The sequence below is a fragment of the Cryptomeria japonica genome, chromosome 3 (assembly GCF_030272615.1).
Source record: "Cryptomeria japonica chromosome 3, Sugi_1.0, whole genome shotgun sequence".
Lineage (NCBI taxonomy): Eukaryota > Viridiplantae > Streptophyta > Pinopsida > Cupressales > Cupressaceae > Cryptomeria > Cryptomeria japonica.
In genome coordinates this window covers 568,972,013-569,116,191 of record NC_081407.1, presented here as the reverse complement: position 1 = coordinate 569,116,191, position 144,179 = coordinate 568,972,013, and the positions used below count along the sequence as shown (strand labels likewise).

The 144,179-nt window shown below is 35.7% G+C and overlaps 1 protein-coding gene across 1 annotated transcript; it reads right to left on the bottom strand.

Annotated features, from left to right (window-relative positions):
* Positions 1-62,171: 62,171 nt before the first annotated feature.
* Positions 62,172-130,046, bottom strand: LOC131075671 (uncharacterized). The gene is made up of 4 exons (XM_058012522.2): positions 130,015-130,046; positions 122,752-123,150; positions 104,252-104,356; positions 62,172-62,768 (listed from the first exon to the last, which is right to left on the bottom strand). The coding sequence occupies exons 1-4, from the start codon at positions 130,044-130,046 to the stop codon at positions 62,699-62,701; spliced, it is 606 nt and encodes a 201-aa protein (XP_057868505.2). The 3' UTR covers positions 62,172-62,698.
* Between the last annotated feature and the right edge of the window lie 14,133 nt (positions 130,047-144,179).

Below are 144,179 nucleotides of genomic sequence, written 5' to 3'. Positions count from 1 at the left end.
TTGAAACAATTCAAATTGTCGTTGAGATTCTGTCAAGTCTTCTACCAGAGACTGCCATTGGAAATTTTTCAACTCCTATCTGCAAGCTTGGCTAGTTGGTTGTTTATTCTTCTAACCAACTAAAGTCTCTTGAAGAATCTTCTCAGACTTTAGCTAAGAATAATTACAAAAATAAGAGAGGAGAGCAAATAATGAAAGGTATTGATACAGTGAAGATTGATTTATCTCTGAAATAAATATCTTTTGAAGACTTCTATTGAAACTAGAGGGAGGATACTGGCCTATACATCTAATGTTTCATTTTTCTATACTAATTTGGAGAAGAGGCAAGAAGAGACAGAACAGGAATAGGAAATATGTACTGCCTACATACCTTTACAGGATTCAGCCTTAGCATTTGGCAAATCAATTGATGATTTGCAAAATCGGTTAGATGTCTATGATTATGAACAGGCTAAGAGACTTTGATCTTTGAAAGAACTCAAGAACCAGTTGAGACCTAAAGTGGACATTGTACAATGGGCATACAAGGATGCAGAAGCAGGTTTGGCAACTCCAGAGATGAGCACAGTGGATGCATCGGAAGAATTCGTTGCATAGGTTATGACAACCATTGAGATTATTGAAACATTATTGGAAACATGGGATAATGATTTTACTCAGATGAACATCACTTTCAATGACATTTTCTTGCAAATTGGAGTGAACAATCCTTGAAAAGACTCTTATATTTTTGTATATATGCAACTTTTGATATAATATATATGTATTTTACTTTTCAATTTGGCATTATTGTCAAAGGGGGATTAGAAATATGTATGTGTTGTGAAAATTTTGTATGTATTGTTAAGGGGGAGTAGAAATATGTTTGTACAATTTTTGTAAAGCACACTTAGTTGTAAAGTTGTAAAATTTTCTTAGTGTTGCCATCAATGCCAAAGGGGGAGATTGTTGGCTTTATGATGATTGTAATGGATGAATTCATGTGTTGTCATTGATGGAACATGTATACACACTCATATGTTCACATTGTCTTAGTCATCTTAGTTAAGACAAATCAGTATTACTCCTAATTCCTTGTATAGCAAAACTGGTATTATATGTATAGTAAAGTTCAAATAGTTTTGAGGGTATCTAACCGGTATATGTAGACAACCAATATATGCAGGAATGGCATGACATCAGCTTGGAGATTTGGTGGAGATCTATAAGGAAGCAAATAGAGGACAATCTATCTATAAGTTGGAAGAGGTTAACTCTTAACCGGTATCGATGTTCCAACCGGTTACATTGATTGTGTGATGAGTTATTCCTAACCGACAGATTTGGTGGCAATCTGTGATGTGTTATGTTAGATTTGTCCAAATACACTGCACCTAGGAAATTGTGATATGATTCCTAAGCTGACATGAAATCTAATGTCTATTTAATGACATTATGATGAACTATTTTTATGATGCAAGATAGAAGTGTTAAGTTGTTGTGATTTACTAAAGGTATTGCAGAGTATGTCGATGATATAGTTTTGAGTGAGCAGAAGAGGATCTATTAAAGAAATTTGTGCTACTTCTAGATCACACCACTTGTTGTTTTCTAATCACTACAAGAGTCAAATCCCCTAATCGGGTAATCTCTAACAAGTTTCATTGTACAAATCCTCTAACAAGGTGATCCATTAGTTTGGGTTTTGAAATCCACTGCTGAGGTTACTCCTAATAGGGTACTACCTTTAAGAGGGTATAGCTCCTAATAGAGCTTTGGGATCTGTAATAGGATTTGCTCCTAGCATAGCACTTTTGTAGACCCTAACCGGTCAATTATCTATTACTGCAGATAGTTAACTTGTGAGTCCCATCTCACCTTGGTTTTTCCTAGTTGGGTTTTCCACATATAAACACTTGTTTTATGGTGGATGTTTTACTTGTTGTGGATTATTTAATAGTATTTTGGATTGCATGCATAGTATTAAGCAAACTGGTTAACTGTCTTTACCAGTTTGTGTTTAAAGTGGTATTATTTTTGTTGTCACTGATTCACCCCCCCCCCCCCCCATCAGTGCTTTATAAGTCTATCACATATGACTGGAGATAAGAGTAAGTTCTTAACTCTTAATGAATTTGATGGAGGTGTTGTTACATTTGGAAATGACTCTCCTTGGATGGTGAAAGGTAAAGGTTATATTTCTTTGAATGGGAAGAATAATACTGATGATGTATTTTGGGTTGATGGTCTGAAACATAATCTATTAAGTGTTGGACAACTCAATGATAAAGGCTATTTGCTTGATTTTAATGGTGGAATTTGTAGAATCCTTGGAGGAAATTGTGAACTGGTCGCTACCAGAAAACAAACAAGAGGTAAATTATTTCATTTAAATGCTAATATCAATAGTTGTCTAGTTGCAAAGATGGAAGATAGTTGGTTGTGGCACAAGAGATGTTGTCATATCAATTTTGATAACTTGGTGAAGGTAAGCAAGTCTAGTGTTGTGAGAGGATTACCACAAATTGCTAAACTGGATAATGTGATATGTAAAGATTGTCAAATTTGTAAGATGACCTCCATTTCATTTAAGAGAAAGAAGTGTACATCTGAAAATATTTTGGATTTTGGTTCATATTGATCTCTGTGGTCCTATGAGAACAAAAATCTATTTTGGTGATAGATATTTCATGATTTTTACCAATGACTATTCTAAGATGATATGGGTTACATTCCTAAAGGAGAAATATGAAGCCTTTAGTAAATTTAAAGCATTTAAAGCTCTAGTTGAGAATGAGACCGGTAAAAAGTTGAAATGATTAAGATCTGATCGAGGAGTAGAATTCACATCTGATGAGTTTGTCAAGTATTGTGATGAACAGGGTATCAAAAGATAGATGTCTGCTCCAAGGACACCATAGCATGTAGCAGAAAGGATGAACAGAACAATTGTTGATGCTTCTAGAAAAATGTTCTTACAAGGTAATATGCCTAAGATGTTTTGGAGAGAAGCGGTAAGTACTGCAGTCTACACATTAAACTGGATACTTGTAAACAAAGACAACAATAAGACACCTTATGATCTAGGTATGGTAAAACTCCTTGTGTTAGTTATTTTAAAATCTTTGGAAGTCAATGTTTTATTAAAAAGGATAACTACACTGGAAAGTTTGATGCAAAATCAAATGAAGGAATACTTATTGGTTATTCTTCTAAAATCAAAGCATATAAATGCTACAATAAGAGAACTAAGAAAATACTTGAAAGTGTTAATGTGAAGGTGGATGATTTGTCAAATAAATCTGAAGGATCAAGCAGGTCTGAACTTGAAAAAGATAATAATGAAGAAAGACTGGTGATCTTTGAACCGGAAGCACAAAATAATGATCAACCGGCAAATGCAATTTTAGGTGCTAAACAGGTAAGCGAGGACAGTGAAGAAGAAAGTAGTGAATCGAATGGTGAATCGGATGAGGAAGATGAAGAACTGACACAGACTATACCTAGATATGTGAGATTAAATCACTCTCAGGACCAGATAATTGATGATAAGAATACGGGTGTGCAGACCAGGAGGAAGATTAGAGAAAATTCTTGTTTGATCTCTACAATGGAACCCAAGATAGTTAAGGAAACACTCAAAGACGACGACTGGGTGAAAGAAATGAATGAGGAATTAGATCAAATAGAGAAAAATCATACATGGTCACTTGTTCCTAGACCGGAGGACAAGAATGTGATTGGAACTAAATGGGTCTTCAAGAATAAATTAAATGAAGATGGAAAAGTGGTAAGAAATAAGGCAAGGTTAGTTTGCAAAGGATATGCACATAAAGAAGCTGAAAACTATGGTGAAACTTTTGCACTGGTTGCAAGATTGGAAGGAGTAAGGATGTTACTAGCATTTGCTGCATATAAGGGATTCAAAGTCTACCAAATGGATGTCAAGTCGGTCTTTTTGAATGGAATTCTTGAAGAGGAAGTATACATTGAACAACTTGATGGTTTTTCCTTGACCGATGATAAGGACATGGTACGTAAATTGCATAAAGATTTGTATGGTCTAAAGAAGGTACCAAGAGCATGGTATGAGAGATTACATGCACATTTGATCAAGATTGGATTCTAACGTACCAGTGAGGACAATAATATTTATCTAAAAATTAATGGAGACAAGATGCTAATAGATGAAGTATTTGTAGATGACATAATTTTTGGTGGAGATGATAATATGAGTATGGACTTTGCTGATGAGATGAAAAAGGAATTCAAGATGTCTCTAATCGGTGAAATAAAGTTCTTTATTGGATTACAGATCCAACAACTAGATGGTGGTATTTTTATCTATCAAAGCAAGTATATTAAAGAGGTATTGAAGAGTAAAGATCAGTTGGCTGATATCTTTACTAAACCATTGCCAAAGACTACTTTTAAGTTTCTCAGAAGTAAATTATGGGTTAGACCCCTACACCGGAAGAACTAAGATGTTGGAGTTGCATCAATCCTATGGATTTCATGTTTATTCTTCACTAAGGATTGATGAAGATGTGAACTACTTCAGGGGGAGCAACTCTAATGCAGTATGATATGATTTACAGTTCTGATCAGATTAAAGTCAAGTGATGCATTTTTAACTTTGGCATTGTTGTCAAAGGAGGAGAAGAAAAAGAAATCAGTTAATCAGTTATGGGAGAAGAAAAAGAAATTTGATGATTAGGATGATTAGGCTTGAGGAGAAGAAAAGACAGTGAAGACCGCCAGATGCAGAGACCGACAATTAATGTGCTAAGATGCAGATGATTAGCATATATGATTGCATATTGATTGTATAACTGATTGATGTTGCCATCAATACCAAAGGGGGAGATTGTTGGCATGATTGGCATAACTGATGCAGATGAGTTGATGACTGTATCGGTAGAAGAATGATAATGACATGATCAGTTATTTGTGTTGTCATTGATGGAAATCTATGTCAATTAATGTTTGATGATGGTTACAGATGAACTTTGGTGTCTGACTTGTTGGAAAAGTAATTTGGTCTACCAGATTTAGAATTTGTAAGTATGATAGGGTTTACCGGCAGGACTGAGAATTGGGACTTCAACCAGTAAAAGAAAAGATTTTGATGGAATCACTAAATCGGTGATGGTTGGAGACTTGTGGTTTGAGACATAAGCTTTTATGATGGATTTGTGTATGTGACCGGAACCGCATCCTATGTTGATTACCGAAAGGCATGTTTTGAATTTTTTATGGAGTTGTGCTAAGGTTTTAGTAGTGTTTTAGGACCGGTGATGAATTCACTCAACTGGTAATGATTTTTGATATGATGGTGATTGGTGGCGAATCTACATTTAGGAGATAACACGACACAACCTGTGTGAATAATTTAAATTGTGTTTTGGCATGGAAGATGGTATAATTTCTCGAGAATGTGCAAAGTGCTTAGCGAAATAATCTAAGTGTTTGACTTTTGTATAGATCAGATTTTTGTGATGGGTTATGAATAATCAATAGGTAATATTGCATTGTAAATTGTTGTAATTATCTGGATATTCATCTGATATGATCTGTATTATAAATTCAAGATGTAATTAGGTTTTGTGGCCGACTTAGTTGTTATGGCTATATAGGGTGACACAACTGATGTTTCATGTGTTAGTGGCATTAGGAGAATGAGTTAAGTTGTCCCAGAGAAGATAGAGATCTACATAGGTGTTGCAGACTGTGAAGCATAATTGGATCTGATTTAGCAAGCTAAAAGTGCAAAGTAACAGATCATTTTTCACTGTTGTTCCCTAATAGTTATAGTAGCATAAATTCCTTAACTGAGTAGGTCCTAATAGGCCTTTTCCATCTAAGTCCCCTAACAAGGCAGCTCATAAAAGAGTGTTTAAATCCTCTAACCAAGTTGATCCTAACATATCATTAAGCTCCTAGTTGGAGTGATAGGCAAATCCCTTAACCGGGTGACTCTTAACAGGGTCTGCTCCTAACTGGGTGTATTGTAAGCTCCTAACCAGGCTAAGCTCCTAACAGGGCGTACTTCAAAAGTGTACAAATTATTGTGGGTACCAATCCCCACCGTGGTTTTTCCCATTTGGGTTTCCATGTCAAAATTATGGTGTTCATGTGTGGATGTTACATGTGATGTTCTTATCTTATTTTATGCATTATTTTTTATTATCGATTATGATAAGTTTACTATTGTTTATCAGAGATCTGTAAGTAGGTTACCAGTAATGTTAATGAATTGATAGATGAAGTATTCTGATCTGATAATAAGTCAGTATGAGTATGTGTTGATCAGATATCTAGTTGGTGAATATTTAATAAGACTGCATAAGTGGGTAACAAGTGTATGAGATCTGCTAAAGGGATAGATTGAAGTATTGAATAATTTCAGCTCTGTTGTAAATGGTATTTTGATTTGAAGTTATAAATTGTGTTAATACTAATTCACCCCCCTCTCAGTATTAATCGGATCCTCATAGGATTAACACCTTGAACCTGCAAGAAACATTAGCACCTACAAAACCTTTGAAAAATTAGTCAACATTGTGGGTTCACAAGCCTAGAAATTTCTTTTTTTGTAACACAAATTAGCTTGCTGCATGTTACAACAGCGCTAGTCTAGTGAAACAAAAGCACTATTTTAGTGAAAACAAAAGCATTGAAACAGAGAGTAAAAGCATTAAACTAAAGCAAAAGCACTAATACAAAGAAGAAGCGCTAAACTAATTAATAGAAGCAATAAACTCAGACAAATGTTAGAATGTGTGTTTGCAGAAGTGCTAAAACTTGAAACAAAGGCACTAAACTATGTGTCAAAAGCTCTAAGATGCAACTTGTGTGTGGAAAATCTGCAAGCTCAAAATTTTTAGTTAATTTTTTTTCCAAGTATTGATGATGGGACTCAAGCCTCATGGTGGGTTCCAAAATGATGCACGTGAAAGGGGAACAAGCCAAAAACAAAGCTCAAGTGGTCAATATGTTAGTCTGAACCAAAACCAAAACAAATGAACTTCAAAAATTCACATACATATCAAAAGAGATTAAAAAGCATACAAATGGAAATCAAACAAATGAAAATAAGGAAGAAGAGACTCCCTAAGATGCTCCCATGATGCTCTTGTTGCCTCTCCCTTGTTCTTCTCCTCTCCAAGATCCAAAACTTGTTTGAGTGTAGCTCTCAATTTTTAGCATGAAGTCATGGATGTCAAATGAAGGATTGAATGTGGTTGAAAGTGTAGTTATATTGGTATGCAAATGCACAAACTAGAATTACTATGCTATGAGAAAGCTTAAGTAAAATTATTATGCAACTATAGAAACAATGCTCACAATGCTTTTTTTTTGCTTGAGGATGAGGGTTTGTTTTATAGGAAAAATGGTTGATTGGAGGGTCAATATTGATTTGGCTTAACAAGGGCTAGGATTGCATGAAAGAGGCATGATCCGCAATCCATGCTTGCAACTTTCACCAATGCAATGGTGACAAGTGGCATCATGAGAGGGCTTGAGAGAAGATGGAAGAGGCATTAAATTCTTGAGAGGACATGAGGGTAACCTCATGTAATTGGTTTATTAAAGGGTTTATCCAATGGTAAAGCTATTACCCAATGGGTAAACTCTTGTGCAAGGGTTACCCATGGTTAGGCTTTGACCAAAGGGACAAAACCCATGAAGGTTAACTTGTTGAAGAAGGGAAGTCTATAAGACTTTGTAAGAGTCTTAAATTGGTGAGATGATGGGTTGTGAGTTAATTTTGGGTTAGGATTGTGTAAGTGATTAGAAGAGGGTTTAGGCTAATTTATAAGGGCTTAGAAGAATCTAGAAGAAGGTTAGTGAGCAAGTGGGTTTTGCAAGTGGGTGAGGATTTTATGGATTTTTAAATAAATAATTTATTTATTCAAAATAATGGTGCAACTTGCATTTGTAGGAGAATGCAAGTGGATGGGGATTTTTAAATAAATATTGATTTATAGGGATTTATTTAAATATTTTAAATAAATGTTAATTTATTTAAATTAGAGGAAAGGGGGAATTAAATAAATTGATAGATTTATTTAATAGTTGGACTATAATTAATAATTATAAATTTATTTAATTATATTAGAAGCATAGGTTTGAAATGAATTAATTAAATATAAAAATAATTAATAGAAGAACATTAGTGTATTAAACAAATATTAAATATTTATTTAATTTAGTGGACATATTTATGTGTCTACAATGGTTATTACACATTCTTGTAAATTAGTCTTGATATTGGTTTATAAAACAAGATGGTGGAGATCATTTATGGTTGTAAGAGTGCCACTAGCTTGGTTAAGAACTATATTTTTAAGCATGGACAAAGCACATTGATATGAAATGCCCTTTTATTCATGACATGATGGATGTCAAGAGGGTGATGATCAAGAAGGTGGATACTTCACTAAATGTTGCAAAATATCTCACTAAGTTAATGGACATTAACAAATTTACTTGGTAGGTGATGGATATGATAATTTCTAACCTTAAAAATTAGTGAACTTTGTTATGCCTCTTATCTTCTCTATTATGTACTCAAAAATTGGAAGAATGATAGGAATAGATGTTGTACATATTTGAAGTCCTTATAATATTTAAATGATATAATTTATTGAAAAATTGGTCCCCCAAAGAATAGGGTGTCACACTTGAGAAGACTCTTAAAATCATTTAGATGACTCATTATGCCACCTAGAAGATGTATAATGATAGGTGTAAGAGACAACTGAGGTGGGGGTTAAACAATGGATCATGAAGAGGGTCTTGTATTATTTCTTTTTTACAATGAAAAAGAGAAGATCTTGGAAGAGGAGTTACATCTTTTGAATGAAGCACCTATTTTGATTGATTGGTCGAATGATGGAAACTATTCTTGCATGCATAAAAATGGTGCTTGAATGATCCTCTTGTTCATGACTTGGATGTCCCCTTTGGAATCCCATGGTTTTATGGCTTAAATTTCCATAAATACAAACCTTATGGGTAGAGGTTTGCATTATATTCGACAATATTGTACGAATTACAAGTTTAGAATATGGGATTGGCTCTCAACATGTTCTTGGAGTGTGAGACTAGTGGTAAATCATTTATGGAATCCTCTTATTGTATCATAAGACTTGTTTAGAGTTGATATAGTGAAAGATGTATTTGAGGCTATCTTTTTTAGTTGTAAGGTTTTCCCAAAAAAAATATTATCATTCTTCTTATTCTTATTTCTTTTTGTTTTTACTTTGGTTCAATTTTAACTTATGTAGAGTCAAAAATTGCATACCTTGCAATTTCACACTAAATCACACTCTCTCTTTAGCCTTTTGATATAAAATAAATTAATTACAAAATGATAACACTAAAATCTTCTATTCCTCGTAGTTTTATGATGTTCCTAGGTTTTTTAGTCTACTTTTTTTCAAATAGGAGCACAACATGCTAGTGTCTACTAAAAATTTATGGTTCTACTGGTCATTGGATTGTTATATTCAAGTCGATAATCTGAAAGTAATACTCCTGCATGCATTCACCTTAAAAAAAATACAATTGAATTAAGAAAGGAAGTTATTTTTTTCTTTTGAGCACTCAAACTATACAACTTTGAAGAATTTTTTGTCATTTTCAAAATCTAGAAAGATTTCCATCTGGCATGTCATCTTATAGAACTTCATTGTATGTCATTTTTGTCTTCACTTTCTCTCTTCCTCACCACTTTGTGCTTTCATTTGTAAATGGTGTATTATCATAGTGCATTTAGATTATTCTACATCAATGTCTATTGAATTTTTATTTTGAGGCAATCACATTTTTAATTTTAATATTATTAAAAATATATAATGGAGATCAAAAGACCAAAAAGGAGGTTTTACAAAGGAAAGCTCCTCAAATAGCCAACCAAAACATTTTTATTCTTAATATTTTCATGCAAATTTAATCTTAAATAGACAAAAATAATCTAGATACATCTTTCCTAAATCTTTCCTCTTCTTAATATGTTCTTCATTTGAAATGGTTAGTAGCATTGTCATTTTGTTACCTTTAATATTTTATGTGTGTTGTGAGCGCGTTATTTATTTTTTGCATGTACGGGAACCTATTTTAGTCCTATTCATGATTTTAGTCACGCATTCAGGTGAAAAAATAGCGTAGTCCAAAATGTATTTGTGCACACAACTGTCTAAGCGAGAGGCTCTCAAAAACCTATTGAAGGTTCCTTAAGATTGGCATTTTCCACTTATGTAGGAATAAGATTGTAATTATTATTCTACAAGGATATATTTTCACCAAATATTTATAATTGAGTATGGTATATTGTAATATAATTGTTATTAAATTATAATTAACAATTTTTAGTTATAAACAATTGTAAAGAGGATAATCAAAATGATCTTTAAAGATACTAATTCATCTCATTGTGATGTGTGTAAATTAATCTAAAAAATAATTAAGTTATTTTTTATTAAATTAATTTCAATACCTTAAATTTTGGTGAACCCAACATTTCTACACAAACCTTTTCACTTTAGAATACAACAAACTATAGAATCTTTCGAAAATATTTTTCTCTTGCTATTTGAATAGTATGTTGGATTGTGTGTTGTAAACTCTTATATAAGTTATATGGCCCAATATCTCCATTCAAGTAATGTAGTTAGGAAAATCATTTATATATTTAAAATGGCACATTCAAGCCACTTTGTAACACCAATTCACATCAGTCCTGAGTTTTTAAGAAAATATTTCACTATCAGATGCCTCAATCCCCTCAAATTAGTCTCAATCCTTCTTCCACATCTCATACTCCTCTTATTATGGATGGTGGATTTGATCACGATGCTTCTCTACAAGTATCTCTTTCACAAATACTAGCTCTAGATAAAAACTTACACCATATTCAAGATTTTCTAAATAAGGACAACCTCTTTGAAGCAAATCCTATCCTTGATACTATTCATACAATATTGATAATAAATCCTCAATATCTTGAATTTATTAGAGAACTAATGCACATTGTCGAAACAAATGTCTCATTCTGCATTTATGTCTTTACAAATATAGTTGATTCACATTAAAAAATTACTGGCAACCAAGTTTTTATGTCAATTTCAATACCTACCATGCATATCGTAAGTATTATACCCATGGCCATGATAGTTGCTTCTTATATTGGTTTATCTTTTAGCTTCTTTGGAAAAAAATTTGGCACCTCTCATCCTCTAGGCTCTATCACTTTTGCATCTACCACCTGTAGATCTTCACTACTTAATTGAAAGCCACTAAAATTGTCCTTAATTGGCTTGAATGTTAAATGTTAGACAGCTATAAAGACAACTTGCCTCTTTAATCTACACTTCTACTCATCTACTCATTGCTTCTGCTACATAGTCCTTTATCATTCTAGATTATTTCTACACCCTTACCTATCAACTTTGAGGTTCCTAGGTTTGAGAATTATAGCAAAAACTTCAACCCTTGAACTATTGTTTTTTCTTTCACTACCTTACATTGTGAATTTTTATTCCAAGATTCTTTGCTAGCAAAACTCTTCCCACAATCATTGAAATACACCATGGTGGACTAGTTACTCACAATATTGATCATTTTGTTAACACATTTGAACAACTTATACACCAATTTTGATAACACTTCCTAGCAAATATTAGACCATAGGTAATGTTTACGGACCTTGTTCATTGCAAGCAAGCACCTAGTGAAAAGGTAGTTGATTTCATTTTTACATATCAATCTCTATTCTCTCAAATTTTTTTATGTGCTCCTTAATTCTAATGTTTATAAATTTTTCATTGTAAACTTGCAATCAGTCCTACGTGATAAAATTTTACTAATGAAATATGAATCTTTTTCTCATGTTTGCATTGACTTTGTGTGATTATTAATAGTTTGCTAGTTTGTATAGGGTTCCACTTGATCAACTCCCTATGCTACCCAAGGAGATGCTTCTTCTTAATATAATTATAAGAAAAATAAATTCTTTCAAAAAAATACAAACATAATAAACAGTTCAAAAAAAATTGATGTCTCTATTGTCACACCTCAAAAGGGAAAACAATTAACTAAATTGCCTGAATTATTATCCTGATATAATGTAAAAAACACTTTAATGATAATTTAATAAATCTCCATCCTATTTTTCCAATGAACCAACCTCCTCTATCTTCCTATGACCCAAAATCTTTCTTCCAACTTTATTGTATACTTGGACATGATATTGAGTGATGAATGCATCTTCACTACCTAGTACAGGGCCACATTGATTAATCTCTATCTAGATATGTAATTCATCCAAAAATCTAAATAAATTAGAAGTGAATCCAAATCAAAATTTACATGCATTTACACCAACCCCTTTCTATCTCATTCATCTAATTTCATTAGGGTTGATCCTTCTACTTATTCTAAATATCTTGCTTCATTGAATGATATGATAAACATGGTAGATTCTCACCCTCGATCATCTTAAATGTATGAAAGTACTACCCCTACCATATCATTCTCTTCTAATGATCTATCAAAAAATATTAATAGGGTTCTTATTAACCTTGACAACAAATTTGATGTCATCACAGAAGAAAGCATCTTTATCAAACATCATTATAGAGATAAGTATGATGAGTCACATATATAACTATTCATATGCATAATTTCATCTCTTTAGACTAATGACTTTATCACTTTATTGGTTCAGGTCATACCCAAGTGTGTCAAATCCATCTTCTATGTCATTTATAAATCTGACCTCTTCCATGTGAAGTTAGAAATCCCATACCTAACTTCTATGGAAGTTACTTTAATAATCCATAAATGTTCACAGTTTCTCCATTAAAGCACAATACATACCATCTAAAACATTGGATGTAAACAACTCATATTCCATGTGTTGAACAACACTAGATGTTGATAGGAGGGGTGAATTAGCATACACTAAAACTTAACCAAATTGAAAAATTTACTCAACGTTCATTCTATCTAACATGTGCATGAAATTAAATAACTAAAACCACAAGAAAACCAAGATTTTTATGTGGGAAACCTAAACTAGGAAAAACCATGGTGAGAACTATCTCACTATATTATGATAAAATGATTACAATGTTTAGACTAGAGTCCAAGGAGCTCATTGTCCCTAAGTTGACTTGAAAAGCCAAGGCACACAACCTTAAGGAAAGATACAAAAAGGGACTTGCAAAAATTGAAGAACACTTCTCTAGGGAAACATGCAATACACCTGATAAAGATACATCAATTGAGTTGAACTATAAGGAACCTCATCCACTAAAATGTTGATCACAATTCATAATTCAAGATATATCAGAAACTATATTCATCACTACTTTGTAACACTTTTGGACAATTGTATAGCTTCACATAGACTTCTCACACTACACACAACTTATATATTTCTCTTTGTAATGATTCCACCCTTTATATACCAACTACGACCTCAAGATCACCATTTAGGTCAACCTAACTAGGTGTAACATGTAAATACAAAGCAATTGGCCAAAAACAAACTCCAAAGTGAATTTGGAAGGCAAAATGAGACATGTGAGGCTTCACACCAAATTAGAACACCTTCCATCCCATCCTAAATCATCACTCATAGATCCACATGTAACCACATACACCAAAACATTATAGGTCAGGTGCAAAATATAAAACAATCAAAGCATACCACCATAACTTTACACAATCTTCAACTCAGACCATTAACAATACTTGTGGATGCCCAAGACAACATCAAAAAACACCATTAACACCAAATAATGAAGCCACACCACTATAATACCAGTCGGTATAGGAATGCAACGCATTTTTATACACTAACATTAGACCAATTACACTTGTCTAAACACCAACTATGAATCCTATAAAACCAACACCGAAGCTCCAAAAACTTTAGGATACATCATTAAAAGAATTTTGGAACAACCATAAATAGACTCCACGCGTCCACATAACCACTTTGCAATCCCACTATAACTACACTATACCATACCACATCTGGATCATAAACTGTAACCATGTTGTCCATCTAAATCAACAAGTTTAACATCAATGACAACAAGAACACATATTTGCAACAATTTCCCCTTTTCTATTGATGACAACACTTGTACCAAATCCAAAAACACTCTCCCTTTCACATCAAAGACCAAAGGTGTCTTCTTACAACAAAAAATGAATAATATATGTACACCTCCCCTTATCTACAACACTTCCTCAAAAATTAGAACCCAAAACTATGTTATCAACATGTATGCATATATACACAATCAAGTTTTTCTTACGAAAACAACATCTAACTACCTCGCAAAGCTGGAGGTATGATATTCTTATCAATAAACTTCAATTGAGCCCAAGCAGTACTCCAATCAACTCCTACAAAGACCAAAAGATTTCACAAACTCTCCATCTTCAATACAAGATCCTCTACCTCTTCACAACTTCCCAGTACCTTTAGTGTCTTGTTGAATTCCTAACAGTCTTTAAGAGTCTTCACCACAGTGGTGAGATGAACATCTATAATATCTCTCAACCAGTAGAATTCCTTCTTGATTTGTTCTTTCACATCTATCAACAAACTTAGCTTTATGTACAGGTTCTCTAACTAAACTCTCCCCTTTCTATCTTGTTACCCATAAATTTTTAAACTTTTAATAAGTCGTTTCCCTTCGCTATTTTTTCCCATTTTCTCTTGTCATGTTTTTTCTGAGTTTCTTAACCTCTGTCGCGGGGTTCCTAATATTTAGAACTACCGGACCACCCAATTTTCTTAAGGGATTCTATAGGAAGCCGACACAGGTAAAAAGTCGGACTTGTGCTTGCATTTGAAAGAGTTCAATGGTTCTGAACTTGCCCGATCTTCCGACATCTTTTGCGTTGTGTGAAGGCTAGGCTTCTCTAAAGCTTTAAGCGACATCTCTGATTTCAATGTAAGGACATCCTTGATGATGTAATCTCAGACTTATTATGTACCCTATTGGGGTCACAACATTAGTGATGGTAAAGATAGATCCTGCTTGGGCACAGCCAAAATTAAATAAGCCTATCAAGTTGATAAGGATAACTACTTCCTATCGCTACTCTTTCGACCTCATCAGTTGCCATGTTATGCACTGCTTCCAAGAAACAAATCAAGGGAAGATTTAAAAATTATTGTCATTAATAGCAATTAAGAAACTAAGGGCACAAAGAAGGTGGTGGCATGTGTTACTACATTTGATGCTGCCATTTTTGCAAAAAAAATATTAAAGTTAGCTAAAAAGAAGAAGTTTTCATGATTTGCATGTATCAGAATGGTTTTGCCTCATGATGGTGATTTGTCATTTCACAACCCAAATTTGAATTGGCCAGAGAAGGAGCAAAAGGATATAGTCTGACAGTTATGGTCTTTTGCATGGAAAGAACGAACTGATTTCAGTGAATATAGGAAGGTTGTCACCATATTAGATAAGATTGCAAAGCAAACTTAAAATCACAAACAACGCTTGGAGAATGAGTTTGCAGCAGGGAGGATAATCACGTTCAACAAGATGGTGCTCAAAGCTAAGAAAGGCCCTCTAGTGCAGTCAGATGTTGAAGAATTGCACAAAGATATCATCATGGACTTGACTGACTTTTTCTGAGCTATTGTACTCGATGAGGAAGAGTTTACAGATCTCCTTTTGACACTGAAGAAGAGGAAATAACAGAGGATATTGACAAACAGATTGCAGAATGGCACCCGACACCTGATGTCGGAGCCTGAGTCTAGTGACTTTAGAGTCTTGTGGTCTTGTGATGTGTTTTGGATTTTGTTGCCTGATGGATCTTTTTTTATTTTGAGAATTATTGTGTTCAAGACCGTTACCTTTAAAGAAGCAATTTCTTGAAAATGGAAGAGACTTGGGGTAGTAGTTATAAATAAGTAGATTATTAGATCTTCAGGGGATCTTTTGGGAAAACTTTGTTTTACTCTTAAATGCAAAAACTTCTTTAAGTATATTTTTGTTTACTATTTTGAATATAGAAAATTTGTTGGTGGCTTCAGATATTCGTAATCTTTGAATTATGATGTGTGTATGCTTTATGTTCTTTTGAATGGTTATTAGTGAATGAATTTATATTTGAGGTGGTGAATGGTTTCAGTTTTCTGTTGCTGCAAATATATTATCTGTGAATGGTATTTTGTGGTGATTCAGTTGATTCAAAGTCTTGAAAAATCTAAAAAAAGTGTTTGTATTTTATGCATGCCTTTTCAAGGATTTCTGGTTAAAAGCTCTTTCCTTATTTGCTTTCTGGTTAAAAGCATTTCAATTAATTTCCATTCATTGAATATCACCTAAAGGTAGTTGCCACCTTGTAAAATATGTTGGCATTATGTGAACCGGTATGTGGACATGATGACATTGTATGTTGTCATTGATGTCAATATGTTGAAGAGGAGAGAACCGGTATATGTGAGAACCGGTATAACACTGGGAACCGGCATGTGTGCCAAAGTGAAGCGGTGTGTTTGTTTAAGGTGAACCGACATGTGGTTATGGGAACCGGCATATGGAAGCTTTGTATGACTACCGGTTGGTAGTCTCAACTTCAGGGTTTCCGGTTGAAGTGCCTCAAGCCTGTGTGACTCAATTGGTGACATTGTGTGATGAGTTAGCATTGTAATGAAGAACAGATCATGTTGCCATGTTAGCCTTGTGCACGTGAAGGATCTTGCATGAAGGAGATTGTTCCTATCTACCTCAGGAATGTGTGAAGTCTGTAAATGGTGATAACATGTGATGGGTTATCAACCACCATGAAATAGGTGGAAAATGAATGATGGAGAACATCTTGAGATTGGATCAAGACTGTTGCATTTAATGCAATGTGCTCAACGGTCAGGATTGAACTATTTGAATTGCTTAACCTAACAGGTTTAGGGTTTAGGGTTTATGCTACCAACCTATCTTTTTCCTATAAGGTCGATTTTGTGTTTCTTTCTGAGGTTGTTAGCAAAAGTTTTGTGTGTGTATCCAAGAGAAGAGATACGTGATTCTTGCTAGACCAGAAGAGAGAAGTGATACCTGCAGAGTGTAAGTGCATAAGGTGAAGAGGAGCTAAAGTGGATCTGCATTGGCATTGAGTGTTGTTACCAGATCATTGTAATACCTATTGATCTCTAACCACTTCAGCAGTTGGGAAATCCCTTAGTAGGGTAGCTTTAACTGGCTTACTGTAAATCCTTTAACAAGGTGACTCAAAACCATTGAGTTCTTGAAATCCTCTAACAAGGTAACCTTTAACAGGGTTTAACCCTTAACCGGGTATTATAGCCATCCCTTAACCGGGTGATCCCTAATAGGATCGATTCCTAACAGAACCTATTATATCAGTCTTTAACCGGACAAGGCTCCTAACAGAGCGGACTTTTAAAGAGTTCAAAAACAACTTGTGGGTATTCATCCACACCGTGGTTTTTCCTAGTTGGTTTTTCACGTGAAAAATTTGTGTGTCATGTGTGGTGTTATTCATGTGATGGTTTAAGTAATTTGTGTCTGAAGGTAAATCATGTTAATCTAGTTGTTTACATATCTTTGATGATAGATTACCTGTTCATGCACTAGGGTGAAATGGAAATGAAGTATTAGATTGTGTGAAAAGATAAGTGTCAACTGGTTTATGCTTGTCTTAGTTATTCTGGGTTTGTCGGTTACTGGTTTAGGATTGTGTTTTTGTCTGTACTGATTCACCCCCCCCCCCTCTTAGTATCGGCTTGGTACTATCAATTCATCATTGAGTTATCAATTGGTATCAGAGTGTCCTCCAGGTCCTCTGTGTTATAAGCTTAACCGCTTGAGGTAAAGATCCCAGTCTAATGATGAAGAGGGAAGGTCCAAAATTCAACAGAGAAAATTTTAGTATATGGAAAGAAAGAATGAAGATATACATCAGAAGCATGGGTGCTCAACACTAGAACTATGTTGAGAATGCCTATGTTGCCCCTATCGGTACTCTCACCGATGACCAAAAGAGAGAGATGCAGGAGAATGGGCAAGTCATGGAAGCCCTAATTAGTAGTTTATCTGACATTGAGTTTATTGATGTCCAAGATAAGGTAAATCCCAAAGAGGTATGGGATACTCTTGAAAATATACATGATGGTGATGAGCATGTAAAACAAGCTAAGGAAGAAAGCCTTAGAGGGAAGTTTGAAGACATGCGGATGGTTGAAGGTGAGACCATTCAACAGTATGGAATAAGAATCAAAACTATTGTTGGAGATATCAAGAGTGCAAGTGGTAAAATGGAGGATTCCACTGTGGTAAGCAAAGTCATGAGATCCTTATTACCAGTCTATACAATAAGGGTTGCTGCTATTCAGGAGTTGAGATCAATAGACAAGACTAAGGTATCCCTAGACTCCATCATTGCAAAGTTGACAGCCTATGAGCTAAATAGTTTTGATGGCAATGTTCAAAAGACTGAATCAGCTTTTAAAGCTTTTGTTGTACCATCCAGAAAAGGAAAAGAAGCTAGCACTAGTGGTGAACCAAGACAGAGCAGAGAAATGGATGATGATGAGATTATGATAGCATTTGAAGCTCTTCTTGCCAGGAAACTTCCTAAAGGAACTGGCAAATACAAAGGTAAGCTCCCTTTGAAATGCTTTTCTTGCAACTGGATAGGACATATTGTTGTAAACTGTCCTAATGGTGACAACAAGGACAAACTGGAAAGGTTCAAGAAATTCAAAGGAGGAAATCGGAGAAACTATTTTGTGGCAGTTGATGAAGGTGTCACAGATGAGGAATCAGAAGATGAAGAAAATGAAGATATTGTGTTTGTTGTTGTCAAGGAAGATGTGTCAGACAAGAAGGCTCTTGTCTCCCACTTTGATAATTCCAATGAGTGGATTATTGATAGTGGATGTTCTCACCATATGACTAGTGACTGGAGCAAGCCTCTATCCTTGGAAGAGTATGATGGTGGTGTGGTTCGCTTTGGTAATGATGCACCATGTATGGTCAAAGGCAGAGGGTCCATCTCTCTAAATGGAAAGAGTAGTGCTGACAATGTGTATTGGGTTGATGATCTCAGACACAACCTTCTGAGTGTTGCCTAGCTAAATGATAGTGGTCTCACTCTGGAATTCAAGAATGGAGTGTGCAGAATCAAAGGAAAGAATGGTGAATTGGTCGCCACGAGCATGCAGACCAAAGGTAACCTATTTCAGCTGAATGCAAACATAAGTACATGTCTTATGGCTAAATTTGATGATAGCTGGATATGGCATAGGAGACTCTGCAATGTAAACTTTGATAGCATTATGAATCCCAGTAAGATCAAGGCAGTTAGAGGGTTGTCGGTGCTGAGAAAATCAAAAAATATCTTGTGCAAAGAGTGCCAACTGGGGAAATGTCTTCCTCAACCTTTAAAGGTAAACCTTTCACTGCTAACAATTTGCTTGATCTTGTACATAGTGATTTGTGTGGTCCTATGAAAACTAGGAGTGTGCAGGGTGATAGGTACTTCATGATTCTCACTGATGACTGCTCAAGAATGATGTGGGTCACATTCTTGAAAGATAAGTCTGAAGCTTTTGTAAAGTTCAAATCTTTCAGAGCATTAGTGGAGAAGGAAAGCGGTAAAAGGATCAAGTTCTTGAGAACTGATAAAGGAGGGGAATTCACTTCCAGTGAATTCAACAAGTACTATGAAGAACATGGCATCAAGAGGCAACTGTCTGCCCCCTGAACTCCACAACAAAATGGCCTAGCAGAGAGGAATAACCGGACTATGGTTGAAGCAGCTAGAACTATGTTGATTCAAGGAAAGGTAGATCACACCTTTTAGAGAGAAGCAGTGAGCACTGCAGTCTACACAATGAACCAGGTACTCATTAAGAAAGGTAAGGATAAAACTCCTTATGAGTATTAGACCGGTAAGACACCTGTGGTTAGCTACTTTAGAGTGTTTCATAGAAAATGTTACATCAAGAGGAGCGAACACCAGAGCAAATTTGATGCGAAATGTGATGAGGGAATATTCCTACAATATTCCACCAAGAGAAAAGCTCTCAAGTGTTTCAATAATAGGACTCAGAGAATTATGGAAAGCATCAATGTAAGAGTAGATGAAACCTCTGAGAAAACTGAGGAAACCGGCAGTAAGCAAGCGGTAAATGAACCTGTTGTAACCTTCTAGGAACCAGTGTCAGTCAACCAAGTACCAGTAACAGTGTTCCTACACCAGTAGATGTAGATGTTGATACTGATGGAGATGAGGATGAAGAAGAAAAGAAAGAGGAATCTATCAAGACCATTCCTTGGTATGTCAAGTTGAATCATGATCCTAAGCAGATCATAGGAGATAAGGATGCAGGAATCCTTACAAGAAGAAAGGTCAAAGAAAACTCATGTATGATCTTTGAATTTGAGCCTAAATCATTCAAAGAGGCACATAAAGATGAAGACTGGTTCAAGGCAATGGAAGAGGAACTTGACCAAATACAGAAAAATGGTACATGGTCTTTGGTACCCAGATTGGAGCATAAAAATGTCATTGGCACCAAATGAGTTTCCAGAAATAAGCTGAATGAGGATAGCACAGTGATTAGAAATAAAGCCAGACTAGTGTGCAAAGGCTATGCCCAAGAAGAAGGAGAAGACTATGGAGAAACCTTTGCTCCTGCAGCCAGATTGGAAGGAGTTCGTATGCTTCTTGCATATGCAGCTTTTAAAGGATTCAAAGTATATCAAATGGATGTAAAATATACATTCCTAAATGGTTTACTTGGATAAGAGGTGTATATAGAGCAACCAGATGGGTTTTCCCTATCTGAAGACAGTGACATGGTGTGTAGGCTACATAAAGCCTTATATGGTCTAAAGCAGGCACCTAGAGCATGGTATGAACACCTACATTCCCATCTTGTGAAGATTGGATTTGAGAGAACAAGCGAAGATAGAAATATCTACTTGAAGTCTAAAGGAGATCAGATCCTGATCTATGAGGTATTTTTTGATGACATTATCTTTGGTGGAGATGACAAAATCAGTCATGAGTTTGCAGATGAGATGAAGAAAGAGTTTGAGATGTCACTCATAGGGGAGATTAAGTTCTTCATTGGACTATAGATTCAGCAGATGAAGGATGGAATCTTTATCACTTAGTCTAAGTATGTCAAAGAGGTGTTGAAGACCTTTGGCATGGAAGATAGCAAACCGGTTGGTACACCAATGGTGACCGGTTGTAAACTATCCAAGGAGGATGACTCAGCATTGGTTGATGAGAAGGAACACCGATCAATGATTGGTAAGTTGCATTATGTAGTGCATAGCAGACCAGATATTGCACATGTAGTTGGCATCACTGCAAGGTTTCAGAAAATTCCAAGAGAATCTGACTTGGTTGCAGTCAAGCGGATTCCTAGGTATCTAAAGGGAACTATTGATTATGGATTGTGGTATCCATATAGCAAGGATTTCAACCTGAAAGTATTCACATATGCTGATTGGGCAGGTAATGTGGACGACCAGAAGAGCACAACCGGTGGTGCATTCTTTCTCAGTGGTAGACTAGTCTCAGGGATGAGTAAGAAGCAGAGTTGTATCTCTCAGTCTACAATGGAAGCAGAGTATGTTGCAGCTTTCATGAACTGCACTCAGACAATTTGGATGAAGCATGTATTAAATGGATTCAAAGTTCATGTATCTGAACTAGTAAGTATATTTTGTGACAATACTAGTGCAATTAACATCTCCAAGAATCTGGTTTTACATTCTAGAACCAAGCACTTTGAGCTTAAGTATCATTTCTTGAGGGAAAAGGTTCAAAACAAAGAGATTGCACTGGAACATGTTTCCAGTAAGGAGCAATTAGTAGACATATTCACCAAGCCTCTCCCAAAGGCTACATTTATGTACTTAAGAGGTGAATTAGGGGTGCTACCCCTTCAGGAGGTAAACTAAAGGTATATGCTCCACATCAGTCAGGTATTGCATAGTCAAATTCTTTTTGGACTGATGTGTTGAAGGATGCTACTCCTCAGGGGGAGTAGCATAATGGAACAGGGAAGCTTGTGCCTCCACTTTGGCATTGTTGTCAAAGGGGGAGAAGAAGAGAAGAAAAGAAGATATCTGCAGAAATTGGGGGAGAAGATGTGAAGCGGAGAGATATCTTTGTATATTGCCATCAATGCCAAAGGGGGAGATTGTTGGCATTATGTGAACCAATATGAGGACATGATGACATTGTATGTTGTCATTGATTTCAATATGTTGAAGAGGAGAGAACTGGTATATGTGAGAAATGGTATATTACCAAGAACTGGTATATGTGAGAACCAATATAACACTGCGAACTGGCATGTGTGTCAAACTGAAGCGGTGTGTTTGTTTAAGGTGAACCAGCATATGGTTATGGGAACTGACATATGGAAGATTTGTATGACTACCAGTTGGTAGTCTCAACTTCAGGGTTTCTAGTTGAATTTCCTCAAGCCTGTGTGACTCAATCGGTGACTTTGTGTGATGAGTTAGCATTGTAACAAAGAACAGGTCATGTCGCCATGTCAGCCTTGTGCGCGTGAAGGATCTTGCATGAAGGAGATTGTTCCTATCTACCTCAGGAATATGCGAAGTCTGTAAATGGTGATAACATGTGATGGGTTATCAACCGCCATGAAATAGATGGAAAACGAACGATGGAGAACATCTTGAGATTGGATCAAGACTGTTGCACTTAATGCAATGTTCTCAATGATCAAGATTGAACCATTTGAATTGCTTAACCTAATAGGTTTAAGGTTTAGGGTTTATGCTACCGACCTATCTGTTTCCTATAAGGTCAATGTTGTGTTTCTTTCTAAGGTTGTTGGCAAAAGTTGTGTGTGTGTATCCAAGAGAAGAGATACATGATTCTTGCTAGACAAGAAGAGAGAAGTGATACCTGCAGAGTGTAAGTGCAGAAGGTGAAGAGGAGCTAAAGTGGATCTGCATTGGCATTGAGTGTTGTTACCAAATCATTGTAATACCCGTTGATCTCTAACCACTTCAATAGTTAGGAAATCCCTTAGCAAGGTAGCTTTAACCGGCTTACTATAAATCCTTTAACAAGGTGACTCAAAACCATTGAGTTCTTGAAATCCTCTAACAAGGTAACCTTTAACAGGGTTTAACCCTTAACTGGGTATTCTAGCCATCCCTTAACTGGGTGATCCCTAACAGGATCGGTTCCTAACAGAACCTGTTGTATTAGTCTTTAACCGAACAAGGCTCCTAATAGAGCGGACTTCTAAAGAGTTCAAAAACAACTTGTGGGTATTCATCCCCACCGTGGTTTTTCCCAGTTGGGTTTCCACATGAAAAATCTGTATGTCATGTGTGGTGTTATTCATGTGATGGTTTAAGTGATTTGTGTTTGAAGGTAAATCATGTTAATCTAGCTGTTTACATATCTTTGGTGATAGATTACCTGTTCATGCACTAGGGTGAAATGGAAATGAAGTATTAGATTGTGTGAAAAGATAAGTGTCAACCGGTTTATGCTTGTCTCAGTTATTCTGGGTTTTGTCGGTTGTACTCTATTTAAGACCGGTGTTACTGTTTGTCTGGTAAAGCACAGTGTCTACTGACAAACTAGTTTAGGATTGTGTTTTTGTCTTTACTGATTCACCCCCCCCCCCCCGTCTCAGTACTAGTTTGGTACTATCCGTTCATCATTGAGTTATCAAAATAAGCAGAGAATCAATCAGTAGGAAGTTTGTTTAGACTAGTTAAATTGTATTTACATTTGTCACCTTTGTGGGCATGAGAATATAGATTTAGGTGATAAAAATGTTAAGGAACAAATTTTTGGCGACTCTATTGGGGAGAAACTAGAAGATTTATGAGAGCTAGTGGTTCTGGTTGTTAAGCCAGTGCATGCTCATCTTTGGAAACATTTTAAACGTCTTCTGAGAAGAAGACTGGTGACTTTGTTTGTGAATAGACTCAGAAGAAGGTTTTAGGCTAGACCTAAGTTAATAGATGGTTAACATTTGAAACAGAATGTTAGTCAGGTATTGTCTCACCTTGTGAATACTATGAATATTGAAAAAGGAGCCTATCATATTTTATTCGAAAAAACACAGGAATTGTTCCCTTGATTCCTTCACCCTAATAGGAAAATTTTTTGAAGCTTCACAGTTGAAATCATTCATGTTGAACACTAAGAAGAAAAAGTATACCTTATGGGAAGTGTAAAAGCCGAACCCTTTCCGATATGCATACCAGTTGGGTCTGAAAAATTATCGTTTGATATTTCTAAAGAAGAAAGGACATCAAAAGAATTCAAAAGGGCTTATGTTCCAAGGTAGCTCTGGCGAGGTTTTGAAGGTGACTTTCAATGTGGTATAATTAATTATAAGGGTCACATCACTGAGATGGAAGTAGAAAAGTTCATAAGCATTTCCTGTAGAGTTGAAAAGAAAGAAAAATCATCTCAAGTCACACTCCGAGATGGGTTCTTGTATGAAAGGGAAGATGAAGTCCACTTGGAGTTTGATCCTATATTATTGTAATATGATAATCAAATGTCATCATGTATAACATGTACGATCTCTTTTCTGACTTTGGGTAAGCCAAAAAAGGGTTCTCTTTCTGATGGCCCCCTAATTGACTTGGTTGGCTTTGTGTGAGGAGTAACACCCGAAGAAGATCTCTTCTCCTTTTCTAAAGAGGAGTCCCCCACCCAGGGGATAGAGATTGAATGGAATCCTATAAATCCACTGTATAGAGTCCTATGAGGATGCCAAGCTTAGGGATAACCCTCTTTTTGAATTGACAAACCTCGGTCAATAAAATAGTTTTCATCCCTCCATAATTCCGATGAGCCTAAAAGATGTGTCCTTGAGGATAGTTCTGATAGTGATGAATTCCTTTCTTTATGTTATCATTTAGAAAGGGGAATCGAAGATGTTCATTTACTGAGTCCAAAATCCAAGGCCCTTGTCGATGATTATTTCTTTGTTAATGAAATCATTGATAAATCCTCAACTGTTGAAAGTCTCAAGCCTTCATCATGTAAAGTCTACCTACATGGCCATGATAGTTATGTTGATATCTTTAATTAGAGCTGGGAGGCATATGACCAGAGACAAAATGTATTGGTTAAGTCTTTTCATAAGGTTCATTGTCAGTTATCCAAAGCAAGTCATGAAGAGGTAAAGGGTTTTGTTCCATAAATTTATCATGAAGAGTAGTTGTTTGGGCACAAATGCACCTACAGAAACTTTTGTGTAGCCATCATTAGAAGCCTGGTCCCAAAGTCATCATCGGACATTGTTCATCTTGTGTCATGTCATATGTCTGAAACCCTCTGTTTCACACAGGTATATATTTCTCTCAGCCCGTAAATGGTTTCACTTGAATAATATTGTGCTCCTTTATCATAAGGCCCTTATGGCCGTGTACATATTTAGGTTATGCTTTTAGCTTGTTGTAGGTGTAGTTTATTTTGCTTTCAAGTTTTGGCTTGTTGCTCTTGAGTTTTTGCCCAATCGCCCTTCCACCCTACTGCTAAGCAGCACCCTTTCCTTCTATTACGCTCCAACTCTGTTACCTTTTCTTTTCATGCACTGGTCTAAGTTTTGGATTTCTTTGTGTCATGTTAGTCCTAGTCCCCATTCAGAGCCTATATGTTACCCATAATTTTTTAAACTTTGATAAGTCATTTCCCTCCGCTATTTTTTCCTATTTTCTCTTGTTGCGTTTTTTCTAAGTTTTTTAACCTCTATCGTGGGGTTCTTAACTTTTAGAAAATTATGGACCACTTGATTTTGTTAAGGGAGTCTGCAAGAAGTCAGCACTAGTAAAAAGTCAGACCTGTGGTTGCCTTTGAAAGAGTTTGATGGTTGTGGTTGTCTTTTGTGTTGTGTGAAGGTTGGGCTTCTCTGAAGCTTTAAGGGACATCTCTGATTTCAAAGCAGGGACATCCTTGATGATGTAATCTTAGGCTTATTTAGTACCCTATTGGGGTGGCAGCATGAGTGATGGTAAAGATAGGTCATGTCTAGGTACCGCCGAAATTAAATAAGCCTATCAAGTCGATAAGGATAACTGCTTCCTGCCGCTACTCTTTAGACCTCATCAACTACCACATTATAAAATGCTTCCGGGAAAAAAATAAAGGGAAGATTTACAAAGTACTGTCATTAATGGCATTTAAGCAACTAAGGACACGAAGAAGGTGGTGGCACACATTATTACATTTGATGCTGCCATTTTTGCAAAAACATTAAAGTTAGCTAAAAAGAAGAAGTTGTCATGATTTACCCATATCAAAATGGTTTTGCCTCATGACGGTGAGTTGTCATTTCACAACCCAGATTTGAATTGGCCAGAGAAGGAGCAAGAGGATATAGTTCGACAGTTATGGTCTTTTGCATGGAAAGCACGAACTGATTTCAATGAATATAGTAAGGTCATCACCATATTAGATAAGATTGCAGAGCAAGCTGAAAATCATGAACAATGCTTGCAGAACAAGTTTGTAGTAGGGAGTAACCTGGATAATCACATTCAACAAGACGGTGGTCAAAGCTAAGAAAGGCCCTCTAGTGCAGCCGGATGTTGAATAATTGCAGGAAGATATCACCATGGACTTGACTAACTTTTTCCAAGCTATTGTACTCAATGAGGAAGAGTTTATAGATCTCCTTCTGACAATGATTGAAGAAGAGGAAATAGCAGAGGATATTGACAAACAAATTGCAGAACGACACCTGACACCCAATGTTGAAGCCTGAGTCTGGTGACTTTATAGTCTTGTGGTCTTGTGATGTGTTTTAGATTTTGTTGCCTAGTGGATCTTTTTCTATTTTGAGAACGATTGTGTTCAAGACCGTTACCCTTAAAGAATCCATTTCTTGAAAATGGAAGAGACTTGGGGTAGTAGTTATAAATAAGTAGATTAGTAGATCTTCAGGGGATCTTTTGGGCAAACTTTGTTTTACTCTTAAGATCAAAAGCTTCTTTAAGTATATTTATGTTTACTATTTTGAATATAAAAAAATTGTTGGTGGCTTTAGATATTCGTAACTTTGAATTATTATGTGTGGATGCTTTCTGTTATTTTGCATAGTTATCAGTGAATGAATTTATATTTGAGGTGGTGAATGGTTTCAGTTTTTTGTTGCTGCAAAGATATTATCTATGAATGGTTTTTTGTGGTGATTTAGTTGATTCAAAGTCTTGAAAAAAAATTTAAAAGTGTTTGTATTTTATGCATTCCTTTTCAAAGCTTTCTTGTTAAAATCTCTTTCCTTTTTTCTTTCTAGTTAAAAGTATTTCAGTTAATTTCCATACATTGAATATCATCTAAAGGTAGTTGTCACCTTGTAAATAAGTAGAGAATAAGTAAGTAGGAAGTTTTTTTAGATTGGTTCAACGGTGGTTACATTTGTCACCTTTGTAGGCGTGAGAATATACAGAGGTGATAAATCTGTTAACCAACACATCTCAATCTTCCTTGAATTTTATTGACTTTGATACCTCTAGAATCTAATTCTCAAAAATATTTATCTAATCTTGTATACCCTAATTTGACTCAGGCCACCTATGAAAAAATTGATATACCTCTATGAACTTATCTACACTCTTGTCAAAAATGGTTATGCTAACTTGTAGTCAGTTGTGTTATTCATTGGATCATTTAGCATCTTCTTGTTGAACACACCACAGGAATGGGAGGGGAGGTGAATTAGTTCATGCCTCAAATTACTAGACTTTTGATCAATCAAACTTCAAACTAGAATTTCACTTATTACTACAGCTATAAAACATGAAAACACAAACCACAAAAACACACAAACACCAAATTTACTAGAAAACCCTGAACAGGGAAAAACCACGGTGAGAAACATACTCACAATATGAATAATTAATTACAATGTTTAAACCAAATTCCAAGGATCTCATTGCCCTTAATATGACTTGCAAACCTAAGGCACGCAGTCGTAGAGCAAGATACAAAGGACTCATAGAACTGAGACTCATTGTCTCAAGGAAACATACAAATGAATGCACTGATTGCCACAAGGAAAATACCATATAGCAGGTGTAGAGGATCAATGAACTAAAATGAACAAGATCTTTTCATCATGAAATTGTCCTTAAACTATTATGTCAAGCTACCGATATCATGGCATACACATCTAACTACAAACACTATCTCAAACTCTTCACAAACTGCCTTTCACACTTCTGCTATACTAAATATGCTTGTGTATGATTCATATCCATTTCACATCAATTCACATACATCCATATTCAACTCATACATTTGCACTCCTATATATACAAGATAATTCATTGAAACCCTTAATTAGGTCGACCATAAATAGAATAAATAATATTACATGAATTTGGTCACCCAAACCTATAACATACATTGTGATCCACTCTAGGAGATAGAGGGAACCCAAATACACCACAAAAAATAATTTTCAAATGATTCCAATTAATCACACATGCTAACACATCCTCTAAAGTTGGCATCAAATAAAACGTGTAGATGAACAATGTAGCATGCCAACCAATTGGCCCAAAAATATTCTCCAATCCTCAAAAAACAATGTGGATCTACACATGCCATGGTCAAAAACATATAAACATACAAAATTAACCACCAAAGAATATGTACACCAAAAAGGGCATGAAGGATACACCACCTCACTCAACCAAAAACCAACCCAGCTGACAACATATAACTCTGAACATCATAAATTCACTTGCTAATGAAATCATCATTAGAAAACTAAACTGGAACATTACAAAAACCAAATAAACATGTCTTCCAAGCCACACCACTGAAAACCACATATTAGAGAATCGCCAAGCATTCTCTAGACCAATTCTGACACACCACTACTATTAGAAATAGTAACAACTAACTCTACTATCTGAGCAACAAAGGACCTGCAAACTTGATAGTACATACACAAATCATAAATATTATATCTAGAATCACACTTCATAATCTTCACATACCAAAGGAATGCAAAGCATTCTTCCACTAGGACATTAAACACTCTTTTTTCAATAAATATTGTTTCCTACATATTGAAACTTCCACTACACCATTATTTCAGAAACACCTCAAACTTGATCAATATCACTACAGAAACATCAGAAAAATTACCTTTGGACCAACTACAATACTCATACAACACACAATAACATCAATTAAAACACCAAACAAGTTGACATCAATGACGACACAACACAACAATTCAAATTTCTAACATTCTTCCCCTTTTTCATTGATGGCAACACCTATACCACCAACAACATAATTGATCTCTCTCCCCCTTTGACATCAAGGACAATGGGCACACTACTGAACTATCTCCTCCTTTCTTATAAGCTTTGATAACTGCAACACACAATGCTCCCCCTAAGAGCAACTACCACACCAATCCAGGAGAAAAATATGAACTTTAGAACTCCCTTAGAAATATACATCATCTGAATGCATCTAGTTTAAACGAGGGGAAATAACCCCCACTTTTGTCAAAGATACTCACAAGTATCCTTTGCCAAATCCTTAGTAAATATATCTGCAATTTGTTCCTTAGTAGGTACATACTCCAATCTGACTTCCTTTTCTACAACTTTCTCTCTTAAGAAATGATACCAAAATGCAACGTGTTTAGTCCATGAATGCATTAACAGATTCTTTGAAATGTTAATAGCACTTAAATTATCACATATAATACGAATTGCTTCATTATACTTCACCTTAATATCACTAAGAGTTTGCTTCATCCACATAACCAAAGTATAGCAAGATGTTGTTGCAATATATTTTGCTTTTGCAGTAGATAATGACAATGAATCTTTTTTTCTTACTCAACCAAGAGACCAATCTATCTTTCAAAAAAATGCACCACCACTTGTACTTCTCTTTTCATCAACACATTTAGCTCAATCAACATTTGTATATTCTTATAGAGTAAAATCATTATCTTTCTTATATCATACTCCATAATTCGGAGTCCTTTTAAATATTTGAATATCCTTTTCATTGCATGATGATGAGATTGCTTAGGATTGATTTGATATATGGCAACCAAATAGACAACTTGTATGATATCTAGTCTTGAAATAGTCAAATACAACAATCCTCCTATCATAGATTTATATTGTTTTTAATCAACACCTAAATATCTATCATCCTTGCTTAGCTAACAAGAAATAGTCATAGAAGTTGTAACTGGTTTAGAATTCTCCATCCCAAAAATCTTCAACATCTCATTGATATACTTGGTCTGAGAAATAAAAAAGCTTTTCTTTTGATTGAGTAACTAGAAGACCAAAGAAAAAGCATGGCTCACCTATCATAGACATCTCAAATTTCTTCTACATCTCTTCTAAAAACTTCCTACATACATTATCATCTCCTCAAAATATGATATAATCAACATACACAACAATCAATCAATACTTTATCACCTTCAACTTTAAAATAAAGATTTCTATTTGTAGTACATTTTTTGAAATTGTGCAACAAATACCTATCCAACCTTCCATACCAAGCTCTAGGAGCTTGCTTGAGTCCATCAAATGCCTTCCTGAGTCTATGAACCATATTTAAATCTTTTGATAGCTTGAATACATTCAATTGTTCAATGTGTTAGTCCCAATCGGTGCTTAGAGAGGAGGGGTGAATCAGTACTTTATCGGTTTTACACAATTAAAACTTTTAACTCAAGTTTGCACTAACTTAACATTCATCAATATAAATAATTACTGCAGAAGAATATGCATGCATGAAAAGATACACATTGACACCAAGATTTATCTCATGGAAACCAAAATGGGAGAAAACCACGGTATGAGTAGGAACTCACAAAATTTGTACTCTTATGGAGTACACCTGGTGAGGAGCCATCCCTGTTAGGAGATTACAAAGACACTATTAGGTGCCACCCGATTAAGAGATTTTGATTAAGACCTGTCAGTGTCTTTACCCTGTTAAAGGTATCCTTGTTAAAGGTCTTAGGATCGTCAATTAAGATTACACCCGGTTAAGGGATTTTTACAATGGGACATGTTAAAGTCCACACTAGGATTTTAGTTGCCATAGTTAGAAAGCAATAGAAAGATGATCTGCTAGAGTGACTGATAGCTTGATCAGATCACACTAAAAATCATACTCTATCTACACTAGTTGTATCTTCTCTGCACAAAACCAGTTTTCTGCTTATACCTTCAACTATGCACTCTGTTGGTTCTCTGATCCTTGGCTCTGCATTCTACTCTACTCCCCCTATGTTCATCCTTTTTTAGATCTATTTTCACATGAACAACAACCTCATCAAAATGAATTAAGTAAATTTATAACCTTTGATTATGTCACCAAATTTCCCTCCAAAACATCAGATTCAAAATTTTGTTACCGTGCCATAAATCACTCTCCAGAAATCGTTCCAGGAATCTCTGTCAAAATAGTCATTCATGCCGATAAGTTCATTGGTTGACTAGAGAAGAATGTCGGTTTAACTGGATGTTAACTGAATGTTACCAAGTCTGTCGATTACAGACTCTGCCAGTGTATCGATCAAAATATACCTAGTCGATTACCTCCTGTATACCGAATTGTTCACTACTTATCCAGTTGACCTCTTCTATGTTGGTCTACTCAATGCTTGTTGGTTGACCTCCTGTGTGTTGGTCTACTCACTGCTTGTCAGTTAACCTTTGTATATCGGTCTACTTACTATCGATAGACTGTGAAGACTTGGAAGATGATGTTGCCAACAATGACAACCATATCATTCACTGGTCATACAAAATGCACCAAAATGATAACAAACTCCCCCTTTGGCATTGGTGGCAAATACTACAAAAATGTGTCAGTTTTGGCCTCTGTAACTCATATTGTAGAAATCTCCAAAACTCCCCCTTTTGCCATCAATGGAAAAGACTATGCAAAATAATTTGTCAAATTAAAGAAAAAATCTCCTTGAAATTTTCATGGTGGTGAAGTGTCCATGCAAAACGGAAATAAAAACCTCCATATTATCGAATGTCTTGTAGTCAAGTTCACTTATGAGGTGTTATGCTTCTTTAATATTCATTTGCATGAAATCAATAATTGGTGTCAGATAGCACTGTAGCTCTAAAAAACTAAGACCATGTTTGTCCTCTTCTTCTTTCAACCTTTTGATTTCATGATTAAGTTGTTTGACCTTTCCAATAAAAGTTGATGTTGAACTGATAAGAGGATAAAAAGAACTTATCAAATCTTGAATTTATTTTTGAGTCCGATTTCTTTTGTCTTCTAGATCTCTGATTAAATCGGTAAAACTTGAAGATTTGACTAGTAATTGACCAACTTCCTGTAGAATATTTTTTACTTCTTTTGTTCGAGTGGACATGGCAACTTTTCCAACTGATATTTGTTCCATTAAATTGTCTCCTCTCTTTGATTCATATTGCCTTACTGCAACCTTCTCTAGATCGGTTGCCTCTGAACCGATTGTTGTAACAAGAGTACTCAACTAATTAATGATGGGTGAAGTATCATCAATAGAAATGTCAGGAATTAGGTCAGAGAGAATTGTCTTGGCAGAAGTGAGAATTCTTGCCTTCTTTTTCTTTGCTCGTAATTTAGCCTTTTCAGCTTGAATTCTCATTTTTTTTTAGAGTTTCATCAATTGCTTGGGAGTCATTTTCTTTATATCAATGAACGATTCTCCCTCTTCTTCCTCCTCTATTTCATCTTCCTTCTCTGTAGTCTCAACCTCTGAACTAGCTACAATGGTGAGTTTTACTTTCTTCTTTTCACTTTCCCTTTCTAAGTCTAACTTCCTCTTTATCGGAGGAGTATCCATCACTACACTCTTATTTTCTACTTTCTTCTCTTCCTCTTTTCCCTTGTCAGATAGAATAGTATTTGGTGCCACTAAATTCCTGTGAGGTGTATCTTCATAAGGAATGTCTTCAACTATCACCTCATCTTTATCAGGATGCTTAGTATGTTCAGCCTTCTTCACCGGTGTAGTATGAACTGGTTGCTCAACATCCTTTGTCAGATTGGGAATGTCTGACACAACATTTCCTATGATGTCCTCAACTGAGAAAACATCAAAATCTTTAGTAGAGTCTTTTTCCTTACCTTTTCCTTTGTCAAGGGTAGATGCACCTTGGTCTTGTTTTGTTCCCTTTGCTATTTCTTCTTCAGCTTCCTTTTATTGATTGATGATTTTCTTCCACAAGGAAACACCTTCTTCGTGCACTGCTTCAACTTCACCTATTGCCACTCTCTCAGTTCTATTTCTTATCTTGAAATGTTGAATGCATGCTTCAGCCACTAGTGAAGCTTGATCAAGGTCTAAATCATGTTGCACTTCTATGAGTGCTTTTATTTTGTGTTTTTTCTCAATAGCCTGAGTTTTTTTCTTTCTCCCTTCAATTCAAACTTGCAAATCTGGTGGGATTATTCCATATAATTTGTTGGGAGTCCTACAAAACTTGTGCAAGTTCTAGATCAAGGCTTCTTCAATTTTCCTTTTATCTTATTCATTATAGAAGGAATATGTTTTCCCAACACCAGACAAACCTCCAAATTCTTGCATCCCATGGACCAATTCATCAACTGTTGGGGCTTTGTTTCTTCCACTTCTTCTAACCTCTTTAATTTCCACATCTGAGTGGGTGTCGATGATATCACCCTCTTTTTCATCCTTTTTGAGCTTTGTATCAATTTTTCCTTCACTCTTCTTCTTCCTGGTATAAGTCACTCCTACCGATCTATCTTTACTTGGGGAAGATACAAGAGTACCTAAATCCTTTTCTTTTGTATATGTTGAAATCGTGGTTGTTGCAGTCCCCTTTCGTTTTGTCTTTGACACTTTCTTCTTTTCACCTGTTAATTCTTCACCTTTATTAGGGTTAAACCCTGATTGTTCGCTAGCACAGTGGAGGTAGTGGCACCAGATGCTTCACCTCAATATTTTTGTCAAGAGTATCAATCATTCTTCTTACTTGTCTTTTTCATGATTGGCACCTGAAGTTCCTATTTTATTTTGGAGCTTGCCTCCTCACAAGTTTCAAATCTCTTTTACTTTGAGTCTACCGGTTTGGACAGTAGCATATTGACATGTATTTTAACAATGTCTATTGCAAACTCATAGCCCATAGGTGGAACCCAAAATTTTTTGGGTTGAACTGCTTGAATGATACAACAATCTGTGTCTAAGAGAAAGCAAATATTATCTTTGTATTTTTGCACTATAACAGTTGGAATTCTTTCCCTCTTGTGCATCCTAATTTTAAATTCCTTAAAGTATCCCCACATTTTTTCACCAAACCTCTCTTAGATCCCTAATCATTTCACCTATATGAACCATGATAGGTTTTTTTTCAGACCATACTACATTACCCTTACCGGGGAAAAAGTTTTGCACATAAAAAAATATACATACTAGTAGTGAGCCATATTTGAATGATTGCTTCTTGTCCATCTTGATTCTCTCCATGTTCACCATAAATTGGCTTTTGATCATCTCATAAATATCATAGGTTGAATCCTCCTTGATAATTCGATAGGCAACATGTATGGCACCGCTTGACACACTATTCATTCAGCTTGATTGATATACCCTATAACCCAGCACTGCAAAAGAAAATTTTACTTCAGCATCCTCAATATGAGTGATTGTCATTTCTCTACTGTCACATTAGGATTTGGTTAACTGAGTGACTTTAGTTGATGAAATTGTTCTTAGGGTTAATGTTTCATCGGTTGCACTAAACCCTGTAACTATTTGAATCACATCCTTTGTGATCTTGATCAGTGCTTGAGTTTCGAGCCACAAGAATTAATCATGAACTCTTCTCAGTACATACCTAACCCAGTCAGCATGAAACTGATCAGGAAAATCGACAGCATTAGACAAACCCTTGGTCTTCAGAGGTAGATTTTCTTCCTTCAATTGATCATTAATATAGAACCCTTTAAATTTATTTCGAATGAATTTGTCTCCAAGTTCTTCAAGCTTGCAATGCATGTAGGAATGAATGTCTTCAACCAATAATACACCAGAGGGCACAGGTGATAAGGCATCGGTCATGTTGATCTCACCGGCTTTCATCGGATGCAACTTGAACTCGGGTTGGGGTTCTTTGATAGATTCAACCAACACAGGAGTCGATATCGGCACTTCCATGATTACCTTCAAAAAAATTTCTCAAGCGAGGTTTAAATACCTTCTCCTCAGAAATATCCAACACCACTATCACTCTTCTTGAACTCTTCGCGCAAATATTACTAGCAAGTTTTCAATCGCCTTTGGTCGCACAAGAGCTTGAGAAAGTTTACAAGAAATCATGGCAAGTGAAATGTATTGACATTTCCTTTTTATCCGTTGAGATTTTTCATTGTTATGATAAAACGGTTGGTTTTTAAACTTACAACTTAAGGTACACCGATTTTCCCTTTACCGGTTATTTGTTACTGGTACCGATACACAAACAACTAACTCACAAGGCATTCTTCAACCAAAAATTTTTTGACTAACTTTTATGCATCTCAACTATGTAGATAGACATAACCTTATATTTGTTAAGGGGATTCAAAAGTAATCTTACCATATGTGCTCCCTTGAGCATCGGTATGCCTAATTTGAAGAGGAACTGTCATCACTGGTGGATGATAACTTAGTTTCTAGAGGACTTTCTCCTTCTTTGCTTTCTTCTCTCTTAATCCATTTTTTTTTCATTTCATTCTTCACCTCTTCAATTGTCTTCTTTCCTTTCAATTAATTTTGTTCTTTCTTCTTGCCAGACCAGTTCTTGTCTCTAGACCGGTTATACGATTGGTTCCTACACTCTCTGGCTAAGTGGCTAATCTTATGGCAATTGAAATATGCCATACCAATTGTGATGGTATGATGAAATAATAAGTATTTGGTAGATTATTGAGAGGGGGGTGAATCAGTAAATAGAAAAAATGATACAAACTTTCCCAGTCTCAATCTCAATCACACAAAGTAAACTTATCAATGAAATACCACTGTCAAGATCAAATACTCATAATAAAACCAGTTGACTGTTATAGCAACTTAACAGTAAACAACATTAAACTTGTAGACATTCAAATGCTTTATCATATGTCAACATACTTCATTTCTCAATGCTTTCAGCTATCATGCATTATCAGAAATAGTTAAGTAGTTAATCAAATCAACCATAATATCATAAACACAAAAACATTCAACACCTAACACAAGTATTTTTGAGATGGAAACCCAAAATAGGTAAAAACCATGGTGAGATGGGACTCACAAGATGATATCTGAACTCTTGTGAAGTTCGCCCTGTTAGGAGCCAAGCCTGTTAAAGCTTTTACAAAAGTCCTGTTAAGAACTGATCCTGTTAGGAATCACCCGGTTAAGGGATTGACTAAAAATGCCTTGTTAGAAGAAAATACCTTGTAAGGAGTAACCTCAGTAGAGCATTTCAAAATCCAATCTAATGGATCACCTTGTTAGAGGATTTAATAAGTAACCAAGCTTGTTAGAGCTTACCCGGTTAGGGGATTTCAATTTTGTTGTAATTGTTAGAAAACAACAGGAGTTTGCTTGATCTGTCTAAATAGTACTACACTTGCTTGATCAGATCCTTTTAAGCTCCTATCTGCCTTTACTCAAACTGCAGACTCATCATCTGGTTCGGCAACCACATACTCAATTGATTTCTGCCAACTCTCTCAACTAGACAACATCATCGACCTTATAAACAAATCAATTATGTCGGTAACACAACAAAAATTTAATTATCTCATCGAGATTACAAACAAGTTGGTTCAAGTATGACCATTGGATTACATAGAAATCTATGCACATCAATCAAGAAAACCTCAACTGCTCCTTGATTACCGCTTCATCGAGCTCAGTAACTCATCACGCACTTTGCATTAGATGCAATACACTTTACTCATTCCCTAGACATACAAAATGCACCAAAATATTTTGAACTTGTCTTCATACAATGATCATACGTGTCACCGTCATTACCGCTCAACATCATATCATAAACCAACATAACCAATTCAACAACCTTAATCGGTTAGGGTTTAACAAAAACAACTGGTAGGGTTTACCAGTTACAATACAAGGATAGGGTTTAACCTTATACACCAGTTACCGGTTCTCCTCACAAACTTAAATACTGGTTTACAATGTCCTTCACAAATCTCTTCCTACTGGTTACAAGACAATATCAACAATAACAACAATATCAATAATATCATTACCAGTTAATTGACATCAATGACAACATAACATATTATTAATGAAATCTTCATGAAAATGCCAATAATCTCCCCCTTTGGCATTGATGGAAATACAAATATCAACACCATTGATTGCTACTGTGATTGTGAATAGGAATCCTGGTTTACATTACCAAGTATTCACATGCTCTCTTTGTCTTAGGCCTATTACTGTTTTTCCTTCCATAATCACATAATTCTTCTCCCCCTTTAATAGCAATGCCAAATTGAAAGTAAAACATGTAATGTCAAATTTTCACTGTGCATCAACAACATACTACAACTTGATGCTCCCCCTATGGAATACATCCACTACTACACCAATCCGTGTAAAATTTTGCAAGTAGTTTGGGGACCGATGCAATCAACATCATGCTCAACTAACCTCATGAAGGGGTACAACCCCTAGTTGACTTCTGAGATACTCAAATGTAGTCTTAGGTAGAGGTTTGGTAAAAATATATGCAAGTTTTTCCTTGGTAGAAACATGCTCTAAGATAACATCTTTGCTCTGCACTTTTTCCCTCAAGATATGATACTTCAATTCAATGTGCTTGGTTCGTGTGTACAAAACAGGATTCTTGGAAATATTTATGGCACTTGTATTATCACATAAAATCTTTATAGGTTCTGAAATCTTCATCTTGAAACCTTCCAAAATGTGCCTCATCCAAATATCCTATGTGCAATTCATATAACCTGCAACATACTCAGCTGCAGTAGTAGATTGTGAAGTAAAATTATACTTTTTACTACTCCATGAAACAAGCCTTCCTCCAAGAAAAAATGCTCCATCAATTGTGCTTTTTCAGTCATCAACATTTCTTGCAGAATCAGCATCTGTGTATACCTTCAAATCAAAATTTCCTCCATATGGATACCATAACCCATAGTCAACAGTACCTTTCAGGTATCTAAAGATTCTCTCAGTTGCTATCAGATGTGTTTCCTTAGGATTCTTCTGGAATCTAGCAACTATGCCAACCACATGAGCTATGTCCGGTCTGTTGTGAACAACATAGTACAATTTTCCAATCATTAACCTGTATTCCTTCTCATCAACAGATTTAGATTCATCTTCCTTAGATAACTTGCAACCTATAACCATTGGTGTCCCAACTGGTTTATAGTCACGCATGCCAAATATCTTCAAAACCTCTTTCACATACTTAGACTGTGTAATGAAAATACCATTCTTCATTTGTTGTATCTGCAAGCCTATGAAAAAATTTATTTCCCCTACTAAAGACATTTCAAACTCATTTTTCATTTCATCTGCAAAATTGTTGCTCATGACATCATTACCTCCAAATATGATATCATCAACAAATACTTCATTGACTAGTATTTCATCCCCTTTAGACTTGAGATATATGTTACTATCATCACTGGTTCTCATAAATCCTATCTTCATCAGATGTGTATGAATCCTTTCATACCATGCTCTGGGTGCGTGCTTTAATCCATATAAAGCCTTATGCAATCTGCATACCATGTCTTTCTCATCAATTAAAGAATAACCATCTGGCTGCTCTATGTATACTTCTTCCAATATCCCATTCAAAAATGAAGACTTAACATCCATCTGATATACCTTAAACTTCTTATGGGCTGCAAATGCAAGTAAAGTTCTGATACCTTCCAGTCTTGCTACTGGTGCAAAATTTTTGCCATAATCTTCTCCTTCTTCTTGTGCATAACCCTTGCAAACCAATATTGCCTTGTTGTGAACTACAACACCATCTTCATTCAACTTGTTCCTGTATACCCATTTAGTACCTATAACATTCTTATTTACCGGTTGGGGTACTAGGGTCCAAGTGTTGATCTTCTCAATCTGATCCAATTCCTCCTCCATAGCTTTAACCCAGTGATCATCACCAAATGCTTCCTTAGTAGTTATTGGTTCAATGGTGGAGATCATGCAAGAATTCTCTCTGATTCTTCTTCTAGTTACTACTCCAGCATCATTATCTCCAATAATCTGCTCAGGATTGTGATTCAGTCCTACATATCTAGGAATAACATTATCATTATCTTCAGGTTCATCTTCTTCGTTATCATCATCTTCTTCTAAATTTATTTGTTCTGGTTGAACAAGTGCATCAGAATTTGCTTTGCCGGTTTTAAATTTCATAGTTTCTGGTTCCAAAAACAAAATGCAAGGATCTTCATCCTTTTTCTCTGAACTGGTTCCTTCTGAGACTTCAGGAAATTCATCTACTTGAACATCAGCACTCTCAACAATTCTCTATGTCTAGTTGTTAAAACATTTGTAGGCCTTACTCTTGATGGAATAGCCAAGAAATATACCTTCATCACTCTTAGCCTCAAATTTTCTAATGTAATCACCTCTCTTAATAAAACATTTGCTTCCAAATATCTTAAAATAGCTAACATCAGGTGATCTTCCATACCCATATTCATAAGGAGTCCTTTCCTTACCTCTCTTTACCAAAACCTGGTTCATAGTATAGGCAGTTGTGCTGACAGCTTCTCTCCAAAAGGTTTTCGCTACATCTCCTTGAATCAACATTTTCCTAGCAGCTTCAACAACTAACCGGTTGTTCCTTTCTGCGATACCATTTTGTTGTGGTGTCCTTGGTGCAGAAAGTTGTTGTTTGATACCATTCTCTTCATAATACCTAGTGAATTTCTCAGAAGTAAATTCACCGCCTTGATCGTCCTCAAGCATTTTATCTTCTTACCGCTCTCTTTCTTAGCTAAGGCCCTAAATGCCTTGAACTTACCAAGAGCTTCAGTCTTATCCTTCAAGAATGTGACCCACATCATCCTTGAGCAATCATCAGTGAGAATCATGAAATATCTGTCACCTTGAATTCTTTTTGTTCTTATTGGTCCACAAAGATCTGTATGAACCAAATCTAACAAGTTCTCCATTGAAAATGATTTGCTTTTGAAAGTTGAAGAAGTCATCTTTCCTAACTGACATTCTTTGCAAAGAGCATTAATTAGTTTTTCTAACTGAGGCAAACCTCTAACTATCTTGGACTTACTCACTTTAACAATGTTATCAAAGTTTATATGACAAAATCTCCTATGCCAAAGCCATCTATCATCTATTTTTGCAATAAAACAGTTTCTAACTTTACATTTAAGGTGAAACGGGTTACCTTTAGTTTGTTTCCCGGTTGCAATCAATTCACCTTTGTTGTCAAAGATTTTGCATAGACCATTTTTAAACTCTAGTGCGTATCCTTTGTCATTGAGTTGTGCCACACTAAAAAGATTGTGCTTTAGGCCTTCAACCCAATAGATCGCCACCACTGCTCTTCCCATTAAAAGAAATAACTCCCTTACCTTTAACCATATAGGGTGAGTCATTTCCAAATCTGACAACACCGCCATCAAATTCCTTCAAGGAAATAAATTTTCTCTGATCACCGGTCATATGATGTGAACAACCACTATCAATGATCCAATCATTAGAGTTATCCATCCTGGATACTAATGCCTTCTGGTCTGATATTTCTTCCTTAATAGCTACAAACACAATATCTTCACTATCATCACCATCAGATTCTTCATCTGTAATACCACTATCAATAGCAATAAGACAATCTCTCTTGTGTTCATTTTCACCACTAAGACAGTTAGCAACAATGTGACCAATCTTGTTACATGCAAAATATTTTAAAGGTAATTTACCTATTTATTTACCAGTGCCTCTAGGAAACCGTTTTGCCAATAATGCTTCAAGATCCACTAAATTAACTTCATCATTAGCATCTTTGCTAGATCTGGATTCATAACCATGACTAGTATCTCTACTTTTTCTCACAGATGGGTTAGAAATAAAAGCTCTAAATGCAGACTCATATTTTTGTACACTACCATCATAACCGTTTAATTCAAAAGCAGTATGCTTGCCAATGATGGAGTCAAGAGTTACCTTAGTTTTGTCAATGGACTTCAGCTCTTGAATAGCTGCAACTCGAATAGCATAGACTAGTAGCAGGGTTCTTAGTACCTTACTGATCACTGTGGCATCTTCCACTTTCCCTCCTGCACTCTTAATTTCACCGACTATCTCTTTTATCCTTTGGCCATACTGCTAGATATTCTCACCTTCAGTCATCCTCATGTCATCAAACTTTCCTCTTAGACTCTCCTCTTTAGCAATCTTAACATGTTCATCACCACTATAAATCTCTTCAAGTTTTTTCCATACCTCATATGCAGTTTCAAGACCATGAACATCTACATATTCAGCATCAGATAAGGAACTGATAATAGCCTTCAATGCTTGATGATTTTCTTGATGTTCTTTCTTCTAGTCATCAATTAGAATCCCAGTAGGTGCAATATACTTATTATCTGCATGATCCCAATACTGACTTCCCAGACTCTTGATGTAAAGTTTTATTATGTCTCTCCATATCCTATAGTTTTCTATGTTTAACTTTAGACCTTCCTTCTTCATCGTGATCTAGCAGATCTTTTCCTCAATCTTCTAGGCTTATATCTTAGAGGACCTAAGATGCTTTGATAACAATTGATGGTATGATGAAAGAATAAGTATTCGGTAGATTTTTGAGAGGGGGGTGAATCAGTAAATAGAAAAATTGATACAAACTTTCCCAATCTCAATCTCAATCGCACAAAGTAAACTTATCAATGAAATACCACTGTCAAGATCAAATACTCATAAGAAAATCAGTTGACTGTTACAACAACTTAACAGTAAACAACATTAAACTTGTAAACATCCAAATTCTTTATCATATGTCAACATACTTCATTTCTCAATGCTTCTGGTTATCATTCATTATCATAAATAGTTAAGTAGTTAATCAAATCAACCATACGATCATAACCACAAAAACATTCACCACATGACACAAGTTATTTTGACGTGGAAACCCAAAATAGGTAAAAACCACGGTGAGATGGGACTCACAAGATAATATTTGAACTCTTCTGAAGTTCACCCTGTTAGGAGCCAAGCCTGTTAAATTTTTTACAAAAGTATTGTTAAGAACTGATCCTATTAGGAATCACTCGAATAAGGGATTGACTACAAATGCCTTGTTAGAAGCAAATACCCTGTAAGGAGTAACCTCAGTAGAGGATTTGAAAATCCAATCTAATGGATCACCTTGTTAGAGGATTTAATAAGTAACCAAGCTTGTTAGAGCTTACCCATTTAGAGGATTTCAATTCTGTTGTAATTGTTAGAAAACAACAAGAGTTTGCTTGATTTGTCTGAATAGCACTACACTTGCTTGATCAAATCCTTTTAAGCTCCTATTTGCCTTTACTCAAATTGTAGACTTATCATCTGGTTTGGCAACCACATACTCAATTGATTTCTACCAACTCTCTCAACTAGACAACATCATCGACCTTATAAACAAATCAATTACGTCGATAACACAACAAAAACCTAATTCTCTCATCGATATTACAAACAAGTCAGTTCAAGTATGACCATTGGATTACATAGCAATCTCTACACATCAATCAAGAAAACCTCAACCGCTCCTTGATTACTACTTCATCGAGCTTAGTAACTCATCACACGCTTTGCATTAGATGCAATACACTTTTCTCATTCCTTAGACAAACAAAAGTGCCAAAACATTTTGAACTTCTCTTCATACAATGATCATACGTGTCACCATCATTACCACTTAACATCAAATCATAAACCAACATAACCAATTCAACAACCTTAATCGGTTAGGGTTTAACAAAAACAACTGGTAGGGTTTACCGGTTACAATACATGGATAGGGTTTAACCTTATACACCGGTTACCGATTCTCCTCACAAACTTACATACCAGTTTACAATGTCCTTCACAAAGCTCTTCCTACCGGTTACAAGATAATATCAACAATAACAACAATATCAGCAATATCATTACCAGTTAATTGACATCAATGACAACATAACATATCATTAATGCAATCTTCATGCAAATGCCAACAAGTTGTCCTCCACGGTCCTACATTATTTCTTTGCCCCAATCTCACTCTACAATTTTCTGCAACATGACCAAAATTACCACAAGTGGAATAGGTGACATTGAACTGATTATTCATATTATTAGGACTAACCGGTTTGAATACTGATATTGATACATTTGACTTGAGCCTGCATTATAAAGATTTGTGTCCAAACTTATTGCATGTAAATCAATGTCTATTGAATCTTCTTCTATTTGATATGCTGCTAGATTAAGATCTACACTTATAAGTAGTGTGGCCATACTTATGACAATTATGGCAGTAACCATCAAAGGTGAAAATATTCTTTTGACTAACCGATTTGTTTCTACAAACATCAGACTTATGACCCGATTTGCCACAATGATTACAAGAATATTTGGGAAACTTCATACCTTTCACTTATGAATTATTCCTTCTATCATATTTTGTCCTTTTGGATTTAGATGATTCTCCAATTTCCATAGGACCTGTACCGGAGTAACCAAGACCAGTTGTTTCCTTTGTTCTTCTCTAAGCCTTCAACTATTTACCTATCTTCTTAGAGCTTTCATTGAATTTCCTTAGCTTCTAATTTCTCTCATTTTCATCTTTCAACTCACTCTTGAGTTGTTCAATCTCTTTCATCATCTTCTCCTTTTCCTCTGTGTTGTCATGCAGATGCTTATGTATGTATTCATTCTCCTTAGTGAGAATTTAGATTTCTTCATCTTTTTCAATCCTGATTGCATCATTTTCTCTTGGGGAATCTTCAGCAAGCCTTTTGGCTCTTTCATCTTTTGACAAAGCTTCTTCTACGTCTCTTTTTCCTTCATCAGCACTTATGTTGGCTTCCAGTAACTCAGTCATCCTTAGGGCTTGAATTTCATGTTGTCTTTTGCGATGTGTGATTTCTTCAGTCAGCTTCTTATTCTTTCCACGAGTTATGAGACTGCTTCTTTAGCTTCTTCATATCCACTATGTTCAAAGAGTTGATCTATGATGTCCTGACTCTCATTTACCTGTTGAGATAGTTCCTTTCTTTTTGCAAGATATTTTTTCAGTCTCTCTTTCAGCTGAGCAATAATTTCATTTGCTTCATCAATATGCTTCTGATACCGGTATTCTTCCATGATCTTTTTCCTCAAGCTATCAAGCTTCACTTCAGAGGACCAGAGCTCTGATACCAATTGTTAGTCCCAACCGGTGCTAAGAGGTGAGGGGTGAATCAACACTTTACCGGTTTTACACAATTAAAACTTTTAACTCAAGTTTGCACTAACTTAACATTCATCAATATAATTAATTACTGCAGAAGAATATGCATGCATGAAAAGATACACAGTGACACCAAGATTTATCTCATGGAAACCCAAATGGGAGAAAACCATGGTGTGATTAGGAACTCACAAAATTTGTACTCTTCTAGAGTAAGCCTACTGAGGAGCCATCCTTGTTAGGAGATTACAAAGACACTATTAGGTGCCACTCGGTTAAGGGATTTTGATTAAGGCCTGTCAGTTCCTTTACCCTGTTAAAGGTAGCCTTGTTAAAGGTCTTAGGATCGTCAATTAAGATCACACCCGGTTAAGGGATTTTTACAATGGGACCTGTTAAAGTCTACCCTATTAAGGGATTTTAGTTGCAATGGTTAGAAAGCAACAGAAAGATGATCCATTGGAGTGGCTACTGATAGCTTGATCAGATCACACTGAAAATCATACTCTATATGCACTGGTTGTATCTTCTCTGCACAACACCAGTTTTCTGCTTATACCTTTAGCTATGCACTCTGCTGGTTCTCTGATCCTCAGCTCTGCATTTTGCTCTGCTCCCCCTATGTTCACCCTTTTTCAGATCTATTTTCACCAAAACAACAACCTCATCAAAATGAATTACGTAAATTTATTAACCTTTGATTTTGTCACCAAATTTCCCTCCAAAACATTAGATTCAAAATTATGTTACCGTGCCATAAATCACTCTCCAGAAATCATTCCAAGAATCTCTGTCAAAATAGTTGTTCATGTCGATAAGTTTGTCGGTTGACTGGAGAAGACTGTCGGTTTAACTAGATATTAACTGAACATTACCAAGTTTGTTGATTACACTCTCTATCGATGTACCAATGAAAATCTACCTATCTGATTACCTCCAATATACCGATCTGTTCACTGCTTAGCCGGTTGACCTCTTTTGTGTCGGTCTACTCACTACTTGTCGGTTGACCTCCTATGTGTCGGTCTACTCACTATTTGTCGGTTAACCTCTATATACCGATCTACTTACTATCGATAGACTGTGAAGACTTGGAAGATGATGTTGCCAACAATGACAACCATATCATTCACCAGTCATACAAAATGCACCAAAATGCTAACACAATGTATACTTCTTCATCAATCTCTCCATTCAATGTTGACTTGACATCCATATGATATACCTTAAAGTTCTTTTGAGTAGAAAATGCAAGAAACATTCTTATAGCCTCCATTCTTACAACCATAGAAAATGTCTCCTTAAAATGCATGCCTTCAACCTATGAATAACCCTTACATACTAATCTTGCCTTGTTCATTGTAACTTTTTCATCTCCATTGAGCTTGTTCCAGAACACCCACTTAGTTCCTATCACATTCTTGTCTACCAGTCTACATACCAGTTCCCATGTTTGATTATTATCTATTTGATTCAACTCTTCTTCCATTGTCTTAATCCAACTTTCATCCTTATTTATTTTTGCATAGGCCTTTGGTTCCACCTAAGATAAGAAATAATTGTTTTTATGCTAACTGGTTTCTACAAGTCTTTTTCTTGTCTGAACTCTTTTATTTTTGTCTTTAATAATTTTTTCCTCTGAATAATTCTTCTTCACATACTTTGTTGGTGTCTCAGAACTTTGTTCAAATTCCTTTTCTTCTACACTTGTCTCTTCTTTCTCTCCTGGTGTGCCCTTCTCTTCTGCAGCCACCAAAACAAGCTCTATCTTAGTCTCAAATTCAAGTACAATCTCTGTTTGATTCCATTCTTCACTAACCTTAACATTTTTACTCTCCATAATCTTGTTTAGCCTCTTGTTGTAACATCGATAAGCCTTGCTCCTTGTACAATATCCCAAGAATATGCCTTCATCTAATCTTGCATCAAACTTCCCTACATTCTCCTCATCTCTTCTTATGCAGTACTTGCTTCTAAAGATTCTAAAATACTTGAGTGTAGGAGGTCTTCCATTCCATAGCTCATAAGGTGCCTTTGTGTGATTCACTCTTATTTGAACCTTTTTAAGAATGTAAACAATAGTATGCACAACCTATTTCCAATACACATTAGGCAAGTTATCATCATTCTATTGGAAATTGACACTCAATTTGGTTGCTTTCAATATGTTGTCATTGATGGAAACATGGCAACATGTTCCATCTTTTATATTTTGGTATGGTTGATTATCGGCAGACACTTCATCGGCACTGACACCTAGAGGTATCTTCACTAGTTGGAAAGAATTCTTTGGTTACTGGCATTGCAGGCCGACATCATTTGGGAGATCCAACATCGACAATTGATTTTGATATTCATGTATTTATGTTATTGAGACGACATGTATATTCATATTGTAATTATCTTTGTCAGCCAACATAAGGCATGATTGATTGTAAAGGGGTATATAGGTAAGTTGATTAGATCATTTTGTAATAAGCAAGGATATGGATATGTAAGGTTATGGAATGTAATGGAGATGCAAAATATATGAGAGAGATCATGTATATGAGGATATTTATGTAAGAGGGTATTCTGATAAAGGTTTAGGGTTTTAGACCAAAAAAGACAGAGCTTAACCGGAACTATATTCAGGCATAGAAGATGCTATCATTGTAGTTCAATCATTTCTCTGGATTTGTATGTAGTCCGTGAGGCTCATTTTGTGATTGAGTAGTATGCTCTAGGTTGTAAGCCTTCCTGCAAGTGCAGGCCCCTATATTTTGTAATATCTCTTCATATGGATAGTGGATTGATATTGTGGGTCACAAATCCCACTGTGGTTTTTCCTCTTTGATTTTTTCCATGTATAATTCTTTGTGTTATGGTATTCATTAGTGTGATTGGCTTATTGGTTGCTTTACTTCTTTCAATCTTATATGTACCAGTATACCAGCTGGTGAATGTGTGTTTTAATAAGGTTAAAATTGATCATTCTGGTAGAACACTGATTCACCCCCCCCCCCCTCTCAGTGTTCTTGAATTCCAACAATTGGTACCAGAGCCTTGTGCCTTGAAGGAAGTTTAACATCTTGAGGAAGATCCTGAATCTAGAATCCATGGATATGAGTTTGGAGAAGTAACTTGAGGTAGAACTTGAAGATTATGATGCTGAAAGGATGAAGAACTTGAAGTTACAAGATGAATTGAATTCTACTCTAGAATTCATTCTTGTCCTACAAGAGAGGTTGTCATTTGTTTAGGCTAGGAGGAAGGAACTTTTGCAAAACAAGGATAATGAAGAGAAAGATGCCCTTAATGAGAGATGTCTGAAGCTAAGTCAAGAGAACATGGTTATGAGGAATGAAATGCAAGCTATAACTATGAGGATGTCTAAAGAGATTGAAGACCAGAATAAAAAGGAAGAAAATGTTGTTGTATCTCTAAAAAACAAATTTGAGGAATGTGGAAGGTTGGTTCATGAAAATGATATATTGAGAATTGATTTCGTACAATCCCAAAGTAATGAACAAGAACATGAGAGACAAATGATAATTTTGAGAGATGATCTAGCTATTGAAAGTGAGTATAAAGAAAAATTCAAGATTAGTTCAGCATAGCTAGATGAATTATTGATAAGACAAAGGCAGAATGGAGATTCCAATGGACTTGGATTTGATCAACGATAGAGTTTTGGTACTGCAAATGAAGATCAAAACCATAAGGCATTGGTAAGGCAGTTTAATGCTATAAATTTAATGGTAGATGCTTTGTTTGTAATAAATTTGGTCACATGGCTAGGAAATGTAGAAATAGAGCAAATCAGAACCTTGATTCTGCTCCCAGTCAATGTTCTAAATGCAATAAGTATGGTCATAAGATAGAAGATTGCAGAATGAATGTTAAATGTTATGCATGTGAAAAATTTGGACATATGGCTAATCAGTGTAGGTCAAGCAATTACACCGGTTTTAGCAAAGCAATTCAAAAGAACAATGTTACATGTTATGCATGCAATGAGGTTGGACATATTGCTAAGTTCTGTAGAAGCATAAATCTGCATGTTGGTAACGAAGGATCAAATGATAAAGGGAAAGAGAAGGTAAATGAAATCCAGTAAGATCATACCCAAAGATGGGTCAGGAATTCAGAAGAACAATCATCAGATGGGACTGGTTACTCAACCGGTAGAGGAGGCTTCTCCTACACCGGCAGGAAGCTCATCGGGTAACTAAGGAAGATGCCTTAGGGGTAGGAAAAATTCATGAAGACATTGCTTATGCCCCAAGAAGAGGTTCTGGAAGATGTTCCAGACATTGGAGATGCTTATCTGGCATGGAGATGTTTGATCAAGATCCGGTATCTTCCACTAGAATTCATTCATGTCAATGACGGATTAGGGTTTTTCTTGGAGGTTAAAAGGTTGAGTTCACTTCATTTCTGATCACTTTGCATTTAGAGAAATTCAAAGTAAGTCTAAGGCGATTCAGTGCGATTGATATCTTCTTGAGCGATTTCACCAGCGATCGGAAGAGTTCGTTAAGTTATTCACCAGCAGCTATTCATGGGTATTTATCTTTCATCATGGAAGCAAGATCATAATTTGTACCTACTTTTATTGCAAATCCTACTATAGTTGAGGTCGAGGATCGTCCTAGGCCAATTTTCAAGCAATATCTGCATATTACTACCCTAGACGATTCGGTTGGCGCTTTTTCCCATGTCCCGGAAGGAGTTGTGTATGTTGAAGATGTCATAGCTTACATTCACTGTCATATTGAGGATTTGGGAATGAGTGATATTAAGAGCATGTACATGAACGAGTTAATGGGAGATTCTGGAAAGATTAAGCCCGAGTACCAGCATATTGAGGATCTAGGGTTTACTAGCATTATGGATATTCCAGAATTTGAAGATGAGATTGTTAGATATGTTTTGAGAAGAGTGCATGGAGAATTTATCTGGTTAGACAGACCGTATAAGATCTTGGAGGAGGCCATCAGGGCAATCACCGGTTTACCACAAGTTGGAAAATGTCTAGAGAAGAAGGTTTCTAATGATCAGGTCAACAAGATCACTGGTGCAACATCGGACAAGCAATCAATGAGGGTTATTACTATCCTTGACAGAGATCAGATTCGGAAGCATGGTCATTGGTTACAAGGTAACTCAATCAAATCGACTGAATTATGTTTCTATCTCCTGCATTTATGCAGCTCATAAAAATGATGAGGGAGAATGAGAAGTTAGATCTTTGTGGTTGGATGTTGGATGAATTGTTGATTAACCTAGATAATATCAAAGGAGAGAAGAAGGTAACATTCTGGTATGGAAACCTATTTGTTTGTTTAATGTTATTTTTTATTAATGAGACTCCTGGTTTTATGAAGAGACAATGGGCATTCAATATCCTGGTAGGGAGGCAACTAAAACAATCAATTGCTACATTGGGTAGTTAGCAAGATGACAAAGTGTGGGGTTACTTTAAAGCATTTCAGAAGGTTATCAATTCTATGGAGAGGGTTCCAAAGCACATTGTTGATAAGTACTCAACCAAGATATGCTTCATGGTCAAGAAAGATGAAACTTTGATGGAAGTTGTAAAGCCCCGGAAGATTTGGATCGAAGAGATGGGTCATGAATTTGATGCTCAGATTCTAGATGCTTATGCACAGTTGCTAATTGATGCACTTATTGATGAAACTATAAAAACCTTCAGTATTGCTAAGTAGAAAAGGCAAGAGGTTGAAACTGAGTTCAACCGAAAGAAGAGGGAGAAACAATAGGGCAAGGTAAGTAAATTTGTTGAAAAGGTTTCACATGATAGAAAAACATTAATTGATGTTGTTTCGTAAAAAGGGAGAAAAAGGAAAGAGCTAGAAATATTCATTGAGCCAATTGCAACAGAATCTAGATCTGATGATGACACACCCTTAGCATTCAAGAGGGTATTAAGGAATAAAGAAGAAGACACTAAGTTGGAAGCTAAGAAGCAACCGGTTAGGAAAGTTACTATTAGGGTACCAGCACAGAAGAGAGCTCCTAAAGAAACACCTTCTGCCCCATCCAGTACTAGAAGAAGAAAGAATAAGGATGGTACCGATCTTGCACTTGTATCTAGTAATGTAACTACTATTCCACCCAAGACTTGTGCGGAATTAGTAGATGAAATAACTAAAGATGGTATGTTGAAGAATGTGTAATTTTATTATGAGCATTTGGATGATGATGAATAGAGAGAAGTAGAGGAATTAGTTTTGTTGTATTTGGATATTTATAAGAAAGCCTTGTTAGAAATTGAAAATCATTTACCGACACAGTTATATGACATATTAGATGCTAGAAGATTATCAGCAATGGAGGAGGACAGGCATATAAAGATTCAGGAGTTGTTATCTATTTGTGTTTCTATTACTCCAGAGGAGATGGACAGGACACTTGAGGTTGCAGATAGAAAGATCTTTCACAACAAGCATAGAATAATCAGTCTTATGTTAGGTAGGGTTAATGAGATAGTCAAGGAGACCCACAAGGCATGGGTTCAATTATTTGCAGCAAATCGTGGTTTTTATACTTCACTCAAACCAAAGACAGATACTACAGACATCCCGATTGAAGAGAAAGGTAAAGGTATTGTGGGTACTTCACCCTCAATTTTGAAAAAATTTAAGATATTGGATATTGAGCCCCTGGTAGAGAATAATGTACACGCAAATGTTGAGATACCAGCAAAATCAGAGAGTGTAAAGGTTGCAAGTGTACAAGTTATTAATGTTAAGGACAATAGTCCTCAGAATCAGAATGTATAGGATGAGGACATAGTTCCTAAGGAGGAACCGACAGTTACTGAGACTACACCAAGTGGTGAAGCCACCGGTGCAAGAGAGGAAGCTAAAAAGGTTAAACCATCAAAGAAGAAGAAAGGGGAATCCGATAGTGAGCTCATCATTGTTGTCAATTGATACCTCGCAAGTTGAATAGAAAAGCATTACCAAGATGAGTTCTACTGAGCTCATGATGATGGTTGTACAGAAAATGATGAAGGAAGGATCTATGGACAAAGGGGTTATTGATCAGTCTATCACTATTTTGCATAGACTTGTCCCAGAGTGCAAATTTGACAAAGAAGCGAGCCCATCCGAAAAGCTTAAGGTAATCACATAGCACATTTCAAAGGACTTTCAATCTCTACAGCAAATATCAAACCGACAGGCATTGGAGAGATTTACACAGGCAAAGAGAGCAACATTTGATCAGATAATTGAGTCGGAGAGGAAGGAGATTAATGATAAGTTGAAATTGATTGATAATGCATTGAGGCAGTGTACAAATATTTATAGAGTATGTTGTAACACAGGTTTACTTACTGTAGAGATGGATAAAAGGATTAAGGATATTCAGCAGGGGATTGTAGGTATAGTCAATTCTTTTGATACATCTATTGATGGTCAAATTTTGGTTTTGGAAGCCCAAGTTTTAGCTCTTGAGAGCGAAAAAGATAAAATCATAAGGAGAGTCAGAGGTCTTAGAGGATTGGTGATTCCCCGGTTGGATTCATTAAGTGTACATAAGAAGGAGTGTATAGATATGGTTGGTAAGCCCACACCGGCAGAGCTTAATGAGAAAGAGTCATATGCCCATATGCTAAATGGACTTGAATCTATTTTTGGCACTTTCAAATCAGCTTGGGATACTTATCTAGAGCTTTTGGAGAAGGCCTATCTAGAAATTTTTAAATATATTCAGCTCCAGTAGGGTATTTTGGGACATTCGCTGTAAATTCTTTCATTCTTCATCCCAGTTTTTGGTTTTTTTTTGGTATTTTTGGTATTGATGTCAAAGAAGGAGGTATAGGTGAAAAATATTTAGAAGGTATGAAGTATTTTGTTCAGATGGATATTCAGCTCAGGGGGAACGGTCTCGGGATGAAACCGGCAGATGGAAACCATGATCATTTTCACATGAGTGTTTCCATCAATGCCAAAGGGGGAGATTGTTGGCAATTGACACTCAATTTGGTTGGTTTCAATATATTTTCATTGATGGCAACATGGCAACATGTTCCGGCATTCATATTTTGGTCTAGTTGATTATCGGCAGACACTTCACTGGCACCGACACCGGCAAGTATCTTCACTTGTTGGAAGGAATTCTTTGGAAGCAACTTGATCGTCTACAAGAGCTCTCAAGATAGAAATATCACAAGTGATGAAAACAATTTCAAAATGCCCATTTATCCATTGAATTCACTTCCTAGGGTCAAGCAATCATTCATGCATTTTACTATTACAACTCATAAAGTTGAAACTCTATTTTAAAAAATTTCACAAACAAAGTTGTGGACCGACAAAACCGTTTGAAAACCTTTGGTACCACCTTCACAACCTCTTCCATGTTGAAAACAACTCAACATACAAACCACAAGGAGGTTGTAAGATCTTCATTTTTCTCTCTCCCTTAGATAATAAGTATTGTCTAGTTACTGGAAGAGGAATTTACATGAACCTATGGTGTTGAATCATCCTTACTCATTTTTTCCACCTTCTCGTCTTATTTCTTCTCCCATATCATCTTCATCTTCTCCTTGTAGTCATTAACATCAATCTTATTTACCGGATCAATAGACTTCTCATTCACTCCTCTGTAGAACCTAGAAATGTGTCCAATTTTATTACAATTATAACAAGTCGGACCTTGTTCTAGACCATTTCCATTCCTTTTAATGTTTGTCTTGCACTCAAAATCCTTGTGCCCAAATTTATTGCATGCATAACAATATGCATTGAATGACTGAACATTTCTACCATACCCTGTATTCACATATCCATTCCATACCATCCTACTTTTGCACTCATTTTCCTTATGTCCAAATATTGCAAGTGTAGCATTGACCATTAAATGATTGATGATCTAACTTCTACATTAACTAGCTCTATGTCCAAATTTATTGCATGAAAAACAGATACCATTAAAGTTTGATGAATACTTGGTTTGAGCAAAAGGGTCCTTCTATCAATCTTCTTATTTCGAACCAAGATGAAACCTTGTTGATATTTGTTTGAATCCTTCAATTCATCCTTGACCTTTTCCTTTTCTTTGTCTCTTTTAACTGAACCTCTTAGAACTTTTACCATTTTCAAGTCCAAGTCCACCTTTATCTTCGTTTTGCTTTTTATCATTGAGCATCACATCAAGCACTTCACGGCCACCTTCAAACTTTAGACCTTTATCAATTTGTTATTTTTCATGTAGCTTTGTTTCAAAATCATCAATAGCATGTCTTCCATCATCAAGTAGCTTTCTCAAATATGTGATCTTCTCTTTTTCTTTCTTTCACTTGTTTTTGTTTTCATCTAGTCTGCTAAAGCATGTCTCAATTTTTCATCCATCTCTACCACAACATCAATGTCCCATTCATTTTGTTCCATAGCATCCAAATTAAAATCAAACATAGTGTTCAAAAACCCAAATTTACCTCAATTGCTAGGTTGTTACTTCAGGAACCTAGCTCCAATACCAATTGTTGAACACCACCAGATGCTGAGAGGGGGGGTGAATTAGCATACACTAAACCTTAACCAAATTCAAAATTTTATTGAACATTCATTTCATATAAAATATGCATCAAAGTAAATAAATGAAACCACAAAACAACCACACAAGAACACCAATATTTTTATGTAGAAAACCCAAACTGGGAAAAACTATGGTGAGAAGTATCTTACTCTAGGATAAATTGATTACAATGTTTGGGTTAAAGTTTGAGGATCTCACTGCCCCTAAGTTGACTTGCAAAGCTAAAGCACACTGACTTAGGGTAAAATACAAAAAGGGACTTGCAAATATTGAAGATCACTTCTTCAGGGAAAGATATAATACATTTGATAAAGATATAACTATAACATAACGCATCCATTAGTATGTTGATCATAGTTCACAATTCAAAATATATCAAAAACTGCCTTCATCACTACTCTATAACACTTTCGGACCACTGTACTGCTTCACATAGACTCTGCAGACTACAAACAACTTATATATGTCTCTCCACAATGATTTCACCCTTTATATACCACTCACAACCTCAAGAACTCCAATTAGGTCGGCCTAATTAGGTGTAACATGTAAATACAAATTATCATGGGAAAAGAAGAGAAAGAAGTTGAAGAAGATTGAACAAATCACTTTGAATTTTGAATAAGATTTTAATAGAAAATCACCACAATATTGCAAAGGTCTTATATGTGTAGGCTAGTAGTGATTAAGAGAAAATTCCCCTTGGTGTTGCAAATATGTGTTCATGTTGTCATTGATGTCAAACTTGTTGATCTGAATGAGAAACTTGGTTATATTTTGCGATCTGGATGTGGCTAGTATAGTGTAATTACAACAGGATTGTTGTGTAGTCATGTATATGTGTGGAGTCTATTTGTGGTTGTTCTAGAAGGTTTTTAATGGTGTATCCTAAATTTTCCAGATCTTTGGTGCTGGTTTCAAAGATTTACAATTGGTGTTTAGACAAGTGTGATTGTTCTGGTGTTTGTGTCTAGGAATGTGTTGCATTCCTATACCTACTAGTATTCTAGTGATGTGGTTCAATTATCTAATGTTGATGTTGTTTTTTTATGCCATCTTAGGCATCCACAAGTAGTCTTAATGGTCCACGTTGAAGATTGTGTAAAATTGACAGTTTTATCTTTTGCACCTGATCTATAATGTTTTGGTTCGTGCAGTTGCATGTGCATCTATGAGCAATGATGTAGGATGGGTTGGAATGTGTGCCAACTTGGTGTGAATCCTCAAATATCTCATTTTGACTATCAGATTTGTTTTGGATCTTGTTTATGACTGATTGCAACAATGCCCCATGATCCTCCACATGTGACTACAACATACTGACAAAATAAACCTATGTTGTTGATATCATCTCCACACATTTTTCATCCTTTAGTGGATCATATCATTCCACAACCTACCCCTCCAATTAGAAATGGAAAGTATCCTATAGAGAAAAAATCAACTCGTGCACCTCTAGCACCTCATCTTTGAGTGGTACCTCATGTTACTTTGACTACCCCTATGATAGAAAGTGGAAAGGCACCCATGATGTAGGTTTTGATGTGTGCACCCTAAGTGTCTTAACATCTACTTATTCCACCCCTCATCTTTCTCCAAAAGTGAGGACACCCCAGCAATCAAAGTAGAGATATCTTATACCCCCTCCAATAGGTACACCCAAACCCCATCATCAATAGAACCATCTTGCACATGAATGTAAGTGTCATCGACATGGGTTTCCTCAAGAATAAGCTACTATGGAGATTTCCACCACCAATAATTCTCCTCTAATGCAACCACCTCCAAATCTTTTCATGCCTAATTCTTCCCTTCTCCACCTCGTGTTGCTCTAGTTGTACCTTATGTCCATCATTCTGATTCTATTGAACCTCACCCTAGAAGGGTTCAGGTCTTCTTGACTCCTTTAATAGACCTTCCTATCATTTGTAATATTTCTCCTTATTTCAATCCCTTGTCCAGTATACCTAACACAAAGTTTTTTTTTAGTGTCACTCTTGCTTCACTACCTCCAATTCAGTCCACACACCATTGGATCTTCCTAGATGTTCTCCATCCTACCACTATTCACATTAGCATCCATACACAGCTCCCAAAATAAAATTTGAACATTTTCCTATTCCACCTCGTTAAAAACATAAGCCAAACCCACCTTCATCACCATCCCTAGACTATTATATAGTTGTTGTTCTCACAAACAAAGTCCCAACTTCTTTTATTCTCGCCACTACTCTCTCCTAGGAGATTAGTTGTGATGGTCAATCTTGTAACATATTTTGAAAGTGATTCACTAACTTCCCCTCATGAGGAGCACTTGTTTAAATGCTTCATAGATATTCTAGTGTTGTATTTGTTCTTCACATGATCGTTGGCACTTGCTTAGCAAGACATTCAAAAAGATTTTGTGTTGGTAGATACTTCCCTAGATATTGTTACCAAAAGGACACTTATCACTAATCTAACAATAATTCCTTTGCAAGCTCGACCTCCCTTCTCTTATGATGAAGATTGGGAGATTTATGGTCATCCTTAAGATGCTCCTTGGAACAACACTTTCATATCTTTAGGTTATAGTTGTTTATCTTATTGTTTTGTAATCCCCCAACCTACTTCTTTGTGATTGTTAATCTCTCTTGGACGATCTGTGATACCTTTGTAGGTACATCCAGATATAGGACATGTGAAATATTGTCAACTCTTCTATTTGTTTCATCATTCTTATATTTGTTGTATTTTGAACTTTTGACTTTTGGGGATGATGCAAAGTGTCAAAGCATTTAGGCATCTTCAATGTTGACCTTTTCATGTTACTTTCCTCCTTTATACTCGTAGTTCCACTAGACTTACGAAATGACAACATTAAATCTTATTCGAATTACACATCTCTCTCTCTCTCTCTCTCTCTCTCTCTCTCTCTCTCTCTCTCTCTCTCTCTCTCTCTCTCTCTCTCTCTCTCTCTCTCTCTCTCTCTCTCTCACTCACACACACACACACACACATTTGTGGATCCCTTAGTGTGTGGTTGTGTAAGTGATGTATAATTTATGTGATGATCCTATTGTGTGTGGTGTCATTCAATGATGACAATTTTATGTGTTTCACTATGCACTATCCTTGTTTTTGTTTATATGATAAACATATCTATCTTCTTATCTCTCCTTAAAATAACTTTCATTCTTGGTGTTATGTAATTATTTTGAGGGGGTCTCTCACAATGTACACACTTCGCTTTCTTAAATTTCAAAATATTGATAATATTTATGCTCTTTGTAGATTGGTAGCATATGAGACACCTAGTATAATATAGCTTACTATTATGTGGGTCCCCATATGTCCTATCTTTTTTATTACTATCCTAATATGCAACTTATAGTAACCATGATCATTCAAGAGCATCATATAGACTCTACTGTAATGTAGATTGCTAGGCATGCCTCTTTACTCAATTGTCTTACACTTTTTCTCATTTATTCTCTTTCCTTTGCTAAGTGTTTGTTTTTTGTGAGTTTGTTTGCATTAATATCTTGTGTTCCTCTTCTATGTAGTGCATTCCATTATTTTAGCTAACATGTTTGTTCATAATTTTTTTGCAAAATCTTCATATTGTGTATAAGATATCTTGGTTGATTCGCAAGTCTTCTTTCTAGGGGCATATCTACCTAACTTGAATAATATGCATCTCTATAGTATCCTTGGGTAAAATTTGTGACTTTTGTTACTTTAGCATGCATATTTAGCATAGTTCATATGCTTGCTAAAGTGGGGGCAAAATGTAGTGTCAAAAATTGTTACAATTTCACATTGCATCATGCTCTCTCTTTTGTCTTTTAATATAGAATATTTTAATTACAAAGTGTTAATATTGAAATCTCCTATTCTTGACAATTTTATGATGTTCCTAACTTTCTATGTTTGGATTTTTTGGACTGAAATGCTATGTTCAAAAGTTTGTGCAATGTACTAGTGTTTAGAAGAAAAAAATGTGGTTCCAATAGTTATTGGAGCATTACCTTCCTATAGATAATTTGAAAGTAATGATCTTGCATGCAATCACATTGAACAAAATACACCCAACTTTCCATTTAAAAAAAAGAAAGTTGTTTTTCTTTCAAGCACCTAAACTCTACAACTTTGAAAAAAATTCTACCATTTTCAAAAACCAAGAAGATTTTCATACAATGCATGCCATTTTCTTGAAGCTCTTTGATTACCACCTCCTTGAGATTACAAAGAACAACAAAGTAGAAGCAACAACATCTTTCTTGGAGGTTTTTCACAACTTATAGGTGATTTTATTCCATGTTTCTTGTTCTCCTTCTCTCTTCCTCATTATTTGGTGCTTTCATTTGAAAATCGCAAGTGTTAGCATAGTGTATTTAGATTATTATATATCATTGTCTGTTGTATTTTTATTTTGAAGCAATCACATCTTTATTTATAATGTTGTCAAAAATCCTGATTGTCATGGAGGTTGAAAGACAAAAAAGGGGTTTGACTAAGGAAAGCCCCTTAGACAACCAATCAATACATTGTTTTCTTCCTTTTTGAGTGCATGTTTCATCTTAAAGAGAGAAGAACAATCTCGTTAAATCTTTCCTAAATCCTCCTTGTAATTATTTTTTCATTTAAAATAGTTAGTAGCATTGTCATTTTATTACCTTAAATATTTCATATTCATCGTGAGGTCGTTATTTTTTTTTTGTATATATAGGAATCTATTTTGGGCCTATTCATGTTTTTGTTCACGTGTTAGGGTGGGATGATAGCATGGCACAAAGACTCTTGTGTATGTACTATTGTCTAAGGTAGAGGCTAATGAAAGCTACAAAAGGTTCCTTAAGATTTAGATTTTTAATTTTTGTACAAATTAGATTGTAATTTTTATTTTGCAAAGATATATTTTGTTGTGGTAATTTACAATCTCTAGTTATAAACATTTGTAAAGTGGGTAACTGAAATAATCTTTAGAGCTATTAATTCATCAAAATGTGATATGTATAAATTAATCTCAAAAAGACTTTAGTTCTTTTTTGCTAGATTAATTTTCATACCTTCTAATTAATATTAGACATGTAAATTGATCCTAACTAAAGATATTAATCTCTATATTCAACAAAATCCTAAGAGTTATTAGTGGACCCTAGGCACCATCTTAAAAGATTAAGGTACCAATAAGAGGTTATCATGTATAATAAATGCACTACACCTCTATCATGCATGAAACAATAAGAAATTACTAAGATAGATGGCTTATTTCAACATTTCCATCAATATTATGACATGTCATCCTCCAAGCTCCATTTGTAGACTAAAATTCATCAGTTAAATTTACCATAAATCATCATATGTTAGTTACTCATTAAATATTAAAGTCATCTCAACATCTTAAGAGAGGAGGTGAGACTTATGCCATACAACCTTTCGTATGATTAGACAGCTTACAAATTGTTATACTACCTTTCAAAATACAAATATGTGGCATGAACATCTCCATCAACATGAATGGGATTAATCTAATTAAACCATGGATTTACATATCCTGTAAATAATTTGTAAACATTTTCAAAGGCAAAAAAAACCATGATTGAATTATTGAACATAACAAACAATTTGAATTGACAATAAATGTGAAATTGGCAAACGAAGTATAAAAAATGCATAATGTTCAATAGGTTATACCTAAAAACTACTCAATACAACCTCAAAAATCTTGAAACATGCAAACTTACATATTATACTTAGCTCAAAAAATTGTGAACAATGTTTGATGTTGAAAATTTAACATATAGATTAAATCATTTCTCATTTATTAGGGTTGATTGATCTATACGCTTGCATTTGATATATAATCAATATTATTTGGTATGTACGCTAGCATCTCATTTATTGTCTATTATTATCCTAGATTGAATTAATTGTCCTCTAGCATTTTATAGGGATAAAGTGAAATTTGTGGACTTATTAAATGAATTGTGAATTGAAAATCAAATTTCATATGTATTATATTGCTTGTTTGTGTTTATGATAAGACTTAACGATTGTAACAAAACATGCCAAAATCAATAGTTTGTGATGTAGGTGTATGCCCTACACAGTGTAAAAATGTACCTATTTTGAAACATTCTGCATTTTAGAGTTATTGCCCTTTTTGAATGGCAAGACTTGAAAAGTTGCATGTAGGGCATTAAATTAATAGATGTAAGCCCTTACATATCAAAATTGTTTTATATGTGGGCATGAAATTGATTTATGGTCTATTTTACACAAATTGAATTCAATTGTGCTTTTGTCCTCTTAGTACATAAGTTCAAGTTTTGTGGATTCTTAAGTGTATTTCGGCTTGAAATTTGAAATCTAAATTTGTTGTCTTATTTAGATTTATGACAAGGTGTAACCATTTTTATAACACATTAAATACATTGGTTTTTTGTAGAAACACATGCCATAATAAAATTGTGGAAAATTGTGAAGAAAAATTGTATACTCGTGATTTTCATGTAATACTATAAGTTCTATTGGTCGTGCACATAAGCTTGTGTATAATATTTACAAATTCGTAATTTTACAAATTGCAAATGAAAATATAGCTGAAATATATACTATTTTTCCAATATTATAAATAAATAAATAAAATTGTGGTGTATAGTTTAAAATACAAAAGAAATGTCAATACTAGTCTATATATAACATCTGAATTATATAATATTTCAAATGAAATCTTTATTTATTAGATAATCTTGAATGTTAAATATTTTTTGAAATTGGTGTTCCCGATAGCCTGGCGTTTACTTGTTTCAAGTGTCGAGCAAGAAACTCACAATGTCCCTACTCTTTCTGAATGATACATTTTATCTCCAAACAATGCACAAACTTTGAATACAACTTGGCCCAATTAAATGTTCATACATTAGACAAATCAAATTTAATAACCCAGGTTTGTCATAAGATGAAAATGTCTCGAGTGATATGCGCTACACAACCACGCGCCCTGCTGCAGAGTGTACAAAACTTGGCATGCTCAACTAAGAAAACATGGTCATTTTATCTTCAGTACTAGCTATATGGTATTGTATTTGAACATGCAATCAAGCTACCATAATATACTTGAACAGGACTTCTTCGGATTGTTAAGTTGTCTGTGCAATTACATTAATAGTTAATAGCAGATGTAACTGCTAAGAAAACAGGAGTCTATTATAAACTAATATAGTTGTCTTTGTTCTTCAGTAGAGCATATGTACATTATCAATGGAGGAAATAAATGTTGAACCACGGGACTTTAAATGTCATTGCATACATATTAGTTCACAGGTTGAATGACATAGCCATATTAAATCCAACTGTGCTGCAAGTGCAGAAGACCTCACAAGCATTAAAATTCAAAAAATTGATCCTTCACTTAAGAGTCCAGGATGCCTGACTACTACCTGTGTTAAAAAATCACTGGGATCAAAATGACCATATTAATAGCTAAGATCAAAATGACCATATTAATAGCTGTTCCTGCTCACGTACATTCAGTAAGAATGTCAAGCACTCCATGTTCCACGTTCTATTAAAAATACAAGGCATTGTTAATTCCCTCTTGATATTGTTGTTGCTTAGTTGCCAATTTATTTAACTTGCATGGCAATTGCAGAATGCTGCTGCATATAAAAGCGCTCCAATATAGTATATTTAAAATGATTTATGGTAAGGTGAAGATATAAGGAAGCATCTTATCTTGTAAATGCGGCAAGGAAATATCAAACAGTAAATGTACATTGGGACAGCACTACTTTGAAAATATTAATATTGTATTATACTCCAAATTACAGTTATTGGGATTCAAAAAAGTTGTGTTAAATACTTGATTTTCAGCATTAACAATTCAAATAAAAAATTAAGGATGGAAAGGCTTCTCAAAACCAATTAAACACGTGACAACCTTATTGTATTCTTTGTTGCTTCAGAATCGGGTCCTATAAACGCCTATACACAAGTACAAGAAACTTGTTCCAGATATTGAAAGATAAATGCTTCATGTAGTGTAACGATGCCTTTACTCTCTCCAAAAAAAACGTATGGAGATAAGAAAATGAAGAAGATAATAATGGGCATCACATACAAATGATCACGAATAGGCGTTGCTTGCACAAAAAGCTTTCATTTTAAATACCCAGATAAATTCAAATGAAAGAAAGATATGAAAAACCAATTTATAGTACAATGGATGTTCTTTAAAGAGCAAAGTACTCAAGCTCTTTCATCAGAAATAGCACAGTTGTCAAGACCGGCTAACATCAAACATTTTAGGCTATGAAAATACACAAGCCAATATGATTGCCCAGGCTTGCAAAACCTAATTTCAACGAAGAAATCTTATAAGAAAATAAACCAGTTAATGCTTGAGTTATACAAAAGCAGCTGAAATATTTTAACTTATGCCATTAGGGGTAATCGAGACCCAAGTTTTTACCACAATGCAGCCCATATTGCAAAATATATTGGCACTGATTTTCCTTGAATTAACCCCATAAACCTTGACTCCTTAGAGTACATCTAGTTCTTCTTTGAAAGGCCCATTCTCTGAATTCAATTTCACTGGAAAAAATTATGAACCTCACTCTCAAGGCATTAGCTATGATCTTTAGCAAAAATTAATTAATGGTAAAGAGTCATTGTATAACACATGAACAGCCATGGTTGCCTCCCTCATCCTCTTCATCATCCGATCCAGATGAATCGCTGCACATGAGCATAAGATCTCAGATAAAGTACTATAGCAAAGGAATTCATTAATCAATACCAATTAAGTGAACAATGAAAACTCAAATATTAGTTGTTTCTGGCTTTTTAGGGAAAGAATTTCCTTGTAATGCTGTTCTTAGATTAATTTAACTCTCCAGTTCTCTAAATACGTAAAATATTTCCCACAAAAGGTGGCTATTTCCGGTCATAAAATCAAACAAGATGAAACATTTAATATTACTTTTATCAAATTTCACCCTTCCCTGTGAGAAATATGGGAAAAGATAAAACAACAATAAATAGGGACAACAGGCTTAAAGACGGGAATTGGAATAGATTTTAAAAGAATCAATACAACAGGATATCAGCTCATTTACAACATTTACATAGAACAGTAACTACAGAAAAATAATCACAGAAAAAAGTCACATTCATCCAAAATTGTCAGACCAACCTTAATCTTCCTACGCTCTTTACTAAGAATTCAAATTACCCCATTCAAATATAAATTTGAGGCTTTTAAGAGATCATTTTTGAATGTCAAAAAGAAATTTAAAAATATGTGGAAGTTAAGAAAGTCATGACAAGATACTCAAACTCCAGAAAGTTCTAGAGTTGAACCATGATAAGTTTCCTAAGTTGTGATGAACTTATTCATTCTACGTAATGCTTGAAATCTATGTTGACAAATAAAAGAAACAGGTAGGATTTCCAAAACTTTAAACAGAATAGAAACAGCTAAGTCATAAAGATTAAAAAAAAATAGAAATCTAAAGTTTCTTGTTGTTCTTTCTGGATTTGATTGTGTTTGTATTTTTTGCATCATAAAGTTTTTAATTTATACAGAAAAAGTAAAGAAGTCAGAAAACACATTCATGTTTATGTGAGGCATGCCCTTTTCAATTTGTCAGACCACCGTCTAAACATTTCAAAGCAAATGTACTTTCAGATGCTTTTACAGATTGAAGATTCTAGATTCTGAAAATAAATGTTTTAAATTTTCTGCACTATTATGAACTTATTTTGATCACAATGTGGAAACCTACCAAATTTTAGAAATATCTAGTTAAGCAATGAAGCTCAATTTAAATATCTAGTGAGGCAGTGAAGCTTTCTAAGGGCAAAAGCTAAGCTCTATACTATTCATAGTCTTACCACAAACATGCATAAGACATACTGGCTTATATGTTAATAGCTATCAAAACACATTATCTGCTACAATCTTACAGGTTCAAAACTTCAATGAGATTGTTAACCATCAAAAAGGTACAACTAGATAAAAGGTAAGAAATGCAAAACATACTCACCGTTACATGTACCTATTAATGCAGAGCCTATTAAATATCCTAGAAAATCAGCTCATGTAAGGGGAACCAATGGAGCTATCATCAAAGATACCAAGGTGGAATCCACTATCCTAACAATTAGTCTCAATGCTCTAATGGAAGGTGTCATGAATCTGGTGATGCAGGATCAATTGTGAGCTCTAGAATAAGTTCATTTAAACATTGGCATCTTCACAATTAGGTGCTGTTCTCACAGTGTACCTAATTATATTGTACACAATCAGAATTAGACTGCATAGTGTCTGATTCAATCTTTATTGGCCCATATATCATGAGCAGTGGTTCACCAGAACCCACCTCTAATGAACATGAATAGTCCACTTATACCCAATGCATCTAGATGATTCTCACAGAGGTGAAACATCAGGACTTCCTAGGAGGTTACCTATTCCAACGCCACTGTGACTCCTGATGCTTCACTCTTGTGAGGATCACCTAGATGCAATGAAGTCAAATTAGTACTTGGACGATGCATCGGGAGTTGGAGTAACATTGGAATGAGTGACCTCCCAGGAAGTTCCAATGCTTCACCCCTATGAGCATCACTTAGATTCAATGAGAACTAAGTGGATCATTCATGCTCATCGGAGATGGGATCCTGTGAACCACTATTCATGACTTATAAGTCGATAAAGATTGATTCAAAAACTACACAGCTGAATCCCAATAAACCATCAAATACTGACACTATTGCTGAACAAAGTGCAACAATCTCATAATACTGCAGGTTGTCGTCTCCAACTTGAACCTGTTTGTTATCATCAACATCAATACAGAGACCAGTAGTAAAAAAAGAACAAGGGCTCATTTTAGACACTCCAAATATAAACTATAAATGTTTCTCTGATCTCAACAGAATGAGCATCTAAAGATGAAATGGTCTTCAGTCTCCAGCCCTTAAAGAAGACTTAACTTTCAAATCATGCCCTCAGGATTACAGTGATCTGTCCCAAGAGAGATAGCATGACCACACTTCCATTAAATCAAGTAAGAACCCAAGGCTGAGTAACATATGTTGTTGCGCAAAGTCTACAGATGTCCAGAGCAGTAAGGCCATCAGTAACTGCTAAGTAATGTTTTGCATAGAGGCAATTTGGGGCTTGAGTAGCCAGATAAATCACAGAGCAAAGTCATTTTGTATGAACACTTGATAGATACTGTGATAATGCGAACAGTTTAATATAGCTTGTTTAAACTACATCATTTTCAAAAATGGTACATTTTGTCCAATGCTGGGCACTACATTAGAATGACCTAGAAATAACTGATCAAAAATTATGAAACTATGCCAAATAGGACAGCCACTCGTTATATAATACTCATAGTTTGACATTGTACTTACCACATGTTTGTCAATAAGCTAATAGAGAACAAAGAATAATGTCTGGAATATATATTGATATTGACATATGACCAAATTATGGGCAAGACAAACTAACTTATTAAAATACTGGGGCAATGAGGAGGTATACGTCAGGGATATTCATACAAATAAATAAATAATACAAAGAGGTTCACAATGAGTCCCCTATGTGTGAAATTCTCTCCTTCAAAGCGACTAGGGAGAAGGCTGGATATCAATAAGAACTGATTTTCCAAAATACAGTATACTTCTCTTGATAGTTTCTTCTGCTCGATAATACATTTTGTAGCATTCTTCTTTTGAACTACTTGAATATCTAGCCACAAATGCTAGGATCCATTCTAAAATCATATTCTCTATTAAAATTGATATAAGTATAAAACAACTCTGCATATTCATAAAAGATCAATTCAATTCTTCTAACAATTCAACACCTGAACTATATTAACTCCTGACAGATGTGAGGAATAGAAGGTTTTCCATAGTGTATGGCCTTGAATAGGAGATTTAACATTTAAACATTTTCTTTCAAAAGATTTGATGAAACCATTATTACCCATAACATGAAATTTTTTGTGTGATAAGCAATAAACGAAAGCATCTAGTTGAAAATGTATTGATACTAATAAAATTATGGATGCTACCAAAGTCAATGAGGATCGAAACTTTATTTTTGTGATAAACTCTTGAATTTTCAGAATCTTTTGATGAGCAATTCTGGTTACAGCTGCTAGCAATAGCCTTGATTGAATTTCTCTGGAAGGCAGTCAATTGCTATCAGACAAGAAATTGTACAAACTTTAGATCAGACTTCCACAGGAAAGATGCATCCCTAGGAATTCAATGGTGTCCTGGGTATATGAGATGTCTGAAGGCAAACTAGATGTTTATACTTCACAGATCATTCACCCAGCATACATTCACACTGCAAGAGTGCCGACTCTGAGTATGGGCTTCACTAAAACATTTAGAAGAGCAAGCTTATTGACCTGTAACCTTCGCATACACCTCTGTTCCGAATAGGGATTGACAATAGGTGAGTTCCAGTGCTTGCATTTATAAGAGAAAGCACAGGATGATATGGTCTTTCTGCCTCTCTAAATATGCCAGATCTTCTACTGATCAATGTACATCCAATCCACCCTCTGTAACTGAACTTACTTCCAGCTAGATGGAGTCTCCAGGTTCTGAGATATGAGGTGATTCCCCCAGCCCATCACAAGCTCCTATATATCAGGTATCACCCTGTATTATTCCTAGCTGTACCAGATATGAGAGACTTAGGTATGTGTCCAAGTCTTTTGAACATACACTTCAGCATGAGCAACACTAAGAGCAGGGAATTCATCCTGCCCTAGGACTCATTCCGAGTTTGCATATGGAAAGGAGAATGCATTCGTTTAATGCAGGAATTGATAAAAAACTTTGATGCCTTTCTCTTGCCACATCAACACCCCTATAAATAACATGAATCCCTCAATGTCAGCCAAGATTAGAAAACCAACCTAAGAACATTTCATCCAAGTCGGCCCCCAAGATAAATTAAAATATTTAAGAATGATTATATGGTGCGAGTCAGCCACAAGGGCAATACTTCAATTATTGAATAATTCCATTTATTAATAATTATTTATTTATTTATGAAACTGGGGCTGGCACCCAACCAAATCGGGGACATTACAGCCAAGTTAGAATTGCTGTATGATGTGTTTTAAACTTTTAATGAATTATATTACTTGTTTAAAAGATGATATTGATGAATTTAAAGTTGTTAAGCTGTGATTCTTACCATCTTTTCATTCAGCAATAAAGATTGCCCATGGAACCCGTGGATGCTCGTTGAATATGTGAAGCGTTTTCATGGAATATTGGGGATTTCAATGAAGGATCTTACTGAGAAAGATATTGAAGATAACAAAAATGAAAAATGTTAATTGTTGCTTGCCAATTCCTAAATTTTGTACAGGCTGACAGTGCAACTGCTTAGCAAATTTAATGTAAGCTAATTTAGAGATAGAAGATCATTTACAGATTATGTTGACTAAGTATGTTGATAGGAATTTCTAGAAGGCCACTGATGTAAATCTGCAGGATAAGTACTAGATTCGAGAGTGCCTCCTCAGAGCACCCAAATTTGAAGCAAAAATGTTAACTGTCAACGTCTTTTCACATTAAGATTGTGCATCAGTCAGCAGCCATACGAAGCAGAAGGAATATTAATATATTATTGACTAAAAACAAAAAGTTGAAGATACAAGACACTGACAGGGTGTATTGTACCTCTTAAAAATAAAGTATTTATTAATGGGCATTGACTGAGAGTATTACTGCAGCATTTGAAATGGACATGATGCATTGTGGAATAATGTCTGCAGATCATAATGGATAATCGAGACTGAACGAAGTTACATACTATGTGAATTGTAGTAGACATTTTGTTCTGCATATTCCAAAGAAGTAGATCATCTGAGATCAGACAGTGCAACTGCTTAGCAAATTGAATGTAAGCTAATTTGGAGATAAAAGATCATTTACAGATTGTGTTGACTGAGTATGTTGATAGGAATTTCTAGAAGGCCACTGATGTAAATCTGCAGGATAAGTACTAGATTTGAGAGTGCCTCCTCAGAGCACTCACATTTGAAGCAAAAATGTTAACTGTCGACGTCTTTTCGCATTAAGATTGTGCATCAGTCAGCAGCCATACGAAACATAAGGAAAATTTATTGACTAAAAACAAAAAGTTGAAGATACAAGACACTGACAGGGTGTATTGTACCTCTTAAAAATAAAAGTATTTATAACTGGGCATTGACTGAAAGTATTGCTGCAGCATTTGAAATGGACATGATGCATTGTGGAAGAATGTCTGCAGATTATAATGGATAATAAATACTGAACGTAGTTACATACTATGTGAATTGTAGTAGACATTTTGTTCTGCATATTCCAAAGAAGTAGATCGTCTGAGATCAGACATACCAGAGTTTGGAAGAAATGGCAGATATAAATGATAGAAATGAGCTGCTGAAGATATAAACAAATTCAAGTTTATTGTTGCAGGCAAGCAGTTTGTTTGCAGGTTGTGACTGACTATTTAAATAACAGTTCTGCTCACCAATTAACCAAACCATGGAAGCCTTGATGAAGCCTTGCACTGGCTGGAGGAAGAATTATATTGGTATTGGTCATTATTAATGGCACTGCATTGAAATCAGAGACACTTAGCTCATTTGAGACCCTCCAACCTTGACTGCATTAGATGGTATCAGATGGTATAAGATGGTATTAGAGCAGTTCTGAGTCAGGCTTTATCAAGAAAAGACAGCACGCCATGATTTTTCCAACAGGAGAGTGTCAGGTGAAAGATTCTTAAGATTTGAAATCGGTTGTAGATCACCAAACTTTGAGGCATTCACATCAGTTTACAAGATGCTACCTAGAAGGATGGATAGAGGTTGAAAGTCGAAACCTAAGTTGCAAAATAAATGGAGGAAATGTTTACTAGATGAGAAATGTCCAAGTGTAGTTCAATTCAGTAGAAGAGGACACAAGGAGAGGAATTACAAACCTTTGAATTAATGATAGTGGCAATGATGAAGAACAAGAAGAAAGGTATTTTGAAGAATTTTTATTTAAAGGAGAGAATAAAGAAGTCAAGATGTTGAAAGCTCTCTCTAGACTTGGTAAGAAAAGTAGAATGGATTTGACTAATTATTCTAGCAGTTTAGATCCTGATGAGCTAATTGAGTGCATTTGTGATCCTCAAAAATAGTTTGAATATGTGGAAGTTACTGACTCTTGTAGGGTAAAATTTGCAAAGACAAAGCTGAACAGACATGATGTGATCTGGTAGAAGGAAACTCACTCGGAGAAAAACACAAAATGTAAGACAAAAATTGAAAGATGGGATAGGATGGCAAAGAAACTAAAAGCTGTGTTGATTCCTTCAAGTTATCAACAAAAGCAATTAAAGAGGCAACAAAATCTAAAACAAAAAGACTTAGTGTAGATGAGTACTGAGGAACAATATAAGTTGTCTATTAGAGCAAGTCACTGTTAGGATAACTAGGAAAAAGTGGCTAGATATATTTAATGATTTATGAAGATCAATCGAGGAAAAATTGAGTATGTTAATCATCCAGTCTATTGATGATGCATAGCACTTTGCCCTAAAAGATGAGAAAAATTTGAACCAATGAATTCAAACCAAGTAGAACAAAAGAGGAAGAGATAGATTTTCAAGAGGTGGTAATCAATGAGTCGAAAGAGGAACTCATAAGTTGATCCTAAGGACAATGCATAAAGTAGCCACAACAACAAATTTGATAAGTATCAAAGAGGCGGAGATAGACTAAGTCACCGCGTTCGAATTCGAATTCGAGTTCGGCAACCATAAAATTCGGATGAAGTTCGGCAAGGGCAAAAAATTCGGCATTAAATTTACCCATATAAATTTAAATTTTTTAAATGTATAAATAATAAATTCATTAAATTATCAATAACTTAAAATTTTAAATATATTTGAAATACTATTATAAAATAAAATAAATTTGAAATGAAATAATCAAATTTATTATTTATTAAATTATATAATATTACATTAAATTTAAAATTAATATAAATATTTTACAATGTTAATTAAATTATAATAAATAAATCTATACTATAAATTTATAATACAATATAATAAATTTAAAAAACTCCTCTTCATATTATAAATTTATAATACATTATCTTTATACTAAATGGTCGAAGTGGTTGAATGGGGGGCTCACCACGACTACTGTATATCGGGCCTTCAATCAAAACTGTTATGAATTCTGATAAACTCCCCTTCGAAAGGCTTTTTCCGCAGCAGATTGATGGCGTGAGAGCAATTTTAATCAAATCGATCGTTCCAGCGCAGCTTAAGGAGAATACGCTTATTCATTCTGCCTGAGATTTGTGCCTATTCCTCCTGAATGTGAATGTGTATCAGATGGAAGACTTTATTTCAATTTTAAAAGCCCTAGTTTTGCTCCGTACGAATTTTGGGCCGAACTTGAATGAATTTATTTTATTGAAATTCGCCAAATTTCGAATTTCATGTATGAAATTCGGCGAATGCGGTGACTTAGGAGATAGATATGGAAGAGGTGGTAGAAAATTATCAAATAGAATCATTTTTTCAAGTGTGAAGGTGAAGGTCACTGAGCATTTAAGTGCCATCAGTCACAAGAAGAGTATGAAATAAGATCTGAAAGAACCACAAAAGCAGAACGTAGATGAGAAAGTTTCTTCTCATAATGAACAAGTAAGCATAAAGAAGAAAGGTGGGTCATTGTTATTGAAGAGAAATTTGTTTGAATCTTTCTAGAGGCTTAGGTAAACCTATACCAAAGTTTTAGAACTCAGACTCGGTGTGGACTTTGCAGCCCAAAATAGGACTCGAACTAAGCACAGACTTGGCAACCCAAAATAGGATTTGTACTTGAGACTCAGCACAGACTCGGCAAAAAACTCAACTACAAGTCAGGAAAAAAAAACCATAGTTTTACAAAAAACAAAAACAAATTAATGCATTTAGAGAACATAAAAGCCTAATTTGACTATCAATTTGCTCAGTTACTGGGTTCTTTGCCTTAGCCTCTGGTCTTGGTCCTGGTCCTGGTCCTTTACGGGTACTAGTCTGGTTCTAGTACGCCCCTGGGTTCACCCAGGGACATACCCAAGCTCTAGATTCTATCAATTGCTTATTTTCATTGCCTCTGGTCTTTTGAGAAGACTGGATATGCCACCTTGAAGTTCTCTCTTCTCTTCTGACAACATTAATCAATTAACTGAAACTCAAATTCATACTAATGGTTCTATTGAGTTCATTGTTGATGCAATATGTTACTAGTTCCCTCTTGAAAACTTTCTTCTTTCACATGTTTATCCATGCAAAAGGGATTTTCATCCCAAAAAATAGTTTATAGTTTGAGGTCACTTCTAGTAGGATGTTTAAAAAATTCAAGGTTGTCATTTTCCTTAAGTAGATGGAATAAAGTACAATTGTAAAAATCAATATTTTTCCATTTGGTTGTTTCTTTTCTAGTGATATTTAGAAAATTGAAGTAGTTAAAAGCAAGGTTTCTATCATTTTACATTTATTACTTATAATTTAAATGATATGTATATGTATATATGTGTGTGTGTATAGATAGATAGATAGATAGATAGATATATACATATATACATACATACATATACATATATACATACATACATATTATACATATACACATACATGCATACATTGTAGAACACAATTCTTCTACTGGGAGTGGGGGGCCGGGGGGTGAATCAGTAGAAGATATAAATTTAAAATTCTTGAAAAATTAAAATATCTTTGAAAAACTGAAAATATAAAAACTAAAATGATAAGGGAGAGTAATCACACACAGAAACTTCAACACCTGATGTACATGGAAAACCCAGGATGGGTGAAAAACCACAGTGAGTAATGCTGCAAGGATCTACTGTCCTAATCCAGCCTCACAAATAAAAATGTGTACAATTTAAGGGCACCAATCCTAATGAATCACCAAATCCCTTGCTTGAAAGCACCAACTTCTCAGACTGAGCACCAACCCTGCATCCTTGAGGCACCAACCTTCTAGAAATTACAAAACTCTTACTCACTGAGACTTATCTGATTTGCAGATGTACTGCATTACATTTCTCTCAACTTGATGACTGTCAAAAGATTAGACAGAATAAGTCCACACTCAGATTTTACAATGTCACTCTCAGATTGTAAACTATTACTCTCAAATTTTTACAGTATCAATCTCAGATTTTACAATGCTGATATCTCCATATGACATGATACAGACTAATCAAACTGGCCTATGTACTCATTCTAACTTTCGCATCAGCAATTTTATATACCACTCATTCCACATTGGACCTTAAAACTCTTTTTCAATGATGCACGCCCACTTCTCACCAATCCTTTGTTCTCCTTAAATACAAATAGCTATCAGTTGTGTAGTTGGAAGAAAGTTTAAAAACTGCTCAACTGCTTATGTAGTTATCAACCGAAACCTGCCTTAACCACCCTAACCAATAACTAACATCCTTTTATATCACTGAGAAAGAATTCAAACAATCTTGTCTAGTGGTGACCATAATAATAAAATAGATGGCAGTTTGTAGTGACAAAAATCAGTTGGAACCAAAACCAAATGATCCATAACTAACTCAGATCGGAACTCTTAAGAAAACCAACCCAATGCATATACAGCTCGGTATTTGATCAATTTAATCAACACTTGATACATACAGATTTAACATCCAAACAGAGCTGATTGAAGAGAAGGGATCATGTTCACTGTAGATACAATGTCTGTTCTGTTAACACCATTCATTTTTAACCTAGGTCTTCAGAATACAGGTATCAATACAACAGCAATTGGATAACCCAAAACAACTCATTCCAGAGAAACAAAAGACTACAAAATCAGGTAATGTGCAGAACCTCAAAACTGACATATTTTTATGTATATATCCTTCAGCATCAATCCAATCTGCATTTATCAGACTAAGGTATTGTTGATGCGTTTTTCATGCACATACGAACACAGAATAAAATACCAAGGTATCTTATCCTCTCTTGAACAAAGTTTCCCCGAATGCTAAAGATTTCGCCTAAGGATCAATCAAGGCAACTCCAAGGTTCTGGTATGTAGGGTCTCTACGTGTGGATAAGCTATTGTGGTATGATGTGATTATGCTGGAATCACAAGGGGACTTACGTTTGGTTTCCTGAGCGTCTGATTTGCTGGAACTTGAATCCTATCTACTAGCTGGAAGATAAAGAAATATCAAAAGGTGAAGGGCTCAGAAAGTCTACTCTAAGACCTAGAATGCAAGAAGATGGATGAATGACTAGGTGGAGTCCTACTGGGCTGGGTCTCACCATCAGGTTGAACAATTCAACACCAACTCAGTGCAATCTTCTAAGGGATGCTTCGAATATGTTCAAATTGTACACCATCAGACACTGATCACCATTCAATTTAATGCATGAACAATAGACGCGTAACGACTTGAGATTAAGCTCATTCTATGCCAGTTGACCACGCAAGGCACACTTACAATCAGCAAGAGGCTAGTGGTTTAGACTAGGTGGATTCCACGCGAGTGCATTCAATAACTTCCTTCATTCAATCTAATTAACCATCATCTAAAATGAAGATTCAACAAGAGACCATGCATATTGCAAAGAAACAACACATTTCACCATAACTTCAATGAAAATGGAGTTCATTTACAATCAAGGCAACAATTTCTTGCCTTCTCTTCCTAATCTACTCTAATTGCTATTATATTTACTATTCTAGCTACTAATTCTTAGCTATTAACTGATCTCTAACTATTATTAGCTAACTCTTAACTATCAACCAACTATTAACCTTTACAAATGAAGAGTAGGGCTTTATATAGAGAGCCCTTTACAAATTGATGGCTTTGATTGACTTAGAATCAATGGCTAGGATCGCAAGATAGAAACCCTAATTAGGGTTTGTTATAACAAACTTCCTTAGCCAATGAGAAAATTACATTCAATGAGTGTGGACCAATAGGAAGCAAGGGTAGGTACATCGAAGTTTGTGCCATCATTGATGAGTCAGGTACATTGAATCTGGACATGCTGAGGTGGAGCTATCTGACTGGAGAAACAGTGACTGGGATGCCACCTTGTCTTGCGTTTGCTCATATCTCTTTTGATACTCAATTTGATGACGTCGAGAAGCTAACTTTGATTAACTCTTCTGAAACTATATGCTTCTTCAATGTACCTTTGTATTGAATTTAGTTGATCCTCCTTCATCCTTGATGCGATGAATGATGCACAACTTTGACTCCCATGTGCTTGATGAAGCCTCCTTCTTGGTTTTGCATTACAGTGATAGGAAGTCATAGTCAAGTCAGCTACTCTGGTAGCTCTCTTTGTCCGGACGTGTTTGTAAGATCCTTCTTCTCTATCATCCCATGGTTTCTTCATGTGGTAGAATGGAGTGCTTGAGGATAGCTTGGAACACCTTGAACACTTGAAATCTCCCAATGCTTTTCTCGAACACTTGAAGTCTTTCTCCATGCATTTGGAGTGTCCTTGATGATGATGGGACTGGAATAGGTTGCCCTTATCCTGGCCTGATCCTCCTCCATCTGCAAAACAAACCAAAAGATGATTAAGTAAACATGATATATTTATCCCAACATAGCATTTCTTACCTTAAATCATTAACAAGAGGGCATCAAAATAGAATTCGCTCAGGATCCTCTCTAGGGAGAGGCCCTATAGGAATTTTGCTCTGGACCCTTTGGAAGGGTCAGGAGCGATTTTTTGCTATTTTTCTCAATTAGACCTTATTTTCAACATTTCACAATTTTGGACTTCACCTTCAAACCTTCTCCCATCATGATCTCACAACTAGCCCTTTAAGTGGTGTCAATTTCAAAGCGTTTTTTGGCAAGAATTTAGCCTATCTTAGGATTTCGCTCTGGACCCTTTGAAAGGATCAGGAGCAAAATTCATGATTAAGACACAATTCCATCCCTTCCTTGCTCCAAATTGCTTCTCAAGGTAAGTATACATTAATCTTTGCTCCACCAATGCCTAGGAATTCATATTTTGGCCTCCATCATGAGCAAATTAGGTGCTTTTGAGAATTTCGCTTTGGACCCTTTGGAAGGGTCGGGAGCGAAATTCATACTTTTCTTGCTTTCCCTCACTTAGCTATATCCTTCCTACCTCGTTTTCCTTTGACTCTCACCTTTGGATCCCTCTCTCATGAAGGTAACACTTGTTTGACCCCCAAGAAGGCTTGAAAGGAGAAATTCGCTCTAGACCATGGCCAAGGACAGGACCTATTTAGAATTTCGCTCTGGACCCTTTGGAAGGGTCAGGAGCGAAATTCATTCTTTGGCTCAAAATCTTTACTTTTTGGACTCACAACCTATTCAAATACATGCCTATGGCCATCTTTAAGTCCAATTGACCTTCATCAATGTTTGGCTTAACACAAAATTGGAAGAAAAGGGATATTTTGAGAATTTCGCTCTGGACCCTTTGGAAGGGTCGAGAGCGAAATTCAAATTTTAGACTTGATCCTTCATTTCCTTAACTTCAATTCATCTTGCAAGGCAAAAATACATCACTCTACCTTCAACCACGCCAAAGGAACCAATGTTTTGACTTCACACAAGGAGAAAATAGGTGATTTGAGGAATTTCGCTCTGGACCCTTTGGAAGGGTCAGGAGCGAAATTCAATCTCCTTCGCTTTCAATCACTTCAAAAGGCAAAAACATGTCAATCCACCCCCACTATGTCCAAGGAACAAGGATTTTGGTCTAAACAAGGAAGAAAATGATGTTTATGGAGAATTTCGCTCTGGACCCTTTGGAAGGGTCAGGAGCGAAATTCTTGTTCTAGGTTGATTTCACACTTCTTCCATTCAATTCACCTTCAAACTTGATCAAACCCATCTCTCCTCACCACAATCAAGTGAATTTGCCATCCACTTAGCTCAAAACAAGGTCTTTTCAATGTCTTAGGCAAAATAGAGGGTCAAATTGAGGATTTCGCTCTGGACCCTTTGGAAGGGTCAGGAGCGAAATTCCTATTTTGAGTTGATTTTTTACCACTCCATTGCCTCAATCCACCTTTCAAAGGCAAGAACACATCAAAATCTATCCAACCATGCCTTGGAAGTCAAAAAACTTGGCCATAAAAAGGAGGAACATAGAGGTTATGGGAATTTCGCTCGACCCTTTGGAAGGGTCAGGAGCGAAATTCTTCCTTGAGCTCATTTTACACTTCTTTTCTCCCTTCCTTGCCTTGGATATAACTTCTCAGGCCTCTTCCTATCATTATCAAGTCAATTTGCTCCTCAAATTGGCATTTACTTCGAGATTTTGTGAAGAAATAGGGTCCTACAAGAATTTCGCTCTAGACCCTTTGGAAGGGTCAAGAGCGAAATTCATCGTTGGGCTCAAATCCTAACTTCATTTCCCACATTTCCTTATCCAAATAAGTGTTTTGCCTTCACTAATGCCTAGGAATGAGTTAGTTCCTAGATTGGGTCAAGGTGGAATGTCTTATGGAGGAATTCACTCTATCCTTGATGTAAGGGATGGGACCTAGGAGGACATTATGCATTCAACCAAGGTTTGATTTAGCAACTTGAAGTGCGACCGAATAGTACACAAAAAACACCCTAGGAATGATCTAAATAACCCCTAATCACTCAATTGACCTGACCTCTTGAGGAGATCCACCTGACTCAAGCAGAGCCTGCTATCCTAATGAGCCCCCTGGCGACCCTTCAATGCAAAGGCTAAAAGCCCAAAACCTAAAAGACCAAGAAAACAAACCCTAGAAAGCAAAAAGTAGTGATCCCCATTTGCAATGGGGCGATGTGTGAATACGTCACAGCAGGTATCTGCAGATTTCATGCATATATATATATATATATATATATATATATATATATATATATATATATATATATATATATATATATATATATATATATATATATATATATATACGTGTGTGTGTGTGCGCGTGCGCTGGTGTTTTACCTAAATGATCAAGGATATTATACTGGCTACTGACTTGTGACGTAGAAGGAGCTCCTTGCAAAACAACCTTAGATCGTCGAGTAGTTATCACATATTGGGAACTTGGATCCTTGATTCTTATGGTAGATATTTGACTATCTGACATTTGGTTATCATATATTGGTGGGAAGCATTGGTGTAATTAGTATTGCCTTTTGAGTCAGAATTAGATGTGGAGGACTTTCTTTTATAATGATCATGTAACAGGGTCTTGAATATGGCATGATTTGTGTTAAGGAAGTTGTTGGAGAATCTATCTCAACCAAACCTTGGTCAATCAAGTCTTGTATCAGATGTTTGAGTTGGAGACAAGGAGTTTTGGGTCCTTTTGTTCGGTGATATCCACAATATTGGTTATCATTCCACCACCCAGGTTTTACTGCTGGATCAATTTTGATCTCGGGTGGTTGCACAAGATTTGATTGAAGTAACTGTTTTAATATAGTTTCAATAGGTTCCCTCAACAGTCTGAACTGGCGAGGAGGTATGTCTATGTTTTGAGGTCTTCGTTGTTGATTTTGGTGCATGGTATTGGCTGCTTGATCTTGTTGTTCAGTTGGTACATTATTTTGGGTTTTGTGTTGAGATTGATTGTTTGTTCAAGTATTTGATGGAATAGCTCCTTTGAGGACGATTTTTGTCTGCGTATTGTTTACTGTCTTTGCATCCACAACTTCGTCGTTGGTAACATTCTTGTTTCCAGACTAGACTTTGCTCTTATCATTAGAACTACTAGGGTTGTTGGTGTTGTCTTTAGATATTTTGATAACCCTTTTTTGTATAAGAGCTTTCTCAATGTTCGTCCCTTGCTTGAAAAGTTTGTCGATAGTTCTAGGACTTTTGATTTTTAATTCGCACATTAATTCTGGTACTAGGTTTTTGATAGACAAGTTCACTTGTTGTTCCTCAGGGATGTCAAATGGACATCGACTGACTAACTTTCACCATCTTTGTAAAAATGTCACAAAAGATTCTCTTGTTTTTTGTTTAGTAGTACAAAGGTCGGTCATGGTGACTTCATTATCGATATTGAAGGAAAAGTGGCAAATGAATTTCTCAACTAACTCATTCCATGACTTAAGTTACCAGGTAGTCGGGCATACCAATCCAACACTTGTCCAGATAGACTTTGTGGGAATAGACGCATGAGATATGTGTCGTCGTAGTGAATTTCCATACAAGATGCATTGAATGTATGCATATATATGTATGTATATGCATATACATACATATATATGTACACACACGCACACACACATGAACATACGGGTGTACACATACCCGAGGGGGAAAAATTCTATACCCGCATATCTGTTCCCATACCTGTATCTGTGTTCATACCCAAATTGGAAACATAGTCAATTTGACATAATTCAAACATTACACATGTCATATGATCTTTAAACACTTAATATTTGAAATTTCATAATTAATATTCAATAACTAGTGGGGGTTTGAGAGTGGAGACCCTAATGGGTTTGAGAGGCGGCAATGATAAGCTGCACAATGTGTTAGATATGAGAAAAATCCAACAATAGAAAAAATGCCTAATTTTTTTGGATGATTGAAAATGGACAACTTTGAGCCAAAATATGAAAAAATGGACGAGTTTGAGTTGCAGCAAACCTATTTTGGACAAGAGAGTGCAAAAAGAAGTGAAAAAACAAAAATTAAAAAAACCCAATTTTTAGAGTTGTTGGACGTCTCAGCCAAACGCGAGTCCTACGTCAAGACTTGCGAGGCTGAGTCTAGGATTCATGCAAGTCTCATACCAGGACTTGGCAAGTTCTGGCCGAGACTCTCCAAGACTTGGCTCGCGAGTCAGTGGTGAGTCAACTCGGCAAGCCTTAGTACTCACGAGTCCTGCAAGTCTTTGCCAAAACTCACGAAGTCCTCAAACTCTAACCTATACAAAGTAAAAGTTTGTTTACAAACGATGTAAATCAAACGGTAAATGTTTCAAGGTGATAATCGACAATGGCATTACTAATAATTTGGTTTCAAGTGAAATTGTGAAGTTGAATCTGAAAATATTAGAGAATCCTAATTTTTATAGTGTTCCATGGTTGCAAAAGGATCATAAGATCTTGGTTAGTGAGCAATGTAAAATAAGATGAAGTTTTGTGTGACCTTATGCCTATGGATGTGTCATATTTTGTTGGGTAGATTATTGCAATTTTAAAAAAAAGCTATACATGATGGAAGAAAAAATACATATAGGTTGACAAAAGATGGAATAAACCATGATCCCATGACGAGTGAATGAATGGTCTTGCCAAAGCAATGATAGTGAATGGTAAGCAATTCTTGAAAAATGTGATGAAAAAAAAAATTTATTTTGTTGAGAAAAGGGGAAACTAAAAAGTGGAAGATAAGGCAATTCATCCTAAAGTTTCAAAATTGTTGACTTAATATAGTGATTATTTCTGATAATTTTCTTGAAAGATTACCACCAATAAGGAGTATAAGTCATCATATGAATCTGATTCTAGAATCAGATTTACCTAATAAGGCAACTCATAGGTTAACACCAACTGAAAGTAAAGAATTGAGTAGACAATTGCTGAATTATTGAAGAGAGGATTAATTAGAAAGTCTTAAGTCCATGTGCAATACCAGTAATTTTGGCACTAACGAAAGGAGAATGGAGAATGTGTAAAAATTCTAGAGCAATAAACAGAACTATTGTCGAGTATAGAATTCTTTTGCTAAGGATAGATGATTTTGTGGATTATTTCAGTTATGTAAATGATTTAAGTAAGATGCATTTGAAAAGTGAATACCATCAAATTAGAATTAGAGAAAGAAAAAAATGGAAGATATCATTCAAGACAAAAACGAAAGTCTATATAGATGGTTAGTTAAGCCTTTTGGATTAACAAATGCACCTGGTATTTTAATGAGGTTGATGAATGAAGTCATATCTTGGTAACATTGTTGTAGTATACCTACATGACATTCTAATTTTTCATTAAAGTGACAATAAACATTTCAAGTTACTATTGGATAAAAGATGATGAAAGTAAAGAAATGTAGTTTCACAAAATTTGAATTGGTTTTTTGGGGTTTTGTTAATTTTGTTAATGGATTAAAGATGGATTCTACAAAAAATAAAACCTATTGTTGAATGGCAGTTGGTAAATAGATTTCTCATTGTGATATTTCAATGCAAACAGCTCAAACTCGCTCAATAGGCAGCAACAAATGCTCCAAAACCTAGAGAGATTGCTATTGGACTAGCAATCATCTTCTACATTTGTAAGGGGCAGCTCCCTTGTATGATTTTGATTCAAATATTTTGGGTTATGCTTTTAACCAAAAAGAAAGGAAGGCACACCAAAAAACATAAAACAAAAAACAAAAAAGGAAGAGAAACCCTAGATGAGAAGCATAAGAAAACAACCTAGACTTCTTAGACTTGGAATAAGCAAAAACAAGTAGTAACAAAAAGTTCAACAGTTTGTGCCTACACAACTGATAAGATTGACAATCACCTCTTTTCGACATGCAATAAAAATGAGGAATTGATCACACATTAGACATAAGACAAATATGTAATCAAGAACGGGTACAATAGCTCAAAGTCTAATAATATTCTTTCAATTACTATAGTCCAGATGCAGCTATGAATAACAGAGAATCATTAAAGAAAGGTTACAAACATAAGCAATCCACGAGGGAAAGACACAAGGTTCTAATACATTTCTTCTATTAAATGAGAACAAAAGTTTCCAAAAAATCCCTGTACAATGGATTGTGTTAAAAGGTTAGCCAATTGTCACAAGAAGCTCACACACGAAAACCCCCTCTTCCAAAGCTCTCCAAATGAGAGGTTGGAAAAGAATCCACCTTTAGCCAATTGTCACAAGAAGCTCACACACGAAAACCCCCTCTTACAAAGCTCTCCAAATGAGAGGTTGGAAAAGAATCCACCTTTAACATTCAGATTTCATATTTATAAAGTTTCCTTCCTATTGAGAACATGACTGATTTTTTGAAGATTAGTTATAATAAACTTTTCACTTACCCTTGCACATACCATTTTACCCATAAAAGACTTAAAACATCAGTAAAATTAAAAAAAAAAAGATCATTTTCAGCTCAAGATTGACTAGTAAACCACCATCATAGCATTTTATCAAGTAGTTTGCATATGCCGATTGTAGATGACCCTGGAGTATGAAAAAGACTGGAGCCTTGAACTTCATCGACATAGCTCTATTGCACTAGCTATTGAATGTGGTAAACTTTCTCCAACTACATGCATACAAACTTTGGTCTCAAGCAACATATGCTCAATCTATTCTACAACTCCATTTTTATTTTGAAGATCATTTTGTGAACTCCTATGAGGTCTATTCTCTATTCCAAAGAACGCATGCTATAGCTTCACTTCTACTTTAGCATACTCATTTGATTGAGTGAAGGAAGATGCATGATCTGGTTTGAGACTCTTCAGTTCCAGTTCGTAAGAAACAAACTTCATTTGATGAATTTCTCCTACCCCTATGGTTGATGTTTTCCATATAATCATACGAAGTGTATTCTCTTACCACCACCTATTGTTATATTCTTTCCTCTATGCTTTTATTTGCTTCACATTTACCTTACAAATTAGGTAGCCCCTAGATGGCAACCTCACAACTTTTTCTTTATGCCACATCTCACTTGAAAAAGCCAATGCTGAAAAAGTATTTTTGAATATATTTGCAATTGCGGCAGCCTCATTCTTAGAAAGGTTAACATGTCAAAGAACAATATATAATTGGCTAAGAATTTCTAGGATAAAAGTTGTCAAGTATGATAGAGAGAATGAAAGGAGACATGCAAGTTTGAAATCAATGTGTCAAAAATGCTCTCGCAAAATTTGTAACCTTAAATATGTTGAATAATTTTAAGGTTTCATATTTGTATTCCTATAGTTCATTTCCATGTCCTCTTTCACCACCTCAAAACAATTCGCAACTATTGTAATTGATGTTGACAATTTGAGAATCTTTGACAATAAAGTGGGTAGCTTCTCATTGAAACCAAATAACTTTAATCAATGGATCATCAATGATACATCTTGGATTTTCCATATGTTCCCAAGGGTTTTTGATATAGTTGAACTGCTAAGTGAAAAATCATTTGGAATGAAATCATTCTTTACAGGCAAATGTAACTCTAGGTCAATAAGGAGAGGATCTTTCCAATTATCCATGAGAGCAAATGGAATGCTTTCAATGCATTAGGCCACACCAAACCATGGTTCATATTGAACATCTAGAGATTGTTGATCAAAAGATTTTGCCAATATATCAACTCTCATATTTTGAGTAAATAAACTTAATGTATGTTCTATCAGCATTGGATCCCACATTTCAAACATGTATTCTCCATAAATAATGTGCTCTTTAGGATATATCAACAAGCTCTCTACAAGCATTGTTGCAGAGTCATCCTAGGCCTATTCTTTTGCAAATCGGAATTCTAGATTTCCAAAAATTTGATGCTCCTTAAAAACCCATTCCTATGGAACAACTTCACATAGCAACTTGACATATTGGTACAAAAACTCAATCACCTCAAAGACCTTTTCAACCCTAAATTTGTAAGGGATATGCTAACAATTAACCTTTAACTTTAAGTAGAGCAAACAAGCTACCTCAACCCTCATAATCTTTTAGCTTTTTTTTAAGTATTCTTTATGCACGCAAGGCAATGACCAGAGCATCAAGATCTCTAATAGCTTCCAACCAAAAGATTCTCCTTGACTTCCAAATAAATCCATCCTTGTGGAAATTCAACTTTTCAAGGCCACCTTTTCTAACATTTTTCAACATTTCCACAACCCATTCCTCTAATGTAATCATGGCTCACCACTAACCATGCGCCCAACCAGATAAGTCTCAATGTACAAATTTAAAGATTTTGCTCACATATCAATGCCTTTAGACATTGGTTCCATCAATCTTTTCTTGTTACCCCATGTAAATCGCTTATAAGGATGTCCTGGGAGAGAAAAATGGCATTCCAATTGTTGAAGATGACAACTATTACTCTCTGAGACTTGGTCAAATTCTAAATCAACTACTTGTACTTCATGTTCCACAGCTTCAGCTTTCACCAATGAAGAAATGAAAAATTGGGAAAACCTTTGGTTTTACACTTACCAAGAACATTTGCTTGAAAGCTTCTAAAGATTTTGAAACAAATAAATTTTGTGCGAACTCTACAATGATGGCATCCTATGAACAATTCGCATGCCTAGTCCAAGTGCATTTTCACTTGAGTGTTGCATGAAGGATAAGTTCACAAACCACAAAGAGGTACAACTAAACGACATTCCCTTCATTTCAGGAATTCGAGAGATTTGAAAACCTTGCCCTTCTTGAAAACAATGAATCTCAAGATTTTGGCAAGTTAGGGAACCTCAAACCTCTTGAAACCAGACATTTTTTAACTTCAAAACTTATTGATGATGTAATTTCAGGATTTTGGCAATTTTGAGAACTTTCTAACTTCTCTTCATAAGGAATTTCAGAATTTTGGAGTTTCAGAGAACTTTCTAACTTGCGAATTTTTTTAACTCAACATCTAAATGTTAATTTTGAGATTTCAGTTGGTTAGCTGACTTGCTAACTTACCAAAATGCAAAATAAAGTTGGAAGAAATTTTTAACTTCAGAAATTGCCTGTAAGACACCAAGCAAGTGTTAAAGAGTCAATCCAATATTTTTTCATTGGAATTAAATTTTCACTTGAAAAGTGGCCCCATCACATAAAATGATCCCATGAAGGACTCTCTAAGCCTGTTTTGCCTCAGCCTCTTCAAATTTGCCAAATTAGTTGTTTCCACAACCCACCAAGAAAATAATGAAATTTTGATATCTCTCAAACAGAAAGGAATCTAGCCCCAAAAATTTACTGCATTGCGAATACTAGAGATATAATCATCCCTAATAGAACAATTTCATCCTTGCTCAAATAGATCTCCAGATTTAATTGTTTTCGAGAATCACAATACCACACAACTGTCTCTAGTATTGTGATCGAACGAATGTACAATTCTCCTTCGAATTGATGCACAAATTCAAAGTATGATGAAATTAACTTACACAATTTATCAAAATACAGCATTCTTCAAGATGAGCAGTTGCGATAATCTTGTGTGGAAAGTTTGTGATCTCGACATTTTGTGAAAATCAATGAATTGAGTTCAACAAACAATTCGATACTTGAAGTTGACTAAGGCATTTGCAATGAAGGACAACTAAATCAAACAAATTATCAGCACAGAGAAACTTAATACATAATAATGCTTGCCAACTTGACAACTTCACCAAATTTTAAAATTTGGTGAAGTCAAAAATAGGGTAAGCATTTTTTAAGTTACATCTTTTATGGGTTAGCTAATTTCTATTGAAAGCTTATCAAAAAAATTAGCGGGATAGGTGTGTAATGTCCCTTTTTAGTAAAAACCCTAATTTTTGCCCTAAGTCACCATTTCCATGTAAAACAACAAATGGAACACGATACATACCTGATTGAGATCCTACAATAGGTTAGGAAACCATTGAAATGTATATAATTAATAATATGAATCATCTAAGAAAGACAACTATGCATAAATTCTCTACACTTAGGGTTAGGAACATCAACTTAACCATAGTTTTTGTCCAATTCCTTATCGAAACTCAACCATAAGAAATTGGGAGTAAAGAGGAACAATAAGGTGTCCAAGAGACCCTCTACCCTAGGCCTAAGAGAAAAGTGAGAGCCAGAACCCCCTTGGCCTCATGGGGCCATCAGTCAACTACCATGAGATGGTCTACCTAGTGAGGTATCCTATCACCGTTCCCCTTCATCACTTCCATCCTTATCCTTCTCTTGTGGTTAGAATTCCCTAAATTCGATAATCAACCATGATAGTGTTTGGAAAGATACAATAGGGTGTCTTGGAGATATCCTATTCTCTCTCCATCAAAATCTTCTATGTGCTAAACAAACTGGCTGTGTGATCACAAAGTCGACACCAAGGTTCCAGATTCAATGCGGATAGTCTTAGTTGGTTCGTTGTGATTTGTTGGTAATCTCAAGGGGGGACTTACCTAATTGTTTGAGGAGTGAATAAATCAAAGGATTCTACTGATTCCTGACACTTATAACTTTCTCTTTTTTGGAATGATTTTCAATGATCTCTTTTCAATCCTACTTCTATCCTGACTTGAAAAAAAGGGTAAAAGGATGAGAGTTTAGGAAGCTACTTCTAATATTAATCTAATCCTATGAATTCCAAAGACGGAATTGCACTAGTGGAATCAAAAACCAATCCTTGCTTCACCAAATTCAACAACTACATAAGAACAGTGCAATCTTCTAAGGAAATCAAAACAAATTCATTCACCAAATTCAACAACTACACAAGAACAGTGCAATCTTCTAAGGAAATCAAAACAAATTCATATCACTCGTATTCACTAACATATTGAACAATGAATATAGCAATAGAAGTTAAGTTTATGTTTCTGGTTCAAGCTAACTTTGCACGATAACTGAAAATCATCCAATTATCAAAAGTATGAACACTCTATTCCACATTGAGCAATCTCTATTAGATCCTTCATTCAATCTAACAACTTGAAAATGAAATCTATTTTATGGAGAGCCAAGAAACCATGCTAACTTGCAAAAGTAGGCAAAAATTCACCAACAATTGAACAATGAATATGTCTAAGCACTTAAGAAATATCACTACAACAATTTCTCAGAAATCTCTCCCTTTACAAATGAGAGGAGGGTGGTTTATATAGGCACCCCATTACAAAACAACAACCCATATTTATTTAGGATCAACGGCCAAGATTAAAAGATAAAACCCTAATTAGGGTTATTTCCGAAAAAACTTTTTTTGGCCAATGAGAAAATTACAACACTTTGGATAACCAATGAGAAAATAGGAGCCACTTGTTGAGTCTGGTTCATTGCACCTAGACACAACTGACTTGGCACCCTTGGATTGGTCGATTGATGACTGGGATGCCACCTCAGCTTGCATCATGAAGTGTTGATGCCTTAGGCAATATCTTTTGATCCGAAGGGAATTCAACTTTGATTAGAACATCTTCTTCATTCTCATTGTGTCTTGAACTTATCGCTCCTTGGTATGGAATCTTTTGATTTTGGATTTCCGAAAGAAATCCAAAGTAGAGCCTTTCATCCTTGGATGACTTAATCTTCTTGAATGTCTTGATAAAGTGTGAGTCTTTCTTCTTTGTCCCTTTCGCCCTTGGATTCCAGCTGGAACCATGAATGTTGTTCTTCCATCATCTTTTTGAACCGGTTCCTTGTTTCATCGGCACATTCCTAAAAGTCTCTTCCTGGAGTTGACATCAAGTACCTGAAAATATGAAAAATTTCTAAGTTAAACGAAATAAGCTTGATGTTATCTTGACAAATTTTGAAAGAATAACTCTGATTTTCTGACCAAACTTTGAAAATCAGACCTAAAACCAGACCAAGTATGGTCTAAGAAACAAAATCAGAGTTGGATTGATAGAGAAACAGAGAAATTTATGTCTGATTTTGAACTTCGAACTGAAAACCAGGTCTAGGAATGCTTTGAAAACTTGAAATCAGACTCAGAAATTATGAACACCTTGAAATTTAGTCTGATTTGAACAAAATCAAATCCTTCAATTGTTCTGGAAACATAAAATCAAACACAGAAATTTTCCAGAATTTAAAATCGAACTTAGAAACTTTTAAAATTAGGTCTGATCAGACTTTATAAATATTCTGGAAATCCAAAATCAGACCCAAAATATACTTGGAAATCATGAAATATGGTCTGATTTGACTTCAAAACTTAAAATCAGACATGAAATAACCCTGATTTTATAAAACAAGGTCTGATTTTTAAGGATTTTTTTCCCTTATGACTAAAGGAAATACAAGAAGCAGCCCTGTTTTGTGGATGGAACTCATAAATTTGGAGAAATTAGACAAAAAAGAAGAAATTTGGAATCCACAATGTCAGAATTTTGTCCTAGAAGCGCTTCAGACCTGCAATAAATGGAGGAAGCTCTCAAAGAATGCTGATGAATGCCTTGAATTCCTCTGGAAACCTGCAATAAAAACTCCTAAATTGCCTAAGAAAAACTTGGAGTGACTAAGAAAGTTCGAATTCCTAGAAAGAAGTGTGAATAATAAAAGGCATATACTTATAGAAAATTGGAATTCCTTCTTTGAATTTTTTTATTTTTTTTTCTAATTTTTTTAGGATAATGAATGTGGACACAATTAGGCTTTCAATTTAAACTTTCCTTGTTTAATTGTTTTTTTATGTTTTAAGACTTATTAGCAGTTCTTTTTTTTCCTTGGAAGCTTCTCTTCTAGAAACCTTTTTGCTTTATTTCCTTTTCAATTTAGCCAAGTTCAAACTCTTTCCTTTCGAGAGTTGGGCGAATTTCTCCTTGTACTCTGCCTTTTTTTTTTTAACAATTTTGCCTACACAAACTTTGCTTATGCTCAAGGAAGTTTGCCATGGAAACAAGGACGTTTGCCATGGAATTTTAGGAATTTTTCTTTTCGATCAAGGTTCCAAACTTTAGTCATTTTCTTGAGATATTCAATCAGCTTTTTAGAAATTATCCTCTAGATTCTAAATTTGTTTCATACTTGGTGCATTCTGGATGAATTCCTCTACTTGACTGTTTTCCTGAACCTAAAACAACCGAAGACCTCAAAAAAGCAAAAAAACAACTTTCTATTTTTAGAAAAATACCAGGCCGAAAAAGCAGGTTCTCAGATTGGGCCCAAAATGCCAAAAACAAAACTTTATAAATTTAGAAAAAAGCAAAAAGCAAAATTTCCTTAAAAAAGCAAGTTGTCAAAATTGACCCCAAGAAATTGCGATTTCACTCCTTCGACCCATCTAAGACCATCCGTAGCATTAAACATCCATTCAACCATTGCTTCATTTTTTGACTCTGACAACTCCTCCAAATTTCACAAAACTTGACTCATTTGTAGAGGTGAGAGATTGAAGACAAAACCCTAACCTAAAAAGCAAAAAAAGGGGGTCCCCATTTGCAATGGAGCGATGTTTGAAAATGTCACAACAGGACCATCAATCAACTACCATGAGGTGGTCTACCTAGAGTAGGACCTCATCACTGTTCTCCCTCCTTGTACTTCTATTACTATCATGGTAGTTTGCTCAATATATATAATTGTCCATCATTGATTGTTCCTTATGCCAGATATGATAAGAATTACGTATATCATTCATAATTATGTAATTATAAACAAATTCTTATTGCATTGTTTATTTGCCAAGAATGATACACCCAACATAATTGGCCACAAGGTATTGTATAATCTTAATAGACATTAGATCTGCAATTATAGTCTATTATGCTATAAAGTCATGAATAGGGAAGATCATACCAGATCTTCATTAACTGATAATATGGTTGTAATGCTCGCTGGTCCTTTATATTTCTAATTTCTCACAGTTTGACTAATGTAGCAGTCTTGTATATTTATGTCTTGGTGTTCTGTTGTTCTTGATCCCTTCAGTTCACTGATTATTGAAGATGCTTCTCCTTTATCTTAAGGTTGTTATTTACATTTATCCTGTGATTCGATAATCTTTGTTGTGTATGCTTCTTCCTTTCTTTTCCATAATCCCCATGCATACCACCAAGAACAAGGATGTTACTGCATGTCACTTAATAACAGTTCTGATCGATGGTGCTGTCATTGGAGGCTTTTGATTCCTTTCATTTATATCTCTCAATGTGAGGGAGAGGTTACACCTCTTCATCATGTATGCCCTTTGGCAAGAGACATACCCTTTCACCATTAGCACCCTTTGAAAGAGTGTAACTCTTCATTATTTCTGCCCTTTGAAAGGGACACAACCTTTCACAATCACATCTGCGCTTCTGATTCCCAAATTATCCCTCCTCAAATGAGGTTCTCTTCTCCCTTTTATATCTCATGTTTGAGGTAGTCACAACTTTTCATTTTATGTCTTTTGACCATTCGTTAACTTAATTAGATTTTACTTATATTCTTTTATATTTTAATTTTATTTTTTTAATATTTTAATTTTATTATTATTATTTATTATTATATTCTATTTCAAAGTGGGGACATTACAAGGTGCATGTATTACTGGTGTCATGAAGAAAGATAAGAAAGGATTCCAAATAACTATTGGGGCAAGCAAAAGTTTTGAATTGTTGGAAATGAAGGTAATTGAACAACATATGATAGCTTTACCAAATTTTAATAATTTGTTTCAAGTCGATTGTGATGCAAGTAGGAATGCAACTAGAAATGTGTAAAGTCAAGAAGGGAGAGAGACCTAATGCTTATTTTATGAAAACTTGTCTTCTTGTTGTCATTTTTGAGGAGCAAGGGGGTTTTGTTGCTAGTAGACAACTTCTGGGTGGGGTGGTGGTGGCCTCTGAAGTCATTCATTCTATGACAACTTCTCAGGAAAAATTTGAGTTCATCAAGTTGGACATGGCCAAAGCTTATGACAAAGTTAAGTGGAGTTTTTATGAGAAGATTCTTTTAGCCTTTGGTTTGTGTCCAGATTGGGTGAGTTGGACTATGAGTTGTGTTACTTCTTCTTTTTTGGTTATTGTGAATAGAGAACCTTCAGAGCTTTTTGGCGCCACTAGGGACCTTTGACAAGGGGACCCTCTATCTTCTTATTTGTTTATTATTATGGATGAGGGGTTGGACCGCCGATTTCTTAAGTTTAGGGTTTCTCTGTGCTTGCTTCATGGTTGGCAGTGGGGCAATGGTTTGCCAAAGCTTTCTCATCTCCAGTTTGTGGATGACACTTCTCCTATAGGGATAGCTCATCTTCAAGAAACTGAATCATTTAGGCAGGTTTTGGATACCTATCTTGTTGCTTTAGGTCAAAAGGTCAATGAGCAAAAGTCTTCTATTTTCTTTTTTAATACTCCTCCGACTATTCCAAGGCAGATTGTGTTGAAGATATAGCAGTGATAGAGATCATCTATGCAGTGACCTAATTTATTTCGTCTAAGTTTCAGCTATTTAGCTTATGTTCTCGTATTGTCTTGGTTGTTGTCGGTGACCTTTCATGTTGCTACGACTGACGGTGGAGGTGATGTGGCTGTCGGTGAAGGTGATGAGGCTGTCGATGCAGATGTAACTGTCTGTGCCTTTCCCTCTCCCTTCGTGTGACTCTTCACTAGGATTTCCGATGTGCTATATTATTATTCTTCCTTGTCTCGTACTCTCTTCGAGAGAGAGAGTTTTATATATCAGCTTCTTTTCTTTGTGATTGGGTCTCTCAGATCAGAAATATTGTGTATTCCTTCTGCATACAGAGTTTCAGATATTTGAAGGTTTTGGATTATATTCAAGTTGTATCAGTTGAGATCATTTTATGATTGATTCATAGAGAATCGAACTCATATTATTATGATTGATAGTATTATGAGACTATCATCAGTTGTATTCTTTTCTGAGATATAATAAAGTTAATTTTGAGTGGGTTGGGTTTTTCACTCTCGGGTGGAGGGTTTTCCTAAGATAAGGGCTTTGTTCATTTGTGTTTCATTCTTTATTTTATGTTCTCAGCTTTTCATATTCTAGTTCAAGTTTTAACATGGTATCAGAGCGCGTCTAGAAGATCGATCCAGAACCAGAATTTTAAGTTCTTTATTTCTTTCAGTTGTTTGCCTAAGTCATTCATTATGGTGAACGGATTGAAAGTAGAAGATAGACTAGATGGTTCGTCAAATTTCTCTTCTTGGAAATTTAGAATTTTGATCACTCTAGAAGAGAATGATCTCCTTGACTATGTCTCGAAAGATGTAGAAGAACCTTCTATTGATGTAGAGAATGTTCAATGGAGAAAGAACAAGACCATGGCTAAGAAAATTCTGATTGATTCTATTAAGGATCATCTAGTGCCTGTCATCTCTAAGTTGGATTCAGCTAAGGAAATGTTTCAGACTCTAAAGGATCTTTATGAATTCAACAATACCAGCAGAGCTTTAGCCCTTAGGCGTCAACTGTTGCATGTGAAAATGTCTAGAGGAGAATCCGTTACTCCTTATTTCATGAAGATTTCTAAGTTAAAAGATCAGCTCAGTGCAATTGGAGATACTTTTGTTGATAAAGACTTGGTTATGTTAGCTATGAATGGACTTCCCATCTCCTGGGAATCCTTCATTCAAGGCATTAGTGGAAGAGATGATCTTCCTAAATTTGATAGGTTGAGGGCAGATTGCATTCAGGAAGAATGCAGACAAGAAGCAAGAGGTTATGGTCGCAAATCTCATCATGAAGATGATCATGTACTTGATGCCCATGCATCTAAGGGCAAAGGAAAGAAAGGTAACTTCAAAAGATTCAGAGATAAGAATGATGAGTCAGCCCCTGTTGCCAAGAAAAAGTGGAAGGACCTTTCTAGAATTCAATGTTTTAGGTGTGACAAATTTGGTCACTTTGCCCATGATTGTGTTTCAAAATCTTTCTCCTCAAAGAGAGTCAAGTGAAAATTCTGAAGGATTCTTATTTATTTCTGCACTTTCTAGTAATGTTCCTACTAACTGTGATACATGGTTGATAGATAGTGGAGCATCTCGTCATATCACAAGTTTTCGTGAGCACCTTCAAACTTGAAAGAAAAAGACTCTCATCTTCAAGTTATCATTGGTGATGATGCTTTCTATTTTGTGAAGGGTGTTGGTTATACTTCTTTTCAGTTGGACTCTGGTATTCCTCTTCATTTAAGTGATGTCCTAATTGTTCCCGGTATTAAGAGGAATCTGATTTCTATTTCTGCATTAGAAGACAAAAGCTATCATGTTGCTTTTGCTGATGGTAAAGTACTTGCATGGAAGAAGAACTCTAGTATTCAATCAGCTCATGTTATTGGTGTTCATCATGATAGTCTTTACAAGCTTTCAGCTCATGATTCTTCAAGTTCAAGTGAGTTGTGGCATAAAAGATTTGGTCAATTAAATTTCAAAACTGTCTTTAATGGAGAAGGTTGTCATTGGTCTTCCTAAACTAAATCAAAACAATGAAGGTATTTGCAAGGGCTGTGCTCTAGGTAAGAACATTAAGAGCACCTTTCATTGTAGTGAAAATAGGGCAAAGAATGCTCTAGAATTAATTCATTTTGATTTATGTGGACCTATGTCAATTGCTTCTCTTAGTGGCTTTTGGTATTATGTCACCTTTATTGATGATTTTTCTCGTAAGTGTTAGATTTACTTTCTTAAGTCTAAAGAGTCTGATGAAGTGTTGTACAGATTTAAAGAGTTCAAAGCTCTAATTGAAAATCTATCTAGCAAGAAAATAAAAATTCTTAGATCTGATAATGGAGGAGAATATGTTTCTGGTGTTTTTCATAACTTTTGTGTTGAAGCTGAGATTAAGAGGGAGTTTAGTGTCCCTTATGATCCTCAACAAAACAGTGTGGCTGAAAGGAAGAATAGGACAATTGTTGAAGCAGCAAAGGCTATGATTCATGACCAAAGTCTTCAAACATTTCTTTAGGCCGAGGCTTGCAGGAAAACAATTCACATTCAGAATCGTAGTCCTCATAAGATTCTGAACAACTTGACTCCAGAAGAAGCCTTTACAGGTGTCAAACCAGATGTAAGTTATTTCAGAATTTTTGGATGCCCTGTTTTTGTTCATGTTCCTAAAGAGAAAAGATTTAAATTAGAACCTTCAGGCAAGAAAGGCATCTTTGTTGGTTATAGTGATTCTTCAAAAGCATATATAATCTACATTCCTAGACAAAAACAAATTGAGATCAACAGGGATGTTTCTTTTGATGAAGATGTAGCATGAAATTCAAAGAATCTAGCATAGAAGCTGATAAAGAAGATTTTGAGCACCCTCAAGAATTAGATACAGCTGATCCGAATCCATCTTCAGACTTTCAGAGGGAGTTTACAGATTTAGAAGATCATGTTGATTCAGCTGATCCAATCGACTCTATAGTTACATCAGCAAGTCCCAGTATTAGTTCAGCTAACAAGAAAAGACCTTTGTGGGCTAGACATACTATGGAAGATGCTGAAAAATATGCAGCCCCTCGTGGTACTTTCAGAGAAAGCAAAAGACCTCACAAGTTTGTTGGTTATGTATCTTTGAAGAGTCATATCTTAGCATCCGAGCCTTCAGATGTTGAAGAGGCTTTAAATCAGCAAGTGTGGAAGGATGCCATGGTAGAGGAATATCAATCTATTATGAAAAATGATGTATGGGACATTGTTCCAAAGCCTAAAAACAAATCAGTGGTTTCTTCTAAGTGGCTGTTCAAAATCAAACATGCGACTGATGGGAGTATAGAAAAGTACAAAGCTAGATTTGTAGCCAGAGGTTTTTCCCAAAAGGAAGGTATAGATTTCGAAGAAACCTTTGCACCTATACCACGTTACACTTCTATCGGGACTATCATAGTTGTTGCAGCTGTTAAGGGTTGGAAACTTCATCAAATGGATGTGAAAACAGCCTTCTTGAATGGTAAAAATGAAGAGGAGGTTTACATTGAGCAGCCAGAGGGCTTTATCATTCACAATAGAAATTGTCATGTATGCAGACTGAAAAAGGCCTTATATGGTCTTAAACAAGCTCCTCGTGCTTGGTATGAAAGGATAGACCACTATCTTTTGAGCTTGGGTTTTCTAAAGAATGTTGTTGATCCAAACTTATATTTCAAGGTATGTGATGATAAGGTGCTGATTTTAGTACTATATGTCGATGATTTATTTCTCACTAGTAATGATGATCTCATTGACAAATGTAAGAAGGATTTAGCTTCAGAATTTGAAATGAAGGATCTTGGTTTGTTACATTATTTCCTTGGACTTGAAGTATGGCAAAGACCAAATGAAATCATATTGAGTCAAGGTAAATATGCGGTTGATATTTTGAATAGATTTGACATGTTAGAGTGTAAGTCTATGGTGACTCCTATGGAAGTAAATCTAAAGAAATTTCATGAGGATATAGCTACTTCAGATTTAGTTGAGCCTACTATATATAGACAATTAACTGGCTCCTTAATGTACTTGGTTAACACAAGGCCTGATACATGCTATGCAGTTAATACCTTGAGTCAGTTAATGTGTGAACCAAGACATATTCACCTTGTGGCAGCCAAACATATATTGAGATATGTATGTGGTACAATTGGATTTGGCTTAAAATTTTCTTCGTGTGTAGAGTTGAACTTGCAGGGGTTTTCTGACTCAAACTAGGTAGGCTGTGTACATGACAGAAAAAGCACTTCAGGTTGCTATTTTAGTCTAGGTTTAGCTATGATTTCCTAGCGCAGCATGAAATAATCTTGTGTTGCACAAAGTACAGCTGAAGAAGAATATGTTGCAACGTATGTGGCTGCAAGAGAAGCTGTGTGGCTTCGGAAATTACTTACAGGCTTGTTTGGACAGCCTTTGGAACCTACTATGATTATGTGTGATAGTCAAAGTTGTGTGAAACTTTCAGTGAATCCAGTATTTCTTGATAGAAGCAAACATGTGGAAATTAAATATCATTACTTGAAAGACATGGTTCAGCGAAAAGCAATTGAACTCAAGTACATTTCTATAGAGGAGCAGATTGCAGACATTCTCACCAAGCCACTTCCGAGAGTGAAGTTTTGTTACTTCCGAGAAAAGCTTGGTATGATGGAGAATGATGCACTTGCTGAGAGAGAGTCTCATCTTCAGTGATACATTGCATGTGTTTAATGAGTTCTTCTCTGTGAGAGAAGTTCGAGGTGAAATCCCTTGGTTAATGAGTTCTTCTCTGCGAGAGAAGTTCGAGGTGAAATCCCTTGATCCACCCTCTAGGAGTAGCTATGGTGGAAGTCATGTGTAGGACTTTATGATTTTTATTTTTGGGGTTTTATTCATCCTCTAGGACTAGCTATGATGAATATTGTTATACTAAGATAACAACTTTACTGAATAAAAACTGTGATTTTTTTTGTTGACATCTTCTGAGTTGCAGGTATGTGTACTTGTCATATGTTGACATAATAAAGATCTCTCTCTTGCTAAGAGGGAGTGTTGAAGATATAGCAGTGATAGAGATCATCTATGCAGTGACCTGATTTATTTCGTCTAAGTTTCAGCTCTTTAGCTTTCATTCTCGTATTGTCTTGGTTGTTGTCGCTGACCTTTCATGTTGCTACAGCTGACGGTGGAGGTGATGTGGTTGTCGGTGAAGGTGATGAGGTTGTCGGTGCAAGTGTAACTGTCTGTGTCTTTCTCTCTCCCTTTGTGTGACTCTTCACTAGGAATTCCGATGTGCTATATTATTATTCTTCCTTGTCTCGTACTATCTTCGAGAGAGAGAGTTTTATATATCGGCTTCTTTTCTTTGTGATTGGGTCTGTCAGATCAGAAATATTGTATATTCCTTCTGCATACAGAGTTTCAGATATTTGAAGGCTTTGGATTATATTCAAGTTGTATCAGCTGAGTTCATTTTATGATTGATTCATAGAGAATCGAACTCATATTATTATGATTGATAGTATTATGAGACTATCATCAGTTGTATTCTTTTCTGAGATATAATAAAGTTAATTTTGAGTGGGTTGGGTTTTTCACTCTCAGGTGGAGGGTTTTCCCATGATAAGGGCTTGTTCATTTGTGTTTCATTCTTTATTTTGTGTTCTCAGATTTTCATATTCTGGTTCAAGTTTTAACAAATTGCAACTATTTTGAAGCTTCAGAGTGGGTCTCTTCCCTTTGTTTACCTAAGTATTCCTCTTGTTGTTGATAGACAACCCAGGTCTTCCTGGCAGATTTTACTTGATAAGTTGCATAAGAAGGTCACTCATTTGCCTCATCGTTGGTTATCTACTGCTGCTAGAGTGACTCTTCTTAAGTCTATTATCCAAGGTCTTCCTACTTACAGGTGTTTTGTTCAAGCAGCCCCTATATATTTCCTTAAGAAATTTGATGCTCTCTCACAGCAATTTCTTTGGAGTGGTAACTTGACGTCTGCTAAGGGGAGCCTTGTTAGGTGGGAAACTGTGGGTGGACCAAAGAAAGTGGGTGGTCTTGGATTACATTCTGCTATTTTGAATGTGCAAGTTCTTGCAGCTAAGCTATATTGGCGTTGGTGTACCAGTCAACATCAACTTTGGGCCCGTAATCTCACCCATAAGTATCTTTCAGGTGTTATTTCTTTTGATGTCCCTCGAAACGGGTTTTATGATCTGTCATACTCTAAAAGTGGGGGCTCAATTGGTTAAGAGTGGGCTTTTTTGGATATGTCATTCAAGCTCATAGGCTCTTTTTTGGTTTGATTCTTGGGATGGACACCCTTCTATTCTTTCTTCTTAACCTCACCTCCAATCCCTTTGTGATATTTTTATTGCTGCAGGCTGGGGCACAATTCAGCATTATAAGGTTGCTCAGAATTGTGGGTTGGTTGTTAGTTTTAGATGGAAGCACTCTTCTGAATGGCCACCGAGAGGATCTGAGGTGGATAGGCAAGAGCTGGCTCAGATTCTTGCTTCTCCGGACTGCAATGCCTTGGTGGGGCATGATGTTTTGTCTTGGGCTGGCAGTGATTTGTCTAGGAAGTACTCTGTTTCTGCAAGATATGGGCAGCTTGGTAGGCAAACATTCGGCAACACTGAGGTCCATTGGTGGAAACACGTTTGGCACAATTTTTCGTAGCTCAATATTTCGTGTGGTTGGTGGGTCAAGATCGATGTCTTACTTGGGACAATTTGTGCAAGCGTGGGTTTCAAGGCCCCTTGATGTGTGTGTTGTGCCATAATAGTGAGGAGAGTGTTTCTCATCTCTTTTGCCAATGTTCTTTATCTAGGGAGATTTGGCACTTTTGGTGGGGTGTATGGAACAAGGCCTATTGGCATGTCTCTTCTTTGACTGAGTTTTTTATCGTTGGGGCGAGACCCCTGTTGCAACCTCATTTCTTCAAGTTGCTTGAGATCTTGGCCCCTCCTTTATTAACTGGAATATCTGGTTGGAGAGGAATCGTAGGATTTTTCAAGATGTGATGTTGGTGGCTCCTTGCTTGTAGTGGAAAATTCTTCATTCTTTGGGAGAAACTGTTTCGGCAAAATGTGATTTGACAGAAACAGTGGATCCTCGAGATGTTGGTTGTTGCAATCATCTTCATCTTCCTCCTCAGCAAGGACAGATCATGAGAAATAGATGTAGACAACTTCTTCGGAAGATCAATAGGGAGGGGCGTTGGTCTCCTCCTCCTCAGGAAGTTATGAAACTCAACACGGATGGTTCTTCTCAGGGAAACCCTGATCATGCTAGTATTAGTGGAGTTGGTCGCGATAGTTCTGAAACTGTTCAGTTTATCTTTTTTGTTTATAAGGGTCTTCATTCTAACAATTTGATGGAGGCTCTTGCCATTTTATATGTTGTGAAACGCGGCTGTCAACTTGGGCGGAGAAGGATCATTTGTGACTCTGATTCCCAGGTGGTGGTGAATTTGTTGAATAGGCGGACTTTAGAAGGTGTTAGTTGGCTTTTAGCTTTGGTTGTTAAATAGATTCTTAATTTGTGTGTTTCTTGGGATTCTTTACTTTCAATCATATTCCTAGATAATGGAACGGAGTAGCAGATTGTTGGGCCAAATGGGCCTTTGATCATATGCAAAATTGGAACATTGTGGATAGGGGTCAATTACCTCCGATTTTGTCTCAAAAGTTGGCCACTTAGTGGAGCTTGACAGGGCTATGTAATGCCCTTGCTTTGTAATTCTTCTGGTTTGAATAAATTTTTACCCCTCTTTTAGTAAAAAAAAAAGGAATTAGTTTTGTTTACTGATCATGAAGCATTGCAATATTTAAACAGTCAAAATAAATTAAGCGCTAAACATGTCAAAGAGTTGAATTTCTGTTGGTGTTGGAAATAAGCCACACCCAGACCAACGATGGACTAGTCCAAGAGGGGCCAGTAGCTCAGTGGTAGAGCACTCCAGCAACGTATGGAAGGTCCTAGGTTCGAGTCCTAGTTGGTCCATGTCTCAACATGGTATCAGAGCCAAGTTGTACTAACCATAATCAGATCTAACATCCTGTAGCCTAGATCTTGCAATATCTTGCTGTCGTAAAATTGATGACAGGTTCCAAGATCGAGGAGAGATTGAAAAGGTTTTGTGATCAAAGGTTTAGCATGGTCACATCTTGGTCCTGTATGCTTGAAGATCTGACTCTTCAGCGTCATTCAAGCTAAGTATTTTTGAGTCATTGCATTCTTGATTGCAAGATATATTATACTCAGCTTATCCAAAAGATTGAAGTGTTATCGTTTGGCTGACCTAGTTCTAGGTCGTATTGATTTTATGATTCTAATTGCCTTAGTTGGTAGACTTATCTAATATAGAACATTATTTAGATATCATCATGATCTTTGATTTGCGTACTATTTTTGTTAGAACTTAGAAGGTATTCGAAATTTCTGTTTGAGTGTTGCAAGGTATTATAGATCGATTCTTCGTTAATGTTTTGATTGGAATCAGGAATGTCTTGGACTCATCATCCACAGTAGTCATCTATATAACTATGATCTAAATACTTGTTATGTTCTCTACATATGTAATTTAGATATTGTTATTATGTTAAATAATATGGACTGGTTCTATTACTGACTTTTGATCTAAAAGTTCTAAGTATTCTTGTGATGAATACTTATATGCATTCTAAGTGAGTAGCTATGCTTGGTTGAGTTATGTTTTTTTTAAATGATCTTCATTCATGACATTTTTTTGTTGACTTGAGTTCTACTTGACATGAATGACTTATGGAGATGTGTATAGTCATGAGGAGCTAATGATTGTTTGCCTTAGCATCATTGATATAAGTATACCGACTGAGGTGTAGGAATTTTATGTTCTATTAATTATGGAGATGAACTCTTAATGAACAAATCGAGATCACTTTGACTTAATATTTTGGCCTATGTGTAATTTTACTAATAGGTGTTCCTGATAGAAAAGTTTAGTTGAAAGATGATCTGCAATCATGTTAGTAGTATGCAAGGGTTAATGTTAGATGAAGAAACTTATTTCTCTTGTCTATTACACAGCCTTGTAGTTCGTATAATATAGATCTTCTTCATGTGCTTTTTGATGTATGGGATTCTTCTACTATCATAAACTACCTTGAGATCTGTTTGGTTTTGGTTCGTATAATATAGATCTTCTTCATGTGCTTTTTGACATATGGGATTCTTCTACTATCATAAACTACCTTGAGATCTGTTTGGTTTTGATCAAGTATAAATTGTGCTTGGTGGTTAACAAAGAGTATAACTAATGAGTATTTTATTAATATCATTTTGCAGAATGATGTTGTTGTTAGATCAATTTTATCAATGCTCACTTGTTTTGATTTACTTTTGATTACTTCCTCTGGACTGAACTGCAAATAGATGAACTAATGGATATTATGGCTGCATTCAGTCTTTGGTCTTTTCTATGTTCTTTCTCAACCTTCAAATCTGACCATTGATGTGAAGAATGAGATCTACTATAAATGTTTTATGAAGAAGTTATGTGTGGCTCCTTGTTGTTTTAGAAGTGTATTAAAGATCCCTTTTTTGCTCTTGATGTTTTAATGCAAACCTTTCTTGTTTTGTTTTGTAATACCAAAGATAATGATCAACTATGGACCTTAATGGAATCTTGAGTTCTGATAATTGTAGATTCATCACTTCTCCTATAAGAGGTTGATGGGGCACGGTTGGATGATTTGTGAGGTTTGAGTATTCTTTATTGTGCTTACTCCGTTGTCTGTTCCAAGAGATTGAATTTATATCTTGTCTTACTAACGTTGCATAATGTTGCTATTCATTGGCTGAAACTATTTTCTACAAATTTGTGATTCTATTTGTGATTCCTCTTTGAAAGATTTCGCAATTGATCTCTTAGGATTTTCATTTTCTATTGATGACATTTGATTGGCAATCTTGTTGTGTAATCTCTTGATGGAAGTTATCCTCATCTTAACAATTGTGCTATGGGTCCACTTTATTGATTGATAGATAGATGGACAGGATCTTTGAGATTAACATAAAAGATTGATTGTGCAGAAGTTAAGAGGGAGCACCTCCTTCTGAGTTTGGTATACTCTAACTTATGTTGGTTGATTACCTTTTATTATGAGTATTAGCATGGAAATTTTTTTTTCTTGGGTCAAGCATTTTTAATTTCATTATGATTGAACTGACTTGATGCTTAAGTGTATGATTTCCTATCCTTGAGTACAAGAAATTGATTGGATCTTTCAGTGGCTTGGAGTGCTTCTGAAACAGGGCATACTGATTCTTCAAGGGAAATTATTGGGATGGGCATACACTCGAAGGAAGTTCGAGTGCTTTGGAAGCTGTGATTGGACACAGTTGCTGCTGAGAGGGAGTTCCAGCTACTTTGGTATATCTTGAGTATGTATTTGGTATATCTTGAGGGTTATGAGACTCAGGATAGAGTAACTCATGTGTGCAGATTGAAGAAAGCCATGTATGGCCTCAAACAAGCCTCTCATGCTTGGTATGAAAGAATTGATAAATACTTGTTAAGTTTAGGATTTTGTAAAAATGATGCTGACTCTAACATCTATTTTAAGTTATCCAATGATGAAATGCTAATTCTAATTCTAATTCTATATGTGGATGATTTATTTCTTACTAGTAAAGATGAACTTATCATTAGATGTAAGAAAGAACTAGCTTCAGAATTTGAAACGAAGGACTTAGGTCTAATGCATTATTTCCTAGGTCTAGAAGTATGGCAAAGATCTAACGAAATTTTTCTAAGTCAAGGAAAGTATACTATTGATATCTTGAAAAGATTTAGAATGATGGATTGTAAACCTATGTCTACTCCTATGGAATCTAACTTAAAGAAGTTAAGTGTTTCTGCAGCTAATTCTGATTTTGCAAATCCATCGGAGTACAGGGAGTTGATTGGATCACTGATGTATCTAGTTAACACTAGACCTGACATATGCTTTACAGTGAATGCTCTCAGCCAGTTCATGAGCATGCCCAAACATGTTCATCTTTTTGCAGCCAAGCACATCCTAAGATACTTGCGAGGCACAGTTGGTTATGGGCTGAAATATCCACTTAACACTTCAATAACCTTGGAAGGTTATTCAGATGCAGATTGGGCTGGAAGTGTCAAAGACAGGAAAAGCACTTCTAGCATTTGTTTCAGCTTAGGATCCGCAGTGATCTCTTGGTCTTGCAGAAAACAATCCTCAGTTGTACTAAGTACTGTTGAAGCTGAGTATATTGCAGCAAGCGTAGCTTCTAGAGAAGCAGTGTGGCTTCGTAAGCTTCTTGCTAGGCTGTTTGGTCAACCTTGGGATCCTTCAATTATTCATTGTGATAATCAAAGTTGTATCCAGTGTTTCATGACAGGTCAAAACATGTGGAAACTCATTATCACTTCATTCGAGATATGGTGCAAAAAGGCGCCATTCAGCTAAAGTATGTCAGCACTGATGAGCAGGTTGCAGATATTCTTACCAAGCCTCTGTCCAAAGTGAAGTTTGTGTACTTCAGGGACAGACTCGGTGTTTTGGAAAATGAAACCCTGATTGAGAGGGAGTCTCAACCTCAGTAATACATTGTGTTGTATCAAACCACCCTCTGCGAGGAATGTAAGGTGGTATTGTAATCTTCTCAGGGAGAAGAGCAATTGTTAACCATCCTCTGCAGGCAATGTAAGATGGTGGAAAAGATCCTCTCCACCCTCCGCGGGCAATGTAAGGTGGATCCAGTCTATGCTTGTGTGCGAGCTGGAAGATTATATTTCGTAGTTCCATTATATGCTTGTGTGCAAGATGGAAGACTACAATATTCTGATTATGTAATCCATTCTTTGCTTGTGTGCAAGATGGAAGATTATGGTTATGTTTCTCCTCCCTAATTAAGAGGGAGTGTTGATTGTAATTAGGGAATAGCGGATTCCAATTGCCTTGGGCAACATTGGAATCCGCCCAAAGGGCTGGCCCCTTTCTTCAACGTGTAGGGTTGGGCCCTAAACCCCATGGCACCACTTAAACTTGCTCATGCCACACTCAACGTGCTCTTCCAAAATAGGGTCTACCCTATTCCATCAAGGCTAAAAGGAAAAGTAATAAATAAAATAAATTATAAAGCAAGCCGACATGACTAAAGACATTGTTCCCCATATAAATAAATAACAACTTCACATTATCATTCACTCATTCATCATTCCATGCTAATTATACCTCTGCCTAAAATGTGAAGTTTGAAGAAGTAATATTGGCGATTTGTATCTGTCATAAAAGGCGCTAATATCAAGAGCAAATACCATTACAAGGAGGGCGAACTATTCTGCAAATACCATTACAAGGAGGGCGAACTATTCCAGATTCAAGTAGCTAGGGTTGCAGTCCAGTTTCAGGGAAAGGTGCAAACTTAAGATACAATAAAGTGCAGACCTAGGGTGTGGATCTGATTGCTGATTACTGTGTTAAATGGGGCAGGCTTGAGACTTACAAAAGTGCAGACTTGTTGAAGACTTTATCAGCCCTATGTGCAATCATCTTCAAGTACTAAAGATAAGTGTTGTAATCTTCATATGAATATAATCCATAATTAGATCTGAGGATCTTTTCTGGCTGGGTTTTTCCTCCTAGAAGGTTTTCTCAGGGTAATTGTGTTTTGTTCTTATTTGTTCATTTCTATGCTATGCCTAGATCTAGAAATCTCTAAATTTTACAACAAACAATTTAATTAGAAACTAAATTCTGATTTATAAGTTTTACATTAAACTGGAAATATAAAATCAACATGGTATCAGAACCAGGTCCAGGCTAGGAGCCCCAAGCACACGAGAGGTGTGGCTTATGGGGGGGCGTTGGTGTTGGAAATAAGCCACACCCAGACCAACGATGGACTGGTCCAAGAGGGGCCAATAGCTCAGTGGTAGAGCACTCCAGCAACGTATGGAAGGTCCTAGGTTCGAGTCCTAGCTGGTCCATGTCTCAAAAAATTCTACATAGTTATTCTTTTGTGGTGAATAATAGAGGTGGAAAGTCTAACAGAGTTGTAGAAGCATTAAGTAGAAGACATAATTTGTTAATAGAAATGAGCATCCAAGTTGTTGACTTTGACAAGTTGAAACATTTGTATGAGGTTGACATTGATTTTGTTGAAGCATGGAAATCTTGAAGTTACCAATAGATGGAGACAAGACAAAATGATTAGAACTATATAATTCTCAAAAAGTTGTTATTTAAGGGCAATCAATTGTGTGTATTCTTAAGAATCCAATGAGGGATAATTTGATAAAAGAGAAACATCGTGGTGGATTGTGGGACATTTTGGCCTTGATAAGACATTTTTGTTGAACATTAGATATTATTTTCGGCCACAAATGCATAAGCCTGTTAGAAAGTATGTACAAATTTGTAGAACTTGTCAAGTAACAAAAAGTGTAAGTCAAAATGTTGGATTGTACAAATCATTACAATTTCCAATATGGAAGGATATTAGTATGGATTTTGTATTTAGATTACTAAGAAGACAAAGGGGCTATGATTTTGTTTTTGTAGTTGATAGATTATCAAAAATGGCACAACTTATTGCTTGAATGAAAACTAATAATGCAGTACATATAGCTGATTTATTTTTCAAATAAATTGTGAGGTTATATAGGTTACCTAAAAGTATTGTGTCAAACCGAGATGTGCACTTAGTTGGACATTTTTTGAGAATTTTATGGAAGAAAATGAACATAAACCTTGAGTGTGGTTCAGCATATCATCTGCAAACAAATGAACTAATAGAAGTTGTTAACAGGGATTTAGGAAATTTACTAGAATGTTTATAAGGTGAGAAAAACAGGAAGTTTGGATTTAATCTTACTGTAATTTGAATTTGCTTATAATAACATATAATTAGGAGTAGTAGACGAACATCTTTTTAGATTATCTATGGTCAGAATCCAAGGAATGTTTCAGAATTAAGGGATTTTACCATACATCACAGGAAAAGTGTTATAGCTGAAGAATATGTAGAATATATGACAAAATTGCACCAAACAATTAAACAGTAATTAGAAAAAGTCAAAGTTACCCCGAGTTTCCGAGACGGGGACGGCAGGGGACGGCGGGACACGTTTCCGGGACGGCAAATTTTTTTACCAAATTTGGGGACGGCGAGGGACGGCAAAGGGGACGGCTATATAAAATATAGGAAAAATTTAAAATATATAGGAAAATTTCAAAATTCTAAATGTTCATATGAAAACATGGATAAAGCATGCATACATACATTATATTCATATGAAAATAATAAAACATGGATATAGCATGTGTATGATACTATGAAAAGTTGAAAACATTTTAGAATGTAAATTCTGAACATACAACATTGTTAATACTCAATACACAATATGCAATTATGCATTCATAAATCAGAATTTCAATTCATTCACATTGTCAATATGCATATCAATAGACTCGGAGGTTAAATTTTCCCTACTTTGATCGACGCAGTTTCCCCCCATATTTTTCAACGGGGGTTTGGGGGCAGCGCCCCCAAGGTGGGGTCAAGGGGCAGCGCCCCGCGAGGCCAAAAAAACTTATACTTTAATAAAGGCATTGGGTGTTATTTTTCTATTGTCTCGCCGAGTTTGGCGATTTTCTAATCTCTGTGTCAAAATGCCCAAAGGCTACACTGCTGCCACATAGTTTCATTGTCAAAATTATGAATTAAATTAATAAATTTAAAATTTAATTAATGTTATCTTTTAATTTTTTTTATTTTTAATAACAATTTGAATTAATAAGGGGCCTATATTAGAAAATTTAAATAAAAAATTAAAAATACAACTTTTTTTATTTTTTTTAATATTTTTTAAGGGCCTTAGAATGGGGGACATCTGGCCTTCCCCGGGACGGATTGGGGACGTCCCAGTCGTACCCAGCCGTCCCCGAGACGTACGGACGTCCCCCAAAGCTAGGGGGGACGATTGGGGACGGGGGGAAACGACCCCTAGCCGTCCCCAAGTCCCCAAAACGTCCTTGGGACGGGGACGAGGGTTTTCAGGTTGGGGACGTGTCCCCAGGTAACTCTGGAAAAAGTTAATCAAAAATACAAAGAAAATGCTGATCAAAGGAGAACATAAGGAATATGAAGTTGGAGATGAAGTAATGGTTTATTTAACGAAAGAAAGATTTCCACGAGGTACATATAATAAACTGAAGATCAAGAAATTTGAGCAGTGTAGAATTCTTAAGAAATTTGATTTTAGAAATGCACATGAAATGGAATTACCTAAGAAGATTGATATTTCACTTATATTTAACATAGCTAATCTTGTACCATGAGAGAAATTCAAAGAACCCCAAATCAGTAAAAAATTTGAATACACCGGTATCTACACAAAGGAGAGAAGAAATTTAAGAGAATTTTGATTACAAAATTGGGAAAAGCACAAGGAATAGATAGTATGAAGAGTGCTTAGTGAAGTGTAAAGAAAAACCATTTGAATAATAAGAGATTGCACAAAATGGTTGAAAGCACTAATGTAAAAATTAATGAGATTACTGATTCTTCTAAAAAATTGCAAAGTTGTGATGATAGCTTGCAGAGAGTTGAAGCTGAAAATGTTGGCCAGCCAACTTCTACTAATCCACAAGTTGGGACAGCAAGCAACAATGTTGCAACTACTCCTTCTAATGATCAAAATGAAGGTGCTAATTCACTTTTTGAGGATGGAACAACAGAAAATCAGTCAAGTACAGCAAATGCCTTAGCCGGTCCTACAACTTCACATGATAGAAATGCAACTACAATCAGAACTTCCCTCAAGTCTACTTCAAGATTGTTGAGAAAAATCATCCTGTTAATCAGATTATGCAAGAGGACAGAGCTAGAGCATCAAGAAGACAAGTCAATTACTATGAGGACGATGATATCTCACTACTGTCCATGATTGAACCAAAGACTTTTGAAGAAGCAGCAGAATATAAGTCTTGGGTTTCAGCTATGAAAGAGGAGTTAGACCAAATAAACAAGAGTGGAACTTGGGAGCTTGTTCCAAGACCTAGAGACAAAAACATGATTGGTACAAAGTGGGTTTTTAGAAACAAATTGGATGAGGATGGCCAAGTGGTAAGGAACAAGGCAAGATTGGTGTGCAAGGGATATGCTCAGGTTGAAGGTATAGATTTTGATGAAACTTTTGCACCAGTTACAAATTAGAGGCTATTAGAATGTTTTTAGCATTTGCCTCTTTTAAAGGTTTTAAAGTCTTTCAAATGGATGTTAAATCTGCATTCTTGAATGGTGATTTGAATGAAGAGGTATATATAGAACAACCTGATGGTTTTATTTCAGAGCATCAAGATTATGTGTGCAAGCTGAAAAAGGCACTTTATGGCCTCAAACAAGCACCTCGTGCTTGGTATGACAGATTGAATAGCTATTTGCTTCAACAAGGGTTCAGAAGAGGTGTTGCAGACAGCAACTTATACATCAAAGAGGAAGGTAAAAACATGTTGATTATTGTTGTTTATGTTGATGATTTGTTCTTTGAAAGTGATTGTGTGCAGATGTGCGAAGTTTTTGCAAATAACATGAAGGAGTTTGAGATGTCCATGTTAGGAAAGCTGTCATTTTTCCTTGGGCTGCAAATTCATCAATCTAAGGAAGGTATATTTATTTCTCAGACAAAATATATTAGAGAAATGTTGAAGAGATTCAAAATGGAAGATTGTACACCTGTTTGCATGCCTATGGTGACTGGTTGTAAGCTCAGTAGGGATGATGAATCACTAGATGCTAATCAGACTCTCTACAAGTCTATGATCAGTAGCTTGTTATAAGTTACAGCCACTAAACCTGACATAATGCAGGTTGTAGGTTATGTTGCAAGGTTTCAGGCAGCCCCTAAGGAGACACATGTTCATGCAATTACAAGAATATTCAAGTACCTTAAAGGTACTATGGAGTATGGCCTTTGGTATCCAAGTGGAAATGCCTTCTTGCTTACAGCATACACAGATGCAGATTGGGGTGGTTCAGTTGATGACCAGAAGAGCACAAACGGAGGTGCCTTCTTCCTTGGTAAGTGTTTGGTTTCTTGGCACAGTAAAAAGCAAGCTTTAGTTTCTCTTTCAACCGCTGAAGCTGAATATATAGCAGCAGTGTCTTGCTGTAGACAAGTTCTTTGGATGAAGCAAACATTGCAAGACTTCAAGGTAGATTTTAATCAGCCAATTCTTATTTTATGTAATAACATGAGTGCTATTAGCATATCAAAAAATCTAGTTTTACAGTCTAGAACTAAGCACATTCCAATTAAGTATCATTTTTTGCGTGAACAAGTTAGTGACCAGCAAGTGAAGCTTGAATATGTTTCTACTAAGGATCAACTTGGAGATGTTTTTACAAAGCCCTTGCCCAAGGACACCTTTGAAAAGTTAAGACAGCAACTAGGAGTGGTTTCACTCCATCATTGAAGGGGTGTATTGTACAGGGGGAGCATCCATTGTATTATCTTATGCCCCAGTTCAGTTTGTGCAGGTTTATTCATTGGTTTTTATCAGTTTGCAGCTTTGTTTCAGTCATTGATGTCAAAGGGGGAGCAGTATCTTAGAGGAAGCAGTAAGAGCAATATTGTTTTTATGGCTTCAAGAGGTGGCAATTGAAAATGGGATTGTCATCAATGACAAAGAGGGAGATTGTTAGATATTTTGTCATTGATATCAAATGGTTGTTGTCAAGCTTGTGTCATTCAAGCTTGAAGATTACTCAAAGTAATTTTGGACAAAGTTTGAAGTGTTTTTCGAGCTGTTGTTAATTCATTAGATTTCCTCATTTTTTATTGACCTGCTTGACCTGCTTGAGGTGCTTGACCTGCTTGAGGTGCTTTGTTGGCTGCTTAAGCTACTTGGCTGTCTACCTAAGCTGGTTGCTAGTCTATGTCTATCCTATGCCAAGTCATCAATTAAATAATCACAAGGATGTTTTTATTTGGAATCTTATTTTCGGATTGAAATCGAATTAATTATGTGGTGCATTGTCTTCGCCTTTGGTGTAATGTGTTTCTGACCCGGGCGATGTTTTAACTTTATAACATATGCTTCAAGAAGACAAAAATCAGGGTGTGTGCGTGGCATTAGTCTGCTGCATTTTAACTTTATAACGTATGCAGCAAGAAGACAAAAATCAAGGTGTGTGCGTGGCATTAGTCTGCTGCATTTTAACTTTATAACGTATGCTACAAGAAGACAAAATTCAGGGTGTGTGCGTGGCATTAGTCTGCTGCATTTATCAAAAGGTCAGAACAAAATTAAAGGAGGAGTTGTGCGCATATGTGCCTTTTAAAAAGTGGTTCTAACTGCATGCTGTATTAAGAAGATATGCTACTTGCGCCTGGGAGACGTGTTCTTAATAATAAGGTGAAGTCGTGAGAAATTGGGGGTGCTGCCGAAAATAATTTTCTTTGCCAAGTCGTGCGTTGAAGAAATAATTGTAGTTTCTAATTTTGACTCTCTTAATAAGGTCGTGGTGTGCAGAAGAGTTAAGAGATGACGCGTATTCTGGAGAAGTTCTTTTTCGTGGTGTTGAATTTTACATGTCTTTGAAGAAGGCTGGACGCTTTATTCCGCACGTATAGGAGAATAAAGTTTGTTGTCAGAGTGGTAAAAGAAAAAAAAAAGGATGAGGAAGTAGTGGATTCTTTATTGGGTTGTTCTGATTGAAATTTTTTATTTTTTTCAATTTCATTTTTGAAGACGTCTTCTGTCTATGTGCTGATATATCAATTGCAGATTTTATGAGGAATGGGGGTCGCTGCATGGGTTTCAGATGCCTGGTGGAGTTTCTTTTTAATGCAGAGTATGTGAAGTGAACCAGTTTTGATTTTTTTTTTTAACATAATTTTTGGGTGACTGTGGTCGAATGAGATAAGCTTAAATGAAGACATTCCAGGAGCTGTGCACAGAATGGATAGATTGGGTTAGTTTCTGAGAAAAGATTATTCACTGATATTTGCTTCAAATTTCTCAGTTGAGTCATTCTGAGGTTGCAAAGGAACATACATTTTTTAAGAAGAGAAGTTGGTATTTTCTGTGCAATTTATTGAAGAAGCTTTGACTCTTTTTGTTTGGCACTTGAGCTGGTGGTTTTACTTGTATGAGGTTGGAGCCAGTTGTTATTCTCAGTTGGTGCTGAGTTGGTGGTTTTACTTATATGAAGTTGGAGCTTTTTTTTTTGTTATACTCAGTTGGTGCTCTCTATTAATTGTTGCCTTGTATTTTGGGTTGGTGCCCTTCTGAAGTTTATAAGAGACTTTTTGTGCCGTGGTTTTTAACCCGAAAGGGTTTTCCACGAGAAAATTTTGTGTTCTTGTCTATGTGCTTTGCCTGCATTCGTACTTTAATATATCTAGCAGCTTCATTATATGTTAGAAGTTTTTAAATCTCCAATACTGATTAACCCCCCCCCCTCTCAGTATTGGCTGTGTGACTTTCACAAATGAGGCAGTTAGTTAAGGCTTGTACCAATTATTCAATATGTAACAGTAATATTTGTTTGATCAATATGACAACTATTTAAAACTTGCGGCAATTCATAATGTTACCTGCATCACCATAGGTTCTAGCAAGGAATGGCACCACATTGAATTTGGAGACTCTAAGCTCATTGGAGACAACCATACATGTTACCAATCAAACTACATGCTATGCCAAGGGCTGCACCAAATCTCAAGGTAAATTGTTCAGAAATTCATTCAATTTTGAGACTAGTGATCTTATCACCTCATTCTACGTACATGGATCATGGTATAAAACCACATTATCTCCTATATAAGGGAAGTCCAATATGATTTGAGGACAAGTGGCTCAAAGTAGAGAAAGGCAACAAAGATCTTAGAAGAAGTTGACAGAGAGCCTAACGAAAGAAAGAAATACAATATGTGAGATCATAAGATACAGAGAAATCTACTGTAATTCATGAGTAATGCCTAAAACTTGTAATACAACTCTTTTGATCAATAATGCTCCATTGATTTGCACAAATAATTTGTTTATCGGATGAATTAGATATGGTTTAGTTTGATAAATTTGTTTTTGGCTGCAAGGATAGATAATCCTCGACTACATTATATATTTGTGAAGAGAGCTACAAAGATCACCAATGTAACTTCAAACTTCAGTTTAGCTTTCAAATAGAATTAGTTTCAAAAAATTTAGTATTTTTTTAGTGTAGCTTTAATTTGTTTATAGATATCAGAACCTTTCATGGGAGTTTTATGCTTGGTAGATAGGGAGCAAATCCCAATATGATAAATTTGTGAGGGCATGGCTAATTCCAAGGAGACCATTCAAGACTATCAAATTTGATCTCATTTGGGGGATCATTGATCGGAGATGAAACTATCAACTCCATTAACCCATTCATGTCATGGCATGCTACCGCAACCATCTTTTTCTCCACTGACTTCATAGATATTAATGGAGAGATTATTGAGAGCCACTCAACAAGCAATAAAAGGACAACACCTAAGGTTGAGATGAGGAATCTAATTATTTCAAAGTTGTACAATTAAAAGCAGGTTAGAAAGAGGCTCTTTCTTCAACACCAAGTAACAAAAAATTTAAGCCTTTGCCAATACTTTACGATTATTGCTTAAAAGTTACAACTATTGCTTACAATTTACAATTATTGCATATAAACTTTTAAATATCTTATTTGCAGGTTCTTGGTGAGAAGATTAGGATGGAAATACCCTAAATCTTCAAAAGTAACCCTTTATATGTTGTCTCAACATTGTAGCACTTATGGATGTGAACACAACTGGAGTTTGTTTGAGTCCATTAACACAAAAAATCGCAATAAGTTGTCTCAATGACCTAGCATTTGTTCCATACAACCTTTAACTTCACACACAGTGGAGGACACAACTGCTCAAGAGCCTATAGACTTGCATAAAATTGAAGCGTACAAAGACTAGACTACATAACATGAGGAAACACCATTATTTATGTAAGACTAAATTGTTGATTTCAAGAGGTAAGCAATAAAGGGTGTTGCTACAACAAATGCAACAGATGCTGAATAGGAAGACATCATTGTACATGATTTTGCACATGAAGTGGAGTCACTTCCATATGGTTCTAAGCATAGTTACCAGGAGACCCGTCTCTTACCCCTGAAAACACGTACCAGTACCAGAGATGCATGAAAACAAGTGAAACAGGATAAAATCAAATTGTAAATCATAGACGCTTTCGTAGAGAAGAGCCGCATTCAAATCCCCTTGAAACATGTTACATGCTTAAATGTACAAATGTTGAATATCAAATTAGGCAAACTTGTTATGCCCCTAACCGTATAATGTGTACTAGGTTATGAGTAGTCAACTTGTGGGTTGATACCTTAACTCTTACATTAGACACATAATCACTATTAAAATCATAAATAGGTCGTCCTAGGAGTTGTACTTAAGTATCTAACTTAGCCTGTGTAGTATCCAAGGCATAAGTATGTTATATATAGGAAGTATTGGTTAGTCGTTATCATCATGTTGAGCAATGTGTTCTTGGTGAAGACTATTGGAGCTATCCACCATGAAGTGAATTAGGAGGTAGCCCCCTTGAAGTGGCATATTATTATCAAGTATTTGCAGCATATTTACTATTATATTCTTCTATCGTGCAAGTTATTTTGTTACAAAACTATCACATCCAATTCTAAGTGTGGCATACCCAACAAATGAGGCCCAATGCAAGCCTTGGATGAATTTAACAAAGGAGATACCCCTAAGTCATGGCATCTAAAGCTGAGGGATGCCCTAGAATGTAAACTTACCAATCAAAAAATTTCTCATGAAAATTTTGAAAAACAAAAACACAACATAAAAGTCCTAAGAGATTTTTAAAAAAGGCAAATTTTGTTATTTCATGTCAAATATAGTGCATAGAAATAAAAACAAACATAAAAACGCTTTTACATTTCCTAAGAGGGTTTATATAGCTATCTTAAATATTGAAATCTGTTAAATGTCCAGAGGTATCAACTTTGAGATACTTATATGTTGGGTTTGTGTGTAACAAACAATGCAAAAATTGTAGAGAAACTAGTTTGTTGGTTGAGACACTATTCATACAGCTTTTATACACCTTGTGCTATCCACTCATTAGACCTTACGCTACAAAAGATTAGCAACAAAATTGATTGGATCAAATAGGTGTATACCAAGACCAAAAAGATTCAAATATTCATCACCAAGCACCACATGTTGCAGACCATATTCAATTCATTTTCAAATATAGAGCTATTGTAAGTAAGTAAAACAATACAATTAAATATGTTTCTTTTTTTGTTATGTACATTTTTTATGTTAATGTTTTAATAGTTTTTTGAGACCCGATTCATCTCCAACACAATCATCTTCAGATAACTTGTGAAAGTGCAAGGAACTCTTTATAACATGGTCATAATCTAACTTTGGTCCATATGGAGGCAATCCTGTTAATTTTAGTACTTTCAGATTGAATAAAACTTAGAAAATTAGAATTAGGTTAATCAATTTATAGTTTTCCAGACTTTAAGCATAATAAAGGAAATGAAATGCTAAAGACAATGCACAGTTACCCTGGGAAAACCTCCTAGGAGGAAAAACCCAGCTAAAGGGTCCTCAGATCTGATTTATGATTAGAATTTAACTGAACATTACACACTTATCTGGAGTTGCAGCCACTATGTGAGGGAGATAATCAGTTTGCAGTCCTTCTCATCTGATCACAGTCCTTTAATGAAGTCTTCTATATTTTGGAGATGGACTGCTGCCTCTTAAGAAATTTGCTGCCTTCAATTTGAAGACTACTGCTGTTTGATTGAGTTCGCTATCTCCTATTTAGGATCTGTAGCACCCTAATGAAGTTCCCTGTCTGCTGATTGGGATCTGCTACAACCTTAAGAAGTTTGCTGTCTGCTGTTTGGAATCTGCTACAACCTTAAGATGTTCGTTGTCTACAATCGCTATCTAGAAGAGCTTGCTATTGTCAAATGCTTTAGTCTGAAATTCGCTTTTCACCGAATACAATATCATCAGCTTGAAGGACTTGATTGTGATAATGAGAGGTATACACTGCATTTATAGGAGACATATTGTTTCCCAAACATGTCGGCCTCCTTTACAATTTAAACCATATAAATTATTGATTTCCCTTTAATTTAATTGGATAGGGTCGGCCCTATCAAGGAGGCGTGTTTAGTTGAGTGAAGTGTGCAAGCCTTTTTAGGTGAGTGCCGTGAGGTAATGGGCCTGGCCCTATATGAAGGGGGCGGATTCCAATGTTGCCCAAGGCAATTGGAATCCGATAGCCCTAATTACAAACAACAAATCCAACACTAAGAGGGCAACAAACATTAAGCAAATGATCCTAGATCACACTTGGAAGGATTGTGTGAAATATCTTCTTAGTTTCACCAAGCCCAGCATGAGTATAACCCACCATACTGACATGGATAGGACATGCTTGGGAGAGGCATATGATGGCATCCTCAATGATTGAGAAAATGCAGACCATAATAAAAACCCTAAAGAATTTTTCTTCAAACATGGGCACACAATTCCTATTGAACAATGGAGCAAAATGACAACTCCATTGTGTCTTCTTGCCTTCACATTGAATCCAAAATGCTATAGCATCAAGATGCTCTTTTTGCCAAAAAAAAAAGTTGCATCATAGAAAAATGTGGAAATCAATGACAAGCATAAGCTAGCATTTGCTAGACACTACCTTCTTCATCCTAATTTAGAGGATATAGTTACAAATGAGTTTGTTGAGTTTGTACGCTCAAATGGTCAAAATATTTCTGCTCTGTGACAAGCACGAGTAGGATTCTTACAATTAGCAGTACCTTCATGGCTAAACATTTGAACACTATTACCTCTTGCAATCAAATTTTTATTGCAAGTACGGTTTTTTTTCAATCTACAACTCTCTAAATTTGAAATTTTTATCATTTTTTATATTAGTTTTTTCAAATTTAAAGTTTCATTTGTAATTTTACGACTCTAACTCACCACCTTGCCTTCATTAGGTGGCCAATTCACCTTCATCTAAGTGGAAACAAAATGTATATTCCTGTATCCACTCAGTAAAGCACATTTGACTGGAATCAAAAAAGGAAAACGAGTTAGTATATGTACATTTCAACTTATGCCTTCTTTTGCATAAACAAAACAACTACAAGGGGCAACAAAGTTGCAGGAGGTAAGAGACAAAGCTAGCTGACTTGAACACTTCCACTGACCAACAATCTTCATTTTTTGAGGAGTTACATAGCCATCATACTTTTATGCACTCCTTGTGGCTCTTCTAATTTACCTGCATCATCTAATGTCAACGATAACGATGATGATGATGATGATCTTGATTCTTTATGAAAACCTGTACAGCACTGATTGCCAATTTTATTATTTTATAATTGAATAACAAATACCTATTATGACATTTGAGTTTGACAAACTAACATCAATGCAGTATTTTTAATTTTTGTGTTGGCTTTGTTTATTATATGCATGCTATTTGGTATTCTGAACTTAATTTTTGTTTTTAGGCAGCAAGTATGTATATATTTATTGATTTGTATATGTTTTTTGTATGTACATACCCAAAATGAACCCAACCCTGAAAGAAATTGTACCATACTGGCATACCCATACCCAAACCAGTAACCTAGATAAAAAGACAAGAATTTGATTTTCCAAAATTTTCTAAGTTTTTGCACACTGAAATTTTCAAGCCTTTCAATGTGGTTTTTTGATGGTTAAACTATACCAGACAAAGATTTGCACCCTTTAATCATTGTGTAAACATCCTATGGTTTCCAGTGGTTTTAAACCTAGAATTGCGAAGTTATGGCCCAAAAAAGTTACTCAGTTTGATGGTATTCTGTCATAAACTGTCCTAAACTGCCACCTCAATCATATTGATACAGATATAGAGTGCAAAGATGAAGATCCTCAGCTCTAAAACCTCAGGCTCCTTTCCAAAGGGAAGAAAACAAACACTCACCATAATGTGCAAGCTCTGGGGATAGATTCTGCAGTGCAAAAACTGATAATGTTCATGAACCATAGAGAAGTTCAAGGAAACTTTTAAACAGATAATTAGGGAATGGTCTAGTAAAACAAAGACAACTATACATCAGAACTTAAAAACCTTTAGGATGACCATGCTTATAATTTACCACATTATCAGAGTTTGAAGAATAGCATATTCTAAGACGCAACTCAAAAATATCCATTAATATATGCAATGAATGACCACAATGTCAAAGTTTGTGAAGTAGCAAACTGATGATTACCTCAATAAAATCCATAAATGAATGCAAAGGTACAACAACTTGAAGGCCAATTTACAAGACCTCCTCAAGAAGGTGGCATTTGCAATCTATTTTTCTAGATGTCAGTTTACACTTTGCCGCACAATTATTAACTTGGCAAGTTCTCACCAGACTCCCTAGAACTTAGGAAGTTTTCTGCCCAGCAAGCAACTCGCAGGGACATGCTGCTGAGTCAGTGCAGGAAACTCATGCATTCTGAGCAAGACTCACCAAGTTTATAACACAGACTCAGCTATTTTTGGCAGATGATGAAAAAGAGTGCTGGGGTCTGTAATAACAATTTTTTCCCCCAAAATTTTGTCTTCGGCAGGTGCGAATGCAATCGAGAAAAGAGATTGTTGACTCATTTAAAGTTTGGTTTGAAGATTTAATCAACAATTGGAGACAATTGAGGAATTATTCACTTCACATGAATTCACAGTTTGAAAACTCAGCAGACTCAGCACAACTCACAAATCTCGCAACAAAATGCACCAAGACAATGCAACTTACATGTCATGTCTTGGCTGGGTAGTTGGCAAAAACCTCAAAAAAATTTAACAGAAATCAGCCTGATTTATACATTTTGGGTATGGACTCATATGCTGAAATGTAACTAAAAAGCCACACCTTTTTTTTTCATTTCAACAATTTGTCTGTCCTCTGATTTCAACCAACAGGTGAGGTATTTTGCAGCTCAGAGACAAAATGCCTTGAGAGAGGAGTTTGGAAGTTCAAATATTTGAAAAAGATTCATTAACCATAATATTTCTATATTCAACTCAAACTGTATAGCCCTCATAATTTAGACCAGTTAGCTTATCTAGCTTCACCCTTAGCTCTTTGAAGAATGAAGACTTGGTCAAGAAATATTGAGGACATGGTGTCAGAGAAAAGTTGAAAATACAGTGATAAAATTATGAAAGGTGGCATCATCATGAAGGTTTATGTGGTCTCAAATGTTTTAATTTGGTCTTGGTGACAGAGGCTTCAGCTCTCAACCCTACCCAATATTGCAACAAGTAATGTACCAGGGGCACCACCTCTGAATCACACAAGGGGTGCTGCCCCTCAACTTGGCTGGAGGCTCCGCCCCCAAACCCCTGCCTGCTGCCATCCCCCAATTGAGGCCCTTGGTCCCTCCATTCCGAGACTCCACAGAACTATGTAATTTATTGATTCGAAGGACATAGACATATGTAATCTTCGAATGACAATCGATGATCAAAATAGACTTATATGTTCTCTAAATACATTAGTTTCTTTCTTTTTTGGTCAAGTCCCAAGATTAAGTCATAATTTTGGGCTCCCAAGTCCATGCGAGTCTAAGTATTCCAACCATAGTCATGATGATTCCTGTTTACCTTTAGTTTGAGGCTAGATAGAACTAGTACTAGGAGGGGGAAGACAAATCTTTTGAGTGTAATTGGCTGTTATACATTTATTAAATCATAGATGTTTGAAATTTTGAGTTTCTGAGCGTGTTCAAAAGTCGTATGCAATATATAATCTTCGAATTATGACAGATTGATAATGTGTTCTTTAAATTCACTATTTACATGTTTCATGCATTAATTTAAATTTATTTTGTGGTAATTATGTGATATAAAAGTTGCCAACTCCAAGTTTTTGAACTATGGTTTGCAGGATGTTCAAGAACAGTCCATAGCAGTTGCAAATGACCTGAGATTTCTATTATCAGAACATTTTAGTGTGTGCAACAATCAGATTGATTTAGTTTTAACCTACAAATCAATCCTGATCTCAAACACAAATCAAATGGTTTGCGGGATGTTCAAGAACAGTCCATAGCAGTTGCAAATGACCTGAGATTTCTATTATCAGAACATTTAGTGTGTGCAACAATCAGATTGATTTAGTTTTTGAACTATGGTTTGCAGGATGTTCAAGAACAGTCCATAGCAGTTGCAAATGACCTGAGACTTCTATTATCAGACCATTTAGTGTGTGCAACAATCAGACTGATTTAGTTAAAATCTACAAATCAATCCTGATCTCAAACACAAAACCTTTCTGTGAGACCAGCATACTTGGTAGCCCATGTAACATGTCTGATTTTCTCTCAAATTAATATTGTATTTATCACTACGAGTCTAAGAATCAATGTGAATATCTCAATATTTGCTTGTAATCACACTTCAACAAAGATTATCTGATTGCATAGTTTCTATACAGTCAAAGAGCCCTTGTTGACATTTTGGATATCAAGACTAAAACATTTATATCATACCAATTGCCACCCAGTAGTGCATGCTTCTTGAAATCTCCAACAGAGGAAAAAAATTGTTATACAAATCATGACCTCAGTCAAGTTGTTGAGAAACAATGTTCCACGGCTGTTGGGGATGGGGAGACAGAGGGATGCGGAGACAGGGGGGGACTTAGGCCTTTCCGTGGAACAATGTTGAGAAGGCTTATTAGTTATTATCCACATAGGCATCCAGTTCAGGCATTCTAAAATGAACAGATGGCAAAATGAAACCAACAATAAGGGTGTACCATGTAAAAGACAGGGATCCCATATTGACAACAGCAGTGATACTAATATGTGAGAAATAGCCCATCTATAAATTGTACAAAATATAAACAGATGGCGCTGTTCAGGAAGAGGAAGAGCAATCAACAGCAGAGAAGAAAGCAATCAAGATGAAGAGCAAGAGGTGACAGAGGTTAAGATAGAGCTGAAGCCTCTTCTGCAGCGCTTGCATATTGCTAGATGATAAAGGTAATAGCAGTCTCTGAAACAAAGCTGCTACCTGTTCGCTGCCAAAGCCCAAGTGCTGAGCCCAAAATTAAGATGATAGCATGGAAGGGTGGCATAAGTGTTGGTTGACTCAGAAAGAAATCTGAGATTGAGAAGCTTGAAACAAAGAAATTGGCTGAGGACTTGTGCTAACCCAAGAGGATCTGGAGGAACATTATCCTGCGGGAGGAAAAAATTGTGGTCACCCTGCATGTGTTTTGAGGTCAAGCAGGAGGAGTTACCGAAGCAAAGAGTAGAACCTTGCCCATCATCTCTAATTAATGGAAAACTGAAATACAGGGATGCCATGATCATTCCTGTGCAAAAGCAAATTCTACCACCAAACTTTACATCAAAAATGTCAGGGTTGGGGTATTAACCCAGTCCTGGAGTTTTTCTTTTAATTTTCAAACATCATAGAATGTACCTTGTTTTTGTTTCTTGTAAATTTGAGCTCCATTTTATTTTCTGTACTCTGTGGTTCTGACTTGCCTGATGTCTATTCTGAAAGTAGTGGGTAGGCATGGTGTTTGGAAGGTAATGTAAAACTCTTTCACTTAATCTGATTTCACTAAGTTGGCCTGTAAAATATAACATTGTTCTTTATTCTTTCTTTGGTTGTCAGATGCTGATAATACCTATTTTATCAAGCCCAAAAAAATAAAGAAATGTCCCAACTCCAAGAAACACATTTTTTTATGGATGCAAAAATATGGAACAGGCACCAAGACAATTATAAATGGTGAGCAGGGCATATTCATCTATAATATGTATCCTCCACATCCTTGTAGTAAATTAGGAAATGAATAAAACTTTGAGCAACTGAAAATCATGGGATATCAAGCTAACAAAATAGCTACATCAAAAACTATATGAGCTAGTATGCTACAATCCCAAACATGTACATCCTTGTATTGCTTCCAAGAAGCTAATGTCCTGATCGACTTCTGACTACTGAAGATTGAGCAACTAAAGTAAAAGTTACTCTAAAACTTTAGCTTGCATCAAGTAATTCACATGCCTCATTGGACCATGTTCCTATTGTATATATCAAAAGTTGTGTTACCAGGTTCCTCCGAAACACCCACCCGTACCCATATGGGTTCAGGACCTGGGCTGGTTCCCCTCTGGGTTCTCTCGGGGTCACTTTCTGGTGCCCCAGGAGGGACACTGGGTGAACCCAGGCTGAACCCACACGAACCCAGGGAGAACCAAGGGCTGCCCAAAAAAACAGAAAAAAAAAGTTATCAACACAAAATTCATTGAATAAAATTCAGATCTTTTTAATTGAACATGTTATAGATAAACATTGCTGCTACACAACAAACATTACAGGCTTATATTTTATTGCTGCAAATAAATTGCTACAGGCAGATTTTGACAGACTACTACAGACAGCTATAGTCAGTTGGAAATCATGCTATACGTAGCAACAGAATTTGCAGCTATAGTTCACACTATGTATAGCTAGCGAAGTTGCTTCAGGTAGCTATTGGCATATTTTGCTTCAGACATCCTTCACCTCACTTTTCATGTTCTTTTCCAAGACCCTCTTGCTCTTTTCTTCTTCAAGAGCCTTCTGCTCTTTTACATTTTGAGTCCCTCTACCCGTTCCCACTTCAAGAGTCCCCTGAACTTTCCTCTTTCTATTCTCTCTATGTAACTCCCTTTTCTCATTATTGCAAAGCCAATTTAAATATTGGTTTCCCAACACTTCATTTCTTGTCTCTTCACCTTCTAGTTGACTCTTTGCTTCCTTGTGAGGGCTCCTTGTTTCCACCTGTTGACTCTCCACATTTCTTCAGTTTTTGGGAAACCACTGTGTCGCCTCTAATTTTGTAGGTGAATGTAACTGATGAAACTGCTGTTAGACCCTGACTAGTTATGAAGACCTTGATGCATTTGATGAAGAAAAATATATACCGTACTTGTACACAAGGGGAAAAAATTGCTGTACTGGATACCAATACCCGTATCCACACCAGTATAGAAAACAGTAACTCAGATCAAAAGTATGTTTGCCATAATAAAATTAGACTTAACATAACAAGCTTCCACAAAAACAGAAAACAGTTACCAAAATATGGTTAGCAGATATATTACAAATATGTTGTAAAATCAGTGACAAAGTTCCAGGCATTTTCAACGACAGCATAAATTTGACAATTGATTTTACATGAATAGAAATACAACAATAATACTGCAAAAAATAAAAAACTCAACAATCAAGCCAGAGATCAGAGTTTGGACCTAAAAATAATCATATTAATTTCTTTTCCCGTTCAACTAAAAAATCACAGAGTTAAAACTGTGTGCAAAGTGTAACATAGGGAAAGTGAAAAGAAGTTAAAATATGGTTTTGGAATGACAGAATTGCCACCCGTCTTTAAAAAAATCCAGCTTCCATCAACTTTCAAGTTCTAAACTATAGTTTTTGAATACTCTAAGTTTTCGTCTGTACATATAAGCAATGGCCACATTCTATGACACTGCCCAGAAAAGGTATAATTCCTGGCACTTTCAAGATAAATTCCAACCAAACAGCTTCTGCAGAGGCATATCCTGAAAGTATCAACAGAAACTAATTGTTCAATTCGTTCCATATGATGTGGACATGTTTTTAAGTACACAAAAAAATGAACTGTTATAGTTCTTGCATAACTGGTTGTGCATGGAGACAACCCTGGATAACAGAGGTCACCCAGCTCAAACTTCTCTAATCAGTTTTTTATTTGGTGGCAAGAAGAATGAGCTCCATTTTTTTTGTGATTGAATGTTTGTGACATGATGATATCCAAGTATCTTGTTATAATTTATAATATTTGGTTTTGTAACAAACCAAGAAAGTCTTTTCAGTTGTAAGTTGGCCATGCAATTATGGTTTAGAGATTTCCACGTTTCTTTTGATCCTGTTTATTAGAATGCAGTTGTATTTGGGAATCCTTGTTTGCGTGGATAAGTTGTGTAACTGTAGATCCTTTGGCCTGTTGTCTATCTAAAGTTACCTTTAACAGTTCTTGAAGGTACTTTAGTTCTCTCATGCATTCTAGAGGAATTACACACAGCTACAGTTGTATTGCTAAGAAAGTATTTTACTATTTAATAAATTTTGACTATCAAGTATAATCTAGCTCCATAACCAAAAATACCATGATAAACCAAGAGCCTAAAAAAATTTAACATGAACCAAACTTCTATTTTTTTCAAGAGAAGCGCATGACAACAATGCATTATGTGAAGATTGATCCATTCAGGGATATCGGATCACAAAAAACAAAGCTAAGCTAATGGTTTAAGCTAGTGCCAGGGATTATGTTGGATGAATGAATCCAAATGGGGATTTGTTAAGTGTGTAGATTTAAATACTATCAAAATTTGATATCAAAAGTAAATTACGAATGAGCAGGAAAAACCTCTATGCCTGATGTATTCAGAAAGAAAGGTCTTATTTGTAACTATCCAGCCAAACCCAGTTTTATTGTATGAATAAAACAATGCGTAAAAAATCAAAAGAGGGGAAACAAATAAGAGCATTTTAACAAGAAAAAACTTCTCTACTTAGTTTTTCATTTGGTGTGGCAAGAAGAATGAGCTCCATAGTTTTTGTGATTGAATGTCTATGACGTGGTGGTATCCAAGAATCTTGTTATAAATTGTTACACGGTTTTGTAACTAACCAAGAATATGTAACTAACCAAGAATATCTTTTCAGTTGTAAGTTGGCCATGCAGTTATGGTTTAGAGGTTTCCACATTTCTTCTCATCCTGCTTATTGGAATGCAATTGTATTTGGGAATCCTTGTTTGTGTGGAAAACTTGTGTATCTGCAGATCCTTTGATTTGTTGTCTGACGATCCAAAGTTATCTTTAACGGCTCTTGATATTTTAGTTTGAACAGATTTGTATACATTCTAGAGGAGTTACACACAGCTGCAGGTGTATTGCTAAGAAAGTATTTAATAAATTTTGACTATCAAGTATAGCCTAGCTCTATAACCTAACGGCTAATATTAGCATCAATTTGCACCCCAAAAATACCTTATAAACCAAGAGCCTAAAAAATTTACCATGAACAATACAGCTACTTTTTTCAAGAGAAGCTCGTGACAATAATGCATTATATGAAGATTAATTCATTGAGGGGATACCGGATCACAAGCGGAAAGCTAATTTAATGGTTTAAGCTAATACCAGGGATTGTGTTTGATGAATGAATCAAATTGGGGATTTGTAAAATGAGTAAATTTGAATACCATCAAAATTGGATATCAAAAGTTAAATTCAGAATTAACAGGAAAAACCTCTATAACGGATGCATTCACAAAGAAAGGTCTTATGTGTAACTATCCGGCCAAACCTAGTTTTAGTGCATGAATAAAACAATGCGTAAAGAATCAAAAGAGGGGAAACAAATAAGAACAGTTTAACAATGAAAAAATGTGAAGGCTATAAACTAGACCTTTGCTCGAATTCCTTGATTTGGGCTAGGTCCTGTCCATTTGCATCAATCCACTGCACTTTCCTCCTCCTCTTACAATCAATACCATGAGCATTGGGAGCTGTGTTCTCCATGCCTGCTGCACACCCACACGGCTTCTTCAGGCTGCTCTTCATACACACCTTCAGAACAACCCCAGCATCATTTTCCCTGTTTCCTGCCAAGGGAACTGGAAAGGGAGTAGCGGGCGGTTCCATGGGCGAGCCATCCTTATCACCATTAGAAGAAGGATGAACAGCGTCCACCTTTAAAGAAGGCGTCCCGTCTTTCCTGATTCCCGAGGAGGAAGAGCCGCACCACGAACTGAACAAAAGTGAGGCGCAGCCACCGGAGCCCTGCTTTTGCCTTGAAGAAGCCAGCGGAATAAACTAATCTCTGCTGCTATTTCAATACCACCACATTCGCCTATATCATTTGGGGACACTTGGGTACTTACAGACCGTTAGGACAACAACACAAGAGATTTTGTGCAAATCAAGGATTCACCAATGCCCTCCCTCCCCAGCTGAAGAATTGGCATTAGTTGAAAAGGATAAACCCAATGAACATCAGATAAGATGATTACTTTCCACCAATACCTCATACATTAACTGTGATTGGCTTTCAAGAAAAAAGTTCAAAAAGTAAGAGAAAACTCCCATCTAAAAACCCTGTTGTAAGATTGCTAGAACTTTTTCAGTTCCCTGAAAGTTATCTGAAAAATCAAACTAATTCAATCTGAAAACATTCCGTGACTGACGTTGCTACTCCCTTCTTTTCTTAAATACATGCGTTTTTTTTGCAATGCGGGATAATAAAAATAACCGATCCGTGCCAGATTTCTGGAAAAGAATAGAAAGAGGGTGATTGAACATTCCATCAAGCGTGCATATGCAGACAAAACATAGGCAGACAGTAAAGTGGTTAGAAACAAGACATTAAAAAGAAAGCAGTGAAATGTAAAAGCGTCACGGCCAGCATACCGAGCCTTTTACATGTGGGTATTTGTAAATAGCCGATACTAGCTATGTGGGTACGCCGTACCATAAAAATTTTATTCTTTACTCCCCAAGTAGAATACACGCACGCAAATCCATATTGGAGAGCATTTTCATATTACTGTAACTTCTCTGCTTTTGACGGACAGATCACAATTCTGTTTTGAAATCTGGTCGCTTCAGTTCACCAGATTTGAAAGGTGAGGTATTTATTCTAAATGACAGGGCTGCCAACGAAATTTCCAAGTTGGAGGAATATTTATGGGACTGAATAAGTGTCACTGTTGTAATAGGTTTGAAAGCATAATTGATAACAATTAATTACCAAAAATTAATAATTAATTAGTTAATAAATATTAATTATTAGTACTTTGGTGTACTGTTTATTTGGATTGTATCTCATATAGTGTTTGAGAGGAAGTCTATTTTGAGAGGAAGTCTATTTTGAATTTATAAGTACTAATTAAAAAAATTAAATAATATTATAAGTGTGAAGTAATTATTATTCATTAAATCGAGAGGCGTATTACATTTACATGTGAATGTCAAAATGTTCATTAATAAAAATTAAAAGCATTTAATTTGACATACTTGTGTCAATGAAATTAAATAAAATAACTAAAATTAAATTAATTTTAAAAATTTCAATTTTTTGGCTCGTTTATGGATCGTTTAGGGTTGATCCTCCTTAGTAAGACAACAGTAGCAACATTTGGACGAAGCCGGATGTGGGATGGATCAAAATAAATTTTGACGATGCTTCCAAAGGTAATCCAGGTGCATCGGGAGCTGGATGCATTGGAGAGACAAGAAAGGTGAAGTGTTGGCAAGGGGAGCACAAAAGTTTAATGATGGCACCAATAATGGAGTGGAGGTTCGAGCAGTACATGTTGTTTCTCTGCCAAAATGATTGTTGGTATCTAAACTCCATTTGGAAGGAGATTTGAAAATAGTGGTTGGCGCCATTGCTAAAAAAAGAGGCACAATGTTGGACAATAAATAAAATTATTTTTTTAATTGTGCCAAAGCTTAGCAATTTTCAAGATTTTAAAATTTCACATTTTCGGAGAGAGGGAAACAAGGAGGCAGACTATCTATCCAATCAGGGGTGTGAGCTCAATGAGCAGGAGATGAGATGGTGAGATAGCCCACAAGAAGAATAGAAGTTAGTAGGCACGATGAAAGGTGAAGTCACTTGGTGAGGTGGAAGAGCCACGTGAGGTGGGCAAATAGGTGTTATCCTCATCAAAATATTGGCAGGCTTTTTATGAGAGAATGTTTAATCAAACAACTCGATAATAATGGAAGGATTGAGAGTATACCGCCAAATATCCCTCTCACATGTTGTGTGGTATGATTTAAGCACTTCGTGCAGGATTGGTATGTACGAGTATTAATGGCAAGGCAAGGTGGTGGTACGAAGTGACCAGCTTTTGATTTGAAAGAATTTTGTGATGATGGTAAGGTTGCTTATTCTCAAAAGCATTGCATTAGGTGATAAACGGAGCCAAGGAAAACACAACGCAAACTAATGTTGCTTGGACAGTGGAAACAAGAGAGCCCAAGTCTGTGTGTGACTAGAAGGAGGAAGCAATGGAAGTTTGGTGGTGCAAGTGTGACAATGGAAGCAAATTTCTCCCTTGTCACAACAAAACAACAATTGGTGTTTATGGGGATGATTTCAGAAGATAGAATGTGTAACATCTTTAAGATTGATGACCAGAAGTTCTTCCAAATGGTATATGTCTTGTTGGGAAGAGAATTCATGGAATTCAAATTCAAGTACAGAACAAATGTAGATCTGGTTTCAATATTTTTTGCATGGGGGCTTAAATTAGGAATGAAGGAGGATGTAATGTGGGTCATATGAGAGAGTATCAAGAAGGAATAGAAGTTTAAAATGGAGTCCTTCATGACAATGGTGAGGCCAAGGGAAGGGTTTGTAGCCATAAACAAAGAATGAATACACTCGACAAAATTTGTGCCACCCCTAAGGCCCTTTCTAATTTGGGGGGTGAACATGGACCAAGAAGCACAGAGGGAGGAGACACAGGTGGGATGGGACTACATCAAGGACTACCTATGAAGCCGAGAACAAATGGTGAACATGTTGGGGCCAAACGAGCCAAAGAAATTAAAGAAGAAAAGTGAATTCAAGAAGGATGACTACTAGTTGAGCCATAAGAAGGCAGTGAATTAAACTTTCACAGATACTTAAATTTTTTCCTTGCATAGTGGATGATTTAGACTATTAATAGTTTATAATTTATATAAAACCCTCTAACAAAACATAGTGTGTAGGTGTTTGATACTTGGCATAGGATATGGTGGTCAATCTTGTATAGTTTATGACTATGTAGGTGTGAAGTTCAGATACTGTGAATCGATGTAGCTATTTTTTTGCAGTTAATAAAATTATTATATTATTTACCGATCAAAAACAAAAGAAACTTCAATTATTTAGAAACTTATATATTTCCTCCATGAATAGAAACTCCATGAGATTTAAATTGACACCCGTATGCTTTTTTATATTATAATGAAAATATTTGACAAAGAAAAACATGGATGATTTTAGAATGAAACAAAAATGTTTTGTTTTATCTTGTAATGATGGCAAGTTTCCTTTTTGTGATTAGTCAAGATTCGTTTCTGTGTAAGTTCTAAATTTTTGAGATAAGGATAATTTTTTTAGTGTTGGTGTCTTTATCTTTTATGTCTTGTCTTTAAATGCATTTCATTCAACATGCCCTTTCAACTCACAATGAGGGTGCCATTATGATGGTTGTTGCCTTATTGGTCAGAAAGCTTGCCATAGGTTTAGCTCAAGTAGTTTATTAGCTTCAGGCTCCTCAGTTGTCTAACTGAGACTAATACCATCCTTTTCTTGGTCTCTCTTTATTTTAGATTCTAGGATATTTTTTGAACCCTTGATAAGCTTAATAAATTTGCTTTTATTTATTTTTTGGAAAGCCCTCAATGGAGTTTAAAAGTGTATTTTGTTTTATATTTTGTTGTGCGGAATTTTTTTTGTTCTAGATAGATCAAGGAAGTAAATTTGCATTGCTTCTGTGTAGAACATGATTTTTGAATTCATTTGAATAACTACATATAATACTAATATTTGATGAAATACATTTTTGTTTTATCTATTTTTTTGAAGCGGCTAGAAAAAATTATGATAATATTCTATTTTGCGAGTTACAATTGTTTTATGTTATTTGTTTTGCAAGAGTAATGGTTAAAAAAGTCTTTGACTCCACTCCTTCCTAGAGTCGCATTCTCTCACAATTGAAGTCATCTTCCTGATGTTTAGGAGTGGAGCGGCTAAAGTAGTTAGTTAATAAATATCTTCTTTCTTATAAATTCAATAACCCGATTCTCAAAAAGGCTAGTGAAGAAGATATGTAGTTTTGTTGTTTTGATGATCATTAGAAATAAAGAATCAACTTATCCTATCTTCATTATCTGTGTGAATGAATAATAGAATTATGAGGCTTAGTATATGAGTTTTAAATTAGTTGCTAGGAAGAATCATCCAAGGGAACCCACTTGGTGAGGACTCCATTTATTTAGTTTTCAGTTGTTTCCAATTATGTTCATAGTATAGATTTAATACTTGACTATTCCTACAGCCATGGAAATTCTATTATGTGACTATTCCTACAGCCGTGGAAATTCTATTATGTGACTATTCTTACAGCCAAGGCAGAGCAAAATTGTTTCTTTTACTAGTTAGAGCTATAGTGTTCTTAAGAAAGTTTTGCCAGCACTTACATTAATAAGAAGTGGTTATAGTTTCCAGGTTTATTTGCTTCTTGTTATTTCCTTTCTTGACTTTTGTTTTAGGATAGAATAGTCTGAGAAGCTCTTAGTGCACAAACAGTGTTGTCCCATTTCAAGTTTAATGTCCTTGGGTTGACATATAAATGATCTTTAGTGATAGGATTGATGGCTACTTAGTGAAGACATTTTGTCTCTAAGATGAGGTATTGTGCCTAGTTATTTACCTATTCTTCAAGACTTACATTTTTTGCACTATTATCTGGGATGGTGTCAAGCTAAGAGTTCGATTGGAGTTAGAAATTTTTTCTTTTAAGGAAGTAAAATCTTTATTTTCAAAAGAAGTAGGATTAGTTGGGAATAAATTGCATCATCATATCAATCTTCAGTAGGCACATTAAAAATAAATTAAAACTGCATGCACATGAGAAGGAGAAAGGATGCTTATGGGAGATTCCTTCCTCATGAACCTAATCTTAAAAATCACTCAGGTTCTCAAGAATTTGACCCTTTTGATACATATGAATACCCTTTCTTTGATATTTTTGGGGATTTGGGGTAGATTGAACCACCTCCTCAAGAACCACCAGTTGAGCACTCCTTTGAAAATCCTTGGCCTATCATTGTCTATCAAGCAAATATGGTTGCTCGGGCTAACAATAATGCTCAACCCACATTTAAGTTTCCTATCCCTGACCAAAACCAACTCCCTAACCTATAGAATATTCCAGCTTCAGCCCTTCTCAAAATCTTTGTTTTGGTTATAGAAGACCCAAACACCTTCTTGTTTGAATTTGATATCCTATGTAGAAGCTATGAATACACTTTTGATGCTCATAGGCTCAAATTATTTCCTACCACATTGAAGGAATCTTCTCTGAGATGGTTTATGATTCTAGGTGTTGGTACCATAACTGGTTGGGATATGATGAAGGAGAAATTCCTTGAGAAGTATAAGGACTATTGTAGAGGTTTTGATATGCTTGAGATGATATTTTTAGGATGTCATAGAAGGAATATGAGAGCTTGGAAGACTATGTTGAAATATTCTTGTTTGGCTTCAAGAAATCTAAGCATAATGCGCTAAGTAAAGATTATAAAAACTTTATCTTCTTAAAAGGGATTAATGATGAGTTTATGGATGCATTGAACCTTATGGGAGGAGGAGATGTGACCCAAGCTGATTGGGGTGATATAAGGAAGCTTTATCAAAATTATTCTAGAGTATCTCTTAAGAAGACTAGAGGTTGCATACCGGGCATAAGCAAGATAGCCTATGGAGATTCAAGGATGGAAATAAAACATTTACCGAAAGACAAACAAGACACCATCAACAACATGGCTACACATCAAGCCAAAAATAAACTTGATGAGGCAGAAGCAATGTTAGCTGAGTTTCGCCCCCATTGCAAACATAAGAAAATGGATTACCGATGCAAGAGGATGGCTACCATAGAGAACAAGCAAGCACTGCCAAAATTTAGGGCAATTTAAGATGATGAAGGACAAATCTTCTATATTGCGCAGAGAAGTTCAAGGGCTCCAAGACAAGGTATGCCTCCAGACCTTCTATCTTTTAGTGGTCCTTATTCAAATTCTTATGCACCTAATAATCAATGGCAACACTCATGCCCTCTAAATTTTGGTAATTATGAACCACAACCATGAAATTACCAAAAAAACTCTTGGTCGAATTATCAAAATCCTAATCCTCCACCTCAATAGCAACCACTGTAATGGAGAGGATGATAAAAATGGTCGAATCAGAAAATTGGTTCCCTACAGTCACAAGCACCACCTAATCAACTAGCTATTATGGCTCCTTCAAATAAAAATACCAATGTGCCAAAGGCTACTTAATTTCCAGCTTAGCCCACACCTAATCCCAATAACAAGCCACAATAGCAACAATCCTATTCCATAAATTATATTCAATATCCTACATATACTATGAACATAAGTGATATGCACTTACATTCAGGAACAACCTTCCCAGCACCTACCCATCCTATTATGACTGAACTCCCTATGGAAGGAGGGAAGACAAATACCAATCTAACCTCACATGACCCCCTTTTTCAAGGAAATCATTCAAGGACTAATGAGCCAATTTGAGAAAAAGATCCATTACCACCATTCCCTCAGAGGTTTTTAACCATAGAGCCTAAGATAGAACTAGCCTTTAATTTCTTGGATCAACTAAAACATGTGTGTGTTAAAATACCCTTATTCCAGACCATTAAGGATGTACCTATGTATAGCAAGGAAATAAGGGATGCATGCCATAAGAAACCAAGAAAGAAAAAGAAAGATCCAACAATAGTACATTTAATGGGTTAGCTAGTAGATATAATGCTAGGAAAAGTAATTGTGCCTAAATATTCAGATCCTAGTAGTCCAATGGTAGCAGTAATTATTAATGGGATTGTAGTTCATAATGCCCTTATAGATCTAGAGGGTGTTATTAATGTCATGACCAAGGAAATAATGTATCATCTCAAAAACACTAATCTAAGACCCGCTCCCAGTGTCCTTGAATTGGTTGATAGCTCTTTTGTTCAACCGAATACTCTTGGGAGTACCCTGCTGACTTCATGGTATTATCTCCTAAAGATAATCTAGGGTGATATCTAGTCATCTTGGGGAGGCCTTGGTTAGCCACAATAGATGCCCATATAGGATATAGATCAGGGGATATGACTATCTCCAAAGGAGATAGTACCAAAAATCTTATTTTATATCCTCCAGCCCAACCTCATGGAGAATCAAATCAGCTTATTTGGCCCAACCTAGGAGAAGAAAAAGAAGAAGAAGTAAACTCTCAGCAGACACTCACATTGATGTTTGATAGAAACCCTCTTATGCAACTCCAAGGTGATGAAGAAGTGTTGTGAGATGATTAAGGATGATAAATAATGGATACCCATAAGGTGTAGATTTCTTCAAAGAATTGAAAGTTTCTTCCTCATTAATGTATTTGGGTCGATATCCACACTAGAGAGAAGGGAATTATGGTCCAAGATCTCAAGAAGAATGTCTGATCTAGGGGGTGAATTTTGTGTTATTGTTGGGGACTTCAATGACACTATAAACAATGAAGATAAAAGAGGGGGTCTGACAAGAATAACTAATACATTACAACAAGATTTTCAAGTTTTCATAGATGACAACAACCTAAAGGATATACCAATAAAAAATGGAATCTATACTTGGACAAATAGGAGAAAAGGGTTTACTAGCATAATAGAAAGGTTGTCCAGGTATGATGAGCCCTATTTTTAATGTTTTATTTAAACCTTTTATGTTGTTTGAAACTCTTTTGTGTTTTTAAGGGACATGATATTATGCAATTTATGTCTATTTTAAGCCATAACTTTAAGTAAACCTTCAATTTCTAATTTCTCTTTGAATGAATGCCATGAATGCTAGATGAATGTGTTTTTGGTTATGAACAATGATAAATGTTATGTTTTAAGTGATTTAGAATGGACAGGGCTCTTTGCATGCTTACCCCTTTGAGTGTAGCTATTATGAGGATGTTTCAAGTTGTTGAGGAAGTAGTGAATGCAATTTCCAAGTAGTAGCATAGCCATAAGGAGATAAAAAATAACAAACTAGGAAAGAGTTAATACAGTTGTAAATAGTTAGCCCGCTATTATGACAATTGAGGACACTTTGATCTAGTTTGAGAGCAGTTATCCTCTCATTTACTCACCATTTCTACTGGTGGAGTAAATATAGGAGCAATATATTATGAAGGCTAATCACCAAGAGCAGACTCCTACTATGTTTCAACCTTTTTGTTCCTTGATTTCATGCTTTCAATAAAAGCAATCCTCTAGATGTTTAGGAGTGGAGTGACTAAAGAAGTTAGATAATAAATCTCTTATGTCTTATAAATTCAATAAACCTATTCTAAAAAAGGCTAGTGAAGAAGACATGTAATATTGTTACTTTGTTGAGCATTAGAAATAAAGAATCAACTTATACTATTTATGTTATCTCTGTGAATGAATAATGGAATTCTGAGGCATACTATGTGAGTTTTAATTTAGATGCTAGGAAGAATCATCCAAGGGAGCCCACTTGGTGAGGACTCCATTTGTTTAGTTTTCAGTTGTTTTCAATTCTGTTCATAGTATAGATTTAATACTTGGTTGTTCCTACAGCTGTAAAAATTCTATTATGTGATTATTCCTACAACCAAGGCAAAGTAGAATTGTTTCTTTTATTGGTTAGAGCTTTATTGTTCTTAAACAAGTTTTGTCAACTTTTACCTTAATAAAAATAGTAATGTTTTCCAGGTTTATTTGCAACCTGTTGTTTCCTTTCCTGACTTTTGTTTTAGGATAGAATAGTCTAAGAAACTCTTAGTGCACAAACAATGTTGTCCCATTTAGAGCATAATGTCCCTGGGTTGACAGATAAATGAGTTTTAGTAATAGGATTGATGGCTACTTAGTGAAGACATTTTGTCTCTAAGATGAGGTGTTGTGCCTAGTTATTTACCTATTGTCGAAGACTTACATTTTTTGCACCATTGTCTGGGATGGTGTGAAGCTAAGAGTTTGATTGGAGTTTTTTTTTTTTTTTTTTTTTTTTTTAATGAAGTAGAATATTTGTTTTAACAAGTAGTAGGATTAGATGGGAACAAATTACATCACCATATCAATCTTCAGTAGGTACATTGAAATTGAGTTAAAACTGCATGCATATGAATAGGAGAAGAGATGCTTATAGGAGATTCCTTCCTCACGAACCTAATCCTTAAAATCACTCAGTTGCTCAAGAATTTGACCCTTTTGATGCATGTGAAATAAACGCTTTCTCTGATATTTTTTGAGATTTGGGGCGGATTGAACCACCTCCTCAAGATCCACTAGTTGAGCACCCCTTTTAAAATCCTTGCCCTATCATTGTCTATCAAGAAAATATTGTTTCTCAAGCTAGAAATAGTGCTTAGCTCACTTCCGAGTTTTCTATGCTTGACCAAAACCAACTTCCTAACCTCAAGAATATTCCATCTTTATTCCTTCCCAAATTGTATGGTTTGGTTACAGAAGACCCAAACACCTTCTTGTTTGAATTTTATATCCTATGCAGAAGCTATGACTATAGTACTAATGCTCATAGGCTCAAATTGTTTCCTACCACATTGAAGGAATCCTCTTTGAGATAGTTTATGAGTCCAGGTGTTGATAATGTAACAGGTTGGGATGTGATGAAGGAGAAATTCCTTGAGAGGTATGAGAACTATTGTAGAGGCAGTGATATGTGTGGTGATGATATTTTCAGGATTTCATAGAAGGAAGATGAGAGCTTGGAAGACTATGTTCAAAGATTCTTTTTTAGCTTCAATAAATCTAAGCATAATGCACCAAGTGAAGATTCTCAGAAGTTGGTCTTCTTAAAAGTGATTAATGATGAGTGTATTGATGCATTGGACCTTATGGAGGAGGATACATCACCTAATCTGATTAGTGTGATATGAGAAAGCTTTATCAAAATTATTCTAGAGTTGCTCTCAATAAGACTAGAGGTTACAAACCTGGCATAAACAAGACAAATTCTAGAGTTTCAAGGATGAAAATAACACATTTGCTGAAAGATGTCAACAAGACACCATCAACAACATGGCTACACAATTAGATACACTTTAATCCAACTAAAAACATGATGAAGCAGAAACAATGTTGGTTGAGTTTTGCCCCCATTGCAGACAAAAGAAAAGGGATTGTCGATGTAAGAGAGTGGCCACCATAGAGAGAAAAGCAAGCGTAGCCAAAATTTAGGCCAAGTGAAGATGATGAAGGACAAATCTTCTATATTGCATAGAGAAGGCCATGGGCTCGAAGACAAGGTATGCCTCTAGACCCTCTATCTTTCAGTGGTCCTTAAATTCAAATTCATATGCACCTAATAATCATTGACAACCCTCATACCCTCAAAAATTTGATAATTTTGAACTACAATCATGAAATTACTAATAAAACTTTTGGCCCAATGGTCAAAATCCTAATCCTCCATTTTAATGGCAACCACCACCAAGAAACTAGTAGCAACCATTGCAATGGAGAGGAGGACAATAATGGCCCAATCATACAGTTGGTTACTTGCAAGCACAAACACCACCTAATCAACCAACTATTATGGATCCTGCAAATGAAAAAACCAATTCACCGAAGCCTACTTAATCAACATCTTATCCAACACCTAATCCTAATAACAAGCCACATTAGCAACAAGCTTATTCCATAGATTCTATTCAATATCGTGCATATTCTATGAACATAAGTGATATACACTTGCGTTAAAGAACAACCTTGCAAACACCTACCTCTTTTATTAATACTGAGCTACCTATGGAATAATGAGAGTAGACAAATACCAATCTAACCTCACATGACCCCCTTTTTCAAGGAAATTAGCCAAGGACTCTTGAGCCAATTTGAGAAAAAGATCCACTACCATCATTCTCTCAAAGGTTGGTAACCATAGAGCCTAAGAGATAACCAACCTTTGATTTCTTGGATTAACTAAAACATGTGTGTGTAAAAATACCCTTTTTCCACGCCATTAAGGATGAACCTATTTATAGAAAGGCAATAAGGGATGCATGCCTTAAGAAACTAGGCAATAAAAATAAAGATCAAACAACAATACATGTAATGGACCAGCTAGCAAATATAATGCTAGGAAAAATAATTATGCCTAAATATTATGATACTAGTAGTCTAGTGGAAACGATAACTATTAATGGGATTGCAGCTCATAGTGCCCTTATAGATCTAGGGGCTTCTATTAATGTCAGGACCAAGGATATAACAAAACATCTCAAAAGGTGATTTTGAGATGTTTTGTCCTATTTTTACTTAATCAAAACAAAACATCTCAAAATCACCAATCCAAGACCCACTCCTGTTGTACTTCAATTGGCTGATAGCTCTACTATTAAACCAAATGACATTATTGAAAATCTTGTTGTCATTTTGGACTCCTGGGAGTACCCTACTAACTTCAGGGTCTTATCTCCTAAAGCTACTCTAGGGGGATCCAATCATCTTGGGGAGGCCACAAGGAGGCCTTGGTTAGCCACAATGGATGCCTATATAGAATGTAGATAAAGGGATATGACCATCTCTAACGGAGATAGTACCAAAAATCTTATGTTATATCCTGCAACCCAGCCTCATGGAGAATCATATCAGCTTATTTGACTTAACCTAGGAGAAGAAAAATAAGAAGTGAACTCTCTACAGACCCTCGTGATGTTTGATAAAATCCCTCTTATGCAACTCCAAGGTGATGAAGAAGTATTGTGAGATGATTGAGGATGATAAATAATGGATACTCATAAGGTACAGATTTCTTCAAAGAAATGAAAGTTTCTTCCTCATCAATGTATATGGGTAGATATCCATGCCAAAGAAAAGGGAATTATGGTCTGAGATCTCAACAAGAATTTCCAATCTAGGGGGTGAACTGGGTGTTATTGTTGGGGACTTCAATGCTACTTTAAACAATGAAGATAAAAGAGGCAGTCTGACAAGAATAAATAATTTACAACAAGATTTTCAAGCTTTCATAGATGACAACAACCTAAAGGATATACCAACAAAAAATAAAATCTATACTTGGACGAATAGGAGGAAAGGGTTTACTAGCATAGCAAGAAGGCTGAACAGGTATGATGAGCACTATTTTTTGATGTTTTATTTAGACCTTTTATGCTCTTTGAAACTCCTTTATGTTTATAAGGGGTGTGATATTATGCAGTATATGTTTGTTTTAAGCCACAACTTTAAGTAAACCTTCGATGTCTAAATCCTTTTTGAATGAATGCCACGAATGCCAAATCAATGTGTTTTTGGTTATGAATGATGATAAATATTATGTTTTAAGTGATTTTGAATGAACAAGGATCTTTGCATGCTTACCCCTTTGAGTGAGGCTATTATGAGGAAGTTCTAGGTTGTTGAGGAAGCAGTGAATGTGGTTGCCAAGTAGTAGCAGGTCCATGAGGAGATAAAAAATAACAGATCGGGAAAGAGTCAATACCGTTGTAAACAATTATCCAGTTGTTATGACAATAGAGGACTCTTTGATCCAATTTAAGAGTAGTTATCCTCTCATTTACTCACCATGTCTACTAGTGAAGTAAATATAGGAGGAATATATTATGAAGACTAATAGCCAAGATCAGAGTATTACTTTGTTTCAACATTTTTGTTCATTGATTTCATACTTTAAATAAAAGCCATCCTCTTGATGTTTAGGAGTGGACCAGCTAAAGTAGTTAGTTAATAAATCTCCTCTCTTAAAAATTCAATGAGCCTATTCTTAAAAAGGCTAGTGAAGAAGATATGTAATTTTTATGTTTTTACTGAGCATTAGAAATAAAGAATCAACTTATGCTATTTTTGTTATCTGTGTAAATGAATAATGAAATTTTGAGTGCATAATATATGAGTTTTAAGTTAGTTGTTGGGAAGAATCATCCAAGGGGGACCACTTGGTGAGGACTCCATTTTTTTAGTTTTCAGTTGTTTCCAATTTTGTTCATAGTATACATTTAATACTTGATTGTTCCCGCAACCACAAAAATTCTATTATGTGATTGTTCCTATAGCCAAGGCAGAGCAAAATTATTTCTTTTATTGGTTAGAGCTTTATTGTTCTTAAGAAATTTTTGCCAACACTTACCTTAATAAAGAGTAGTTATGGTTTCCAAGTTTATTTTCTTGTTGTTGCTTCCTTTCCTAACTTTTTTAAAGGATAGAATAGTCTGAGAAGCTCTGAGTGCATAGGCAGTGCTATCCCATTTCAAGTTTAACATCTCTAGATTGATAGATAAATGAGATTTAGTGATAGGATTGATGGTTAATTAGTGAGGACATTTTGTCTCTGAGATGAGGTGTCGTGCCCAGTTATTTACCTATTTTTTAAGCCTTGCAAGGTATCTGTTGGCCAAGGACTAGGATGCTCAGGCAAGAATCCTTGAAGCTTCAATCCTTTCCATTATCCAGGTCGAATCACTACTCGGTGCAACTGACTATCCTCCAAGATGCTCCTTCACAAGGGAGTCCTTTCAAATTCAGGCATATGTCGCTACGAGAGGAAAATCTTAGAGATTTGATCAGATAGTGGTGGGGTGAGGTCAACATAGGCAACCATTCACATCCCTTTTGCCTAAACAAAAAGTAGCATATGTTAAAAAAAAGTTGAGTGAATGGAATAGAGTGGAATTCAAGAATATCTAACATGAAAAGGAGGAAATTAAAAAGGAATTGGTAGAACTAAATGAGAAGATCATAGAAAAGGGAATGGGTGAGGATGAATGTGTGAAGGAAAAAGACTTGAAAGAAAAATTGGGGGAGATACAAAAAAGAGAAGAGTACCATTGCAGATAGAAGTTGAGATAAATCTGGGTATAGGAAGGAGACAAGAGCACCAAATTCTTTCACAGACTAGCAATTGCCCATAAAACCAGAAACAAAATTACAGAGATTCAAAAAGGTGATGGGACCATGACCCGATCCATCAAAGAAGTAAACAAGGAGGTTGTAAGACACTTTGATAAATTTCTCAACAAGGAACTTCAAGAAAATAGAGAGGCTAGGGTAAGGATCTTGGATTCTATACCTGGTTTGGTTTCGGCTAAGCAAAGCAGAGCGTTAACACAAAAAATAGTAGGGAGGAGGTGAAAGCAACAATATTCCAATTAATTCCAAACAAGGCCCCTGGTCTAGATCGATTTCCGACCAGTTTCTTTTAAAATTTATGGGACATTATTGGGGATGACCTTTTTAGGGTCACAGAGGAGTCTAGAAAGGAACAAACCATGCTTGGGACATCAAATCACATCTTTCTAACACTAATTCCTAAAGTCAAAACTCCTCCATAGACCATGAGTGACTTTAGACCAATTGAATTATGTAATATTGCATATAATATCATCACTAAAATTATGGAAAATAGATTGAAGAAGGTCATGGACATACTTATTTATGAAGGGCAGAGTGGGTTTACACCGGGTAGACCTATAGTTGAAGGCATCATCATAGCACATGATACCATTCACTTGGAAAGAAAAGAAAGAGAGGCATACATGATAATGAAATTGGATATTTTATGACATGTTTGATAGAGGATTTGTATTTGAGGTTCTAAGAAAATTTGGATTTGAGGAAAGTCAAATTGATTGAATTAGAGGCTGCATCTCGAATCCCAAATTTTTAATATTTATTAATGGGGTGGCTCAGGGATATTTTCAAGAAAGTAGAGGCATTAGGCAAGGTGATCGACTATCACCCTTCCTATTCATAATCATGGCAGAGGTTCTATGTAGATGCATAAATAAGCTGAGTGATGGAAAGTGGATGGGTGTTTGGGTGGCCAATGGTCTGGAGCCTATCACCTATCAGCAGTTTGTTGATGACACCATTTTATTCAGAGTAGCTTGTAGAAGGGAGGCTAGGACAATAAAGTCCTTCCTTGACGAGTATTGTCTAGCATCTGGACAATCAATCAACTAGAGAAAATCTAAAGTATTCTTCATCAACACCCAAATCACACTTCAAAGAAACTTAGATAAGATTTTAAGTTTGAGAAATTATAGCTTCCTTGGGAGATTCCTGGGTATGCCCTTATTCATATAAATTAACAAGAATTTTTATTGGGGAAACTTGATCAATGGTTGCAAAGGGAAATTGGAGACTTGGAAGGGTAAATGGTTATTAGCCATTGGTAGGCTCATGATGGTGAAGGCAGTCTAATCTGCAATCCTAGTCTACTGAATGTCATGCCTTAAAATACCAAAAACTATGAAAGAGGGGCTAATCAAGATTATGAGGATTTTTTTTTGGAGTGGTAATGAGGATAAACAGAAATTCCCATTCCCACTGATCAATTGGGAGAAAATTTGCTCCCTGGAAAGTGGGGTGGGGGGTGTTGGAATTAGGCAACTATCAGCAATGAATGTTGAGATATAATTTTGAAACACGTAACTTGGGAAATAAAAAATGGGCAGAGTGCTTCCTTTTCGAGGGACTTATGGGGAGGAATGGAAACACTTGTCACTTGGATATGGAATAAATTAGGGATGAGACTACTAAAGTGTGGGGTGATAAAGTGCATGCAATTTTGGATCACTTGAGATGAAGAACAACGTCAGGACCTAGGTATGGAAATCCTTGCAAGAGATCAATTCTCCCCAGGAACAAAAAATAAGTCTAGAAAACTTGGTAAGAAATAGGAAAATCATTCCATCTGATAATGAGGATAGAGTTAGATGGTGTGGATCCAAATCAAGAGAATATAGAGTCAAATTCAACTACAAATTTATGGAAGCAATGATTGCTAACAAGGGTTGGCCTAACAAACTGCCATGGAACAAACATTTCCTCCCAAAATCTAGGTTTTTCCGTGGATGGCAATTCAAAGAAGGATACTAATTGCTGACAGACTTGCAAAACTTGGCATTCAAGGTCCGAGAAGATGTGTCTTATGTAAAATCAATGAGGAATCTGCAAATCATATTCTTTTGGGATGTCAGTTTATGGAGACTTGTTGGAAGTTTTTTATAAATAAACTTAACTTACAATTTCCACTTCCAGTGGAGTTGGAGGATTGGTTTTCTTCATGGATGATAAATAATAGGAGTGCCATTTTTGGAAGTCTATGGTATGTAATCCCATCCACAATTATTTGGGAAGTGTGGAAAGAGTACAATATAAGAATCTTTAAGGAACTATAAATGTTAGTGAAAGCACTATGCATCAACATGGAAAGACGTCATGGAACTCATCAATCAAGTGGCAAAGAAGATATCAAGTAGAAAACAAGCGTTCACCTGTTGGGATCACAAAATGGCCAATACATTTCTTGGATTGAAAATAACCTTAATTGATGGATCATATGTTCTTCAGAGTAAAAAAGTTAAGAGAAAAGACATGAAATGGATGCCCTTGGAGCCAAGTTGGGTTAAGATAAACTTCGATGAAGCATCCAGTGGCAACCCTAGGCTGAGTGGAGTAGGGTGCGTGGCAAAAAATTATTAGGGTTAGATTTTAGCATTAAAATCTATTCCTTTAGGAGTCTCTATGAATAACATGGTGAATTTAGAGCCACCCTACTAGGGCTGCAATTGGGATTGGAAATAGGGGTTGAGTAGGTACACTTGGAAGGTGATTCCACAATAACCATAAATGCTATTTGAGAGGAAAAAACCCCAAATTGGCAACTAAACCAATGGATTTCCCCAATTTGTGAATTGCTTGTCCACTTTGTTTATTTCAAAGTATGGCAAATCTATCGTGAAGGGAATGATGTGATAGATAATTTGGCCAAGGCTGCGGCAGATGTGCAGGAAAATGCCAGCGAGGATGTGGATGACATGGCCCCTATTGTAGAGACTCCTGGTAATGATGGAGACTGTATGAGTTTGGCCTAGGATGATGTGGATGGGGCTTGTGATGAATTGACCCTTGTTGCCGCATGGGTGTAATTACCTTGGAAAGCGTACAAAACATATGACATTTAGAGTCATAGGAAGGTTTCAATGTCATCAAATATTGACACAATTGAAATAAAACTTTGGTAAGAAGAAGGCCTATAATATTGAAATAACATGATATTTTGGAGTCTTCCGAATGATTCAGCAGGTGTGAGAGATTGTGGTTTGTGTGCGAAGGATTTGGCAGGGCTCATGACAAAGCGAAAATATATTTGTGGTGATGGGAGGGAAGATTTGGCCTTAATTATTCTGAGCTAAGCATCATTTGGGGTCGCTTTAGGAGTTTATTTGAACTGAATTACCTCAAAGTAAATTATCTTCTGGTCACACTCCTTTTGGTTGTTTTTGGTTTTGTCTAATAGATACTCCAATCTTGCTAAAGTCAACCAAAAGGCAAATGGCCTTTCTTGGTGAGATCACGGATAAACGAATGTTATTTATGCTTACCTCCAAACATCTGTTGGTTCTGCATGTCATCAAGTGAGTCTTGGGTAACAAATTCTTGAGTGCCAACCACTGGTACAAGATTAATTCTGACATTTCTACAATGTTTTTTGCTATGTCAATCTATGTTGGAGTGGTCAAGAGAAAGGTGAAATATCTTTGTCAAATATTTTTCGTGCATTTTTGGATTGGATTGATGCAGTGTTGGAAAACATGGTTGGGATCCTTTCCATTCGTTTGCCTCAAAATTACTACATGAGGTTGGGGGATGGTAGCCAAGTGAGGAAGTTTCCCATCATTTGCACACTAGATTTGCGTTCTCTTTAGCAAAGCTGGCTCGATCAAAAGATGAGCACTACATTCCTGTTACAACTCACAGAGGAAGGTGGGGATGAAGAAGACATATGGATTCATGACTATATGGTGGCAAAGCATTGGTGCATGAGGAAGTGCTTCTGAGCCATGTGGTTTTGGAGAGGAATGGCTTGAAGATGATCCTAGAGACATCGAGGAGATTGTGGACAGTCTGACGCACCATGCTTGTGGAGTAGAATGCCCGGTGATTGCCAGTGCTATGGCGGCTAGGACAATGAGGGTTGTGCACGATGACTAACTAGACCTTCTTTTCAGTGGGTGTGTGAGGTAATGAGCAAGAAGGTCCCTAGGGGACAATGAAGATTGATAGTTTTTTGTGATGTCCTGGTATATAGTAAAGATGCTATGTATGAAGATTGATTCGAGTTTTGTATTGCTTAGTTTTTGCTTCTCGCTGGGCTACATATAGTATAACTTTTACTTGCATGGGCGAGTAGATAAAGATAGGTAGGCTTGGCAGATGATTGATGAAATTTTTTGTAACTATAGTTGGTAGGGTGGGATATTTCTAATCTGATGGCTAAGGAAGAGCCAATACATGCATTGTAATCAAACTCTTAAATTAATATAACCAGGTACTTCCCCTTAGTAGTTATTTAACTATATATAAAAAATAATAATAAGAATTAAATACTTTTTTTAATTGACAAATTTACTAACGATTGTCAAATTAAATGACTTGTTTTTTATTTATGAAGGTTTTTACATCTGTCTGTGAGTGTAATACGCCTCTTGACGTAATAAATATATTTAAAATATTTGTATTAATAATTATAAATAAAAATATAATAATTATTAATTTGAGTGATGAAAATTTTGTTACTGGGATTTGTATATAATGTTACTATTCTTATATTTGTATCTCTTTCATTATTATTATTTAATATAGTGTTAAATAAGATTAAAGTAATTTAACAATTATCTATATTATTAAAAAGAAGAGGTGAATTTTCATGATTTTTTTTTTTTTGATCGGTAATAATACCTTTTATTAATTTTAAGAAAGTTTGCATGCTAACTATCTAAGAGTACTAAACCGCCCACCAAAAAACAAACAAAACCACCCTGCATTCCAAAACCACTAACCCAACCACCCATGCAGACCCAACTTCCAAAATTACATGATCAACCACTCAAAATTGACTTGTTTTAGTAGCCTAATTAAACAGTGAATAGACAATTTAGAGCACCTTGATAGAAGTAACTCAAAAACCAAAACATGGATTAACCCCTCAAACCAAAAAATAGTAAAAACACCATTAACAAAGAGGCTTGGACGCTACCTAGAGGAGGAAATAGGGTTCATTCGCTTCCCGTTCCACATTTGATAACCTGCATCTACACTTGCTCCCACTTCTTCCAATGCTCTATCCTCCTCAATGGAACACTACAACTTCGCTTCCACCTCCATTAAATCGACAAATATCTTCAAACCCTCCCACCCAATACAAGTCTCCTCACTGAAACTTGCTCTTGTCTGGTTATCTTGCCACCTCAAGAAAGGGATGTAATGCTCCTCTACAAAGCAACGGTAATTCATAATCCCCTCACACAAATCAAACCCCTTGCTTGTAACCACCCACTCAAAGATAAATTTCATGCCCAAACGATACTCCTCCAGGACAATGGCGTTCATCACCTTTAGCACCGGTTCCGCGAGAGTGCTCCAGTTCCAGTCCCCATGCCAAAATTTGCGAGTAAGCATCCATATTTGTCCTATAGCGGTGCTCCACCACCCCAATAGATTCTCCCAACAACCTCTTTACACACTCCACCAACCTTTCATCTCTACAACGGAGCATGTCATTCAACCTTCTATCTGAAAATGGCCCAAGAAATGGGCAGAGTTATTTTTTAGTCTTCAATGTAAAATTTGTTTCCATTTCGGCCTGAACCGGCTCAATACTTGCCACCACCAACCTTGGAAAAAAGTGTTAATTCTAAGATCAAGATGAAAACAGGAAAAAAGGATGGAAACAACACAAAACATGAACAATGAAATTAAGACCATTAAACAACATCAATGAGTTGTCCTCAGTCTGCCCCCTTTCTAGCATGATGAAAGAGCTCGCATGCTTCCCAAGGTTGTGAGAATAACCTACATTTAAGACTTGTACTTGCACAAGGAATTTAAACATTCCAATGGGAAACACTTCACAACTCCAACCATTAGTGCAACTACCTTGACAAGTCATTGTTCACTTTTTGCACAAAAATTGGTGTCCAGTACTCTCGAAATTACCTGAAAACATTACAACCAAATCTATTGGATGTCAACTAAGTAGCCCAATGTACCTCCTCATCTGCATTTCCCCACCACCTGGTTGCAAAGGGGTCCAAAACACATGCCACATTAGACACATAATCCGCCACCCCATTACCTGCCCTTTTGATGTGTGAAATTCGAAAATCTTGGAAGGTTCATAATTTTGAGCAGATGATAGAAATAAACTTGCTAATATGCCAACTTGGAGAGGAGCCCTCAGAGATTGCATCAACAACAACTTTTGAGTCTTCTTCTAAATGAACCTTCGAGACCTTCAAGTTGCTTGCCAGCTCTACCACAAGCAAAGCTGCTTGGGCTTCCGCTTCATTATTTTTTCCATCCTGCAAACGTTGAGCTCCTTTGAATAGGATTTTTCCCCGAATTGCCTCTCGAAGCTCCATCAAAGTTAACTTTTATCCACACGTTGCTCCAGTTTAGCCTAAATACAATCCGAGCACCCCCGCCCCCCAACTAAGATTAACCTTAGATTGCCCATGAACGGGCCAATTTTCATGATATTAATATTAAAAAAGACCCCCCACTAAGATTAACCTTAGATTGCCCATGAACGGGCCAATTTTCATGATATTAATATTAAAAAAGATAATGTAACATAATAATATATAATAATAATAATAATAGTAGTAGTCATATAATAGTAATAACATTAATATAATAAAAAATATAAAATAATATTATTATAATATAACAAATATAAATATAATTATTATATGAACTTAATATATTTGTAATTCTCATAATAAACCACGTCCTTAATAATAATATTATTAAAATTATAACCCTACTTGAATTCAACTATACCTCTAACTTTCATTCTCATAATAATAATAGGATAAAATAATAAAATAATAATATAATATAATAACATTCAAATATATTAATATTAAAGACATAATTAATTTTAAATGTGGTACATAACCAAGATATTAAAATAATGACACATAACTTGTTGGCATTGCATGAAGATTGCATTGATGAACTATAGTGTTGTCATTGATGTCAATTGTAA

What these genes read in the sequence shown, in the direction of transcription:
- LOC131075671 (XM_058012522.2), bottom strand. Translation starts at nt 130,046, where the DNA reads ATGATACATTATTTCCTTGGTCATGACATTAA. An exon ending in TTCCTTGGTCATGACATTAA is followed by an intron (nt 123,151 to 130,014) that starts TAACACCCTCTA and finishes TTAGTTTATTCC; the next exon opens with GCTGGCTTCTTCAAGGCAAA. An exon ending in ATCAAGGAATTCGAGCAAAG is followed by an intron (nt 104,357 to 122,751) that starts GTCTAGTTTATA and finishes TATTTTATATAG; the next exon opens with CCGTCCCCTTTGCCGTCCCT.